The sequence below is a fragment of the Rattus norvegicus genome, chromosome 12 (genome assembly GCF_036323735.1).
Source record: "Rattus norvegicus strain BN/NHsdMcwi chromosome 12, GRCr8, whole genome shotgun sequence".
Classification (NCBI taxonomy): Eukaryota; Metazoa; Chordata; class Mammalia; order Rodentia; family Muridae; genus Rattus; species Rattus norvegicus.
The window spans coordinates 48936638-49052832 of record NC_086030.1 but is presented as its reverse complement, the minus strand read 5'-3'; the positions used below and the strand labels follow the sequence as shown (position 1 = coordinate 49052832).

General features: G+C 51.7%; 1 protein-coding gene and 3 long non-coding RNA genes across 11 annotated transcripts; 3 read left to right on the top strand and 1 right to left on the bottom strand.

The window, feature by feature from the left end:
• Positions 1 to 3722: 3722 nt before the first annotated feature.
• Sgsm1 (small G protein signaling modulator 1) lies at positions 3723 to 83255 on the bottom strand. Of its 7 annotated transcripts, none has more exons than XM_063271225.1 (28): positions 78919 to 83255; positions 71842 to 72226; positions 71059 to 71195; positions 70933 to 70976; positions 52800 to 52875; positions 50816 to 50978; positions 50250 to 50402; positions 49142 to 49209; positions 48679 to 48824; positions 48416 to 48547; positions 45322 to 45446; positions 43307 to 43374; positions 42482 to 42645; positions 42168 to 42300; positions 40156 to 40320; positions 38502 to 38640; positions 36783 to 36847; positions 36138 to 36283; positions 32337 to 32465; positions 30373 to 30555; positions 29612 to 29680; positions 26982 to 27569; positions 23450 to 23574; positions 21142 to 21224; positions 18066 to 18175; positions 15880 to 15976; positions 13538 to 13705; positions 3723 to 7797 (listed from the first exon to the last, which is right to left on the bottom strand). In XM_063271225.1, the coding sequence occupies exons 3-28, from the start codon at positions 71075 to 71077 to the stop codon at positions 7709 to 7711; spliced, it is 3447 nt and encodes a 1148-aa protein (XP_063127295.1). In that variant the 5' UTR covers positions 71078 to 71195; positions 71842 to 72226; positions 78919 to 83255; the 3' UTR covers positions 3723 to 7708. The 7 variants fall into 7 exon arrangements, with proteins under 7 accessions (XP_063127295.1, XP_063127292.1, XP_038945204.1 ...); XM_063271222.1 differs by lacking the exon at positions 40156 to 40320 and having other exon boundaries at positions 48670 to 48824; positions 78919 to 79097; positions 80069 to 80210; XM_039089276.2 differs by lacking the exon at positions 40156 to 40320 and having other exon boundaries at positions 48670 to 48824.
• LOC134481307 (uncharacterized) lies at positions 56798 to 63248 on the top strand. The gene is made up of 2 exons (XR_010056817.1): positions 56798 to 60774; positions 62775 to 63248. It is a non-coding gene; the product is annotated as an uncharacterized LOC134481307 (long non-coding RNA).
• LOC134481308 (uncharacterized) lies at positions 67206 to 72145 on the top strand. The gene is made up of 2 exons (XR_010056818.1): positions 67206 to 67614; positions 67898 to 72145. It is a non-coding gene; the product is annotated as an uncharacterized LOC134481308 (long non-coding RNA).
• LOC108352469 (uncharacterized) lies at positions 81499 to 87693 on the top strand. Of its 2 annotated transcripts, XR_005492070.2 has the most exons (3): positions 81499 to 81637; positions 81799 to 81895; positions 83245 to 87693. It is a non-coding gene; the product is annotated as an uncharacterized LOC108352469 (long non-coding RNA). The 2 variants fall into 2 exon arrangements; XR_010056816.1 differs by lacking the exon at positions 81499 to 81637 and having other exon boundaries at positions 81762 to 81895.
• The last annotated feature ends 28502 nt before the right edge of the window (positions 87694 to 116195 follow it).

Genomic DNA, 116195 nt, shown 5'->3' with positions numbered 1-116195 from the left:
ATTGGGTTGACAAGAACCGGGGAGACTCACTTGAATGGGCAGCAGCGGCCGTGGGCTGGGGTCCTGGTCTTCGTGACTTGAGAAAGAGCGGCACCAGCACCCCTGACCCTCTGCTCCCTTGCTGTGTATGTAATATCATCGGCTGCCTCCTGCTCCTTCTGCCATGCCTTCCCATCAAGATGGACACTGTACCCCCTCAAGCTGTGAACCAGAACCGACCCTGAGACCACTGCTCTAAACTTGGCCGGATCCAGACTCTCCTGGAAGAAGTCTGTTGGGGATCGTCTTGTTTGTACTGAAGGATGAGGGAGGGCTGACCACGTGGGCACCACTCCCTGGCAGGGATCCTGGACTGTGTATAAAGGGGAAAGCGGGGCGGGCACCAGCGTTCTCTGCTCCTTTTTCTTTACTGGGAATGTGGCACAACCAGCTGCTTCAAGTGCCTGCCACCTTGTCTCCCCCACCATGATGCCCTGGAGCTGTGAACTAGAATAGAGCCCCTTCCCCCTTGTCAAGGTATTTTATCACAGCAACAGGAAAAGACGCTGGGAAGTGGGTCTTTCAGCCTCAGCGCCTAGACCCTAGCCAGAGGCGTTCTGGGTGTTGCCAGAGGAGACATTAGTGCAGTCAGGGAACTGGGGGAGATTCTATGAAGACAGATTCTGCTACACAAAGGGGAGTCCACTCTCTCCACCCTTAGGCCACTCTCTCATGGTGGGATATGCTTTGACTTTGCAGGGGGTACACTAAGGTTCTTTTTTTTTTTTTTTTTTTTTTTTGGTTCTTTTTTTCGGAGCTGGGGACGGAACCCAGGGCCTTGCGATTCCTAGGTAAGCGCGCTACCACTGAGCTAAATCCCCAGCCCCTACACTAAGGTTCTTAATTTTCTCTTCAAACTGTGCCAGCGACTCCAGGGGTGGCTTCAGCACAAGAAGCAAAAGCATATCCAGAGACATTCTGTCTTTAACACCAAATCCCCCAATTCCCTATATTGCTTTCTTCATCAAAATGAGGACCTGATGTCAGCCAGGAGCCCCATAGCCACAGAGGCTAGAGACCTGTGCCCAGCAAAACTCCAAGCAGCTCCCTAAAGAGGAAAACCCACTGGAGCTAAGTGGGCTGGTGGCCCTCCACCTTCTGCTAGGGTGACCTAGACATGAACTGACACCTGCCTGTGAAGGCCAAATCCTGCTGCTCCAGAATGGGAACCTGGCTCAAGCTCCCACTGTGCTCTGAGGCTTTAAAATAAGAAAATGGCCACTGGCAGGGGGAGGAGGGCAGCTACAGCTTCTGACTGATCCTCCACCACACAGCAGAGACGCCAGGAGCTCGCCCAGCTGGAATCCACCTCTTAAGTTGCACAGGCTCACCGGAGAAGCTGAAGGAGGAGGGCTGGCAGGAACTCAGGGACTATGGGTTTCCAGCCAGGACAGCTCAGCAATGTCAGGGAATGGGGCTCCACCAGAAGGGAGGCATGGGTCTGAGTCCAGAATCAAGGAAACGTCTACTCTCCCATTGCATGTGTGTGAAAACAGTCTGAGAAGTTTTTAACTAGGGACACACAGTCGTAAATGGCTGTCATGAGAATTTTCACCCTGGGTGGGGGTTAAAAGGACTAAGCAACATCTACTCCCCTCCCCCACCAAAGACAACTAGAATTGATCCCATCCAGGGCAACCAATGAGTTGATTAGGCTCACACAGAAACCAACAGGTGAAGGCTACAGGGAGGTGTGCGGGTGACATTAAGCCAGGCACACCCGGAAAGTCAGTTCTCAGCATGGATGATGGCTTCTCTGGGCTTCGAAGATGGAGACTCCTTCCTCTAGCCTTCCCCAGCACGTGTACCCTACACACTAGCCTCTCTCTGAGACCCCAAGGCCACAATTCAATCAGAGCAGAACCTGGTACAACTGGTTGGGAGGAATGGCTAGATACACAGGTGAGGGACCCATGACCTTGTGAGTCACACACTCAGGGTGAAAATGCTCATGGCCATGGGTATGGCCATACCAGCCTTTGTTTTCATACCAGCTGTCCTCATGTCCTGCTGTCCACATGTCCCGCTGTCCACATGTCCCGCTGTCCACATGTCCCGCTGTCCACATGTCCTGCTGGGAGGATCTTTGCAAGTGGGTATAGCACACCAATGAGAATGGTGGCTGTGACTTGGAGGGTAATACTGTACAACAGCAGCAGAGCTGGAATCCTGTCTCCAGAGTGTAGGTAGGGACAGACGATCCCAGCTCATCTGGCACTGTGAGACTGTCCTGCCTACTTCTACCCTTCCTTTACATCTTGGGATATAAATGTCTCACTGGGCGCTACTGTATCTTCAACGCCTCTCATATCTTTATTCTCCAATTGTTCTCAGGGAGAGTGTGTGTGTGTGTGTGTGTGTGTGTATGTGTGTGCAACGCCTCTCACACCCTTACTCTCCAATTGCATTCTCTCTCTCTCTCTCTCTCTCTCTCTCTCTCTCTCTCTCTCTCTCTGTGTGTGTGTGTGTGTGTGTGTAATACAAGTGTGTGGATGCCAAAAGTCAACCTGGGTCCTTAGGTCTCATGGTGGCTTGGATATGTATTGCCCATGGGAAGTGGCCCTATCAGGATGTGTTGCCTTATTGGAATAGGTGTGGCCATGTTGGAAGAAGTGTGTCACTGTGTGGGTGGACTTTGAGGTCTCCCTAGTATTCGAGTTCAGTCCAGTGTGGAACAGAGGCTCCCCTGGCTGCCTGCAGAAGTTAGTCTCTTTCTGGCTGCCTTCGGATCAAGATGTAGAACTATGCCTGCCCCATGCCATGCTTCCTGCCCTGGTGGTGGACTGAATCTCTAAAACTGTAAGCCAGCCACAACTAAATGATTTCTTTTATAAGAGTTGCCTTGGTCGTGGTGTCTCCTCACAGCAATAAAACCCTAACTAAGACAGGTACTATCTGTCAGGTCCAAAGGAAAACTCCAATTCTCCAAAGGCAGTCTGAATATCCAGAAATGGGCTCGTCCTGCACTACAGGAGGACTTCTGGTGGTTAAAAGCCAGTATCCCTCAGGAACTTGTGAAGCTGGTTCCTGTCTACCGAAAGAAGTCATTTCCCTTACCTCTGGCAAAAAGGGACTTACGGTGCTCCAGTTAAATAAACCTGTGGCACCCATCAGCCTATCAAGGTCCAGGCTAGCTTCCACCTTAGTCCCTAATGTACTTCAAAGTCCCAGGCTGGTCTGCTGGCCCTGCCCTCCTGGCAGCCACTCGCCCTCCTTGTAATCCAACTTTCCTTGATTTGCTGTAGTTACTGTCATTCTCACTATGTCCTCCCTGGTCTCTGTCCCTGGCTGCTCTTCTCCCCTCTAGCAAACAGTCCTGGCCATGTCTCCTTCTTTCTCTCTCTGCTCTGGACTCTTCCTGAAGCTTCCCCTATATCTACAATAAAACTTCCCACACCATGAAGCGGGTCATGTAGTCAGTTTATATACAATCTACCTGTTTTGAGACAATGTTTCTCATTGGCAGGGCTGGTGGGCCAGTGGGCCACCATGTTCTTCCATCTCTACTTCTCTAGCACCAGGATTCCAGATGTGTGGTGCCACATCTGGCCTTATGGACAGGTCCTTGTGCTATGTGGCAAGCACTCTGCCCACCACACCACTCCCAGGTCTGCTCTCTTTTTCTTTCTAGCTCCTTGTCTTAGGGTTTTACTACTATGAACAGACACCATGACCAATGCAAGTCTTATAAAGAACAACATTTAATTGGGGCCGGCTTACAGGTTCAGAGGTTCAGTCCATTATCATCGAGGTAGGAACATGGCAGCATCCAGGCAGGCATGGTGCAGGAGATGCTGAGAGTTCTACATCTTCATCTGGAGGTTGTTAGGTTGAGGTTGTTTAAACCCATACCTACAGTGACACACCTCCTCCAACAAGGCCACACCTCCTCCAACAAGGCCACACTCCCCAACAAGCCCCAACAAGGCCACACCTCCTCCAACAAGGCCACACCCCCAACAAGGCCACACCTCCCCAACAAAGCCACACCCACTCTAACAGGGTCACACCCACTCTAACAGGGTCACACCTACTCCAACAGGGTCACACCTACTCCAACAGGGTCACACCTACTCCAACAGGACCACAACTCTTAATAGTGCCACTCCGTGGGCTGAGCATATACAAATCACCACACCCCCTTGATTGAATCTTCAGTGTCCCAGCTTTGTCAGCAGATGAGCCTTTTACAGGTAGGGCCTAGAGGGAGGTCTTTAGATCACTAGGGGAATGTGGGACCCCGCCCTGTGGTTGTGAGGTGAGTGGTTTTGCTCTACAGTAAGCTTCAGTCATCATGTGTTCTTCCCAATCTAAGGCCTAAGAGCAGCATGTCCACCCACCATGGACTGAGGCTTCCTAGACACAAACCCAGACAGAGTATCCTAGGATCAGATCACTTCAGGTGTCAGTTACAGCAGAGAGAGCTGGCTAACACACAGGGAAGATTAGCTAACACAGGGGAGACTGGCTAACACAGGGGAGGCTGGCTAACACAGGGGAGGCTGGCTAACACACAGGAAAGATTAGCTAACACAGGGTAGACTGGCTAACACACAGGGGAGGCTGGCTAACACAGGGGAGGCTGGTTAACACGCTAACAGAGGAAGGAGCTCATGGATGCTGCAGCTCCAAGTCTCTACTGAGAGAATATTTCATGAACTAGTCATTCATAAAGCTTTCTGCTGCCCATGCTGACGGATCTGGCTTTCTTTTTGGAGTTTTAAAAGTGAGTTGTTTTAAGCACATTTGGTTGGGGTGTGTGTGTGTGTGTGTGTGTGTGTGTGCGTGTGTATGGTGTGCGTGTGTATGGTGTGCGTGTGTATGGTGTGCGTGTGTGTGGGGTGAGTGTGCAGTGTGTGTGTGGTGTCTGTGAATGTATGTGGTGTATAAGTGTGTATGTGGTGTGTACATGTGTGATGTGTTGTGAGTGTGGTGTGTGTAAGGTGTGTACATGTGTGTGAGTGTGTGGCGTGCATGAGTGTGTGTGCTGTGTTTGTATGTGGTGTATGTGTGTGTGTGTGGTATGTATGTTTGTGGGGTGAGTGGGCAGTGTGTATGTGTGGGGTGAGTGTGCAATGTGTGTGTGTGGTGTATGAGTATGTGTGGTGTGCATGTGTGTGAATGTGGTGTGTATAAGGTGTGTAGATGAGTGTGTGGTGTGCTTGAGTGTGTGTAAGATGTGTGCATGAGTGTGTGTGTTGTGTGTATATGTGTGTATGTGGTATGAGTGTGTGTGTGGTGTGCATGTGTATCTGACTGTGTATGTGCACACATGGCCAGCGTCATGGCTGCTGAGGGACTTGAATGTGAGGGATGCTTACTTGGGTCCAGGGGAGGGGAGAACTTCCTTGGTCACCTGACTAGAGAGAGGAGAATTTGCCCACGTCAGAAACATCATCTGCTCCCTCTGCCCTGCTGCAGCCTTCCTGCTTTTCCTGGGACCTCCCTGGGAGAGATGGGAAAGGTGAGGGAAGGTGACTGTTCCCATCACTCTGATGAGGGAAGGTAAGGGCTCCGCTGATTCTTCCCCAAGCCAAAAATCTGAGGTGGGGCATGCCTATAATCACAGCAGTTGGGAGGATCAGGAGTGCAAAGTCAGCTTCAGGCTGCCTATGTTGGATATAAAGGCTAGCCTGGGCTACATGAAACCTTGCCTCCTCTCCCCCACCGCTCCAGCTGCTTCCCAAATGCTGAGCACGGTGGCACCCATCTTTAATCCCAGCACTTGGGAGGCAGAGGCAGGGGAATGTCTTGAGTTCAAGGCCAATCTGGTCTATAGAGCAAGTCCCGGGCTAGCCAGGGCTACACAGTGCGTCAAAACAAAACAAAACAACATAAACAAGCGAATAATTAGACCCATGCTTATGTTTTTCTGCTCAGATATATTTGCTCTGAATAGTCATCTTGGCAAAGAACATTTACAAGACACTTGGGCAACGTTAAAAAGAGAACTCCTTGGGCAGGAGGAAGCCGCTCCCCCCACCCCATGCCCAACTCCAGGACACCAGGGAACACTGCACACAGACGTCATCGGCTGGTAAATTGAATAAATACGAGGCACTCGGAACCACAAGCGCACGCTCGGGAGGCACGAGGGAGGCGGAGGGGAATCTTGTGCTATACTCCACGCTGGTCAGTTATAAAAATAAATAAATAAGGGTCAGGAGGTCCGGACCTGGCTGTGCTAAAATACCCCTTCTGCACCGGCAAAATAAACTTTTATCTGACGGCCTGTCTTCCCCCATCTTGGGAAGCTGGGGGACCTAGCTGGAAGGCGCATGGAACTCTACACCGGTGACTGTGCTCATTGGCCACCTCCCTGGGCACAAGTGGGGCCGAAGCAGCCTCAGTCTTCCATGGAGATTACAAGGCTCTCTCTATCCACCCTGCCCCCTGCATATGAGACAGAGGATCTGATTCGGGAGGTGGGGCGGGGGTGGGAGTGGGAGGTCACAGGAAGCGGACAGAGTGGGGCTCCAGCCTGAAGATACCTCAAGCCATGTATATCTCCTCATAAAATCCTCCCTGCCATTTCTTGATTGTCCCAGAGGCTGCAGATCCTGGGGACAAGTTTAGACTAGGAGTGTTGATTTCCGCTGCACCCAGGATGCAGGTACGAAAGCTCAATGGGGGTCAGTGTGTGGATAAGCAGGTCTTGGTGTGAAGGTGGGGAGGGAATGTCCTCAGATCCAGCCCTGGTTCCAAGCTCTCCATCAAGGAACACAGACAAACCCTGCCATGGGCCAACCCCCTCGCTCATCCCTCCTCTGTCCTGAGTGAACAAAGTGCTTAGAGAAAACCCAACCTTGCTGAGCATGGCTCCTACCAAGTCCGAAGGCTTCTGAGCCCAGACCACCAGTGATGGTGGGGATGTCTCCCCGGGGGGGTGGGACAGGAAGGGTTGGGCTCTCATCAGGAGCTCCTGCAATCTCTTCCTGGATCTCCAGGGCACCTTCTTAAGAGAGATGCCCTTTCTTAAGAGAGTCTCTTGGCAGCGGAGAGAGAAAAGTCGGAAACACAGGGAGTTAGATCGTTAGATCGGGGACTCAGGCAGGGCTGAGTCAGAAGCTTCTGCCAGGGGCACGACAGAACAGGCCTCGAGTGAGGATACACAGAGACATGCTGGTAGCCCCTCCTGCAAGCCAGAGGTTCTTGGGTGGGGCACACAAACTATAAGGGGGCATCGGAGTCACCTCGGGAGATTGGGGGTGGGGGATGAGACCTGGTGGCTTGAAGGCAGGGGTGACGCTTGAAAACACCTGGGACTCTGAATGTGAGCAATGCCTATGGGGACAGCCTGCTTCAAGCCAGTCTGGCAGGAAGGTTCTGGAACACCTCCAAAGGTCCTTCCTTGCTGGGTGCAGAGGAAACCCCAAAGGCCTCTCCTGTACAGATGAGGAAGAAACAGGAAAGGAAGAACAGAGCCAGAGGCCACCTCTACCCACTCACAACCTCAACTCCCAAGAAGTGGGGAAATCCCAGACTTGGGCACTCTTTGGTCAAACAGGAAAAACGTAAGGCCAAGATGGGTTCTTCTCTACCCCACTCACTGCCCAGTGGCCAAGGATAAGAGCATGGCTCTCTGCACAGAGGTCCACGCTGGTCCACAGACGCCAGGGCCTTGTGCTGGGCTGCAGGAGGGAGGGAGGGGGCGGACGACAGCAGATCTTCACTTGTTCTCAATCAGAATCTGCACCTTATGCACGAGGTCCCGGGCAAGCTGCAGAATCTGCTTTGCATTGTGCCGCTCGGCCATTTCTGAAAGAGGAGAAACACTTGTGAGCAGCCTTGAGTGTAGGCCCCTGGGAGACAGGTCTGGCTCCTGATGTGGACTCTAGGGTATTCCTGCCACAAAGTGACTCTGGGAGGAGACATGCACCTGCAGACCTTGGCCTCCCCATCTGTGCAGCTAGGATTGTAACATTGTAAACAGGAAGGTGTTTTCACAACACCACCATGGAAACAAAGAGATGCTGCCTGGTGAGACCTTACCAGGGTCAGACTGTGCTAGGAGACCCTTCCCTGAAGGGAGAATGTCTGAATACTTTACGAAGCCCATGTCAGGCCGGGACACCATAGGAAACACCTGTAATAATCCCAGCATTGGGGAAGCTGAGGGAAGAAGGCTAGCCAGGATACATAACAAGACTTTGTCTCAAAACTAAAAGGTAAGACCAGGCATGTACCAGATTCTTAACGATTCTGCCAAAATGATCAAAGCCATGGATGGGGGAAGAGAGGGGAAGAAATAGGGAGAGCCACATAAATGCTAAGATCTTCAAAGCTTTGCACACAGAATAATCCAAAGCTTGACTTTATCACAGAGAAACCATTTCACAAAGAGAAAAAGAAGATAAAACAAAAAGCTAAGACCACAGTTCCTAAAGCAGCGCTGAGGAACCCCTAAGGGATCCTAGTGAGATCTCGAGGTCTCGGGGCATTGTGGGATTATGCGGTCACTTGGAAGAGATCTCAGCAACACTCTGAAGCTGTCAGCTCGACACACCTGCTGGCTGCAGAGAGTTCACCGTACATCTTCTAAGTTCTTCCAAGTGGTGTTCGGTCTAGACAATGTTAGGTTTTGGGGTGGGAGTGGGGCTGCTGGGATAAAAGCAAGGATGGTGTGAAAGTCTGAGGGAAGTGGGGGGTGGTGGGGTCGTGTGACCTCATCAGAAGGCAAAGCTGTGCACAGCCCGAACGGCGTGTGTATTCTAGAGCCAGGAACCACGTGAGGTGAGGGCTTCCCCTCAGGTTGCGTGTGCCAGAGACTTTCTGAGTAGTGAGGATGGGACAAAGGTGTCACATGGTGTGGACCTCCCTCCTTACCGTTGGGAACTTGGGCTGCTCTGGGTGCGTGTCTCGGAAAAGCTAGGGGTGTCCTGGACTGAGGAAGTTTGGAATGCTGAGGCAGGAGGATTGGGTTAAGATGTGGGTTGCTTTGGGCTTTCTGTCACATCTTCAAACTGAACCAACGACACTTAGTAAGTTATAAGATAGGTGTGTGACTGCACATTGAAGCCTTGAAAGAGAGTGCTTCAAAGAGATACTTTTTGAAAGAGTACATGCAACTGGATTCTGTGGTGGTAACAACAGAAACAGACGAGTGTGCAAAAGAAGGGGTGCACAAGGAGGGGAGGGGGCAGGGCCTGACATGGCCCAGGCTGGCCTTGAACTTATGGCCCAGGCTGTCCTTGCATTTAGCTATCTGCAGGGGATGACCTTGAACTTCTGATCAGTTAAGACTTTTTTTTTTCAAGTTTAATTCAGTTTTCTGAAGATTCATACGTGACTGCCATGTTTATATAATTCTACCCCTTGCTCTCCTCCTACAACTCCTCCTGTATCCTCCACCTTCCTTTCAAATTCATGGCTAAGAATAATTATTATTGCTACATATGTGTCTGTATATGTGTGTGTGTAAATGCATGCAACTGAGTCCATTTATATGAGAGCACATATACCCATATGATATGACCTCTTGGGACTGGGTATAACCTATTAGCGGGGCTCATCCTTGGGGGAGACTGATTCTTGCTTCCTCTCTCAGGGGCTTTTAAATGCCGGTAGCTCCTCACTCAGAAGTGTCGCCTTGGGAGATTTCTCCCACCCTTGTTGACTTGCCAGTGGGTGCTGCCTGGTTCTGATCTTGTGTAAGTGACCAAATCCTCTTAGATTTTATGGATGCAGCTTCCGTATCATGTAGAGCAGATGCTCTCTCACAGCAGACATCCTGGTCCTCAGAAAAAGCCTTTAACAAAATCCAGCATACCTTCATGTTTAAAGTCCTAGAGGGAATAGGGCTGGGGTGTGTGTGTGTGTGTGTGTGTGTCTGTCTGTCTGTCTGTCTGTCTGTCTGTCTGTGTGGGGATTATGTAACTCAACATAATAAAGATTCTGTGTGACAAACCCGCAGTCAACGTTGTCCTAAGAGGAGAAGAACTCAAAGCAACCCCATTAAAGTCAGCAAGAAGACAGCGCTGTCATCGATACAACCCGAAGAAGCCAAACTATTTCTCTCTGCAGACGGCATGATACTGTATGTGAAAGGAGTTAGAAAGTCTACCACAGAACCTTGAGAAATGGTCAGCACTTCCAGCAACGTGGTCGGAGGCAGAAGGAACTCACGGAACTGGTGCTCTTCCTGTAAGAGGATGACTGTACCGAAAGAGATCACAGACACACTCAATTCACGACAGCCTCGAAGAAGGTAAGATGGCCAGGAATAAACCTAACTGAACAGGCGAGGGGCCTCCACCATAAAAGTCTTTACGCCTCTGAACAAAGACCGAGGGGAGACTGGAAAACAGAAAGCCATGGATTAGCAGAATTAATACAGTGGAGATGAGAACTCCCTTAAGAGCATTTACAGATTCGGTGCAACCCCCAATCAAAATCCCCATCACGATCTTCACAGAAATAGAAAAAAACACCTCAAACTCCATGAGGAACCATGGAAGACCCTGGATAGCCAAAGCAACCTAGGTCAGAAAGGACAGTGCTGATGGGGTTAACATTCCGGGTCTCTGGATATATTACGGAACCATGGCCATAAAAACAGCTTGGTCCTGTCACAAAAAAGAAAGAAGTGGCACAAAAACAGAAGACCAGAGCGCTTGCAAATAACTTCTACTGACAGTTGATAAAGACACAAAAGCAGACATTGGAGTAAAGATGTCTTCAAACATCCTGCTGGGAGGCCTCATTGTTCACATGCTAGAAGAATGAAACTAGACCCCGTCTATCATCCCACACAAAACCTAACTCCATCGAACACCTTGTGCTGGATAGTTTTATGTCAACTTAACAGGAGCTGAAGTCATTCTCAATTAAGAAAATGCCTCCGTAAGCCTGGGCTGTAGGCAAACCTGTGGGGCATCTTCCTAATTAGTGATTGATGGGGGATGGTCCTGCCCACCGTGGTTGGAGCCATCCTGGCTGGTGGTCCTGAGTTCTGTAAGTAGGCTGAGCAAGCCATGGGAAGAAGTCAGCAAGCAGCACCCCTCAGTGGCCTCTACATCAGCTCCTGACTCCAGATTGCTGCCCTGCTTGAGTTCCTGTCCTGACTTCCTTTGATAGTGAACAGCTATGGACATGTGAGCTGAATAAACCGGTTCAACCTGAGGTTGCTCGCTCTGCGCTCTGCACGGTCTTTCTTCCAAGCAATAGAGATCCTAACAGAGTCAGACCTCAATGTGAAACATGAGACACTGAAGCTTCTAGAAAAAAAAAACATATGAGGTCCCTATAGGATGTCAGTGTAGGAAAAGACTTTGTGAATAGAGCTCAACTGCTTACAAATTAAGGCCAACAGTTGATAAGTGGGGTCTCACAGAACTGAGGAGCTCCCTTACAGCAAAGGAGGAAGAGGAAAGCTACAGAGTGGGATGGGATGTTTACCGGTAATCTACCTGGCAGAGAAGTAATGTCAAGAATATACAAAGAGCTAAAACAAACAAACAACAAAAGACTCGGGGAAAACAGACAACCCTACTTAGAAAAATGCGACTGAGAACTGAACAGTTCTCAAAAGGAGAGATACAAAGTGGCAACAAAAAAAAGTTCATTCTTAGCAATCAGAAAGATGTAGGTGTAGTTTCGTCTGCTCCCCCCACCCCTCACCCCTACTTCCCCCACCCTTGTCAGAATGGCAAAGAGCAGTGGGGCAACAGATAGAAATGCTGGCCAGGCTCACCCAAGGGTTGCTGGGAGTGCAAACTGGCCCAGATGCTCTAGAAACCATTGTAGAACATTCTCCAAACCTTGAAAAGAAATCTACCCCATGACTCAGATGCACCACTCCTTGGCATATGGTCAAAGGACTCAACAGCCTACTGTACAGAGACTGGCTGGGCCATCAAACACTGGCTGGGCCCTCAGACACTGGCTGGGCCCTCAGACAATGGCTGGGCCCTCAGACACTGGCTGGGCCATCAGAAAATGGCTGGACCATCAGACTCTGGCTGGGCCCTCAGACACTGGCTGGGCCATCAGACACTGCCTCAGTCATGCCCACTGCTGCTCTCTAATCCCAACAGCCAGGAAACAGCAGACCATCTATTACTGATGACAGATAATGCAAATATGATATCCTGATCATCTCAACTGTATTTCCAGGGTGGGAACTGAACTGCAGCTCTGCACTACCATGCCCCGTTTACATGGGTGTGACAGTGCCAGACTTCATGGATGCTAAACAAGTACTCTGGCAACCGGCTCACACCGGCTCAAGGTGTGTTTGTGTTGTGTTTGAGGACTGCACTGAATCCCGTGTGGCTTCCTGGTTCGTTTCTGGCACAGGTGAAACTCACAGTCTGCCAAAGTTGGTTTCTGAGTTTTGGCGCTGAACATTCCAGAAACGCATTAGGCAGTGACCGAAAGGAAGCTGGGAGATGGGCACCACTGTTTGGTGCCACCTTTGTTTGTAACCTTCCTTGGTAAATCAAAGAACAGTCCTAAATATAAAATTGTGGTAGGTGGCCAAAATCCAAAATTATCCCAAAAGAAAAAGATGACTTGAAAGGAATCTAGCAATGTTTCCAAGGTTGGGCACAAGGTGGGGTCTCTTGTTTATCTGGAACTTTCTTTAGTCTTTAAGTTTTGGGGTGAAGCCCAGGGCCTAGTGCTTGCCAGTGCTCTATGACAGAGCAGCCACCCAGCCCTGGCTTTTAGTATTTAATTAATGTTTAAGTGGGGTTGACAACAGCATTTGCTTCATGTTTACTGGGCCTCTTGTGGGCACAGCTACCTGTGAAGGACTTTTTCATAGCTCATCATTAATTCTCTAGACTTCCCTTGAGGGAGGAGGTGTTTGCAACACTGTCTCCCTGAAGAACTGAGACCCAGGGAGGCCATTTAGACAAGGCCTTTCCCAGAGGCCTGTTGGGGCCTCACCACTCCAAGAGCATCTCTGTGCCCAGGTTTTCCCTACTCATGAACTCCAGTGGGGTAGATCCTGGTGTTTCACAGATGATATAATAGACACTCAGAGATAGGGCATCCCCTTGCCAATGGGCAGAGCTGGGCAGAGCTGGCCAGTGGTGGAGCCAGGCATTGCCGCAGAGTCTCAGCCTGGAGAAAAATACACCTGGGGTGTGTGTTGAGATCTACCAGGTTCCTTGATAAAGCGCCAAGGGGGTACCAGGGACTGGGAAGACACTTGGTGAGTGAAGGCCCTTTCTGTGCTAGCAGAGGACATGGGTTCAGGTCCCAACACCCAAGTGTTAAATGTGCATCCCCACACTCCCGAATGACTGGGATCTGCCAAGCTGCTGCCATCAGGAACCTCTAGAGAGCCCCACCTCTGGGGAGCTTCCCTAGGGAGCCCTGCCCCTAGGGAGCCTGTTCCAGGCTGGGGAGTCCAGTTCCTGAGGAGCCTTGTTCCTGGGGAACCCCACCTCTGTTCCGGGGAGCCCTGCTCCCAGGGAGCCTCATCCCTGGGTGCCCCGCCCCTAGGGAGCCCCGCCCCGGGACATCCCACCCTGCTCACGCCCCTTGGTACCATTGAAGAACTTGATGATGTCGGTGAAGTCCATATTGTTCTCCAGGATGATGTCTCGGTAGACCTCCACCAGTGCCAGCGCGATGAACAGCACGTAGTGGGCGGAGGACACGTGCTTAGCCGCCCAGATAGTCTCCCACACGGAGAAGACGTCATCATAGACCAGTTCTGCGGGACACAGACACACATGCACATATGTAGGAGCTGGTCCAGGACAGAGTGCAGGGCCTGTCTTTCCTAGTCCTCCTTGCACGCATCCTAGTTCCCTAGCTGACTGTCCCAGACCAGGCAGAACCGTGGCTGGGGAGGCTGGAGACCTGGACCCTGCTGCCTGACCCCGAGTTTCCCCATCTGTGGCCTGGATCTAAGGTTCCTGTGTGAAGAATCTGAGCATAAGTGGGTTTGACTGGCAGGGGCCTGTCCCTGCCCTGCCCTCTGCTACTGTCCTTTCTCTGTCTCCAGGGGCACGCACCAATGGCTCTCAGCGACCTGTACATAACATAAGCAAGCTCGCTGCTGCCTCAGCCTAGCACAGAGATGTTAGAGTCCTTCCGCCAGTGGTTCTCAACCTTCCTAAACGCTGTGACCCCCCCTTTTTTTTTTAAAGAAGCATTTATTTACTTTATGTGCGTATTGCTGTCTTCAGACACAGCAGAAGAGGGCATCGGATCCCATTACAGATGGTTGTGAGCCACCACGTGATTGCTGGGAATTGAACTCAGGACCTCTGGAAGAGCAGTCAGTGCTCTTAACCACTGAGCCATCTCTCCAGCCCTGCTGTGACCCTTTAGTACTGTTCTCCATGTTGTGGTGATCCCCCAACCATAAAATTATTTTCATTGCTTTGTAACTGGCATTTTGCTACTGTTACAAAACCTAATGTAAATATCTGATATGCAGATGTATTTTCATTGTTGCAAATTGAACATAATTAAAGCATAGTGATTAATCACAAAAGTATGTAATTATATGTTGTGAAATATTTATCGGTAGTTACAAATGTGAAACTTTGTCTTGAAGCATGGTGTAGCACAGGTAACAGTGTTAATATAACAACACCAAGTTACATATTTTGCAACAGTATGCCTATCGGTGCCAGTGCTGACATCTGCTTCTTCAGTTCCCCAGACCATAGGAAATGCATGTTTTCAGATGGTCTTATGCAACCCCTGTGAAAGGATTATTTGACAACCCCCTGGGGGTTGTGATCCACAGATTGAGAACCACTGCCTTAGGAGCAAGGCTACCAAATCCAGTAAGCTGGCTTTAGCTGCAACTTTTCATTCACCAGCCAGGAGCTGTGGGCTGGGGCTGTGTGCCTCCAGCCTCTCTGCACCTCAACTTTTCATAGGGCCAGCTGGTCATGGTAAGGTACCAGAGATGAGATGAGCAATGGCGCTACACAGTGTAGGGCAAGTAGTCAATACCACCACACACGCCAGGTGTTCCTGGACCCATCCCAGGTTAGCACAATAGCACATGTTCGGAGGCGACACCCCAGTCAGGGGTGATGTGTGCTTGAAGTCACCACAACTCATGAGTTTGGGGTCTGTACTAAACAGAGAGGCAGATGGGAGGGACCTGTCCCCAGAGATGGATGCAGTCAAGCTTGGACCCTGGCTTCCCGCTCCCCTACCCATTGGTAGCTTCCTATTGGACTTCTTAGTTTCTTCACCTGTGAAACAGGAGCACACGTGTACGTGTGCGTGTGTGTGTGTGTGTGTGTGTGTGTGTGTGTGTGTGTGCGCGCACGCGTGCTTGAGCGTGCCTGTGGAGGCCTGGTATGGATATCATCCTCTATCAATCTCCACCTCCAGAGCTCAGCAATGCGGCTGGGTGGGCTGGCTGGCCAGGAAGCTCTCGTGGCCAGCTTGCATCACAGTGCCTCCCCACTACTGTACCACAGACACGCATGGCTGCACTTGGCTTTTAAAATTTCTTCAATTCTACCCATTATAGTGTGGGGGTCAGAGGACAACTTGTGGGAGTCAGTTCTCTCTTTTAATCAAGTGGGTCCCAGGATCAAACTCAGGTCATCCAGCCTGGTAGCAAGCAAGCACCCTTACTGTCTCACTGGCTGCCATACCTGGCCTCTTATGTGGGTGCTGGGGATTTGAACTCAGGTCTTCCTGTTTGTGCAACAGCACTTGAATGACTGAGCGGTCCCCCATATCCCGAGGCCAGGATTTCATGGCCCCTACTGCACAGTCACTTTTTGATAAGGCTTGTTCCAAGATAGACAGATGCCCTTCCCTCGGGTGTCCTGTCAGCCTCCCCCTCCCACTCATCGTCACCCAAGAAATTCTACTACAAGGAGTCTGGGGACAAGACGGAGTCTGTACCTCGTTTGAAATCTAGCAGGAACCAGCGATAGCAGAAGTAGAAGTGGGTGTAGTCGCCGTTCTGATGCATCAGCTCGAAGAGCTCAGAGTCCAGGATCTGTCGGAGGGAGGGCAGGTCTGTCAGTCCCCTGGGAAACGGATGGCCCAGAGGGGACAGCAGGATCCACGACCCTGCATGCCGGTCAGCCCTCAGCAGCCAGGTACAGTTAACAGTGAGCAAAGGGCACAGACGTCTCTCCAGAGATTTTTTACAGTGTCCAGCCTACGGCTGGTTCAACGTCAGGGGCAGCAAGTCAGAGAATGAGAGACAACCTTGCACTCACTGAGATGGCTAAAGCCAAAGTGACAGACAGTAACAAGTGTTGGCAAGGATTCAGAGAAAACAGAACTCTCCTGCATGGCTGCTGGGAATACAGAGCCATGCAGTTGCTGCCTCTACTTCCCCAGCAGTGGGCTTAAAAGGCACACCAGGCTCGGCTTTCACAAGGTGCTGGAGATCTGAACTCTGGTCCTTTATCTTGTGCTAGGCTGTCTTTTTTCCTCTCTCTATGTCTCTGTCTTTGGTGTGTATGTTTGTATCTGTGGTGTGTGTGTATATGTGTGGTGTGGTGTGAATGTGTATGTGGTGTGTGGTAAATGTGTTTATGCTGTGTAGTATGTGTGTGTGTATGGTATGTGTTTGTGTGGTGTGTATATACATGCTTGTTGTGTAGTATGAGTGTGTGCATGTGTGCACTGTGTGTGGTATATATGTGTGTGTGGTATGGAGTGTGTGTGTGGTATGTGTGTTGTGTGTGTGTGATGTGTGTATGTGTGTTGTGTGTGTATAGTATGTGTGTTGTGTGTATGTGTGTTGTGTGTGTATAGTATGTGTGTTGTGTGTATGTGTGTTGTGTGTTGTGTGTGTATAGTATGTGTGTTGTGTGGTATATAGTGTGTGTGTGCACTATGTGTGGTATATGTGTGTGTGTGTGGTATGGTGAGTGTGCATGTGCATATAGGTGTGTATGTGGGGGGTGTTTATGATATGCAGTATGTGTGTACACATGCGTGTGTATCAGAGGACTGTGTCAATTCTTTCCTCATACCTGTGGGCTCAAGTGCTCAGGCTGAGGCCTTCGGTTTTGGTAGCGGTCACTTTTACCTCACAGGCCCCAATTCTTCTACCTTTTGTATGCAGAATACCTGGTGGCTTTTTTGATCCCATTGAGGCAGCAGCAAGGGCTGCCTTGGGCTTGAGCAGGATCCCCCTACACCACCCAGAGCTCCGGCCTGCGTGGATTCTCCTGCAGAGCCCAGCCTGGCTGCTGGGCCTGCCTCTTGTGGATTCTGACTGGCAGCTGGGGGAAATGCAGACCGAAAGAACACTGAGATTTCATCTTACCTCGATCAGCATGGCTAAGATAAACAAACCAGCCAGCCAGAGTTGGAGAGGGACTCGGTGTTGGTGGGAATGTAACGCAAACCCACCTCCGATGGAAACTAGTGTGGAGAATCTCAAACAGCTAAAAATACATCGAACTCATGGCCCAGCTGCTCCACACCCTGGCTTTGCCTGAAGGACTCCACACCTGACTCTGCTGGCATTTGTCCGGCCATGTCTGCTGCTGCTCTACTTACAACAGCTAGGATGTGGATACAACCCAACGTCCTTCGACCAACAAACTGACAATGGAAAACGCCCCATATCCACTATGGGATGCTGTTCAGCCCGACAGAAAAAATGAAATCATGAGCTTTGGTGGTCAATGGATGGAACCAGGGGAGATCACATTGAATGACCCAGACTCAGACAGACATATGCTCTCTCTCTCAGTTGACCCTCCTAGCTCCAGAGCTCCAGATGTGAGACCACAGCCTCGGTAACTACAGAGAAGGAAGGTAAAGGGGACCATTGCCAGGGTAGGGAGGACAGGGAGAAACAGAGAGGGGAGTAGTGGGGTACAGCTGATCTGAGAGGGGGTGGAAACGGGGGCCTCCAATTAGGGATGGGAAGGAGGTAAATGCAGAAGGGGGTAAAGCGAGAGCAAGGATATCTGAAAAAGCTGTACTGCGTCATGCTATCCGTTATGAATGAACGATTAACCAGGCGCTTCTGTGTGCAAGCACTCTGAGAGCTAAGCCATACCCTCAGCTGCCCACCTTGTATCCACCCCCCAAAGTCAGAGCAGGACATGAGGTCCTACCTGGATCAGAGACCTCATGTTGGCGAAGTGTGTGTCCATGGCGCCTCCATGGGGGAAGTTTTGGTTCATCCTCTTCATGAGTTCTGTGAAGCAACTGAAGGCTAGGGCCTCTGGGGGCAGCACAAGACATCAGGTTAGTCATGCCATGGCCTCAGGCACTGGAGCTCCTGAAGAGGTAAGTGTCAGGCCCACAACAGGGTCCACAGCCACTCTAGAGGCAGGCAGCCAGGAAGGGCCCAGCAAAGGCCACTTCCTCAGATGCTTGCCAACCCTTAGTGGGTCACGGATCTTGCCTTAGAGCCACTGGGGAGAACAGCTCCTTCAGACGCAGATGCTCCTTTTAAAGATCCCCACTGGCTGTGACACAAAGCCCACACTGCTTTGTTGGTACTCATCTTATTCTTTCAGAAATTCTACCCATTCATGGAATTTTCAAGTCTGCGAGTTCAAAACTCACCATCAATCTAGCAAGGGCTTTGGTTGCCGGTCTGTAAAGAAAGGCCAAACTCCTTTGGCAAATGCTGCCTAGAATACCTGTTTACATCGATCAAGAAAGCATTTGAAAACCTATGTGGAAAAAGGTAATTTTTTCCTGTTTCCCTAAGTAACGTCGGGAGAAGAGAGGCCACTGAGAGGCAGTCTTTCATGGAGCCGTGCCTCAGTTGTTCCAAGACTTCTTTATCCCCTCAAAACCAGTGCCACCTGTGACACTCTTGTGGTTTACCAAACTTGGTTGCCAGCTTGGGCCCACGCCGTGGACCAGGTTTTTTTTGTCTGTGCTGTCTGAGAGGAAACACTTTTCAGAGGACTTCACGCAGACGAGGCTGGTTTGGTTCCTCGACTGACCAGTATCGACTGTCCCAGCAAAGACACGAGTGTTCACTTGAACACTTGCTTCTGAGGGTTCTGCCATCCTGGGGCTTTCTGGGGATGATTTCAAGTGCATTCCTTGTGTGTAGCGTGAGGCAGGGGTCTGCCATGCTTTGCATGTGGGTTTCCGGTCACTGTGGTAGCAATAGGTTAAATGCGACAAAACGAGTTTATGGAGTTGAAATGAGTCTGAACTCTGGTCAGTCAGCAGAACATTAACTGCAAATGTTTCTTTTCAGACTCTTAGCTTCAGTTCAGCACCTATGTGCAGGCCCTCCTGGAGGCAATGTAACACTCTGTCTCTGTCTCTCTGTCTCTGTCTCTCTGTCTCTGTCTCTCTGTCTCTGTCTCTCTGTCTCTGTCTCTCTCTGTCTCTGTCTGTCTCTGTGTCTCTCTGTCTCTGTCTCTCTCTCTGTCTCTCTGTCTCTCTCTGTCTCTGTCTCTCTCTGTGTCTCTGTCTCTCTGTGTGTGTGTGTTTGTGTGTGTGTGTGTGTGTGTGTGTTTGTGTGTGTGTGTGTGTGTGTGTGTGTTTGTATAACTTGTGGTAATTGTTTCTCTCCTTTTGCCATGTGAGTCCCAGGGACCAAACTCGGGTCCTCAGGCTTGGTGACAACGCCTTTACCTACTGAACCACCCTGCCTCTGCACCTGGGCATTTTGCTGGGGCTTTCAGAATCTGCAGACAGTACAGAGGACAATGCTCCTTGCCAATGTCTAGCCGTGGTCGGAGACAGCCCCCTCTTTAGGTTTCCTCCCTTCTGTCCAACAATGTTTTGTGGTGTTTAACGTGTAAACCGGACCCTTTAGAGGTATTAAAAATGTGTTGGTCTTCGGGAGACATCACACGTGGAGTTGCCTGCTTAATTTCACGTTGGGATTGTTCAGCTCAGCTGTGTAGACATACAAGCTTTCTGCTTACTGGTCTTGCTTTCTACAACCCTGGCAAACCCACTTGTGTTTTCTTATTCTTTGGATTTTTCCCCATTAAGTCATATTATCTGCATAATAACTGGGACACCATCGATAATTGTAGTTCCTTTTCAATTGTTCTTCCTTTTTCTGTTTTTGAAAAAAGATTTATTTATTTATTTTATGTGAGTACACTGTCACTATCTTCAGACACACCAGAAGAGGACGCCAGATCCCATAACAGGTCATTGTGAGCTACCATGTGGTTACTGGGAATGGGACTCAGGGCCTCTGGAAGAGCAGTCAGTGCTCTTAACCACTGAGCCATCTCTCCACCCTTCCCCCTGCCCCTTTTTTTCTTTTAACATTTTGGGACACCATCAAATTCACTTTGGTCAAGGATAACTTTGAACCTCTGACCCTCCTGCCTCTGCCTCCTGAGAGCTGGGACCACAGGCAGAGCCACCACACCCACCCTGCCTGCGTCTTTTACAGTCAAGTCCTGGCTTACAATGATTGATGCTTGGATATTGAACTGCCCTTGAATTCCTGGGATAAGCTCCACTTGGTCACTCAGTGTAATCTTTTATATCTTGTTGTGTTGAGTTTGCTGATTTTTTTTTTGGAGACTTTTTGCCTTTATATTCATGAGAGGTACACGTCTGACATTTCCCTATAATAATTCTGTCTGATGTAGACATCAGGGCGAGTGTAAGGTGCCTGGCCTTATGTGAGAGGCTGGCATTGCCAAGTGAGCTGGTAACATCTGGATTATCTTGCTTTTCTTTTTCGTCTCTTTCCTTCCTTCTTCCCTCCACCCACTCTCTCCCTCCCTTCATTTAAGAAAGAGCCCTTGGGGGTTGGGGATTTAGCTCAGTGGTAGAGCGCTTGCCTAGGAAGCACAAGGCCCTGGGTTCGGTCCCCAGCTCCGAAAAAAAGAACCAAAAAAAAAAAAAAAAAAAAAAAGAAAGAAAGGAAGAAAAAAAAAGAAAGAAAAAAAAAAAAAGAAAGAGCCCGTGGAGGAGTCTTCTTCAGTCTGACACCATTCGGTAGACCTCATCCTAGGACACCGTCTGGACCAGTTTTACTTTGTTCTCATTCCTGGTCAAGCAGTGGCTCAGCCAGGTGGGTCACAGTGCCAGGCACGGTGGGACACAAGGACATCTTGCACTGCTGGGGCTGGGAGATGTCCACCAGGCAGGCCTGCTGTGTCTCCATCCTGGCCCAGTCCATGATGACACAAGGTGAGGCTGACCCTTCCCTTCCTACGGGGCGCTGGGGGGAGGGGGCACACTCACCGTCATCCAGGATGACCAACAGCGGAGCCAAGAGGTCACACATGCCCTGGACATAGCCAATCTCGATGTGCTGCCAGATGTAGCTGCAGGAGAACCCGGGCATATTGAGTGTGCCACGCCCTGCATCCCCACACAGCCTCCCCTCTCCTGGTCAGCTTCTCTGCCCACTCCTTGCTGCTTTCTCCCAGCCTGCCCTCCAAACCTCAGCCTGATGGCCACCCTCAGTGTCACCATACATCCTAGGTGCAGCCATCAGAGCCAACCTGTCCAAGCAGGCATCACGGAGCACAGGACTCTGCAGGTGCCCCACCAGCCTGGGGTGCTGTCATGGGTGTATGGGATCAGAGTGTCATCCACCCCTCCACTCAGTCCCATACATCCCTTCCAAGTGCTTCTTATTCTCTGGCTACTGGAGGCAGTCACTTTACACAGATGAGTGAGTGACTCAGAGATTTTTCCCTACTGATCCTGTCAGAAATCTGGATCAGTCCTCCTGAGAAATAGCTCTGGACCTCTGGGCCTCGACAATATACCCAGCCCTGTATGCACCTCGAATCTTTGAGTCTTTCAAAATGATCGTGTGAAGTTAAGTCTCATTAAGAACACATTTCTCAGGGGAGGAGGTGGAGGCACAGAGAGGCAACGGGTGTGTGCAAAGTCAGTGTGATAGTTCTGTCACGCTGGCTGGTGGAGCTGCCTAGGGGAGGGTGGGGAACTGTCTTGATTACATATTAATCGATATAGGGAGACCCAGTCCACTGTGGGTGGCTCCATTCCTTAGGCAGGGAATGCTGGACTGTGTAAGTATAGAAAGAGCTAAGCATTAATTAGTATGTATGGGTCGGGGGGAGGGGTTGTCTTTAACTGTCTATTGTAGCATCAAGTGTGAGCCCCCAAGACCTGGAGTCTGCAGGTAGCTCCTGGGACCCTGAACCCCCCCCCCCCCCAGTTAATCCTGACTGGTGAATAACGATGCTGACAGCTAATAGCTGGGCAGAAGAGACATAGGTGGGGTTGAGGTTTCCTGGGCTTGGAGGAAGCAGGAGAAGAAGGTGCAAGAGGATAGGAGAGGGGGTTGGGGATTTAGCTCAGTGGTAGAGCGCTTGCCTAGGAAGCGCAAGGCCCTGGGTTCGGTCCCCAGCTCCGAAAAAAAAAAAAAAAAAAAAGAACCAAAAAAAAAAAAAAGAGGATAGGAGAGCCATAAAAATGTGGCTCTGTGGGTTGGCCAATTGGAGCTAAGAGCAGCCTGGATGAAACACAGTAAGTAATAACGATGTTATCAATAGGAAAGCAGACTCTAACAGCATGGAGTGTAGGCAGCTACTCAGCTGCACTGGCTGGTTTTGCGTGTCAACTTGACACAAGCTGAAGTTATCACAGAGAAAGGAGCCTCAGTTGAGGAAATGCCTCCATGAGACCCAGCTGTAAGGCATTTTCTCAACTAGTGATCAAGGTGGGAGGATCCAGCCCATTGTGGGTGGAGCCATCCCTGGGCTGGTGGTCCTGGGTTCTATAAGAAAACAAGCTGAGCAAGCCAGGGGAAGCAAGCCAGTAAGTAACACCCCTCCATGGCCTCTGCATCAGCTCCTGCTTCCTGACCTACTTGAGTTCCTGTCCTGACTTCCTTTGGTGATGAACAGCAATGTGGAAGTGTGAGCTGAATAAACCCTTTCCTCCCCAACTTGCTTCTTGGTCGTGATGTTTGTGCAGGAATAGAAACCCTAAGACATCAGCCATTGTGCTGCTTAAGGCTTATTAAAAATATAAAGTCTGTGTGTGTGTGTGTGTGTGTGTGTGTGTGTGTGTGTGTGTTTATGTTTTAATCTGGAACTCAGTAACCAAAGATTGGCAGGGTTTAAATAATTTCTATAACATGCATAGCTTTGTTTTCTCTCCGCCTTTGATTTTAAATTTGTCATATTTCACTCCTGGTATTGTGAATGAAAGAAACCTCCAGGTTGGTGTGGTATCATCAACAGGGACACAAAGGGGGTTACAGCTGGGGATTTCCTGTAGATCAATCTTCCCCACAGCACCCCATCCTTAACCTCCATCCTGGATATCTTCTGTCCCCTCCACTTCCCATTTCCCACCCCTCCATCATCCCACCCCCTCCTCTCTTCCCTATTTCTCCATCTCTTCCATTAGTCCACCTTCCCTTTCCCTGTATTCTGTGTACTCTATTACCTCATCCCTCTTCCTGCACTCTCCTCATCCCCTCCCCTCCCCCATGCTACTCCTCCCCATGCCACCCCTCCCCTCCCCCTCCCACCACACAACCCCCTCCCTCCCCCTGGTCGGAGTGCACCTGCACATGATGTTCCTCAGCTTCTCCAGGTTGGCGGCTGTGAAGTACCAGTAGCTGCGGTCGCACCTCTGCACGTCTTTCTCGATGCGGTGCAGGTTCACCGTGTACAGGTCCAGTAGCTCTGGCTGTGGGCGGCAGGAGGAGGAAGAAGGGGACACTGACCCCCGAGCACCACTCCCAACCCTCACCTCCCAAATGCTCACTCTGGAGTTGGATTCGTTCTCTTTGTTTCCTGAGAAAGCTACGTTGACTTTGTGGGATGGAAGAGTATTCTTTTGAGACTGGGTCTCATGATGTAGCCCAGGCTCATAATCCTGCCTCAACACCCAGAGTGTTGGGGTTACAGGCAGACATGTGTGCTTTTACATCCTATGCACACATATACACAGAGAAAGAAAGAGAGAGAGAGAGAGGGACAAAGAGACAAAGAGACAGAGACAAACAGAAACAGAGAGACAGAGAAAGAGAGACACACAGAGAGAGACAACGACAGAGAGACAAAGAGAGACAGAGAGAGACAGAGAAAGAGACAAAGACAGAGAGACAGAAAGACAAACACAGAGAGACAGAGACAGAGAAAGATAAACAAAGACAGAGAAACAGAGAGAGACAGAGAGACAGACAGACACTGACAGAGCTGTATCAGAGACAGAATATTAAACAAATACATTTAATGCATTTAAAGATGATACCAATCTGCCACCTCAGTGCTCAAGAGACTACAGCAGGAGGATGGCTGTCAGTTTGAAGCTGGGGTTACAGAGTGAACTTAAGGCCAGCCTGGGGTGCATAATGACCCTCTGTCTAAGACATGAAATTAAAAAAAAAAAAAGACACCAAAACTAGAGGCGGGAGCCTTGGTACGGAATCTGCGTTCCTTTGCTTTCAAGACTTTACTGGCTGAGCTACGTCCCCAGTCCCTAAAATGGGATCTTAAAAGTTGGTGAAAGGGAGAAAACTCAAGCTTTAGTGGATAACTGTTAAGCTTCCCCAACACTGAAGACAGACTTAGAGTCTTTGAAGGGCGGGTGCTCCTTGCCTTGGGTTACTGTGAAGAAACTCAAATGTTACAGTAAAGTAAGTTTAAAAAAAAAATGTGCGGCCTGTACCTAACCTATGAGCATCAAGCTGAGGGCAGAGTGCCCCGCAGAGAGTCTGAAGCCCCCTTGACATGGCGTGGCCCAGGGAGGCTTCAGTCGTTGCCCTCTCTCTACATGGAGAAATCATATCTCATATGCTAGTGCAGGGAGAGTTCTGAATGTCATATTTAAACTTTGCTTCCTATAGAATACATTTCTACCATGGTAGAGTTGAAAACAGGAGTATAACTATCAAATTTGAGGGGACATCTGTACTGAGCAAACATGGCGGCCAGGCGGCCCTGTACCCAAGGAAAGGACATGTCAGGAATGGGGGGGGGGGATGTTACTCAGGGTGAATATGGATGAGGGATCTTCTGAAAAGATTCTTCAGCAGCTGAGAGATGGCTCAGTCAGGGAAGTGTCTGGCAAGTGTGAGAACCCAATTTCAGTCAAACACACACCCCCCACCCCCGCTGCCAGCAGCCATGTAGAAAGCCAGGCCTGGAGGCACATGCTTGTGCTCCGGAACTGAAGAGGGGGAGATAGGAAAATCACTGGGGCCTGCTGCCCGGCTGGACAGCCTGATGGATTGGAGAACTGCAGGCCAATGAGAGGTGCTGTCTCAACAACAAAAGATGGTTTCTGAGTACCCAAGAGCGTCTCATGGTGCTCACAAGTACCCCCATAAGCACACAAAGGTCCCCACACCCGATAACACCGGATACCAAAGACACAGAGAAAGAAGAACCATGGAGTAGACCTGTGTGACTGTCACATGGGATGGGAAATGTAGCATGTGTTCCCACAAAACAAGGCTGTCAACTAAGGAAGAAGGAAAGATGCATCTGAGAGAAGGCACTGGGGCCCCCTGGGGCCCGCCCACCTCCCAGCTTCTGCACTAGAGATTCGTAGCCATTCTGAGTAACAGGGAGGGCTCGTGTCTCAGTATTTCGACCTCTCCTCGTACTCCTTCTGCCCTGCGACCTCTCTGTCTCTGCCCACTCTGATGCCAGCCAGCGATGCTGCACGGGTGGCTGCAGTGATGTCACCGAGCCAGGCAGAGCAGAGGCCCCAAACACACAGGGGCACCTCAGCTCTCTCTGCTTAGCGTCTACCTTTGCCATGGATACACACCCAGGTTAGCCTGCCAGAGGATGAAACGCAGACAGCCCCCCCCCCCGGTATCCCACCCCGTCAGCAGACGTCAGAATGAGCCGTGCCCTGTCCAGTTTGGGACAGAGCTTCCTGGCTTCCCCACAGGCTGGGAGGTGCGTGTGCAGGGCACCGTGCTGAGGGGTGAAGGTCGCTGACTTTGGCTAACCGCTTGCCACAGAGCATGGAAGTGGAAGCCGATGACTGGCAGATACATCATGGTGAAAGTGAGTCTCCCTTACACTGTTCTGCTGAAGCCCGTGAAGGCAGAGCCCAGCCTTAGCCACCAGAGGCCAAGGTCATCTCCAAGGAGGCTCCAGAGAACAGCCAGGGAGCTGAGGCTCTTGACAGTGGGGAGGGGGACTTGTTCCAGCCAGGAGAAGTGATGGAACCAGACTGTAGGATGATGTCATTTATGCAGGTGAAGGCAGGTACAAGATAGAACAAGGCCTGTCATTGGACGAGAAGGAAGGATGGGCGGGAGAAAAGTTTTAGAGAGGAGGAGAAGACTGGAGATAGAGGAGAGGAAGAAGCAGCCAAAAGAACATGGAGGCGGATGTTAAGATTCTACTCTGGGGCTGGAGAGATGGCTCAGCGGTTAAGAGCACCCGATTGCTCTTCCAGAGGTCCTGAGTTCGGTTCCCAGCAACTACATGGTGGCTCACAACCATCTGTAAAGAGATCTGATGCCCTCTTCTGGTGTATCTGAAGACAGCTACAGTGTACTTATATATAATAAATGAATAAATAAATCTTTTAAAAAAAAAGATTCTACTCTGTACCTTTGTAGTTTGTTATGAATGTTCTTAAGGGATGGATGTGTACAGGGCTTTGTATGTCTAGGTGGGCAATTATATCTTATCAGTTGGATCAGAGGTTACTGTGTTGTGTGTTCTTTCATGTGGCGATTTAATTGAATTCCAGAGAGTGTGTGGTGGCTGGAGACACTGGGCCGCCATGGAATTGGGATATATTTCTGGCATGGCGGCAACCTGCCTTGGGAACTGGATGGGTAGAGAGATTGTTGCCAGGCTCAGAGAGTGCGATATGGGATGGAGCAGAGCGGGTGAGACGCTTGGCTGACTGAGATGAAGACATCTAACAGATGTCCTGGGGCGCTGTGGTGCCGGATCTAGTGCGGGATAAAAGAACCCTTATTTTAATTTTACGGCAATACCAGGGGACCCAGCCCAGCAAGCCCTTCCTGTGAGCCCCCAAGATGGAGAGAGCGAGACATGAGGGAGTTGAAGCCTGCGGCCAGCCTTACCCTCGTCCAATAAAGACTCCTGGTGACTTACAGAGTAGGTGACGCCACTGGAGGACACAGGGGACGTCTCGTTGTTGGCAGAGGAGGTCACAGCCAGAGAAGCCAGGGCAGGGAACAGACTCTCCATCTCTGGCTCCTCTGAGAGGTTGTCCTCGCTGTCAGCCCGACCGTGCTTGTCTGCCTCGCCAGGCCAGCCGTCCATCATGGCGCCATCCTTCTCGGGCAGGGCCACGTCCAGGCTGCCAGGGATGGACATGAACTCCTCCAAGCTCTCGTTGGCAAGGAGGTCACTCTCAAGACTGTCTTGTACTGCCAGCTCCTCCCGGGGGGCCTCGTCCCGGGAAGTGGTGGCCTCGCTGCTCTGTCCGTCTTCCACACTGCTGTCCCCAGGCCGAAACACAGCGGGGAGGCTGCGCTGGACATCCAAGACACTGTCTTCGGTGCTAAGACTGGGCTCTGAGTGCTCTGAGAGGCCGGAGGAGAAGTTGTGGGAGGAAGGGTGTCCGGAGTCTGGGGAGCAAGTGCCGTTTGCTGGGTTCCCATTGGGGATCTTGGGGTGTTTTTCTTCTGACCTGCCTTCTGCCTCTGTCTGTTCCACCTCATCCACTGACTCAAATACCTGAGGAAAGGGACACACGGACGTGCGAGTCAGGACGGGCATGGCAGCACAGCTTACAGCAGCAACTTAATATCCAACAACAGGGACTACTTGAGGATGGATGGGGTGGAATAGCACGCAGTCAGCACAAAGGCGGTGTGTTCCAAGTGCTGAGGTCTCATTGGCAATTCAACTGGCTGAAGCTGGCTCTGAGGAGGGCGACTAGGGAAACAAGTTTGGGAGAGGGGTGTGGCTTCGCAGGATACAAACCTCTAACACCTAGACTTACTTGTGTTTCTATGCCCTTCAGCCATTAGCCCTCAAGTTCACAGTAAAGACCAGGGCAAAGCCTCACACTGTTTCTCAGTTCACTGGGTCTACTTCTGCTCCTTCATGAGCAGGGATGGGACCTTGTCATGTGCATAAGCTTGGTGTACACACACACACACACACACACACACACACACACACACACACACACAAATTATTCTACCCAGAAGGTAATATTTTATACACATTTTTATACTTTTCATTTTAAAAGTTATTTTATTATTTGTTTATTTATGTGTGTAGATGTCTGGGTGTGTGCACACATGAGTACAGATGCCTTTGGAGTCGAGAAGAGGGCGCCAGATGTCCTGGGGTTACACCTGGTTGTGAGGCACCCCACGTAGGTGCTGGGAACGTATGTATGTATGTATGTATGTATGTATGTATGTATGTATTTGTGTGTGTCTCTGTGTGTGCACATGAGTGCCGGTGGCCTTGCAATCCAGGAGAGGGCACCAGATCTCCTGGAGTCACACCTGGTTGTGAGGCACCTCATGGAGGTGCTGAGAACTAAATCTGGGTCCTCTGCCATAGCAGTTTGTGCCCTTCACCACTGAGCCATCACTCCAGTTGTGCTTTTCCTTTTGTTTACTGAGGCTCCAGGTGGAGTGACATCCAAAAGCTATTGCACAATACAACACGTCTGCTAGCATTTATGTGGGATCTTAAGAACTACCAAGTGTAGTGGCTTGAATAGTTTTGCCCCTCTTTTCCCAGACTCATGTGCTCGAATGCTCGGTCCTCAAGGACTTACACTATTAGGAGATGTGTCCTTGTTAAATAGGTGTGGGCTTGTCTGAGGAAGTGTGTCACTGTGGGGTGGGCTTCTGAGGCTCCTATGTTCAAGCTCCAACCAGTGCAGAAGACCCTCCTCCTAGCTACCTGCAGAAGAGAGACCTTCCTTTCTGCCTTCAAGATGCAGAACTCTAGGCTCCTCTAGCACCATGTCTGCTGGCATGCTTCTTGCTATGATAATAATGGACTTAGCATCTGAAATTCTAAGCCATCCCAAATCAAACGTTTGCCTCTATAAGACTTGCCTTGGTGAAACCCTAAGTGAGACACCAAGTCTTTCTATACATTATATATTTCCGTGTATGTAAAGGCATCCAGAAGGTTCTGGAAGGCCACACCGTGGACTTGTGATCATAGTACAGTTGTTTCAAGGGAGGACAGAGAGGAAGGAGGCAGAAGCAAAGTGTGGTTTACTATTTTATAGAGGAGCAGACTCCTGGTCAGCCTCTGAGTTCATAGGCCCTAGGTCCAACTAAGATTCAACCAATGCTGAGTGAAAATACCCACAAACCACTGCACCTGTGTAGACCCGACTGGGGCGTGCGCCCTTCATTCCTAGTGACACAGCCCGATGGTTATTTCCATGTTGTTTGCACTGCACTGCTCTTGTGAGTGGCCTAGAGGTGACCTGACGAATGCAGCACATTCTATGCATACCCTTGTCATTTTACCCCGGACTTGGATCCCGGGATGCTCAGGTCCACAGGGTCTGCATCCCACTGCTGTGGGTTTCAAGGAGGCAGCAACTGCTTGTAATACTCCCAATATTAGCCAGAGAAAGTGGAACGCATCCAGCATAGCAGCTGTTGAATGATGGACATCCAAACCCTACCACCGAAGATGGGAGGGTGGGGCTTGCATGGATGCAGCAGCGGGTGTGGGAGGCGGGCTTGTGGGCGGGGCTGGGCATGGGTGGGGGCGGAGCCTCTGAAAGTCACCTGTGTGCTGCTGCTGGAATCGCTCTGCAGTCGGAGGTTCTGGCGGCCTGAGCTGCAGCTCTGGGAGGACTGATTCAGACAGGAACGAGAAAAGAGAGAAAGTCACACAAGGGGCTTCTGGGTTGGGATACAGGAAGCCTTATTCCATCCCTTCCACTGGCTCGGACAAGTCCCTTTCCAGAGTCTCGGCTTCCTAGCTGCTTCCTGGAGCCTCCTCGGGGATGACCTTGGCCTCTGGTCCCACCTTCCAGACGTCCCATCTGAGCGACCCACCTTTAACTGCTCTGCTGCGCTTGAGAGCTCTGGCTAGGATTTAGGTCCTTCCTAACAAAGTCTCAGTTTTTCTACATTGTAACCTCCTGCTCCTCTCCGCTCTGACACTATGTTCTGCCAGGCAGTTGGCTTTGGCCAGTCTACTTCATGCTGTTCAGCTAAAGTCTGTGTGAGGGCAGGGGTCTGCCTCAGCTACAGACGTTCTGAATACTCCTGAAAGTACTTGCATATGGTAGCTATTCAGTAAATGTTATTTGATTACGTGGAGGCAGACACTGCAGTGGAACCTGATTCATGCTGTCTTCTCAGGGCTATCCCCAGACCTCCACCACCCCCACTGTACAGATGCAGGAACTGAGCCCAGAGGAAAGGCACTGGCAAGAGACTCTGGGTGCAACTTGAACCTAGATCTGATTCTGCTGAAGATGGGGCTGTCCCAAGGCTCTGGCCCCTCGCACCAGCATTCCCTAAGGCCAGCTGTTGGTTACCTCATTGCTGATGGTAGAGTCCCGGTGCAGCATCCGGTGAAGGTGGCTGTCCAGGCTGGCTCCGGAAGAGCACTTGGCCAGGGCAGCCGCGTGGGACTCCCGCTCCCTCTGTCTCACGATGGCTTCACAGCCCAGCCACTCCGACATGGTTTGTGCGTAGCAGGCGTGGATCTGCTCGTCCACCTGTGGGCACAAGTGAGGGTCACGGGCTCTGGCCTGTCTGCACTCAATGTAGATGGCGCTTAACAGATCTGGATGATGTCCCCTGCCCACAGTACTGGAGAGGAAGGCTACTCTGTCCTCACCCTCTCTCCCCCTTGTCTCCCCCTCTTCCTAATTTGTTCACCCGCACAACCACTGTTTGCATAATTTCTCTATTTCCTCATTCCTTGTCGACTGATTATTCAATCTGTTTCCACATTCATTTCTTTGGATAAGTACCTATATTGTCCCAGGCACCAAGCTAGGCATATATATTACGAGATGAGCAAAATCCTGCTACCTACCTACACACACACACACACACACACACACACACACACACACACACCAGTTCGCCCACTCATCCACCCATCAGGTGAGGGCAATATCAGATTACTAGATTTTCTCGTTTTCTTCAAGACTGAACACGCCTGTATCACATGACCCGGCAATCTCACAGTTAGGCATTTCCCAGAGAAAACCTGCCCTGGATGTCAGCAGCAGTCAGTTATTCTTAGCCGAAAAACAAAAAGTAAATAAATAGAGGTTTGTGACAGCATCACAACAATTCAGAGGGAATTCAGAGGGAAACCCCGGCATATGCCCATGGGTGGTGTTACTACACCACTAAAAGGAAACCGGTATCAATAGAACAATTTGGATGGATCTAGAGCCTTATACTGAATGAAAAAGTCAACACCCAAACTTTCCACACTACATAGCTGTTTATACAACGGTCTAGATCAGAGAAAATCTGGGAAATGGAAGTCAGGTCTGGAGCAGGAGCCAGGGGATGACGGTGGGACGGAGGTAGACGTGGCTAGAGAGGGACAGGTGAGGATTCTTTTTGTTTGTTTTATGGTTTCTTTGTGTAACAGCCTGGCTGTCCTGGACTCACTTTGTAGACTAGGCTGGCCTTGAACTCACAAAGATCTGCCTGCCTCTGCCTCCCGAGTGCTGGGATTAAAGGTGTGCATCACCATGCCTGACTAAGACGAGGAGTCTTAAGGCACCAGCAATGCACAAGTCTTGAGACATAAGTAAATAAATACACACATATCATTGTGCACAAATGGACACACATACACACACACCAGTGTGTATACATGCATACCAACACCAGCATGCATATGTGGATACACACACACACACACAGAGTTACAGGAGGACAGAGGGGCTTTAGTGGATGGTATGCTGTACCAACATTGGCGCTCTGTGACATAACAGGGCATCACGGTTCTGCTGGAGGCCACCATGGGGGAAACTGAGTAAAGGTCATACAGGTCTCTGCAATGCTTCCTACAGTGCACAGGAGTCTACGTGACCTCAAAACAGGAGGTCGGCTTGTTTGAAAATTCTCTCGTGTTGTATTTCCACCACACAGCTCTTTTCTTGATGTTCCTGTTTCTTCCCTGTGTCTCTCACCAAGACTGTAATAGACAATTGGGGCTCTACAGTACCCAGGTGCACAGGGCCCAGGTGCCCAGCTGCACAGTACCCAGGTGCATAGTACACAGCTACACAGTGCCCAGGTGCATAGTGCCCGGGTGCACAGGGCCAGCTGCACACTGCACAGCACCCAGGTACATAGTGCACAGCAGCACAGCACCCAGCTGCTCAGTACCTGCTACATGGTGTCTGGATGCACAGGACCGAGTTCCATAGTACCCGAGTGCACCCGTACCCTGCCCCACAGCACCCAGCTGCCTAGTTCCCAGCTCCTCGGCACTCTAGAACTTCCATTGTCCTTACAGGTAACTAACCTCTTTCCTCTCCATCTCTGTCATCCCAAACTGGTAGTGGCCCAGGAGGAAGGGCCACACTGCCCTGCGGATCTCAGGCTGGACACCTCCATAGTAGATGAGCCGCAGCAGCTCCTGCTCCGGGTAAGTCTATTGGGGAGGGGTCAGAGGGCACAAGGTCAGGTCAACAGAGAAGCCAGAACAGCCTACAGCCATGCCCTGCCATCTTGTTTCTGTGAATGAGCAAAGCCATATCTTTTGTGTCTGGAACGTTCCCCAAAATGCCTATGTTATTGACTTGGTCCCTAGCTTGGAAGCTGGTGGGGCCCTGAAGAGAAGCCCAAGCAGGTTTGGGTCACAGTGGAGGACGGTGGCTGAGCCCCATGGTAAGCCTTTCTCATTTGCTCCTTAGCCGTGTGTTCCTGCCATGCTGCTCTGTGCTGCGGAAGGCCCACAGCTACAGGGCCCACAGACCCAGGTCTCCACAAGGAGAGCTAAGATAAACAGTTTTTCTTTAGGAGCTTCCGGGTCTGGGAATTTGTTACAATAAGGGAGAGAGAACATACCACAGGGACCTGTAATTAACTCTGATATCCCAGGAGAGCAACCCAGGCAGGTGTGAGCCCAGGCAGGTGTGAGGACTAATGGGGGATGTGGGGAGGGGGCAAGTGTGGAGTGCAGAAAAAGATAACAATGTGACCAGAGAAACCCATTTCATAGAATGGCAGAGGCGAAGGGGCACGCTACAACTCAAGTACTCCGAGCAGGTCAAGGTCATCTTTAACTACACAGAGAGCTTGAGGCCAGCCTGGGCTACATGAGACCTCATTTAGAATAAAATAGTTAAAAAAAAAAAGCCCCAAAACCAAAAAGGAAGAGGAGAGGCAAGAGGGAGAGGAGGAAGAGGGGAGAGGAAGAAGAGAGGGAGGGAGGGGGAGGACAGAAACGGGGAGAATGGGGGGGGGGGGACATGTACCCAAGGCAGTGCCTAAGGAACTAGCATTCCCATTTAATTAACAAATGCAATCTCTTCTCCAGTCAGCATGAAGAAAATTACTTTAAAGCAAAATAATCCGATGTGAACACTTTGAGCAGCTCCCCATACTAACAGCATTCTGCACAGGTTGGCTTAGGGCTTCCTGTAGGGTGGGGTTGGCTTTGCTACTTCAAAAAAAAAACATGGGCCTAAGAGATAGCTACAGTGTATCCTTCCTTAGGTTGCCATGGGAACTTTGACCACCTAGGTAGATGTTAGCTCTTTAGAAATTAGAAAACCAAACCCGTTGTGGCACAAATGCAAAGTCTTCACCAGAAAAGACTTCTTTTCTTCAAGGGGTGGGGGGGCTCTCCGGAGCCATTTGGATCTCCACTGTTTCCCTTGGTTTTTATTTTATGTGCATGAGTGTTTTGTCTGAATGACTGCACCATGGGCCTGCAGTGCCTGCAGAGGACAGAGTGCCTGCAGGAGTCAAGTCCCCTGAAACCGGAGTTCTGAATGGTTGTAAGCCAGCATGTGTGTGCTGGGAACTGAACCCAGATCCTCTGATAGAGCAGCCAGTGCTTTTAACCACAGAGCCTCCTTGGCTTTTCTTTATGAGTTATAAAGTGATTCTGCAGAGGCTTCTCGATCCTTTTTGAGGACATTTAGGAAGTTTTGAGTCTCTAGGAGTTTGTGAGCTCGGTTCTCAGTTGGTGCATACATTTCCATGGTGTTCCCATGTTCAATCCATTCCTTTGCCTATAGAGTCTGTAGTGATGTCCCCTCACTGACTTCTGACTGGTCACCTGAGTACCCCCCCCCACAGGTTTGTGGTTCTAATAAGGTGTTTCCCAGCTTTGCTGGTCTTCCCGGAGATCCAGCTTTATTTGTGTTTCTCATCTCTGTTCTCTGTGTGTTTAATTCTGTTCTGATCACTATCTTTCATCCTGTCTGTTTCAGGTTCAGTTTGCTGCCCCCATCCCGCCTCCCTCCCCCCAGTCCCTAAGACAGAAGGTTAAGTTGTTGATTTGAATCTTTCTCTGTTTTACTTTACAGGTACAAAACCTGGACCTATGTATGTATGTATGTATGTATGTATGTATGTATGTATGTATGTAATGTGTGTTTATTTTACAATTGTGAGTACCTGCATGAGTTGATGTGTCCTGTGTGTATGCCTGATTCCCCTCAGAGGCCAAATGAGGTAAGCAGATCCCCTGGAACTGGAGTCATAGGCCATGGTGAACTGCCTTATGTGTGTGTTGGGAGCAGCAAATGTTCTTAACCACTGAGCTCTCTCTCCAGCCCCTAGTTCTTTGTAATATGGTGCTATGTTAAGTTTTAATATTTCCTGTTTTATTTACGGCCTTCGGTCCTGTTTCTTGTAAACACCACGGCTGCAATTATTTTGCTAGAATAATAAGAGAGGGGATGATAGTAAAAAATAGGAAAGTCACTTTCTAGGACTCCTGGCACAACTAGACTACATTTCCCAGACGCCTTTGCAGCCAGGTGTTGGTCATATGACCGTTTCTGACCAATGGAGTGTGAGAAGTAATGGACGCTATTTGCTCCCCTGGGACAGGGAGGAAGTTGGTGGGTTCCCTCCCGCTTCTCAGGGGACTATGAATGGCAGGGGATGGTGGGTTCAGGAGCGCTTCAGATGAAGAAGGAGGTACATCCATTGATAAGGATCGCCAGTGAGAAATAAACCCAGTGTTTCCAGGCAACACGACATGGGGGACTGTTCCTGGGATTCAGTGTACCCAGCACAGGAAAGGCGGTAAGCCTTGAGAAAAGACTAAAGAGTAGAGGAAGGGGGTGTTCAATGAAGTAATTTTGGCTCATCCACTGTTTCACCCAATTTGACCTTAAACTGGTATCTCCCAAACTGGATCAAGGAAGCACTCCGGGGATTTCAGAAACAGACGTGGGCTCTTCTCCGAGAGACGCAGATCTGGAGCTGAGCCTAGAAGCCAGCAGCTTCCCAGGAACCAGCAGGCTCACGCTGTGCCCGTGGGAGGCTGAGAGAGTACTCTGGCTTATCTATTTAAGGTTTTAACACACAGCAATCAGTTTCTAGGAACTCATTCTCAAAATCAAAATGCCAGGGGTACAGGAGGGGACGCGTTAATGCTGCTGCCACTACTGCACTACAGGAAAAGGATTCTTTTTAAAAGAGCTAAAAGGAAGCCAGACCTGGTGCAGGTTGGCAAATCCAATTCCAACCCCTGGGAAGCGGATGTAAGAGGATTGTGAGTTCAAGGCCGACCTGGGCTATTTAGTGAGAGCTCCTCCTCAACTCAAGCAACAATAAACTGGAAGGAAAAAAAACTGTGAGAATTCTGTTATCAGGAATTTAAATAAACTGTGGGTCTCGCTATTTCTTTGGGATCTGAAAGACTAGCCTTGTCCCTAATGCTCAGGCCCTAAAGGGTTTCAGACTTACATTTTCTTCCAAGTTTGAATATTTGCATATATATATATGCATTTATAAATATGGGTCTATTCCAATTCCACGTGTTTAGCATACAGATATTCACACAGCCTGCAGGTCACTTTATTTTTAGCGCATGGCACGTTTGGACCTGCTGGGTGAGGTCAGGTATGGGATTTTCCATTGGTGTTTCACATCTGAGTGTTTCAAATCCAGACCATTTTGGATTTCAGGTTTTGCACTGGGATACTGTACCTATGCATGTTTCCTGACTCCCTTACCCTTCATCTGGATGGGGCTCAAGTCAGCTGTAGGTCTCTGGACTTGCCTACCTGGGTCCCTATAAGTCTGACCTGACAAGATGGCCTCCCTCCACTCTGCCCTCTGGTGAACAGGCCCAGCTCACCGTGCTGTCCTGGATGTACTGCTCCCAGATGCTGGCCGTCAACCCTTGCCCAGCGTCACAGGGCAGGTCTGGAGACACGATCATGTGATTGACCAGGGCTGACAGGTGGGTCCTCACGGTGGACAGGTGTCTGCAGTAGGCGAGCCCTGGCCCGGGAGGGAAGAAAGGCTTCATCTTCTGCCCACCACACTTCACCAAGTCTCTCCTGGAAGCTCCAGTGGGGCTGTCCTGTTACCCATCTCTCAACCCAGAAAATTCTCACTGTCCCCTTTCCAGACAAGGAAAGCAAGCTGATGACTGGGTATCCTGACAACTAAACCTAAGGGATGTTTTTTGACTTTGGACAGAGCTACTCTCCTCTGCTGGAGGCTATCACATTGACTAGATGTGCTGTGGGCAGGGAAGGGACAGGAAGGTAGGAGGACTTCTGGGCTCACTCTGGGCTTGCCTCCCATCCGTGTAGAAAGAACAAAGGTCAGATTTGGACAGAATCCCCGCTGGATGGAGAAAGGAATGCCTGAGGGATGCTTTTCAAGCTAGCCCTGTCCCCTCAAAGGACTGCCTGCTACAGGCACCTACATTCACTTTACCCCGGGGACTGGGAACATGCCTGGCACACAAGACATTCGATCGATAAATGCTCACATCCATAGAAGGCTCTGGAGAGGATCTGGTACTTCATGTTATCACAGAGCAGTTTCAGTGGAGCCCTGCAGGAGGAGGGAACAGAGGGTCACACACAGCTTAGATTCTCTACAGGGGAGTCACCCACGCTCCACACAGCAGGCTAAAGTCAGCTGTCAGGGCGGCAGGAGGCTGCTGTGGCTCCCACACACACACCCCTTCTCTGTCACAGCCCAGGGTTCTGTTGGGGGAATCACCCCTTCATAACGTCGTGTCTCCATGGCTTGGATGCCCTGGATGATCACCTAGTGCATGAACCAGGTGGAGAAGTAGTCATGTGACCCATCCTGGGCCAATGAGAATCAGTCTTGGTGGGTTTTTTTTTTTTTCCAGTATCTACCTGGAAGCACGATCTTTTTTCCTGCCTGAGTTTCTAAGCCAGTGGGATATATTGTAGTGGCTGCTGGAAGTCTTGGCCATCACCAGGGAGGGCCAGCCCAAGAACACAGCACCACAGAGGCGCTGGCTCAGTCCGCACCTAGAGACCAGAAAAGTTGCTCCCGTTCTGAGCATCTGGATCCAACCAGGCTCAAAGCCACTGTGCACACAAACCTCTCAATCATGCGAGCACATCGACCTTTTATTATTTTCTTTTGTTTTTTTTTTTTTAAGATACGGTCTCATTATATAGCCCAGGCTAGCCCAGGACCCACAGCCCTCCTGCCTTAGTCTCTTGGGTGCTGGGATCACTAACCTTCTCCAACACACACACACATTCACTCCCACACCCCGCCCCTCCCCTTGATGTTTGAGGAGTAGCCCTTACGCTTGGCCTCGTGAGCTGCAGGCGCAGTAGGCAGCGCTCAGGGCTGCTGATGCTCCCTGCTCAGTGCTTGTCAGGAGTGGAAGCAGAGCAGTGCCAAGCACTGCCGTCTGGGGAGATGGGGTGTGAGCTCTTACGGAGCTCAGAATGGAAGACTCTTTTTGTATCTATTCTGAGGCTACCCGGGGAATACCAGACAAACCCAGGAAGCCTGAAAAGGGAGCACAGCTGAAGTCCTGGGAGTGACTGTCCCTCTTGCTGCCCTTAGGATGTGAGGCTCAGGCTTGCTCAAGGTGTACACGGCAAGCCGCTCCTTGGGCTTGCAACTCTGCAAGGAGGCGAGCTCCTCGTCGATGCAGGTATGAAAGTAGACGCTCTGAGGGCAGACACTAGGCAGAGTTCGACAGTCCATGATGACTACGTTCTGTTCCCTTGTAATAGCCCTTCTAAGTGAATGTTCCATGAAGCACACAGAGAATGCATGGCTGACACTAAGCAAGAGCTCTGGCTCCTGGTGCATGCTGGACCCGGGTTTCTCGGCCTCCTTGTGAGTGGGGCCATTGTGTTGAAAAGTAGAGATACCATTGCCTCTGATACTGTGGCCTAGTGACACAGACGTCCGTTAGAAAGTGGGCCCGTGGCAGCCTCACAGCATTCAGGACACTCGAGCATTTGCTGTAAAAAAAAACCATTGTTCTTTCACGACTGTGTGTTACTGCTTCAGAACGTTACCCTGACTGACACGTGCAAGGGCGCTCCAGTGGCCAGGACCACGTGAACCCCTAATTTAAACCTATCTCCGTGTGCCATTCACACTTCCCAAAACTCAGGACGATGAGGCAAGAGATAAGACAGCCACGGGCCTTTGGTTTGTGCTTCAAGTTCCTCCCTGAGGGAGGAGCCTAAGCCCCGCCTACCTCTCGTGGTTACAGCCATTGGTTGAGCTGCCGTCAGCTGAGCCGCTTTGTGAACAGGAAGAGCAGGAGGACTTCCGAGGACTGGGTTGCCATAGGGATGGAAGGTTGTTCATAGAGACGTCCATTAGGTCCTGGGGCACTGTGGTGGATGGTGGGTAGAAAAGGGGCCAGCAATAACCTTGGTTAAACCCATGTGTTTTACAGAAACCTCACCCCAAAGCAAGCAGCACCCCCAAAGCTGGCTCAGGGAGAGGGAGGATCTGAGTGTGACAGTCCCAAAGTGCCCAACCACAATCTGACGTCATCTCTGAGTCCACCTGATCCAGTGAAAGCCACCACCAAGATCCAGAGGTTCTGGCTGCAGAGCAGAGTGGAGGAGAGGGGAAGGGAGAGGAGGGAGCACAGGGCCAGAAGACAGACCTATCCCAGTGCAGAGAACCTCACCTCGCCATATCCCCATTCAGTCCTGTTCACAGGAAGGTGACATTAGGGAAGGGGGACCTACTGGACGCTTCCGGGGGGGAAAGGCTGGGGAGCCTGAGTTCCTAGACATAGTCCTTCACAGGAGCTTGTGTGGTCAGAAGGGAGGGCGCTCTTCCCAATACATGGGCAGTTCCAGGGCCAGGGAGCCTGGCTAGGGAAGGTAGCAACATTGTTCACACTTCTAAAGTAGAAATCACCTTCAACAGCTGACTCCGTAAAAAGCCACATGCCTGTCTAGCACCACTGACGTCCTGCAGACGAAACCCTCAAATGCACCCAACTTGTTATAGATTCTCTCTGTGTATGGTGTAGATTCCAGGGATTGGACTCAGGTTGACAGGTACGGTGGCAACGCCTTTACTCTCTGTGGCTTCTTGCTGGCTCAACACCTGGCTTCCTTTTGCTGTTTCCCAGTCAAGGACTTGAAGCCCAGCTCATTGGCTGTACAGAGTGGGCACTGGATTTGGCCCCTGGGCTGGGGTGTGCTGGTCCCTACTCCAGGACATGAGACAGGTGGTCATTTTCTCCCCTGTTATGACCTCTTAGGACAACTGTTCTCTCATAGGCTCTTCTGATCCCTGAGTGGGAGAGACACTTGTCCCCTCTCCTTGTCATCAGAGCTCAGAGGCTGATTGGGTCATCATAACCCACTGGACAGAGAAGAATGCTAGCTGCAGAATGAGGCTCTTGTACCTGCTAATGGTGACTGGCTCCACGCCCCCTCCCCTCACAGACTCATCACTGTGCTGGCCAGAAAATGCCCTGGTTCTCAGCCTGTCTCAGGGAGGTAGAGGGTGAGCAACCATAAGCCAGTGAGCCACAGAACCTAACAGTTGCCTTCTGTGGGGTGGGTACTGAGGGGGCATATGGCTGCCTTCTGCAGGACAGAGTGGGTACTGGGGGGGCATATGGCCGCCTTCTGCAGGACAGAGTGGGTACTGGGGGGGCATATGGCCACCTTCTGCAGGACAGAGTGGGTACTGGGGGCATATGGCCGTCTTCTGCAGGACAGAGTGGGTACTGGGGGCATATGGCCGCCTTCTGCAGGACAGAGTGGGTACTGGGGGCCACAGGGCTGCTCATCCCTCTCCATCTTCCTTGGGAACAAGACGCAAATGGGGACATGGCTGAAGTGTCACCCAGCCCCCAGGGAAGGGGAACCAGACGTTACTGGGGGGCTGCTCCTTCACACTCCTTGTGGGGACGGTCTGGCACCCTCTGGTTTGTGCCCACTGGAGCCCCCTGGCCACCACCAGGACAGAGTGGCCAGCTGCTAGCATCATCCAGGCAGGGCCAACGGACATGGGCCGGGGGCTGCCCAAGAGGTCAAGGGTAACTTGAGACAGAAAACAAAAAGAATCAGTGAGGGGGAGGGAGGCTAGGGTGGGAGAGACAGAGGCCACTAGAGAAACCAATTCCCCGGGGTTCCCCACCCTGCTCCACACAGCTCCCACATACATCGTGCCAATCAGAGGAGGAAAAACTGGCGCTTGTACAGTGCTCACCCTGTGCCAGGCACTAGACCAGGCTCGCCCTTCACCCTTGGTGACATGTAAAGAAGGCAACTGTCCTCATTTTGCAGCACAGAGGCTCAGAACAGTGACGTTAGTAGCAGCAGCAGGGACTGTTTCTCTTTAAGAGACAGGTTTACTGGGCTGGAGAGATGGCTCAGAGGTTAAGAGCACCCGACTGCTCTTCCAGAGGTCATGAGTTCAATTCCCAGCAACCACATGGTGGCTCACAACCATCTGTAAAGAGATCCGATGCCCTCTTCTGGTGTATCTGAAGACAGCTACAGTGTACTTATATATAATAAATAAATAAATCTTTTAAAAAAAAAAAGAGACAGGTTTACTGAGCAGCCCTAGATAACCCCAAATGTGCAATCCTCCTGCCTCAGCCTCATGGATGTTAGATGAATGGTATCCATCACACCTGGCTCAATCCAGTCATGTGTGTGTGTGTGTGTGTGTGTGTGTGTGTGTGTGTATCCAGGTGCACTTGGAGTGTGTGTGTGTTTGTGTGTGTATATATATATATATATGTGTGTGTGTGTGTGTGTGTATCCAGGTGCACTTGGAATGTGTGTGTATGTGTGTACGTGTATATATATATGTGTGTGTGTGTGTGTGTGTGTGTGTGTGTGTATCCAGGTGCACTTGGAATGTGTGTGTATGTGTGTATGTGTATATATATGTGTGTGTGTATGTGTGTATGTATATGTGTGTATGTGCAGGTGCACAAGGCTATGTGGATGTCTGTACATGTTTGTGCACATGTGTGTGGAGGGCAGAGGTCAGCCCCAAGTGTTGTTCTCCAAAACCATGTATTTTGGCTTTTGAGACAGTCTCACTAGCCCAGAACTTGGCAAGCAGCGTAAATTGGCAGGCCGGCCAGTGAGACCCAGGCTGGCTAGTGCCCGACTATGACTCCCTAGCGCTAGGGTAACAAGTGCCTGCCACTATGCCGTGCCCGGCTTCGTGTGTGTGTGTGTGTGTGTGTGTGTGTGTGTGTGTGTGTGCGCGCGTGTATGCGCGCGTGTGTGTGGATGCACGCGTGCATGCTGAATACAGTATGGTTGTGTGCAGAGGCCAGAGCAATATCTGGGGTACTTTCTTCTGTTGAAGGTCTCTCTCTAAATCAAAGGCTCATCTTGGCTGACTAGCCAGGGAATGCAAGGGATTTGCAGGTTCCTGACCCCCAGGACTGCAGTTATGGACATGGGTAGTCAGGCTCCGATCTTATTAGATACTTGAATGCAGATCCTTATGCTTGCACTGACTCCTTGTAACCAGAAGTGAGGTCCTGACAAGAGAGATCGCATGGAATGTGCCTGCTATGTATGCTGAACGCCTGTAGCAGACCCTATAAACAACCCATTTCACCCATGAGGAAAAAGAAAGTCAGGGAGGGATGGAAAGAAACCTGCCCATGTCAAGCAAGTCGGGTCCCAGAGCCCAGGCCACTGTCATCGTTACTGTCCCCTCCCACGTTGTGGTGGCTTTACTAGATGAATAAGGAGTGACTATTGGTTTCACTTTGGCGGAGGTGGAAAACACCGGGACACTTAAGTTTTTGGGTGCCCTTTGCTGGTTCCAGAACCCAGCCCTGCTGCCTCCCGTGGGTAACTTTTGGAGTGGTTCTCAGGAGGAGCCGGTCACCTCAGAGCCCAGGGCTGCTTACCGAACTCAGACTGGGTGCCGGGGTAGATGATGCGGAAAACGTAATCTGTGGCTTCATCATCCTCTTTGTCTGAAGACGTGGACTCAGAGGACCCCTGTGGACTCCGCTTGCGCAACTTAGGAAACACCTTCCCCTGCAGGAGTGCATCCCGCGGCAGACCTCAGAAAGCCACCTCACCCCAAGCCTGGCATCACTGAGGGTCTGGGGGGGGGGGCGCGGGAGCCCACCAAGTCACAGCAGGACCCAGTGATACCCCACGGCTGGCATCCCCCAGCCTCCTCCAGCCCCCCCCCCCCCCACAGCCAACCCCTCACCTTTCCTCGCTGTGACCAAAGCGGCGGGTCCAGCTGCCCATGCGGAAGCAGCCCATTCTCCAGACAGGAGAGGAATTGTAGCAGGTGCCCGCCCTTGGGGAAGCGGAAGGGCGGCCTCTGGATTCCATCTTGGCTCACCAGCACGACGGTCCCGCCGCTGTCCACTGCCACCACCGGAGAAGAGAGGATGGCAGGATGTCACCACAAAGCATGGTACGGCCCCCACTCTGCAAACACATGCCTTCATCCCCAGAGCCATACTGTGTGTTAAAAGTGCTGTCTTACTGTAACACCCGGAACATCCCTGTGAGGCTTGGCTGTCCCTTCCCTATTTTACAAGGGACAAAACCGAGGTTTCGAGAGGTTTTAGGTCACCCCTAAGGTAACATAGTTGCTAAGCTGCAAAGCCTGGATCTGAACAGAGGTCTGCTCGTTCTACTAAAGGGGATTAAAGTGTTGAGTTCCGTGCCTAGACAAGCTCGGCCCACTCTGCTTATTCTAGATGTACGTCTGGCTTTGAGGGACTATAATGGTTACTGATCTCTGGTCTGCAGACCACTGATTTCGGAGTCACAAAGATCTAGTTTCAGGTCTTCTCTCTATAGCCAACATTCAGCGTTATTTTATATATATGTAGGTGCGATGCCCCACCCTATCCGTCCCCCATCCCCCATCACTGAGTGGCTGCAATGATTCAGAGCAGGCACACTCAGGAGGCACACCCGAGTGTCTCATAACGGTAAATGAGTGAACGGAGTGTGGCAGGGAGCAGGGACAGAGAACCACAATGGATGCCCAGCCACCTGCTGTCCCCAGGGTCCCTACCTTGTTGGTGGCAGTGCAGGTAAACTATCTCCTCTAAGCGGATGGTCACAGCGTAGTCCCAGTAGACACTGGAAGGGGAAGTGGGGGAGACTGTACGAAGCCAGACTGCCCTCTCACCCACTTGTGCTAGCCATCTGTGTCCCCAGCCTGTCCAGCCGCCCTCTCCTTCTTTTGATCCTATTACCACAACTTTCTGAATAAAACTCTCTTCTCGCTGTCTACATGGTTACCGGAGCCAGACTCTGCCAAGTCTCTAGCCCAGGATTCTGGGATGATCACCTGACCCAGACTGGCCAATAGGCACTCAGGGGTGATCACCTGACCCACGCTGACCAATCAGCACTGACCGGCCACAGTGACTAATGCAGTGACTAATGACTCAAGCACCATGTGCGAAATGCTAGGTTTATGCTTCGATAGCCCAGGAAGAGCTTCTTGCTGTCCGGGGACGTTCTGAACCATTAGAGACCTGTCTGAGTACAGGGTGGGCAGGAAGGCAGAGGCAAGAGACCTGGTGGGTTCAGGGACGGCTACTCAATTGCCTGGGGTCTCCCACCCCTCGGTTTTTTGAATCATTGGACAGATGGTTCAGTCGCTTGAGCTTGACTTTTTGTACCTAGAAGTTAAACATAGGTACTAGCTCAGAGCCATGCAGCCACTGTGCAGCTATGGGCAGAAGTCAGAATGACCTCTCCCAGTTCTGACCTTACAGAGGCCAAAAGTCTGATTTGAGGAGCCTCAGTTTCCCCCGATATAAAAATGAGGACTCTATAGCCCCAGCTCTAAAATGGGTACGCTAATAAGATCTCTACTGTAGTGTTTCTATGAGGATTTAAGGGAATATTTCATTTGAAGGACTCGACCCAGAGCCCCTCACACGGTCAGCTCAGAACACAGTGCTTGCGACACGGTCTCTCCGAGTACTGACTTAGTATATGCTTCTAGCTCAGGACCTGCGACGATCCTGAAATAAGTTATTCCCCTATCACAACACAACAGCATGTGAGGGGGTACCTGGGAATATAGGTTTTGTGGTAGTCCAGGAATGCAACCATGCAGAGATCCTGTACCAGGAAGTGGAGTTCAGCAGCACCTCACAGCCTCCACACCCTGTGCAGATCTACCATATTTCCATCAAGGTGACGTGATGCCAGCCAGGACTGAGCACATGGGTGTGGTCCAGGCCCATTCAGCCCAGCATCCCCAGCTGTTCTGACCGATATTCTTCCTATGTGACCTTCCTTCCTTTCTCTTCTGTGTCTGCCCTAAGCTCCCCCCAGGTCCTTCCCTGAAGAAATCTCTCGTCCATCAATCCTTTTGTGGGACCCGCTCTTGGGAGAACCTGGATGAACACAGGCATCACGCGAGCAGCTGCAACCCACTTCTGGCACCTTCTGTGAAGGACTCCACTCCTACACCCTAAGTACAGCTGGGGAAACTGAGACTGGGGGATACGGAAGTGACATCACTGGGAGGGGCGGGGCTAGTTCTTATTCAGTCCCCTGTGTCTTCACAGCTTGCTTGCTGAGGTGCCATTTACAGGTATTTGCTATCCTTACACTTAACGATAGGCCTGGGAGTGCATTTACAAATTCTTTAAATTATATTTTTATTTATTTATTTAGGGGTGTGTGTGAGTGATGGGTGCATACCACTTTGAACGAGTGGGAGTGGAGGTAGGAGGGTAATATGAAGGAGTCAGGTTCTCTCCTTCCATCAGATGGGTTCCAGGAATAGAACCCAGGCTTTGAGGAACTGAGCCATCTCACTGGGCCCGGAGAATAAAACTTATGGATGTGAGCAGCTGACCACGCCTCCTCCCGAGGCCCTGCGTCCTGTTTCCAGGTGCTCTCAAGACTGGTGTTCCTTCTGGGGCCACAGCAGCAGGGAGGCCGGGCCAGGTAACCATAACAACCAGGTCACGCACCAGGCTGGGCTGTCTTTCCCTGAAGAGAGCATCTCTGTGTGTAGGAGAGTAGAAGGGCTTGTGGCCCACTAGACTGATGGTCTCTTACCTCTTCTCGTAGTCCAGGTCCCCCACAGACCCGTTCATCAGCTGATTGGGTGTCCACTTCAAGGTCATGACATCAGCTGTCTGGTGCAGAGACAGGTATCCTGGCACGGCTTCCATGTCATCCCTCTGCAGAGAGAGGAGAACTCAGGCCTGGTCATGTTGCCGGACTCTGGTGGACACAGGCCTGAGCCTTGCCTCAAGGTTGCAGAAGCAGAATCAAAGGGTTGGGTTGTTTTCGGCAACCTCTCAGAAGCCCATCAACACTGAGCCAAATGAGCGGAGAAAACCACCTGTAATTCATCTCCATAGATATTACCCAGAATCCCTCACTCCAAGCACCTCCCACCATACTTCCATCCAGCGGCCTGACCCTCTACCTGCCCAGAATCTGCCCATGGAACATCTCGCCCACTTCCCATTATCCCAAGTCAGTGGGGTGGGCAAGAAAATGTTCCCATCTCTCTTCCAGGAAGGATGCCCTGCCACTCCTGAGCTGCAGTCTTATCCATCTCCTACTTGGGGATGTCTGCTCGCCTGTGGCATTTCACAGCTGTGAAGCGGCTGCTGAGGGCCTGATCCCACACAGGCTCAATCACTCCCTCAATTGAGCTCAGGCAGGGCTGCTATTTTGCAGGTAGAACACACACGAGTGCATTTTAAACGTCTCCCAACAGAGGAGCCTGTGATTCAGCTTTGAAAGGCAAAACTATTGTGACTTGGACTTGAGAACTGGGTGACAGCCTCGTCTCTCCAGGTCACCCCGTCCCAGATCCCCTTGGAAAGCAGAGAAGTCATGTTCCACGGGCCTTCGGACCCTCGATGGAGATGACAGTGAACAGTGTGTACTTCACAGAACTGCTGGGTCAGAGGCCACCAAACTTCTTGTGTCAAGGGACTGACAGGAAGTCCTTTGGGTTTTGTGAGCCATATATGGTTCAGGGAAACCACGCAGTTCTGCGGTCAGAACCTGGCATAGTCCTGTTTCAATATCTTGATGATTCATATTCATTCTCTCTTCTCCCCTCCCCCTCCCCCTCCCCCTCCCCCTCCTTCTCCTTCTTCTTCTCTCCCAGCTCCGGATGGAACCTTGACCATACTGGACCCCAGCTCTTAGCATTTGAAGTTTCTAGTTGGTTTATTTGAAAATTGGCTACATCTTAAGTTCATTGCTTGCTAAATCAAAGATATCAGAGCCTTGTGCCCACTGGGATACAGGTATGACAGCCCACAGGGCAAAACGACATGCTCAGGGTCACCCAGCCATTAAGGCTGTGACCACAGAGCTAGGACCGCTTCCTGCTTCCTTCCAGCAGTACCAGAACACCACACTGACTGTGACCCAATGACCCTGAGGAGAAGACAGCAAAGGACAGCCCCCTCAGGGCAGGGCTGCTCATGCCTCACACTCCCCCCCCCCTTTTGCTCAGATAGATGGAGCACAGAAGGCAACAGATTCATAGAAGTAGCTGTTGTGGGAGCAAATGGTAATTCTGCCCCTTGTTTGGGCTTCTCTCTCATCTCTACGGTTAGCGCAGCCCAAGGCACGTCACAGCAAGCACTGGCAGGTGTCATCCAGGAAGAGGGCCACCTTCATAATACCACACCTCTGCCACACACAGCATCTGGCTAAATGTTTGCTGAGTGACAGCAAGAGTTCCTAGCCAGGCAGATGGCCTGGGAACAGAGATGTAGGAATAGACTAGAAAAGAAGTGGATAGCCAGGTGGGTGGACAGAAAGTGCATAGCTATACACACAGAAAGATCAACAAGGATGAGGGGATATGAAGAATGGAAGAGGTGACGGGCAGGGCAGCCAGCTAGAGATATTGCCATGTGCACTGAGATAGAGATGTATGTGTGGATTGACGTATGCATGTGTGTATACATGTCTGTGTCAGTGGTGAGATGATGGATCACAGCCAGGTGGATGTAGGGATAGAGATACAGGGGACTGGGCGGATGGATGAGCGTTTACTGGCAAACAGACACATGGGAGGCTGAATAGAGAGACGATGAGTGGGCAGATGGGTGGGCAAGCAAATATGTGTGCACGTTATATAGATATGTAGGTGTTGGAAAATGGGGGGATGGAGAGATTGAGCGAGTGAATGAGTGAGGAGATAGACAGTTAGGTACATGGGTGGATGGATGGGTGGATGGTTGGATAGGTGGATGGGTAGGTGGATGGGTGGATGGGTGGGTGGGTGGATGGGTGGATGGGTGGGTGGATGGGTGGGTGGATGGGTGGATGGGTGGGTGGATGGGTGGGTGGATGGGTGGGTGGATGGGTGGATGGGTGGGTGGATGGGTGGATGGATGGATGATGGATGGACGGGTGGGTGGGTGGATGGGTAGGTGGATGGATGGATGGATGGATGGGTGGATGGATGGGTGGGTGGGTGGATGGATGGATGGGTGGGTGAGTGGGTGGATGGATGGATGGATGGGTGGGTGGGCGGGTGGATGGATGGATGGATGGTTGGATGGATGGGTGGATGGGTGGATGGATGGATGGATGGGTAGATGGATGGGTGGATGGGTGGGTGGGTGGGTGGATGGGTGGGTGGATGGGTGGATGGGTGGGTGGATGGGTGGATGGGTGGATGGGTGGGTGGATGTATGGATGGAGGGTGATGGATGTGTGGATGGATGGGTGGGTGGATGGATGGATGCAGATGCTGCTGGGTAAATGAAACGACACCATTCATAGGTAGATGGCTATACTGATAGATGAATTGATGGATAGATGGAGTTGTTGGTGAATACCTGAGTGAACGGATGGGTATGTAGGTACATACATTAAGAGTAAGGTGGGACTGGAGAGATGGCTCAGTGGTTAAGAGCACCGACTGCTCTTCCCGAGGTCCTGAGTTCAAATCCCAGCACCCTCATGGTGGCTCACAACCATCTGTAATGAAATCTGATGCCCTCTTCTGGTGTGTCTGAAGACAGCTACAGTGTACTCATAGATAATAAATAAATAAAATATTTAAAAAAAAAGAAGAGTAAGGTGAATGGATGAATAAATGGACCTCCCTGCCCTCATAACCTGTACCCAAACCCTCAGAGCATGACATAGCCACAGCAGAACTCACTGGCTGAACCAGAACATTGTTCTTTCCGTAGAGCAGGGTGGCCCTGGAGTTCTGGTGCAGAGATTCTACATAGTCCCGGGCAGATATGGATGGTCGGTCGTCCATGCTGCCGCTGGAATGCCTCTTCTGGATCTGGTATCAGCACAGGAGAGAGAGAGGGATGAGGCAGTGAGTGGCCGTTAGGACTCCCACCCTGTTCCCTGCCTGCCCCAAGGCCAAGTCTAGACCCTACCAGAGGCCCTCACACTGCCCACCCATCTCACACAGAGCGCCGGCCGCTTGGTGGGTGAATCCTGTCTCAGATGCGAACTGTGGATCCGGTGTCTCTGGACCAGCTCGTCGGCTGAGGGGTCAGTCCAGAAGTGGTCTGCAGTCTTCATCTTGGTATACTCTAGGGCACACGGCCCCACTGTGGAGCACACAGGGCTGGGAACCTGGAGGCCCCAAAAGTGCTCCCACCCAACTGCCTCAAAAACGGGCTCCCTCAGAGCTCTCATTTCCCTACAGGCAGTGATGATGCCCCAGAGTTCAGCAAGAAGACACCGCAGCAGAGACAAGTCCTGAGCTCCAAGAACAAAGGACCAAATGCAGCCCACACCGGAACTCTTTTTTTTTTTTTTTTTTTTTGGTTCTTTTTTTCGGAGCTGGGGACCGAACCCAGGGCCTTGCGCTTCCTAGGTAAGTGCTCTACCACTGAGCTAAATCCCCAGCCCCCGGAACTCTTACCCAACAAAGATGCAAGGATGGGTCCGTCCACCGGGTCCATCAGGAGCGCCTCCTTCTCGTAATATTTACTGTTGGGAGGAAAGGGCATGCAGGTCTGCAAGGCGAACACCGGAGGGCGCACGTGGGCGGACTAGCTCGCCCGGCTGAGGGACTCAGCTGTGAAATAACTGTATTTCACAGGCTGAGCAAAGCAATTGATGAAAGGTGCCTGGCCTGGAACTCACAGGCACCGGCTCGCCACACAGCCGCGAGGACTTTAGGAGAGCGAAAGAGTCAGAGGTCAGGCTCTCAGGTGAAGCTGTCCTGTTACCAAGGCAAGAAAACGCTGCCTAGCCTTAGTACAGACCCAAAGACGGTGCTAACAGACTGCCCCACCCTAAGTCAAACGCCAGCCCCAAGCCTCTGGAATCTGGTTCTGTTAGATGTGTGACACTATCAACGGATGCTCATGCTAAAAGTTTGGGGATTCGCTTGTTTGCGAGCAACACGGTGCAATGATTTCCCAGTTCTTTGAAAATTCATCTAACACGTAAATATCAATAGAGAGACGTAAAAGTTGGTTCAGGCTGGAGGGACGGCTCCACGGTTAAGTGCCCACTGCTCTCATAGAAACCCCGGGTTTGATTCCCAGCCCCCACGTGGTGGCTTACAATGATCTGTAACTGTGATTATCAGGATGGGAACTGGTCAAAAAGTCTCACACTGTAAAACATTGACATCAGATTAATCTGGAAGGGTCTAGCCTCGTTGTGTATTTTCAACAATCCGTAGCCCGCTAGAATCATTTCTACATCTTCTCCGTAAATCACCCCGTGCTTTTTAGCACTAAGGCACACAGAGGGAGACGACTGTTCTGCGGTCATCGCAGAAGGACGGCATCCAAGATCCCTTTATCTTGCCCTAAATGTGAAGTCCCCGTTTGCACAATGCTCTTCAGCACCTGAATCCTCTCCAGCTTTCAAGCTAGTTAGCTCAGGGTCACACATGCAGAAAGCTTTTGTTCAAGCCTTTCAAACCTCAGTGGGGGGGAAAAAAACATTTATTCTCGAGGGCGCGGTTCCCAGAATGGCCAGCGGGTGGCGGCAGAGCGCAAGCATCGGTCTCTCACCTGCTGTTTTCTACCAGGTAGTGGACGATTTTGTCCAGGACCCTCTCGAACAGGGCGGTGCGGATCCACAGGTGCTTGATGGCCAGCGGGGACAGGTTGGGTAGCTTCGGCAGCTTCCGCACGTTCTCTTGCAGGCCCTGGATCTGGTTTCGCCTTTAAGACGGCGGTAGGAAAGAATACACTCAGGGGGGTACTTCAGGACCACAACTCTGCTGAGTGTGAAGTAACCGGGGCAGGGTTGTGAAGGACGGAGGTGAGAGTGCCTTGGCACTTACAGAGCTAGGGGGAGAGCTGAGTGGTAAGAGGGAAGGTCAGAGGACAGAGGGCAGAGCGTGTGCCAAGGTTTTGGTGTGGGGAAGGCTGGTATGTCTGAGGAGCAAAAAGGAAGGCAGAGGGGGAGGGGGAGGGAGAAAGGGAGGTGGAGGAAGAGAGGCAGGTGGTGTGACTTTCTTCCGGCTGAGGGAACCAAGCATTGCCCTCCAGGCTCGCCCCAGCCACGCCCCTGCACACTCACGCCCTCCAGGTTCGCCCCGACGTGCCCCCATTCCCCCCCCACACACACTCACGCGCTCTCAATGAGTTGCTCCAGCTCCTGGACCTTGCGGCTCAGCTCCTCGGCCGGAGGGAAGCCCTTGCCCACCTTCATGAAGAGCGCCGCGATCTTGTTGCTTCGCAGGAAGCCGGCCGCCCTCCGCCGCAGTCCATGCAGCACGCAGGCCTCCACGGCCGCTGCGGGGACATGGTGGTCGCTAGCTGCCCTGTCTCTTGTGTACAGTCCCCAGCACCAAGAGCGACAACAGTGCAGAGAAACCGCACCCGTGCCGGCTTGTCAGGTGCGCCAAAGGAGTCAAGAGAGGTTGGCAGCTAACGCGCACGTGCACGGGGCCAAGGTCCACCATCTCTCTACATCCCATCAGCCCTGCCGTGTGGCTGTGGGAGATCACACCCTCTCTTTCTGCCTTAACCTCCCCTCGAAAGAGCGTGTGCACAGTGAGTAGTAACCGTGGGTCACCATCAACAGCTGCTGTCATTGTGACAATTGTCAGCTCCCTTACCATCACCTCCACTGTCACCATCGTCTATCACCACCATCACCATCCTCACCACTACCACCACCCTCACTCTGCTCCTCGCCACCGTTGTCCATCTATCACTGTTGTCCAAGCTACATTTTGTGTCAACTTGACACAAGCTAGAATCATCTGATAGGAGAAAAGTTCAATTGAAGAAACACCTCCACAAGACCCGGCTTCAGGAAGCCCTGTGCAGCCTTTTACTCATTAGTGATCGATTGGGGAAAGCCCCGCCCATTGTGTGTGGAGCCAGCCCATTGTGGGTGGAGCCATCCCTGGGCTGGTGGTCCTGGGTTCTATAAGAAAGCAGGCTGAGCAAGCCAGTAAGCAGCACCCCTCCAATGGCCTCTGCATCAGCTCCTGCCTCCAGGTTCCTGCTCTGCTTGAGTTCCCGCCCTGCGCAGGTTCCTGCCCAGACTCCAAGCTGAAATAACTCTTCGCACAGTTGCTTTTGGTGTTTGTCACCAGCAGTATAAAGCAGACTGGGACGTGAGGGAGGATGCGAACCCTGCTGTGCCTGCTACAAAGGATGAGGTTCCACCCCACCCCCACCCCAAACGCTCCATGTGAAGCCAGAGTCACGGGTGCCCAGCCGCATGGATGGGGGTTGGCAGGATGGCTAGGTGTCTGTGCTCAGGCATCTTCCCCGGGCCACGATCACAGGAGGGGACCCCGCTGTGCACTACTGGTGAGACATTCCATGTGCTAAAGTTCCAAGAAGAGAACCTTCTTGGACGGAGCTCCCGATTCAAAACACCCGCCATGAGCTTCAGGTCCCTTCCCCACCCCCTACCATGAGCATGAGGTGACTGCAGGCACCGGGAGCCCAGTCTCTGGCCGACATCCAGGCACAGTAGGAACCTGTCTGCTCCTGAGCAGGGTCAGCTTGCAGCAGATCCCAAGCCTTCAAAGGTCCATCTACTAAATGTGAGTCTCAAGACACCTTGGAGGCTGCTTATCCCCCATACCCAATTATCCGTTACTGGGTCCTCTGTAGCCCAGGCTGGCCAGGAACCAATACATAGCTGAGGATGACCTTAAACCTGTGATCCTCCTGCCTCCACCACTGGAGTGCTAGGGTGGCAGGCATGCGCCACAGTGCCTGGCTTTACCCGATGCTGTGGGTGGAATCTGGGGTGCTGAGCATTTGAGGGGAGCGCTCTACCAACCAAGCCCAGCCCCAGCCCTCGGCACCCTTTTAGCTCCATCCTTTACCCATCCTGTGCCTCAACGGGATGCGTCAGGGTAAAGGGAGCCCTCCACAGGACACAGGGGGCGACCCCCCCCCACGCCCAACTCACAGCTCTGCATTTCCAAATCCACTTCCTCCTGCGGAGTGCCCTCCGCATCCCAAAATAACCTGGGAGTCACAAAGCCCAACATGACGCAAGAGCTGCCTCACAGGTACGCCTCCTCTGCTGCAGCCCAGCCAGGAAGCTGCTCCTCATTGCCTCCGCTGAGGCGGTCACCAACTCACCGCAGAAGGAGATGATGTGGCTGCTGTCCTCATGGACGAACTTTCGGGTAACAGCCTCCTCCATGATCTGCTTCACCTGCAGGGCACATAGGGGGGTGGAGGAGAGGCTGACTGGATGGGGTGCTGCACCCCCGGGCTCGCAATTCTCCCACCAGAGTGTTTGCAGGCTGTCTGGGGTGTTTGGGTAAACCCCTCTTCCTTCCACAGCCTCTTGGCATGGGGCAGATCTGTGCCCATTTCACTTAGTTTGCGTGGAGGTCTGTCACCTCTTCCAGAGGTCACGCAAAATGTACCATCCTGCACACAACTACCAGAATTGTTCCCTTCCCTTGCCCACCAGAGAGCCTGTGAAGAACTCAGCATGGGTCCAGGTCTGAGCTCTGATTCCTGTGGCATCCTGCCTGCGTCTCTCCTCCAGAATACAAGTCCCCCTTCTTTGCCTTTGCCTTATCCGCAATGAATATTATGTGCTCGGTAAAGGACTTGTGGGCGCATGGTAACTCCGTGAGTCTGAAGATACAGGAGTGAAATGGGCAGCATGGGGATGGTCAATTGTGGGATCTAGGAAAGATGGGTTCAAGTCCCTACGTGGGACCCAGCAGGTTTTGGAAAATAGAGGCTCAGGAGTGCCCACCTGCCAGGGAGGGAGGGATGGAACAGAATGAAATCCCATCTTGGGATACACCATGCTGAGTGACTCCTGGGAAGGCAGTTGAGGTTACTCAGGAAAAAGATAGCTGGCTTTGTGAACCGTTCTTACCTGAGGGGCTGGAATGCCCTCTGGCTTCCCTGGGTTTACCTCCCACTGTCTCCAGAGGCATGGTCTAATCTAAGCAAAGACTGTCCCTCTGGTCCTCAGTTTCCCCACCTTGAGACTGAGGTCAAAAGGTGATCCAAAGGCCTGTCCCAGAAATCCATCCCAAGACCTCTAACAAGAGGCGGGAGTAGCTACGTCCTGGACCCCCACTCAGAGATTCGCCATTCTGTGTTCTTGTGGCACACCACACGCTTGCCTGACAGGGGTGTTGCCCTCGGACCCTGCTGCCCCCTCCTCTTCCTGGCGCTTGCTTTCTGGAGGTACAGACAGGATAGAGCACCATTGGCACTCTGTTACACAGCACTAAGTGCTCCGATGGCAGCCGCAGCCAGTCCGCCCCTATCAGCACCAGCACTGTGGACAGCACCCAGCTCTTCCAGTCCAGCTTCGCTAGGAAGTGTTCTCAACAGGAACCCGGCGTGAAATTACCCTGTTTCAAAGGTGCGATTATGATTCGAACCCAGGGCCTCACACGTGCCAGGCAAGCACTCCACCAGTGAGCCACGCCTCCACCTGAATCTTTTATGCACATCACACTGGGATGAAACAGGATGTCAGGAGCAGGGGGCAAGACCTACACATTTGTGGAAAGGAAATTACTCATGGGTCAGAGGAGCTACAGGAGACATTAGAAGGCATCCTGAGGTAAGTGTGAGCAAACACTGCACGCCAAGACGTGTGGGAGGACAGAGCTGAGGGGAGACTATAGCGGGAAAGCACGGTGGCAGAAGAAGGAAGACCTCGCACGACAGCTTACCTTTATGCCCTGGGAATTAGCAAACGGGAAGAAATAAGCCCAGGACCCAGAAGGAAGGAAAGATTGCTGCAGAGATAAAATGACGTAATTGGGCTGTCGAGATGGCTGTGTGGGTAAAGGTGCTTGCTGCCAAACGTGACCGTCTGAGTTCGATCCCTGGCACCCACGTGGTGGGAGGAGAGAATGGGCTTTCACAAGCTGTCCCTTGACCTCGGCATGCACACCCGCACACAATAAATAATGTAAGAAGAAAAGTACATGAGTAACAAATTAAAGCAAGCAAGCTAAACTTGGCGGCTGGGCCGTAGTTTGCTGACTGTGTGAGCACAGCTCTAGCAGGCTAATGTCCTCTGAGTCCTGGCCCAGCCTTCCTGCCCAGGTGGTCTAGCTGAGGGGCTCTGCTAACTGGATGACACGCCCACAGTGTGTTACTCCAGGCCCCTGCAGTGTCTACTCCGTCTTCTGTAGGTAAGGCTCTGCTGCCAATGTCCCTCTTCTTCAGAGGCGGCCATCTGCCTGTCCCCGCTGGGGCTGTTCTGACGCAGCCCTGCTGCCCATGTGTGGAGATACTGGGTCCCATCTGCTCTGTGTTCCCAAAGGAAGCCATGAACATCCTCTGGACATGTGGCAAGTCCCCAGCTTTCTCTGAGGGCTCAGAGCTCGGTCAGAGCAAAGAACAGCCCTGGTGAGTTCTGTTACCTATCATTGGGTACCTTCAGCCACCCCCAACTCTATTTCCCAGAATGTCTCATCTCCTTCCATTCTCTCCCTTGATATTTCTCTTGCACCCCAGACTCTCTGGCTGTGACAAGTCACTGGCCGTGTGCTGGGTTGTATCTCCCCTTCCCACCCCCAGACTGGTTATCGTAAAACGCTGCCTCCTACTGACTGAGAATATGATCGTATTTGTAAAGAAAACCTTTAAAGTTAGCTTATGGAGTGGTCCCTGGTCTAGTACGAGCAGTGTCTCCATAGAAGGAGGGAAACAGGGTCACAGGATGGTCCAGAGAGAAGATGCAAGAGAGAAAATTGCATCTAGAAGCCAAGAGGAGAGGCTTGGACTTCAGCCTTCCTTCACAGCCTCCAGAGCTTCAAGACAGCACATCTCTGCCTTGCATGGCGACCTGCCTGTGGGATTCTGTTACAGCAGCCCAAGCGAATGAAAGCACCCACTATCTGCAGCGCCAGGACTCTCCTCTCTGTACCTTTGATTGAACCACCCGGCTAACCTAGTGGCTTCCTCTTCCAGACTCTACTCCTTCCCAGGTGGCCCAGCTCTGACATCTGTGGGGTGTGAGATTTGGCACCTTCGTCCCCCTTGAGCATCTTTGAAGGGCATTCCCAGCTCCCCTGAAGCATTCAAAGAGGACCACTTCCTCTGTCTGCCTCTGCTCGCGCCCCTGTCCTTGGTGCTGAATCAATCCCCACCCGGAACTGCTGAGATAGGGAACCACAGGCGAGAGACACAGGAAACCACGGGACCAAAAGACCCTGAAACCACAGCGGGACATGAAGAGGCGCCTCGGTCTCTTGGTCAGCTCCTGCATGTACACACTGAGAGAGTGAGGTGTGAGGATGGAGACAGACAGGCCAGCCTGGGGGCTTCAGGTCCAAAGATCTGGGCCAGAGGAGAGGCCTAGGGAAACACAGAGGCTCAGCTCAAGTCTTGGCCCCTCCCTTAGCACTCGTTTTCTGTGACCCAGGTTAGCAGTGTTCACCAATCTGGTCAATGCTCACTTGTGCCTAAACTGCACTGGAATATTAGAAAGGAAGAGAAGACCAGGGGTGGTGGGTAAGGTGTTCCACATTTTTCAGTGGGAAGAGGTGGCAGGGACTATGAGAGAAGGCATTGTCCAAGCTTCCTCAGGAAGAAAGGACCCTTGACTGAGGCTTGTCCCTGCAAGGTTGCCTCCTCTGCCCTCTTTTCCCTCCTCCCCATACACCATCATGAAGGGTGGTGCTGGTTCCTTGTTCCTGCTCTTTCCTCACCTGCCTGATGTCTCCTGGTCCCCTTCCCTCTTTAGCCAACAACCTCTTTTTAAACTCATTTTTCCTACGAGCAGTTTGGGGGAACCATCTGTTTCCTATTGGCACCTTGACCTGACTGGACACACACGCTGTCTGTTGACAAAAACTCAGAGAAGTTGAGCATCTTCCCTGAGCCCAGGGCTCTCACATGGGTCAGAGTGAGAGGTGGCTGCAACTGAGACCCTTCCGCCTACGCTGGCCCCAGGTCTAGCTGGATGATTTCACAGGAGTTAATGACCAGCTCTGCCCAAGGCCAGAAAAAGAAATTAAAAAGTCTGGTGAGTGGCACCATGGTGGAAGCTTCCCTCCCACAAAAGGTCACCAAAGCCTGTGGAGGAGGGCACTTCAGCAGGAGGCACGAGGCTGTGCCATTGTAAGGGAGAGGAGCTCTCCGGACAGACCAGGGGCAGAGCAGTCTGGGAGGAGGGTTGGAGGCCAGCAAAGACTCCTGGCAGGGTAAGAGATGGAAGTGAAGTCATGGACAAAGGCTGGGACACAGGAGGGCAAGGTGTGTCAGTGACACCCTGCAGGGACTTTTGGGAGGCCACAGGAGTTCAAGGCGATCAGTAAGCTTTTATTCTCCTGCAACCACTGGGTGTCTGGTATCTGGCTGCATTCCCCCATGATGCAGCTCGTTCTTTGGGAAACCCTTAAGAACTGGTGGGTGGTGGAGGGGCTGGAGAGATGGCTCAGTGATTAAGGCTACCGACCTCTCTCCTACAGGGACCTGGGTTTACTTCCCAGCACCCGGTGGCTCACGATTGTCTATAATTACAGTTCCAGAGGACCTTCTGGCCTCTGTAGGCATCTGCATGGTGCACGTATATAAGCGCTGACAAACAGAAACAGAAAATAAATAAATAAACGTTAAGAATTGACTTGTGTAGCTGTGCACATTTTTTTTCTTTTTTTCAGAGCTGGGGACCGAACCCAGGGCCTTGCGCTTGCTAGGCAAGCACTCTACCACTGAGCTAAATCCCCAACCCCAGCTGTGCACATCTTTAATCCCAGCACTGGAGAGGCAGATCTCTGATCTCAAGGCCAGCCTGGTCTACAGGGTGAGTTCCAAGATAGCCAGGGCTATAGAAAGACTCTGTCTCGAACAACAACAGCAACAACAACAACAACAACAAAACAAAACAAAACAAAACAGTCTAGGAGCCCACCCAGAGCTGGGCATGGTGACACAGTCCTGAAAATCAGGCATTCAGAAGTGGCAGGAAGATCAGGCAGTCTAGACGAGCCTGGCATAAAAAGGCAGAGACCTTTTCTAAAACCAGAAAGAAAAGAAAAAGCCAACAGCAATAACACCAAACAAACAAAACAAAAACCCGCAAAGTAGATTTGCCCAGCTGGGTCTCACCCTGTGGGAGAGCTGGCAAACACATCTACAAGGCACAGTGGAGGTGAGATGGCACGGACTCTCCACAGGGGGCGCTCACACGCCTTTGTGAACGTCTCCACTCGAGGCAGCCCAGCCAGGGACACAGCCCGCAGCCCTGCCCTTCCACGTAGGCCGCCACACCTGCCTCCGTTCAGACACCAGCCCTGCCCTTCCTCCCCCAACCCTCTCGCCTGTAAATATTTAAACAGCGTAGGAGAACTGATCTCCAGAGAGAGCCGGGGCAAGCTGGGAAGCTCTCCCAAGCCAGAGGGCTGCTGTTCCTGGGCCCACTGCTGCCCGGCTTGATGACCACAGCGTGTCCACGCCCTCCCACAACCCACCTGGAGCTCTGCCAGGTTCCAAATGGATGCCCAGGTTATGTTGAAGTCTTTGACTTGGGTGGGACCTGTTGCCCCAGCCCACAGAACTTGGCTAAACATTCCAGAATCTGCAGTCAAAATGCCTTCCCCCAGGAGGCTGCACAGAGCTGCACCAAATCGACACAGGCCTTCTAGGGGCAGAGATAGAACAGGGGTTTGCTGAATGAGGATCCTGAGCCCCTGTCTACACGGCAGGTGCTCATATGTGATGGTGACCACCCTGAGGCTGTCGCCACCATAATGTCAGGCACCTAGGCTTAGGTAGTTCCCAGAATTGTCCCCAGCCCCTGTCCTTCCCGATGGGGCTTGTATGTCAAAGACCAAAGTCAGCAAGGGCTAGGGGGAAAAAAAGGCTTTCTGGATGTGGGGAGAATGGCCAGACTTAGCACAGGATAGCCCCGCCCACGCAGATTTCAGATGCAGGGGGATGGTGTTAGTGAAAGCGCATCTCGGACATTATAGGGAGCGTTGCGGGGTGTTCTGAGTTTTTATTTGGGAAACCTGGGGCGCTGACTTTAAGGCCACAGTCAAGGTCATGTGGCTTCTTTTACTTTGGTGTTTACAAACCTTTAAAAGTTTTAAAACTGGGCTGGAGAGATGGCTCAGCAGTTAAGAGCACTGACTGCTCTTCCAGAGGTCCTGAGTTCAAGTTCCAGCAACCACACGGTGGCTCACAACTATAATGGAATCCGATGCCCTCTTCTAGTGTGTCTGAAGACAGTGACGGTGTACTCACATATATAAAATAAACAAATCTTTAAAAACAAGTGTTAAAACAAATGGCTTGCCTTAACAGTGGACACACATAATGGACTTGGTCCATAGGGTCCCCTGGTTGGAGGTACACACTACACAGGCCTGCATAGAGGTCCCCGGGGGTATTGCTTATCCCCTGGGCCCAGCTAAGCCCCCTCTAGCTCCAGCTGGCACCGACCTCCGGCAGCCGAAACCTAGGCTGGTGAGTGATGGAGCCAAGAGGCTGTGTCTGGGCTGGAGTCTCTGGGCACCAGGCCTGCTACCTTCCAGAGGAGGATGCTATGGTGAACACCTAAGGGCTTTGCAGGGCGGCTTTAAAAATAGCCCTTGTCAGAGGAGTATGAGGAAGGAGGGGTGACCCAGCATCCACTGAACTATCAGGGTGACAGACGGGAGGTACTACAATTCTGCTTGACTCAAAGGCACGTCCCGGAGCTGAGGAGACGGCTCAGCAGGTAAAATGGCCTGGGTTTGGATCCCAGGAACCCAACAGCGCGAGTGAGCACTGTTCTCTGAAGTGATAAAACTGGGTCTAAGAGACCTGAGAGGGAGGTCAGAGAGGGCTTCCTGGAGGTAGCAAAGCCCCACAATCTGAAAGACAAGCCAAAACTACTACTGTAGGCCTCGGTTTCCCCAGCTGTAAAGCAGGGAGAAGAATCTGCCTGTATCTGTCTCCACAGAGCTCCAGGAAGGGAGGGGCAGGTGCAAAGATCCCGTGGCGGTTTCTAATTTGCTATGGGAAAGGAGAGTTCCTGAGCGGGGGATGGGGGTGGGGTCGGGGAACATGGGGATATTTTGAGAGGCTCTGCTCCCCCAATCCCCAGCCCCCAGTCACAAGCAGACCTGGAGGAAGGAGGGGGAGGCTTGCTCCAAGCTGCTGTTTCCATGCTGGCTCCAGCTTCGTCTGCCTCCCCCACACCCCGCCCCTTCATGGGTGTCACCCCCTCCTGCAAGAGCCAGAGGACAGGGGACTCCCACCGCCTGACCTCTGCCTATGCATCCTTCTCCATGCCAATCACCTCCGGCTTCTCTCCCACTCTGAACCCCTGCTCACAGGGCAAATGCCTGTTAGAAGCCAGCTAGAGGGTGAGCTCAAGTTCTATGCAAATTATATTCAAATGAAGGGATTTGAGTATTTACGCATTTGAGCATCTCAAGGGCGTCCCCACCACTTCTCTCGGAAATCCCAAGAGCACTGCGCTGAAAGCTTTTCCCAGGCTGCCTTCAGGGTGTTTTAAGTAGCAACCCGAAATGGCCACCTGTGGGGCACTCAGCTTGGCAGCCATGGCGGTCCAAAGCCTGCATTATCTGTCCATGCTGGGCCAGGCACACAGTAAACTGTCTTGTTCACCCCTTCTCTTCCTCATTCATTCATTCGTTCGTTCGTTCGTTCATTCATTCACTCAACAGCTGCCTATAGGCACTTGCTACATACAAGTTGGTGTGACACACATGAGCCCAAAGATCCATGGTAACCTTGCATCATGGGTGTCACTGTTCCGTCTTCCCTGCCAGACTGGAGCCTGTGAGAAGATCGGGACTTGAATCAAGGCTGGGGAGCCCCAGGCTGTCTCAGGTGGAGCCCCCCCCCCCCCCCCGGCAGCAGGGTCCAGGCAGCTTGCTCACTTGGCCCCTGAAACTGAACATCAGCATCAGGGTCACCGACGGTTCCTGGCTCTCCAGCCTTTATTCAGCTTCCGTGGGTCACCTCTCCCTGCTCGCCTGGCACACACTGGCTCCCTGGGAGAATCGTGCTCGCAAAGGAACGTGCGTTTCTCATATGCCAATTACCAGTACGAGGAAGGCGGTGCTCAAAGGCAATGCGGACTGCGGACTACGGCATTCTGGAGCAGGTGCGCACGCAGGGGTGGGGTGGAGATGGGGGTGGGGGTGAAGGGACTAGAGACTGCAGGCCTGGGAAGATGACCCACAGCGTGGAGGGGTGCGAGCTCGAAGGCAGGTCAGGGAACTGTGACACTAGAGAGCGGGAAGCCCCTGGGGCCAGGGTTGTTGGGAAATCTTTCCCCTGCCCTCTCCCAACCCACCTGCTCTAAATAGGTGTTGGGGCTGGCTGGCGGATGGAGGTCTGTGGTTCAGGCGACTGGGCCACAGTTAATGGTTTACTTGATGGCTATAAAAAGGTACTGGGCGGAGTTCCCTGACCATCTGAGGACTGCCCAAACCCCCACAACCACGGGAAAAGGTGTTCTCGACAGCAGATGAGGTTTCTATTAACCAGCCCCCTGTACTCCTGCGCCAGGGCCCCAGACCCACCCAGAACCCTTCCCTTTTCCTGGGATAAGAGGGTTGGGAGGAGCCTCAGTCTCCTCCACACGCAGGGGAAAAAAAAAAAAAAGAGCCCCGAGCGTGCTTCACATTCCGCCCACACCGGAGAGCCGCCAGCCTCCTCACAGGTGCGCTGCCCACCGCACGGCCAACAGACCTCCCTGGCAACGCCCCATCTCCAGACGCACAGCCCTGGAGATGAGCAAGCCAGCACAGATGCCTCCTCTCCCCAAGAACGTCTAAACTTGGGAGGATGTGAAAAACTAAAGCCTTGGGGAGCTGCTTAAAACACTCAAATAAGTGCCGGGCGTGGTGACACACACCTTTAATCCCAGCGCTCGGCACGTGGGGTACAGGGGTGGGGTGAGGCAGAGGCAGGAGGATCACCGCGAGTCCGAGGCTAGTCTGGCCTACAAAGCAAGTTCTAGGACAGCCAGGGCCACACAGAGAAACCCTGTCTCAAAAAGCAAACGAACAAACAAAAACAACGCTCAGATAAATCAGAAACTGACTTTACCCTCCCAGATCTTAAAATGGAAAGCGGTGAGAATGTTGTTTTTAAGGGATGGTTTTAGATCCCGACGCCCGCCTGCTACCTGCTGTGTGTCCTCGGACAATTCACTTCACTTCTCTGTGCCTCCATTTAAACGTCTCCAAAATGAGGTAACACAGAGGCCCGCCCCTCAGATGGCTGAGATTTGTTTGTACTGCACATGCAAATGTATATCAAGTACTTGATAGATTATCTAAAATGTGATAGAACTTTCTAGAAATGCACTGTAGACCCGTCCTCCCATTCGGTAGCAATAGCTCTGTGGTTCCACCGAGTCCTTGCAAAGGAGCTGGGATTAGTGAGGAATAGTCTTATTTTCACGTGCGCGCACGCGTTCACGTGTGTCCGCCACTGCGCATGTGTGGAGGTGAGAGGACATCCTCAGGTGCCAGCCCTCTCCTCCGCCCTTTGTTTTTCTGTTTCTCATGCCATGTCAGCTGTGCTGCGAGTTCGAGGATCTTCCTGATTCTGCCTCCCACCTCCTGCAGGTGCGCTAGGATTGCAGCCCCTGGTGCTGCGTTTTAAATTTAACCGGGGACCAGAAAGTAGGGGCTTGTGGCTAAGTCACGCAGGCGCACTGGCACAGGTTGGAATTAGGCCCTTCAAGGGCCCTTACAGAACTGGAAACCACACCGTCTTCGAGCTTATGTCACGCTGTCCGGCCGGAGTGACTGACAGCCCCTGAGAATCTCTAGGCTGAAAACGTGAGGCCCCAAATGATGGCGCAGGAGGCGGGGCTTCTGGGAGGTGATGAGGTCAGGGGCGTGGCCTCGTGATAGGTTTGCGTCCTCGGAACCGGGCACAGAGCCCTTTCCCTCCCGTTTACTTAGTGAGCACAGTAATGGAAGTCTGTCCGCCTCCCTGGAGCTCGGCTGCCCTGACCTCCAACCTCCTGATGCAGGCGCAGGCAGGCAGGTCAAACTCCCTTCTGGCTATGGGCAGCTGTGGTTCCAGCCCAGTGTCCTGCTTCCTGATGCCATCTCCTACCCATGTTACTCTGCTCTGTCCCTCCAGGCTTGACCAATCACAGCGACCTGCCCCACTGTGGTGGGCACAAAAGGATCGCGTCATTTAGGCCGGACCAGACCCAAAGCCAATTTCCTGTGACGTCAGTGCTGTGACTGAGGACGTTACAGAGCCAAAGAACGCGGCGAAATGCAACCCACAGCGATGGAAGGGGCCTGAGGACATCACCGGAACCGCGGGATGTAGCTGTCCCTAAACCCGCCCACCCCAAACCTCCCAGACACTTGAACTGAGACATCTATTAGCCCCTTCGCTTTGTAGACTTAGTTTTCTGGCTGTTTTTAATTAGGACTGATTGAAGCTGAAACGAACAGTAGACAGACCGTGCTCTGCTGCTTTTTGACTGTGTGAGCTTCTCTGTGTTTATTAACCTCTCTGGCCTTCAGTCTCCTTGTCGGGAGGGGACCAGCTGCCTGGTCCACTGGAGGACTGCTTTGTTATTAAATGAGAAACGGAAAAGCAGTTAGCATTCGTGTTCAGTAAAGGGAGGCTGCTACAGTTTTACTAATCAAGCATAATTTACTAAACAAGAATAACCAGAAGGGAATGCATTCAATGCCGGAGTAGCATCAGGTCTCTAAATTACCAGAGACCTGAATTAAATAATTAACTAATTACAAATCATGGAGTCCGGGCTGGCTTCAAACTCCCTATGCGACTGCAGATGATTTTGAACTCCTGATCCTCCTGCCTCCACCTCCCTAGTGCTGGGATCGCAGGCAGCCATCCATGCCTGGTTCTCCATATGGTTCATTTTTACTATGTCTCGTCTGGCTATTTTGTGTTTGAGATGGGATCTCTCTACACGGCTCTGAATGTCCTGGATCTCACTACACCCATCATCGCCTGCCCTGAGCTCACAAGAGATCCATCTGCCCCTGCTCACAGTCTGTCCCTGTGAAGAAGGAACCAGAGTCCATTCTCCAAGCTCCCCAACTATTGAAAGAAATAACAGTCAGCATTCAGAACTCTTAGGATCCAGGGCCTGGGGACACAGCAGCCAGAGGGTGATGCCCAGTGAGTCTGGCTTCCTTGGGCTTCCTCTCCGGTGGGCTGACTGAGAAAATGGAGCTGGAGGAAAGACCCTGCTCTCTACCCCAGGACAGGGACATAGCCTGCTGAAGGCTCAGCTATTCCGACTCGACTCCTAAGAGAGGAGGGTGGCAGGCTTCAGGACAGCAGGGACAGAGAGGTGTCACTACAAAGGAGAGAAGGCTGTCGAGGGTCTATCATCGGGGAGGGTCACACACTCCCCAAGGTCGTGCTTCATAAGGACTCATGCATTGTTGGTTTGGGCTCCCATAAAAAGCAGAACAGAGTTGGAAGTGGGGCTTGGCTGTAGCATGGGCATCTCTATGAGCTAAGGTGAGTGACCTGCCATCCCGTGCCTCCTTAATGGCTGTCATAAGACATGGTGTTTCATCAGCCTCAGGGGGCCTGGGGAGGGCCAAGAGAGGTCAGCCAGGTCCATGCCACATGTCATCCAACGGCTCAGCCCAGCCCTGCCTGAGTGGCTGTGGCTTGTTCCCGGGAAGACTAGTCGGCAGTCTTTATTACATCGTAAACACAGACTTGACCCATCCAGAGCCGCGTGAACAGGCACGAGTGGGCTTTCTGAGCAGGGTGCCGGCCAACTGGGATGCTCGGAGGTCTTGGGCTGGCCAACTCACTCACCTGGGAGGTGGGAAGAGGAGGAGATGGGGCAAACCGGCTCCTCACAGAGCAGCAGCAGAGGCTTCCTCGAATGTCACCAGGCAGACTCAAGGTCTGATGGTAGCATGGACGTTTAAATATGACCATACCTGAATCCGATTGCTCCAAACTCCCCAAACGCCTGAACTAAGAAATTCATTTTCGCCTTCCAGCCTCCCACCCCCTTTTCCTGGGTTCTGTAGCCAGCAAATGCTGGCACTGGGAACAAAGCAGTCCTGATCTTTCTGTTAAACTGCATCAAATACTCTTAGCAGCTCCTGGAGCCCCTCCTGAGCTGCTGCAGGGGAAGGCCTGCAGGGGGACAGGTGTAGGAGGTGCGGGAGCAGCCTTGCATGCCTAGTGCTACCCACAGCTCCCAGAAAGTCACCTTGTCAGAACTTTGAAAACACATCAGGTGTGGCAGTGGGCTAATGAGACTGTATTAACCATGAGGAGTTCTGCTCTCCAAAGACCACAGACAGGGCATACATGCATGCTCACATGGGCATGCACACACACACACACATCACATTCACACATACTCAATGGCAGTTTCAGAGCCTCTACTCCACACAACAGGAGCAACAGCAGCTCCCAGCTCATGAACAGGAGCTCGCAAAGAATGAGACAGAAAGCTGAACACAGTGGTGCATGCTGTGAGCCCCAGCACTTGGGAGGCAAAGGCAGGTGGATCTCTTTGAGTTTGAGGCCAGCCTGGTCCACAGCGTGAGTCCCAGGACAGCTAGGGCTACACAGTGAGACCATCTCTCAAGAAAGAAGGAAAGAAAGGTGGGGGAGGGGAGTGGAGGTGAGTCTGAGCTTCCTCTCCCATATAGAGTCCTTGCCCTTTGCCCCACACTACTCTCTCATACCATCATCTTCCTCTCTGGCCCAAAACTCCGCCATGGCTCTCAGCTCAGACTAAAACGAAAGTCTCACTTGGTCACAGGCATGATGAGCCTCCCAGGTCTTCCTCTGGAGTTCATCTTCCCTCTTGTTCTCTCTGCTCCAGCCCCACTGACCTCCAAACGCAAGGACTCGTACATGCTGGAGGCTTGATGGAAGACATCAATAGCGACCCCTGTCTCTGCCCAAAGATCGCCCCATCACAGAGGCTGGCCCCGACCTCTCTGGCCAGCCCTCTCTTCTGTCTCTCCCCTGCCTTGTCTTATAACACTGAGCACCATCCATATTTGTTTATGGTTATATATGTATACATGTATGTATATGCACACATTTACACATGTGTATATAACATACGTATATATACACACAAAATTATCTTGAGTATATGTATGTGTATGTATATGCAGACACAGGTACACATTTATACACACATATATATACATACGTGTGTATATTACACACTAATGTCTATAATGTGAACATGTATGTGTATGTATATTTGCACATGTATACACACATATATAGGTATATACACACGTTTACATTGTACCTATATATGTATTTGTACACATACACACGTGTATATATATGCATACATATATACATATGTGTATATACACATACACGTGTGTATACATATGTTTATATTGTGTATGTGTATGTATGTACACATACATGTATATACACATGCATATATGCACATGTATCTATTGTGTATATGTATATATATATATATTGTATGTGTATGTATGTATGTGTCCATGTACACATGGAGGTCAGAAGTTGATGTCTGGAATCTTCCTCAGTCATTTTCCATCTTCTTCTTTGACACAGGATCTGAAGTCCACTGATGGATTACAATGTCTGTCCAAGAGCTCTGGGGATCATCCTGTCTCTGCCCTCCCCGGGCTGTATTTACACATTTGTCGGGTCTCACCCGAGCGCTGGGGATTTAAACCCAGACCAACAGGAAGCGATTTACCCCACGATTCACCTTCTCATCCGTGCCCCTGCTAGACTGTACAGCAAGAGCGTCATTTCCCAAGCTGCCGCTTCCTGAACAAGGTTACACCCCAGGGATGCTCAGTAAACATTCGTGGATGGAAGAAAGGGAAGGCGGGGGAAGAGAGGAACAGAAGTCCTTTTCTAGGAGCTGGGAGGATCCATGTTGATGGTGAGCAGGTGCAACAGTCTTGGAGCCCGCGCTCCCCGCTCTTGTGTTCTCTGTAGCATGGTCTTGTTACCTGTCTGGGGCGGGTAGGCAGCCGGCACAGGGCACACTGGCAACCACGCACTCCCCTCATCTCCCTCCTTTACACACATCTGCCCCAGACTGTGCTTCCACGGAGTTCTGAAGATCCTAGCTAAGCCTGCTGCTGTGTGTTCCAGGCAGGAGTCTCTGTTGATGGACGGGTTACGGTGGAGTGATGGGAGAGAGGTGATGGTAGTAGTGGTGGTTGAGCGGGGTGACCGTGGAGGTAATGAGGGCCGTGGTGATGATGGTGATACTGATGTCGATCACAGTGGTCAGAGCTGTGTTGATGGTGATGGTGGTGGTGGTGGTGGTGGTGGTGGTGAGGGGTGGTGGGTGGGGCAATCATGTTGGCATGTGGGGGTGTCTCCTATACCGCAGGGTGTTAAGTGGTGGCACCCCTGGCCTCTTCCTGCAGACCCTGGGAGCACCCACAGCTGTCACAAACCAAAATGTTCCCAGACACACCGAAGGTTCCCTGGGGCAGAGCTGCACAAGTACCCTAAGAACCTATTAACCCACACCCCCGCCCCCGCGCGTCTGATTCAAGCCTTGCGCGGTGACCTGCGTGCTATCTGGCAACTCTTTGGAGGTGGCCAAGCTGTCCTCAGTCCTACATTAAGAACTGCTGCGGACTTAGAGTAAAGCCCGAGCGTCTCCATGGCAACGCGGCTCAGTTCCCTGATGTTCCTTCAACCTCCTTAGCACATCCCCCTTCATCCAGTCTTCCACTTCAGCTGAGGCCGAAGGGATGGGGCGGGCTCCGCTAGACAGAGAGGGTGGCTCTGCTGGACAGTCCCCCCTTCAGCCCCCACACACACCCCCTCTCCACCCGGAGCTAGCCAAGGCTTCCTCTGCAGGATCTGTCTCCTGGCACTGACACGCTCCAGGGGTCTCAGCTGCTGCCCACCAGCCCCTGCTTTCTCCTCTCCAATTAAGAGGCCTCCTGGCAGCAGCCACAGGCAGGAAAACAAGGCGGTTAGTCACTTAGCTTCCGTTATCAACCTGGATCACGTGGCTGGCTCTTTTTAATGGCTGTTGTCATGACAACGGGAAGCCAGTCCCTGCTTGCTCTGGGAACCAAAACAAAATTAAGGGGTGGTGGCAGGGAGGGAAGGCGGGCCAGGGAGGAAACCGCTTAGAGCTGGGGGAGGAGGGGCTTTAGCTGGGGGAAACAGGGATGTGACACTGACCCAACCCCAGAGAAGCACAGGAGGGAGGCACGGTGGATGTCAGGTGACAGGGTGTATGTCTGTCACAGCTTATTCTGCTCACTGAGTCATCTTCATCCCTATTGTGACAAAAATGGACACCCAGACACTGGCAAAGATAAAGGCAGGTGCCCCCAGGAGACTGTGCAGTTCACAAGCCATTGGTTTGGGTGACACACACCCCTTTTCACTTGCCACATTCCTCAAGCTTCCCACCATCCCCCACTTGTTTCTTGTGTGTGTGTGTGGTGGGGGAGAACACCTCTCTTTCCAGCAGGTCCCCCCCTCCCCCCGCTCCAGCTGCCCCTGCACTCTCAAGTTCAGCATGTCCCTGCAGCCCAGTCCTCTATTGTCCCCTCTCTCTGCCAGGACTTTCCTGGTTCTCCACTGTCATACCCTGCAGGCTTGCAGGTATGTGTTTTTGCTCAGTGCTGGGGTGTGTGCAAGACCTCATGTCCCTTCCACAATCATCCTCTTTCTCATGTCACTACCTGGTCTGCCAGCACCTGCTTCCTCCAGCAGAGTGTCTCCATTCTGGACTTCCAACTCCTGCTCTAGTTGAACTTGGGGCTCCTTCCTGACCTACCTGACTGCAGTCCTGGGTCCCGGCAGCTCCCTAGGCTGCCTCTGGACACAGCTTCCAACCCCACAGGCTCTGTGGCACAGCTCTGTGGCAGGTTTGCACAGCTGTCTGGCTATCTAGGGATGTCCCCTGTCACCTCTTCCAGGACGAAGAGGGAGGCTGTGGCGTGCAGGGGTGTGGCTCATCTGAACTCAGAGACAGAGGGGATGATGCTTGCTAATCAGACTGGTAGGCAGATTCCCCCCATCCATATCTGACACTGGAGGGGTGGCTCATTACCCAAAGAGGTGGCCAAAGGAAGCAGTGTACAGAGCGGTAAGCTGAGGGGGATGACTTGGGAGCTTCCAGGTGACAGACTTCCTCCTGTTCCTCTGCGCTGGGTCTGTACACTTCAAACATGGTTTCCTGCCTCTGGCCACGCCATTCCTGGTAAGGTAATGGGAATCACACCACCCCTGGACCTCAAGAGCTTGGATGGCCTGGTGGTGGTGGTGGTGGTGGTGGGGTTATCCTACCTCTGGCCCTTCTTGGCTGGGTGCTGTTTGAAGCCACTCCCCCTCCTGTGAGCCCCGTCTTCACAGGGTGGCTACATCTGCAGTACACAGAACATGGAAACCCCCAAAGAAGCTTAGACCCTCAGAGCAACCGACCTCCATAAACGCAAAATTTAGAAACTGAGAAGTCTACGGTTGGGAACCCCAACTTCTGCTTCTGACTTTGAAGCTTTGATAATCTGCTCTCGGCAGGGCAGGAAAAGCCCACTCCACCCAGGCTCAAGCCAAGAAGGTGGCTCACTCCAAACCTAGTGGTCCCCCAGAGGCAAGGAATCCAGTAGACTTGTGGTCCCAAGGCAGGGGCAACACCCCCAAGGCATTTCCAGGAGCCCGAGCTACTGGAAATGAGGACCAGATGTAGGGGGCATGTGGGCCATGGGGCTGCACATGTCACTCTGCAGATGGGAAAGGGATGATCTTACAAAGAGAGGACTTATTGTGGTGAATGCTGAGGGGGCCTGTGGCACAGCCTGACATGAGTGTCTCCTAGGTGCCCCAGGGCCTTGCTGACCCTGTCTTCTTCTACATACAGTACATCCTATTTGGTCAACCGTTTCCCTAATGGAGGGGGGGTGTTAGCCCGAGGCTCTGACAGCCAAGGAACAGGCATCCCAGCCAGGGCTGGGTAAAAACCATGACTTCCAGCTTTAAACCTGTGGGCTAAGACCCTTCCTGGAAGGGCAGTGGTGTGAGGTTGCGGGGTTGGGGTCTGCATAGTCTCTCCAAACAGAGACAGAGGTAAGGACTGCTAGGCCTTTCCACGGGACCCCCCCCCTTCTATCTATCTTACGTATCACCTCAAGGGAAAATTCTAGAATCTGCAATCATCCGAGGAGCTGGCTCTTTAAAAGGAATGTGCTACACACAGAGACACAAACACAGAGACACACCCACGATCCCCAAGAGGAGGAAGGAGCGGGCAACAGGTCCCGGCCTCCAGCTGCCCAGGTGGCTGACACCAGGAAGGGAGGGCCTCCTGGGTGGCACCCCTAACACACACACACACACACACACACACACACGTATGTGCGTGCACATCACACAGTTATATACATAGGCATAGACACACACACCCACGCTCAGGAAGCAAGGGACAGACTCCTGCCTGGCTCACAGCCAGGCAAGATCTCAGGGTAAGAACCCCAAGATGAAGACGTGGGGGTGGGGGCTGAAGGATAGGGAGGGCAACGCCACACCATACGTACTCAGTCTTACTCATTCACACAAATGTACATATGTAGATTCACATGCGCACAAACAAGATATACATCAGCCTTAGGTATTTCCAGGCAGGTACACGTGTGTTTCCCATACACAGCCACATGTCCTTGGGAAACACCACAGGCCCACAGACATTTAAATGCCACCTCAGCCTTCTAAACTCTCCTGGCTCCCAAGGCCCTGGGAGGTCACTGACTGTGAACTCCTTGGTAAGGCTAGGCTCCCATCTCAGGGGTGGGAGGTGGGGTGGGGGTGGGGGGTGGGGGGTGGGGGGTGGGGGGTGCAGGCAGCCACTCCTGTCTGATTCCGTGGATCCGTGGAGGGACCTGCCCTGGGACCCTGGCCCAGGTCACAGGCTCTCCTGGATAGAGTCCCTGGCACCTAGAGGTGGCTCCAAGGACTGAGTATCTGGGGTGGGTTAAGGAGACAGTTCCATGTTCCAAAATTGAACTGCTGCTCTGTTCCAAAACCTGATCTACCTGGAGACATTCCGCATCCCTAATGAGGAGCCCCCACATCACCCTACCATACCCCAGGAGTGAGTACCTGTCCCTCCACAAGGAAAAGATCCCACCTAGACACCTTCCGTTCCTACACCAGGAGGGCCTCACGCACTGAAACACCCGTTTTACAGCGTACCTCCCAACCCCTCCCTGGTTAGCCATGCACAGTCACCGCCAGCCAGGTGTCCGCGGTGGCCCTGTCACCCTAGGGTGGCCGCCCCTACCTCCTTCTTCACGGTGCGCAGCAGCCTCTGGCGGGTCTCGGCCTCTGCGGGACAAGCAGGGAAGCGCGGTGAGCGGCACCGAGGCCGCGGGGCCTGGCCGCCCTCCCGCCGCCCGCCCGTGCTTACCCGCAGGGACCGAAGCCATGGCTCAAGCTGGTCGGTACCGGGTGCCCGGACGCGTCTCCGCTCCGCGCCCTGCTGCAGCCGCGAGGAGGCGGGACCGGCAGGGGATGAATGACAGCCCAGGATGCGGACGTCAGAACCTGACAAACCGCCCAAGTCACCCGTGAGAGCTCAGCGCCGCCTCCTGGACAGCTCACAGCACAGAGCATCCTCCTCCAGCCTCCTCCAGGCATCAGCGTCAGCCGTGCCAAGTTGCCAAGGGTGACCTAAGATGCCTAACCGTGACCTACATCCCGTGTCTCCGTCCATGTATATTTAAAACTGAGGCAAAACCAGGCTCGGGGCAAACTCCTAACGACCCATTGATGGGGAGACTGAGGCAGGGGACTCATGACCTGGTCAGGTTTACTATTGCTGTGATAAAATCCCAGGACCAAAAGCAAGTTAAGGAGGAAAGAAAGGGCTTATTTGGGTTCCATCACTGAAGGAAGTCAGGGCAAGGACTCTGGAGGCTGGAGCTGATGCGGAGGCTATGCAGGGGTAATGCTAATGGCTTTGCCCGAAAATGGCACTACCCACAGTGAACTCGGTCTACCCCACAATAATAACCACTTAAGAAAATGCCCCCCATTGATGGCATTTTCTCAATTGAGGCTTGACTGTGGCTTATGTAGTTGACATAACACTAGCCAGTACACACCCTACGGGGCGGCCTGAGAAACGTTGGGAAAGCTTCCTTGTAGCCTGGAGGCTTTCCCAGGCTGCTATCAGTCGGGGCTGGCTCACCCTGTGGCCAGAGCCTGGCGCTGCTTCTGGCAGGGTGCCTGTGGCGCCCTCTAGCGACGACCATGGGCATCGCGCGCAGCAGTGAGGCGCCGAATATACAGCTCATCGCTGTCCTGCACAGCGAACGTCTTCACAATTCACAGCCCAGTAAGAGTGACTGCTGGGAGCCAGTGCCAGTGGGGGTCTTCTTTCTTGTTGATTCTTCTTGAAGTAGCAGAGGGGGAAGAGCGTCCGCGAAGGGTGAGATTTTGTCTTACAAGATATTTAGGGTTGCTGTATAATAATAATAAAAAGTTTACTTATCTAAGTCACCATGCTCTGCTACTGTAGCTGACCCGCCTTCTGTGTTCCTCTGAGGCTAGAAACTGGCACTTAGCACTTCATTCTAAAACAGCAGGAGATAAAGTAGAGGATTAATTGCTAGAGCCTTTCCCCTTTTTGTCCCTATCCCTCTTGCTTGTCAGGCTAGGGGGAAGTTAGGAGCAATAAACTTCTATTGAACCAAGAGATGTGAATAGCGCTTACAGAAGGAAAAACATTTACATAGGGAAATATGCATAAACTCATATAGGTTCATATACAGATCCGTGAATGTGCATTTATTCATTTCCACTCAAACCAGTTGGGAGCAGCTTGCATGCATTCTTTTTTTTTTTTTTTCCCCCGGAGCTGGGGACCGAACCCAGGGCCTTTCGCTTCCTAGGCTTGCATGCATTCTTACAATTACATTCTTACACACACATCCATACTTACATATGCATATGGAGCAAAAAAAACCAAGCACCGGTGCAGAAAGAACTCACTCATTCTGGATGAAAGATGAGCTCCAATCTTTATTGAACAAAGAAAAAGCTTCTACCTTTTGAATGCTAAATGGATTAAACCCAAGTTTGTAAGAAAAAGCTTGTTCCTTTTAATAAGACTAAGCCTGCCCTGTTACTAAGAAATGGCCTGTCCTGTCCCGTGGTAAGGAGACGCTTGCCTGCTCCTTCTGCTCTCTCCAGCCTCTTACTTTTTCCTCTTTCCCTCTGCATTCTGCACATTGCCCTCTTATGTTACCTATAGTCTCTAAGTTATTCCACTCTGCATTCTCCTTCTAACCTTGCTCTCTCCTCCTGTCCTGATGTCCCAATAATGCTCTTACTCTCAATGCCTCTTCTCCCAATGCTATGCCTATACGTCTAAGTTCTTTCTTTCTTTTTTTTTTCTTTTCTTTTTTTCCGGAGCTGGGGACAGAACCCAGGGCCTTGCGCTCTCTAGGCAAGCGCTCTACCGCTGAGCTAAATCCCCAACCCCGTCTAAGTTCTTCTTGAGTTCAATTCTGTCTAAAAACTGTTCTGTCTAAAAACCTCCTCAGCTCAGTTCTGCTCAGCTTGGTTCTTCTCAGTTCAGTTCCCACTCTTCCTTTTTTTCCTAAGCCCTTAAACACCTTTCAGAATACACCATCACACGTTACAATGTTCATCACTAGTTCACACACACAAAAATCAAATCGTACGTAAATTGAAATAGAAACTTGCAACAGAGAATGTTTGCATGCATATCCATCAGGAGTAATTATCTGGCTAAACATCCATCACCTGTCACAGCTCCACAGGTACACTGAAGGTTTAAAACCATAACTAAGTTATTAGTGAAGTTTTGTATAGATAAACCCAGTCAATAGTTTATTCTCTGTCTTAGCACCTATAATAAATCATTAGTTTCCTTTTTATGACCACTGGTTAATTGTTTTACAACCTCTTGGAATGTGCTCTGAGTAGAAGAAAGTCTGGTTACTTTCTAAGAGCAATTAACTGGTGGCACTTGGGAGACTGGCAGAGTTCTCACTGCAGTTTTGACATCAATCAGAAAAGGACTTAATAGCAGCCCCACTATAAAAGGGCTTAATAATCACTGATATAATTTTAGGAGTTTTTTTAATAAGCTCATTATTAAGACTTAAGAAGTCGGGGTTGGGGATTTGGCTCAGTGGCAGAGCGCTTGCCTAGGAAGCACAAGGCCCTGGGTTCGGTCCCCAGCTCCGAAAAAAAGAACCAAGAAAAAAAAAAAAGACTTAAGAAGTCATTTGTCTATATAGCATAGAGTACATCTTCACAATTCTGCAGAGATCTGCTCCAAAGGGGTGTGCTACTACTTAATGATTGTTCTATGTGTTTAATAATAACAGGAAAGGCATTTTAATAGCAGGAGTCTTTCCTAAAATGAATCCCATACAGCCTTGCTTAATAAGGGCGAACTGGTCACAGATTACATAATAATTCGAGGCTGGCCATCAGGTGAACACCTGCTAGTTATTAGCTTGTCCCATTATGGCTCCCGACAGGTGATAACCACAGCTGCGACTTGTTGATGAGGCCACCTCTGTGCCGTGAATGCTACGTATGTCTTCTCATTTCAGCTGCCAATCAACTCCATGAAGGATCCTCCAGAGAAAACACATTCAAAGACACTGGACAGAGAGCAAGGGGGAGGGGGTGGAGCGAGGCCTTCTCCATGCAAAGGAACCCCAGTTAGCTTGCCTCGATGCTGGGGTGGGTGATCTAAGCCACACTCAGACAGGAATAGGTTTGGGCATTCCTCGGGGTGTGCTGTAATGGTGGTTCTGGATGAAAATCCACAGGGGAGGGCACCTGACTGCCTTCCCTAGGGTGGGTTAGCCTTGTGCAATCAGTCAGACCTGAAGGGGAGGAAAGGGCAGAGGAGGCAGGCCGCCTTTCTAATCGCTTTGCCAGCGCTTTGCATTGGGTTTGAATCAGAATTTTGGCATTTCATAGCCTCTAGCTTGCCAGTCACCGACTGGAGCTGAGCCACCTGCCCCCACCAGGGTCTCCAGTTCACTGGCTGCGAAGCTTGAACATCTCAGCCTCCACAGCTACCTACGTACATGAATGTACCACATACATGTGTGTGTCCACACAAACAGTCAGCCTCTGCATCTGCCAGTCGCCCAGAGTGAAGTTAACCAATCGTGGGTAGAAAAGAAATGACTGCGACTGCTTCTGTGCTGAAACACACAAGCTGTTGTCTCATTCTTTTTTCTTAGCCAGTGATGTCCAGTGTCTATCACATGCTACTTACACTGCTTTAAATATATAGGTCACATAGAGATGACAGGAAGTATAAAGGAGGGTGTAAAGAGATTCTACACATGTATGACGCCGACCATAGAAGGGATGGGAACACCTGAGGACTTGGTACTTTAAAACACACCTGGAACCCATGCCCTGTGGATCCCAAAGGGTGGTTTGGTGTGTGTGTGTGTGTGTGTGTGTACATGTATATATGTATATGTATACACACATAAGTATCTATGTTGTGTGTATATGTATGTGTATATGTACACATATATGTATACATGTTTTTTGCATATACATACATGCATATTGCATATACATATACTGCATGCATATACATGCATACACTTATATACAGGCACACATGTTCACCTCATCTATTCTGTTTCTCTAGAAAACACAGATCAATATAGTCATCACTCAATATTAATTTCTTTTCCCTTCTCTCTAAACAATGTCGAGTTTGTCCTGGTACTACCTCCAGTCTTGGGCACACGCTTCAAAAGAGGTGTGCCACTTTCTACCCTAGGCAGGTCCTAATTGGCCTCTGCCAATCATCAGGTCCCTCTGCCAGTAATTAACCTGTTCATTAATTTATCCATGTATTCATTTATTGCTTATTGATTTGTGTATGTTCGTGTGCATGTCTATGGAAGCCGGTGATTCACGCCTGGTGTCCTCATCCATTCGCTACCTTTTAAACAAGTTATTTCATATTTTAATTAAAAATATTTTACGTGTATGGGTGTGATCCTGCATGTGCGGCTGTGCACCACGTGCATGCAGTACCCTCAGAGGGCATCGACCCCCTGGAACTAGAGTTACAGACAGCTGCGAGCTAGCTGCCCGACATGTGGTTGCTGGGAATATAACCCAGGTCCTCTGGAAAAACAACCAGCACTCTTAACCACTGAGCCATCTCTCCAGGTCCCTTTTGTTACCTTTGAGACAGGTTCTCTCATGGAAAGTGAAGCTCACTGACTGGCTAGTCGACTGGGCTGGCAAGCTCCAGCAATTTCCCGTCTCAACTTGACCAGCAGGGAGATAACAGGTTTATGGGGGTCTCATCGGACTTTTATGGGAGTGCCAATGTTCTTTGCCCAGTGAGCTGGCTTCCCAGACTCCAGTGATTGGTTTAAACAGGAACATGTGACACAGTTCTGCCCAATGAGATGCCGGGGAAGTCCCCTGCATGCCTCCTTGTTCATGTAGAGAGGCCTGTGGATCACACAACCCTGCTTCTGGTGCTGGTCCATTCTGTGCTCCGGCTCCCAGGCAGTCAGAGGGCACAGCTCTCATGGCGCACGAGGAGTTCCAGGACAACCAGATGCTGTAGCGTCCACCTCTGGATTTGCCGATATTTTGGAAAACACGCCAACTTCTGGTGAAGTGACAAGAGTCAGAGTTTTCTCTTACCGGCAGTTGAAATAATCCCACGTATAAGACTGAGCCACGTGAGACGCCCTTCTGTTTCTACAAATATGAACCAGGCTGTTTGACTGCTTTTCCCTGCCAAAGCAGAAGATCTAGGCCAACAATGAGCCTCTATTCTCATTCTTGCAAAAAGGTGTTCTGGATGCTTCCTAATATATCTGTCGTGTTCTAGAATGAAGTTCTTAATTAGAATGATTACAGAACTTGCTACTGTGTATCAGGTTCCAGGGTCGTTTCCATGGTGACTGGAAAAGGTCAGTTCCAGGTTTTGACTATAGGAGGCGCTGCTGAGCAAATGACATTGCTTTGGTTCATCTAGCACAGGTTATCTGGCACAGTCTAGGTTCTGTGTCATGCCGCGCTCTGACCAGCTACACACAGGGATTCAACTTCTCCGTGTGTGTATGTGTGTGTGTGCTCTCTTGATCTCATGAGGGAAAATCCTTCCCTTTCTGGGACATAGGGGAGTATTGTACTTCAAGGGACTGCCTCACAGCGTTAGCACGTTCATCTTCATAGGTGGCAAACTGCCATTCAGTTTCCCCCGCTGACCCCAGGGCTCTCTGGCATCTTGGGCTCCTGGGACAGGCGCCCAGGGTGTCAAAGGACTGTCAAGAACGTGTTTGTACTATGACAAGATCTGACGACTTACGGAACGGGAGTTTTCTGACTCTAGAGATTTTTTTTTTTTTTTTTTTTTTTTTTTTGGCTTACCAGACCTGTGGGTTCTAGATCTGCGGCTCACCCTATCTCAGAAATTAAAAAAAAAAAAAAAAAAAAAAAGTCAAGATATATGTGTCGGGGCCCAGTGGTAGGGCATTGTGTGTGAAGGCTCTTGCTGCCAGGACTGAGAACCTGAGTTCAGCCCCCAGGACCCTCTTGGTGGGAGGAGGGAGCCAACTCCACAATCTGTCCTCCAACCTCCACACGTGCACCCTGGCCCATACACATGCATGTACACACAAACGGTTTCAATGGGTTGTGTGTGTGCACAGAACACATACTTGCCATTCCTCCAGCAGACAGGATAGCACCTGTTTATGTCTCGCTGGGTATCATGCTAAGCCACGCGGAGAGGGTCGTGCCTAGGTGATGTGGAGGTATGGCCCCCTGCATATGAAACCTTTTATACAAAGGGATTGTTATCACCTCTCTCAGTGAGTATAGCTTAAAATGTTCACATAAGAGATAACATGGTAACGCTGATGAGCCTCAGAGGCACGAGGGAGAGATGACTGGACCCACATTGAGGGAAGAGAGCCGAGAACATCACCCTGGTGCTTGAGTTGTGTTTTAGGCTGCACATGCACCAGGAGGCAACTGAATAACAAAGAAAGTCCATGCACCTGCGGGGGAACCCTGGAGCCCAGTAGATGCACAGGGTGCGGGGGTAACCTATTACTAGGGTGGAGACCTTGAAGAACATCCTTTTGGGGAGCTTGGGGTAGACAGGAGTTGCCAGATAGTTAATGCCCAGGTGTCTCTGTGGGATAACGCCATTCCTGTGTCAGAAAACACCATGTGGTACTTAATCCAAAGCAACCAGATATGAGGACAGCAGACAGGGCAGAGGGAAACGGGCTAAGGTTTACGTGAGTTGTCATCGAGGGGTGTTCCGAGAGGCAGAGTTCAAAGGACCCACAAGAAACTGTTGAAAAGGACTGACTTGGGTTGGGGATTTAGCTCAGTGGTAGAGCGCTTGCCTAGCAAGAGCAAGGCCCTGGGTTTGGTCCCCAGCTCCGAAAAAAAAAAAAATAAAGAAAAGGACTGACTTTGGAATTCTTTTATTAACCTTGTTTTTGGTGTGTGTGCATGCCCACCCACACACATGGAGGCCAGGCGGCAGCACCGGGTCTCTCCCTCAGTCACCCTGTCTAGTCCTCTTTTGAGGCAATGTCTCTTGCTGACTGTGGGACTCCTGCTTTTCACCTAGGCTTGTAGCCACTAAGCCTGAGTGACATTCCTGTCCCCGCCTAGCTCAGTCCAGGCGTCACAGGCACGCGCAGGCCACTCCTGGCTTGTCATGTGGGTGCCGGCCAGCAGCCAGCGAGCTTCACATTTCCTGTCACACAGCAAGCAGTTTCCTGTGCCCACCCTTCCAGCCCCTCACATGGGGATACGATGGGGATACAACCTCAAACGCTCTGTCTCAGAGGAGCTGAGTGCAGATGCCCTGACACGGCCAAAGAGAGAATCGGGGAAAGGGACAAACAGATGGAGAACATAGACCGCAGACAAGGAGGTGGGACTCTATTTTCTGAGTTGCAGGAGACAGTTGCTCCCACGGAAATAGTGAGTGTACAGAACTGGCTGACACTGACACTTCAGGAAGGGATTATAAAGCCGGGCATGCAGGCGCACACCTTTAATCCCAGCGCTGGGGAAGCAGAGGCCAGTGGATCTCTGTGGGTTCGAGGCCAGCCTGGGTCTCCACAGTTCCAGGTTTGAGTTCCAGGATGGCCAGGGCTACACAGTGAGACCCTGTCTGGGAGAGGAAAACCAAGGGAAGAAATTATAAAGCCTTATTATATGTTATAATTATCTACTATAAATTATAGAGTCTTACAGTTAAACTCTCACTGTGTTCTGCCCTCCTTTTCCCGGGAATGTCGCTCTTTGATCTGTGTGTATTTTGTTCATGATCTTCGTCCTCATGTATAAGTCCTTGTTTGTTTCCCAAGGATAGCCAGCCTGCTCCACTCTGCTAGACTTCAGGTGCCTGGCTCCAGGAATCTAGGTTTAACTCTACAATTGGAAAAATATTAACCATCTTTTGCAGGCTATAACTCCTGCACCATAGAACATCTGGGTCCCTTTGGTGGGGCGTCTGGTTCTCTTCCCTCGCCCCCTTCCCCTAATCCTATCAGTTGCCCTGGGCGCAGGTCTACCCTGCCTATGTCTGTAGTTTCGTCTCATAGTTACTCTGTTTCCAAATTAAGAGACGAAACGATTAAAGAAAGAAAGCCTTCCTCCACTGAGCCTGAACTCACAAAGGAGATAAAAAGTTTTCTCTGTGGGTCTCCGCTGCACACTGGGCAGGTCACCATGGCTCAAGCCCTTACCTTTCCCAGCCCCCAGACTTCCAAGCTGGCCATCTGAGGGCTCATTTAACCCGTCTAATAATATATCTGCAGCCTGAAACGACATCTTCAGGTTCCCTGGGAATGCCAGCCTCAGTTTGGTCTGATTGTCGCTCTTGAAGCCCTTCACTTGCAGTAATGAACTGAGGAGGCAACAGGCAGGCAGCCCCCGCTCCCTACCCCACCCGGAAGGCATCCTTCCTTTCAGTTTTCCTGAGTTCTGGCAAGGCTCCAGCAGCCCAGCACCAGTTCTCTCAGACCCAGCTTTTTAAAAATCCTTTCCCTGTCCGGACAGTGGTTTCAGTCTAAAACTGAACCATACGGAAAACTCTAATGTTCCATTATTTAAGTTTCCTTATCAAATAGGTTTTTGGGTTAAAAAGTTTTAAATTAATACTAAAAAAGCTTCAATTCAAAACTGACTTCTCAGGCTCCGATTCAACGGGAACGATAGGCTAAGCACTGATGCAGTTCATCGTAAATTGACGTTTTATTTGGTCTCCTATGTTTGCAAGGGGCAGTTTGGAACAGACAAAGATTGTTCAACTCAGACGCATATGAGGTAGGTCAATACTGGCCGTTAGTCATAACTGTTAGAGATCTGCCGAAAGCGGCACTGAGGAAGTGTGAACTTACCGGACTCCCAAGGTCTCCAAGAAGAGGTGGGCGCAGCGGTAGAGGACACCATCTGGATTGTGGTGTGATAACCATGGGGCTTAACTGCCCCAATGCCTCGCCTGCCACCAGGGCCGGGCCTGCTCTGCGGACAGAGGAGAACTGATCACCGCGCACGCGCACGCGGTGCTGTAGCCGAGGCGAGGTCAGCCCCTCCCATGTTCCTCCTCCACAGGAAAAGCCTTTTTGCCTTCCCGACCTGACGGACCTGACGGCCCAAGACTGCCTGCCTCTGCCCTGGGTGCCATAGAGACGCAGGAGCCTGGGGTAACTGGCTGGGCGACAGCGTAAGGACCAGACTCTGTCGTCTTAATTTATCCTTCTTCAAATCCTCTGATCGCGTGGGCAGCTACTTGTAACTTAACGGCTCCTCATGTCAAAATAACCCACTACCATTGTTTCTTCGCCGGCAAATTTATCAGTTAAAACTGCTGGGCCTTTTGTTTTAAGAAAGGCAAGCAGGTTTGCTTCACGAACCACAGGCTTCAAATGACTTGGCGTTTCACTGTTCCCTTATGTAAACTCGCTGGGCAGTAACTTGCTCTCGATAACGACCCATGTCTCATGACAAATGACCAGACAGAAAAAGGGCAAGATTCAGAATGTCCAAGGAGTATAGAAATGATCAAAGATGTCTTAAAAAATTGAAAATCATTCCAGGTTTCTTTCCCTGGCCTGTGCTATTGTGGCACTGGTATCTTGAAAATTCCAAGTTTCAACACCGATCAATGGAGTTCTGATAAGCTAACGGAACACTGGCAGTTTACAGTTCAGTCCTAAGCTCAAGATTTTAAACTCCCTTTGGTTGTCTAACGAGTACAGATCTGAAGATGCTTCTTGTCACGCTTAGATAACATCTCTGTTCAATCCGTATATCCACCCTCTAGACTGGGGGGGGGTCCCCACTCCCTTTGACCCAAACCTGTAATTTTACTGAGTCTCAAAGGCACGGATCTACTTCTGTTGTCTTACAGACACATGCTAACTGCTTTTTCTAAAATATGGACTCTAATACATCCTTTTGTAAAACTAAAGTCCACTTGAGCTTCTGGAAATCCAAGACTTAGACCTGCCTGCCACAGATTAAATGAACTCCAGATAAATTCTCGAACTTGTCCTTAAAAATAGAATCCTCCCTCCCCTTTTGGTCTTAGACTGTTTTAACTTCTGTCCCCAGTCTATGTTTGTCTCAGCAGATTTTCACCTGACTGATACTGACAGACTCTGTCCACAGAGCACCTGAGGACGTAAGCTGCTACAGTCTGGCTTGCTGAAAGCTGATATTAACCAGTCCAGTCACTGCGACGGTCTCCTGTCTTTCAACTGGATCATCTAAGCAGACACTTCTGATAAGCGCCCCACCGCCCAGCCTTTGACTAGCATCTCAGCCTCTGTGGGCCACCAAAAGACAACATCCATTACTCCACTTTACAGGCCAAGATGCTAAGTCAGAAAGGCCCACGTTTTGGCAATAACCTACCATTCTTAGGTCCTAATTGACCCCTTGGCCAACGACTAGGACCAAGGCAGGTAAAACCCTGACAAATCAATGATTTGATCTGGTAACAGATCGGAGGGAGGCCCGGGGGGGGGGGGGGATTCAAGAACCAAGTCATCCAGAGCCAGGCTGACTCCACGACAGGTTGCAAACTGGCAGTTTGGGAGACTAGGCCTAAGTTTCTGTTTTCCAGAAACAAGAACCTGGATCCAGGAACCTGTGGTCAGCCAACCACCGCCTCAGGCAGCCAATCCGAGGACACCTTGTCATCTGGCTTGAAGCAAGAATAGGTAGCTAGAATTCTACCGATTGTAGAATCACTCAGACCCCCAGGGATAGTGCTGACCAATCAAGGTAAAAGTGAATGCAGCCCTCCCTGGAATTCCCCTAACAGACAATAAAAGCTGAGCCTGTGATTCCACCAGAGGTCTCCATTCCCAAATGGGGAGACGGACCTCAACATGCAGGAAATGAAGAACTGCTCTTGGCTTTTGCACAGTATTGGAGTCTGGGGTATCGTTCTTCAGAGATTCTTGGACTCTGACAGGTAGAGCTGCTGTTGTCATGGACACCTGGACAGAGGAGAGGTTGGGACACTTTGCTTCCGGGGTGAGGTTTATTTCGTCGCCACCTAGGCAACCAGAAGATTCCCCGCCCAACGGCTAGAGCCTCAGACACTACGGGGTTAAGGACTTTATACATTTCAGCTTCTTTGTCTCCCGAATATGTTGACATAGGAAGCTGATCATAGGAAAGACAGAAAAGAGAGGCAACAGACAGGCAAGGGAGGGTCTCAGGTCATTACCTCACCAACAGCACAGCAACACCAACAGCACTTATATTTTAGTACCCTGGGAAGTAAAGCCACGAGCTAGCAGCTTGTGCAAAAATATACACAGGATTTTTGTTATCTCTCTCTCTCTCTCTCTCTCTCTCTCTCTCTCTCTCTCACACACACACACACACACACACACACACACACACACAAAACCCTCTGTTCCTTTCACCCAGATCATCAGAATCTTCAGTCCCTAGCCCCGAGCCTCAGGTGCACCTCCTTATCAGTCCGTGTCCATGGCTTAGCAGGCCCCAGGCTGTCTTGACTCTGCCTGGCTGGCAGACTTTCTCTCTCTCTTTTTCTCTGCTTCAGAAAAGTGACAAAGGGTTCCCAACAGTCCTGACTAGGTGCTTTGGACTGCTAGGCATTGGATTTTAAATGGCTGGGACAGGATGGTTGGGGGTGGTCCGAAGGAGAGAGATGACAGAGTGGCTCAGACACTCGAGGACGCTGTTTCCTGTTTCTCTTTCCCTTGGTTCTATACCGTGGGCTCACCTTGTCACTGCCACATGGCACTTACAAAACATTTCACAGCTCCCACCACCGTCCCCCATCTTCTGGTCCGTACATTCTTCCCAACCCAGAAAGGGAGCTCCCATGACTCACCCAGTGCCTTTCTCGGTCCCTTCAGACCTGCATACAACCAGATCTTGTGGGGAGGGGGACACATTTTCTCAGTTGAGCTTCCTTTCTCCCAGATGAGTCCAGCTGTGTCAAGCTGGAATAAAACCAGCCAGAACACCACTTACTATCTGGTAACCCAATTCCAAGAACACAACTCTTTTTTTTTTTTTTTTAAAGGCAGATTAACCCTTCAAGGCTAGACAACGCCAGTCCTAGAGACAACGGATCACTAACAGAAGCCGGAGGCCAGGCGAGGGAGGCTCCTGTAGGAGTTGTTGTTCTAGACACCGTGTGGCTTGGATGCAAGACAAAGAAATCAGGCCCGGGCACTTCCTCCCTGCCAGCTGGTCTTCTAAGGGCCCTGTGATGCCCAGAGGGCCACTGAGTACGTACGGGCTGCTCCTGCCCAGCCGTGAATTCCGGTGATTCTAAGACCAGGCAAGATTCACCCATACGTGAAACGGTAGCACCACTGTTATGAGATCACCAGCTGCTCTCTGATTGGATTCGAGGCCTCTAGGCCCTTTTATAAGGACCTTCATGGGACTGCTCAGTGGTTAAGAGCACTGACTGCTCTTCCAGAGGTCCTGAGTTCAATTCCACATGGTGGCTCAACCATCTGCAGTGGGATCCAATGCCCTCATCTGGTGTGTCTGAGGACAGCTACAATTACTCACCGACATTAAACAAATAAAATAAAATAAATAAGGACCTTGCTAGGCAACTACTCTACCCCTGAGCTACAGCCCAAAGCTTTTGAAAATCTGAGTCAGAGTCTCACCAAGTTACTCCAGTGGACCTCAGTTGAACTCACTGTGCAACCCAGGAAGGCCTTGAATTTGCCATCCTGTCCTAGCTTCCTAAGTGGCTGGGACAGCTTCCAGTCAACAGGCTGCTACTGATGGAGAGTTTTTCTCCTCAGGGGGCACTGAGTTTCAGCCAATGCTCTCTCTGCATCTCTTGAGAGGACTGTGATGTTACTTCCATAGTCCATTGTTGGGGATGGCTGTAACATTAGCTGTTGTTGACATAACAAAGTATCTCCCTGTTGCTGAAGCTCTGGTTCCTTACGGACTCTGCAGGGTGGAGATCAGGTATGGGCCCCAAGAAAGCAAATAAGGTTTGGGGAAGGCATGTTTTGTCTTGGAGCCTCTGGTAGAATGCCTCCATCCCCACACCTCTGGCTTCTTGTGGCCACTGTACCCTTTGCTCCGGGCCCCTTTCGTCTCCGGAACAAGGGACAAGCTACGAACAATTCACAGAGTCTCACGTCCTTCCACATCCCCATTACGTCTCCCCTCGCTGCTTCCCACCTCCAGTCTCCTTTAAGATTTATCTGACATGCGCAGGCGCTTTGGTCTGCACGTATGTCTGTGCAGCATGCGCTGCTCGGTGCCCGCGGAGGAGGCCGGAAGAGGGCGTCAGATTCCCCAGAGCCAGAGGCTGTGAAACCACCAAACCCAGGTCCTCCTCTGCGAGGGCAACGCCTACTCCAACAGCCATGTCATCTCTCGGGCCCCTCCACCCCTCACTTTCTACGGATCCAGGTGACATTATCTCAACTTAAGTCATCCACTGTAAAGTCTCCCTGGGGCTCTAACCCTCCTCGCCCGTATCATGTGACCTTCTGGCAAGTTCCGAGGACTGGGCCGCGGGCGGCGGCCGCTGGTGTCTTTAGGGGAGTGTTAGCCTGCGGTCACAGTTATGCTGCACTTCTGTTTTGGGAAGCTTTGCTTCAGTCACGTCCCCCAGGGGGTCAGGGGAACTGAGAGTGGGAAGAGGGCTGAGTCCAGCTCTCTCGCACTGCGGGCGGCGACAGGTGGCTGAGGAAAGTTGTGGCGCAGCATCCGGTGCTGCTTAGACCCAGAAGACTCTCGAGACCCACCCCCCATCTGCTGGGCCAGAACATTGGAGCACCACGCCTAGAGACCTCATCACACAGGCTGGCTGCAGGGCCACAGGCTCCTGGACCCCTTTGTGCGAAAAGCATGCAGATGTCACTGGTCTGTGTAGCCACCAAGTTATCCAGGGATGTCTATTGTTGAGGCTTTGGAGAGGCTTTGGAGGTGGAGCAGGAAGCCAGGCAGGCTGGGAGGGGGTGACTCCACTGCAGGCTCCAGAGCGCTCAGAACTTCCCTGAGTCACCCCCTTCCCCACAGCCACCCCGGGTGCGGGAAGATAATTCTGCTGAAGCTACAAGCCCCTAAGCACCCTTTAGGTTTCTGTTCTGGCCTCACTGGTCATCACTGTCATCACACGGACCAGCGCCACCTCCCGCCCACCTTAGCGCTTCTCTCTAGAGAACGAGTTTCTGTCAAAGTCCTGTCTCCTTGTTAAACTTCAGAAAACACCTTGTCCAAGCACCCTTGTGCTGTTGCCTGTGTGACCCCCTCTTCTGGGTTCATCAGTATTGTGTCCTGTGATGACCAACCATTCTTAGCTTGCTGGGGAGCTGGAAGGGCATTTCTAGACCAGTTTACCTGTGGGCCTCATGGGGCTGGGGCCCCAGAATGAACTAAAAAGCAGCATCTGGGACTGGGGCGACAGCACTGGCTGCTCTTCCAAAGGACCTGAGCTTGATCCCCCACACTGCAGCTCACCACCATCTGTGACTCCAGTGCCAGAGGAGTGCACACAGGCACACATGCAGGCAAAACATCCACACACATAAATAATAAACTTAAAGAGGGGGTGGGGAAGCAAGCCGAATGTCTACGTTTGTAACTCTCTGCTTCCCAACCGTGGACAAAATGAAACAATTCATCTCACACTTTTGTCTCCAGCTGGACCCACTGTGCCCCCTCAGACTGTGAACCAAAAGAAACCCTTCCTCTCTCAAGCTGATTTTGTATTTTGTCATAACAATGAGTAGTAGTAGTAGTAGTAGTAGTAGTAGTAGTAGTAGTAGTAGAGTAGTAGTACTAGTAGTGGTGGTGGTGGTTGTGGTGGTGGTGGTGGTGGTGGTAAGAAGGGGAGGGGGAGAAGGAGAAAAAGAAGACCTAACACAGGGCTTATGCACAAACAGGCAGCTAGAAGTGTTGTCACAGCACGCTGTGCCAGGAGGTCACCCGAGTTGGTTACAGTTGCTGCGGATAAATCCCAGGATCTCCTGTCCCCATCCCAGAAGCATCACCATGTGGGCTGAGTTATATTCAGGTGGAATCACAACATGGGCGTGGGTTGTGTCTACCAGGTGCTTTCGTCTTGTTGGCGCCTGCCAACCACTTCTTGGGCCTTGTGCTCTCATATGAGGACATTTTTCTTTTTTTTTTTTCTTTTCTTTTTCTTTTTTTTTTTTTCAGAGCTGGGGACTGAACCCAGGACCTTGCTCTTGCTAGTCAAGCGCTCTACCACTGAGCTAAATCCCCAACCCCGTATGAGGACATTCTTGATAAAGTTTCTTCATCCCTGTCAGTGGGACAAATGACACACGACTGGGCCACACCACCTGGGTGGCTTCCAGGGAGCTCGCACAGTCAGCTGCACTTATTCCCCCGAGTGGCCTGGGGGTGACAGCTCTGTGTGCATGCCTGTAACCTGCATGTACAGGTGCGTGCATGGGAGCAGTGGGCGGGTGTGCGCTAATGCTTGCATCTCTGCAGGCAATGCTGGGTGTCTTCCTTGTTGGAGATGACGTCTCACCTAAGCCCCTACTGGCTAGAGGGTTATACACGTCTGCATTGCTACATGTGTAAGTGGATGTCAGGCATCAAGCCTGCTGAAGCCTGTTCCTGTTAACATAACTGTAGCCATTTTGTATCCATTCTTGGCTTAGCTCAAAAGGCTCCATAGCTGACACTGAGAAACTCTCTTAAAAGGCTGTAAAGGTGGGGATTTGGGTAAAAGGGGTGGTTTGTATTACTCATGCCTGGGCACCTCTATGCTCTGAAAGTCCCCTGTACACCACACCGTCCACCATCCCTATTACCCCACTCAGGGCTGATCAGCTCAAAAGTCTGCCAGTGATACTTTGTCTAGTTAGTCAAACCTGTAGTACTGACCCCCCCCTTTCTCTCCCCCTTTAACTCTGAACTTCTGAACCTGGTTTTTCCTATGCAGAGCCTGTCCCTAAGAACAGACTGGCGCCACAGTCAGGCTCCCGAGTCCTTTTCTGCAGACCTGACAGATCAGTCTTGGAGTGTGCATTCAATAGTGAGCTGTCTTGGCTTAGTCAAGATCAATGTCCGGATGGTCTTGTGTGTCGAGCACTTTCCCACTGAACCATCTCCGGGCCCCTGCCTCCATAAACCTTCTGTGTCCCCTAATGAAAACTGCTATTCCTCCCTCCTCTCTCCCCTCTTTCTTACGTGAAAGTCTTAGAAACTTGTTTTAGATTCTCATTCTCCTATCGCTTCTGTGGCCTCTTGAGTAGCTCGGAGCCTGGAGCCCCGGTGGGGTGCTCAGCCCATCCAAGCCCAGAGCCGCTCACTCAGCATCAGAGCTCGACAGTGCATCTCACACATGACTGGAAGGAGGATTTGTTTGCCCCCCCAGGGGGGGTCCATCCTGGGTTGGGAGGCTTTCTTGGCTAAGCGGCCTGGTCTCTGGCAGCAGGAGTTTACAGGCAATGCGTCTCAAGAGGCTGATCTGGAACCAGGGCAGGAATAAAAACTTCTAAGGCCCCCACTCCTGGTGTCTTCGGCTCTCTAGCAGGAACCACATCTCAAAGCTCTCATAATCTCCAAAAACGTTGTCACCAGCCGGGGACTGAGTATTTAACACATGAGCCTCCATGGGATACCCTGTAATCAAGCCATAAAACAATGCTTTCTTTTTCTCAGTGCTGGGCGATAACCTGAGGGCTCCGCGCTGTCCAGGAAAGTGCCTTACAGTGCAGCCCCCCCCCCCCATCCCGGTGGAATCTGCACAGTGCTCAGTTGTGCGCACACGATGATGCATGCCACAGCCTTGCCTGGTAGACTTGTGACGCTGGTACTTCCAATAGCTTCAACTCTTTTATTTGTGCAAAATTAGTGGGCTCAGATTCCCCCTCTCCCAAGACATCAGCAGAACCACTGTGTACCTGCCTGCTTGCTTGTAATTAGCTTGTGGCATCTTCACACGTGACTCGGCAAACTGCAGCCTATGATCAGGCTTCAATTCTTTTGGAGTGACTCCAGGGGAAAAGGCACCTGCAGACCAGGGGTGCCATGGAATGATTTCTGAGAGGACCCTCCCCCGGCCCACCCCATAGGGCAGGCCAGCCAGGGAACCAATGGACAGACAGACTAGGGTTTCACATCAAACACTCTCCAAGTGTCCCACAGCTCAGCGACAGCCTGGGCAGGGGATCCCTCCCCAACAGTAGCCCATTCCACTCTTCTCTCACTCCCCCTCCTCCGAAGAAATTCTTGTCAAGGCCTGGCTGCAAGGGTTGACCTAGGGACTAGGTGTTGCCCTGGAACCTGGGCAGGGGCCTGAAGCAATGCACTGTACTGAGTGCCAGCCAGCCCCACCAGTGGTCCCTAAAGCAGCTCATGGCTGGAAAAGGCCTGAAGAGATGCCAGCCCGCCCATGTACTGGTGTGTGAGGAGGGTGTCGTCCGGGACTAGTCTCTAGACATTGAACTCCCACTGTAAGGTCTTAAGAGAGTGGAAACCCATCTGGGAATGGTGGGTAAGAGCCCCCAGGGTGGGCAGTAGCCTCAGTCCTGGTGGCTTTTAAGAAAAGGGAGGGGCATCTGAAGGCACAGGGATTCGATCCCTGCCCAGCCCTTTGCACTGTGACATCCCATGTGGGTTCAGGATTCTGCCAGCAAGAAAGAGCCCACAGACCTGGCATCCTTTAAGCACCCAGCTCTGTGAGCTGTTTTCCCTATAAAGTTGCCCATCCTTGGACGTTTCATTACATTAATGGGAAATAGACTCCGAGGCCTTCATGACCACCCTCTCTCCTCTGCTCCCCTGGTAATGGGGTGAGTTGGCCAGTCACACTGGTAAGTACCTCTCGGTGGCGGCTTCCATGGGGAGTGTGTGTGTGTGTGTGTGTGTGTGTGTGTTGCCTGGAAATTGCTTCCTTCAGCAAGAAGACACAGAGCCATTACGGTGGGTGGCGGGCATCCGCTCTTGGAGTCTAACAGTACTCGAGCCTTCTAACGGGAAGGGTCTGTGTGAGCATCCAGAGCCACTGCCTGACCGTGACCGCTGTTCACAGGACATCACATGGCTCCTCCGTGCGGACACCAATGTCCTGTCTGCCACCCCCAACCCGGCCCACTCGCTCCTGTCACTGACTTCCACCATTGGCACTGGGGGTGGGGTGGGATGGGGTTTTGGGAGGTCTCCAGTCCTTATACTTATGCCGGAAGGTCTCTAGGCTCAGCCATTGCAAACGACAAGACCTCTCTCCTGGCCATTTCCACAAAGACCAATAATGCATGTTGGAGGAGAGAGAGGTCTCCCCAGGGTAAGTGTCAGTGAGAATGGAGGGGATGTGGCCAAGCACAGGGAGCAGAGGTAATCATGCCTGGGCCTTCCCCAGAGTGACCAGCTCTAGGCAGCAGAGTCCAGGGTCAGTGCCTCTGGTGTGGCACTTACTGGCCTAGGGGGTCTTCCCTACCCAGGTGAGTTGTGCCACCTCTGGCTTCAGCTGGAGAGTGAATGTGTACTTTCTAGAGTCCTTGCTGCAGACCTCCCTCTATTCTCAGACACCCAGGCTTAGGGACAACAAGCATGGCAGCCTGGTCAGGTGATACTCCAGCGATAACTCCTCAAGATCATGTTACCCCGGAGGTGCCCAAATCCTCAGCAGCATCCACCTACCGATGCACTCAACCAGTAACACACGTCTCAAGACGTGTCCCCATCCGTAAGTGACACGTGGCTGTGGGTGGACCTCTGGCTACATCGGCAATAGGCGTTCCTGAAAAAACAATTCCATTCCCATAATCATCCCAAAGAGCAAAGTACTTGGGAGCAACCCCCAGCCAAGGAAGTCTGACACCACCAAGGGCTCCAAGTAGATGGGAAGGTGCTGTGTAGTCATTAGCTGGGAACTCCCCACCCGTCTACAAATTGAATACAATGTTGCAGCGGCTATTCTCGGTAGTCAACTTGACTATACCTGAAATGAACTACAGTCCAGAACTTATAAAGGCCTTGTGAAAAGGAATCAAAGAAAGGTCCAGGTGTGGTGGTATGTGCCTTTAATCCCAGAAGACAGAGAGGCAAAGAGGCAAGCAGATCTCTGAGTTCAAGACCAGCCTGGGACAGAGCAAGTTCCAGGTAAAGAAAGGCCCAAGTCTGGGCATGGGAGCACATGCCTTTAATCCCAGCATTCAGGAGGCAGAAGCATGCAGATCTCTGAGTTCAAGGTCAGTCTACAAAGCAAATCCCAGGACAGCCAAGCTTAGGCAGCAAAGGAGTTAGAAAAGAACAAGTGGGCCATGCCCCAGCCTCAGCAAGCAGCAGAACTCCGAAGCTTTAGCCTCGAAGCTCTGGCTTTAGAGTCAAGAATATAAAGGACTGTTGGGAAAATCAATGCTGGTCAGCTGGAGCTAAGAAATTAGCTGTGGGGGTTGGGCATTTAGCTTAGTGGTAGAGCACTTGCCTAGCAAGCACAAGGCCCTGGGTTCGGTCCCCAGCTCTGAAAAAAAGGAAAAAAAAAAAAGAAATTAGCTGTGATTAAGAAGAGACCAGCATCGCCGAGGTGAAATCTGGGAAGTGTTTTCCGACAGCTGTGGCCCAGAGGTAGACCACCACCCCCGCCCCCTTCCTGGCTGCCTGCAGAAGATGGTCTCCTTCTGGCTCTCTGTGGATCAAAGTGTAGAACTCTCAGGTCCTTCTCCAGCACCGCGTGCCTGTCTGCACGCTGCCATGCTTCCTGCCAGGACGACGGACGGCGGACGTTGGACTGAACCTCTGAAACTGCAAGCCAGCCCCAGTTAAATGCCTTGCCCGAGGTGTCTCCACAGCAATAAAACTCTAGCTAAGAAACGTTTTCATCTAAATTCTCCTGCTGAGTTGGGGACCCTGCAGTCAGTTGAACATCTGCATAGCGGGCACAATGCTATGGATTCAAAACAGCTGACTCTTGTCTGTCAATAGACCAACCAAAGAGAAATCGTGCCACATACACACAATGGAACTCTCTTCAGTCTTGATTTTTAAAAAAAAAAAAATGCTGTCATGTCAACAACAAACACACAACGTGCTTCTCACATCAAAAAAAAAAAAAAAGAAAAAAAAAAGAAAAAAGAAAAAAAGAAAAAGAAAAAAAGCCAACCCTGAAAACCACACAGATTTGCACATAATGCAAAACAGTCAACAGAATAAAACATAAAATTAAGTTAGGGGTGGGGAGTGGGGGGTCTGCAGAGGCAGCCCAGTTGGTAGAGAGCTCTCTGTGCCAGTGTAAAGACCCGGCTTCAAATCGGGTTGAGGCAACACGTCTGCTCACACGTGTGCACATGAACGTGTGTGAAGCATGCACACAGAGAAATCAGCTGAAGATGTCAGGTGATACCTTTTGGGTCTGATTACCACCCCCATCCCCACCCCCGCCGCCGCAGTTTGGCTGCGAAGCGGAAGGTGGTGATGAGGCTGAGAGAGAAGGGGGGGGCGTTAGATCATGCCCTCAAGGACGATTTTGAGACACCAGTGTCCCCACCCCGGCCCCATACCCCCCAACATCCCCCACCCCGTTTCACCCAGACCATTACAGGACCATGCTTTTAGGCAATCCCCAAAGCAGTGGGGCCAGCTGGCCACCCCTCGGGCTGATTCCTCCAAAACTCAGAGCCAAAACGAGCCTTCTCTTTTCCAGGTGATTTTTTTTTCCCCCTTCAGCTATTTCGTTAGTGACAGAAGCCTGGCTATCACAGAGGACTTATACCACCCAATCTAAATGCTTATGCAAAGCTTTGTCAGCAAATGCCAGTATGGTGTCCTGCGCCACGTGTGGGCACACAGACCGGTGGGGTTATCACGGAGCCCGTCAGTGAGCTTACCTACCCATAGCCAGTTTGCTTTTTAAAAAGAGAGAGATACTTTGGCCATTCATTAGAGGAATCGATAGTCTCCAATGGTGGAGATGCTCACGCAGCAGAACTGAGCGGGACCCGTACTACTTCACACCATGCACAAAAACGGACTCCGAAAGAATGAAGATTTAAATGTAACACTGAAAGTTGGGAAGGAATCAGAGGTAGAGGTTTTGTTGTTCCTTTTTTGTTTTGTTGGGTTTTTTTGTTTGTTTGTTTGCTTGCTTGCTTTTGGTTTTGTTCTTTTGTTTTTTTTGGTTTTTTTTTTTTTTTTTTTTTTTTTTTTTTTTTTTTTTTTTTTTTTTTTTTGCTGGCCCTAGCTTGGCAATTTATTGCATATGACATCAAGGAAACAGATGAAAAAAATCTATACTTTTGTATATGGTATGCTAGTAGTGTGAAGAGAGGGGGGAGGGTGGGGGTGATGAGTATGTGGATTATTTTAGTGATTACTTTTCTGTGTGTGTAAGAAGAAAAGAAAATCTATACCTCAAACATGTCCTCTCATTTCTAAGTGGTGAAAAACCAATTGGTAAGTTTCTCTGGAATTGAGTTTATATTTGAGTTATATATTTATTGAAAATGTCACTTCCTCAATACTGAGCAAAAATAAAATCAGAATATCTGAAAACAAGAGATGAGGTGGAAGGGATGTGGGTAAAAATAAGTGTTCTAGTATCAAATATAAAAGTTCTTTCCGACTGCTCTGCCTGCCTGTGCCCTTGCACCATGTGCATGCAGTACCCACACAGGCCAGAAGAGGGCGTCAGGTCCTCTGGGTCTTGAGTCAACATGTGGCTGTGAGCTTCCAACCGGTGCCAGGAATCAAATCCTTTACTAGAAGCCCGGTGCTCTCTGAACCAGTGAGGCATCTCTCCAGATCCAGCTACAGACTTCTTTGTAAAACAGACAAAACAGACTTTGTAAAAGTACAGACAGCACCATCTCTACAGCCCTGCCTTGGGGTCTTTCTATCCGTGTACTATCTGAGTACACCGTCTGGGAAGACAGCCAGAAACGAGGATATGGGGTCTATGAGATTTGGGAAACAGGGATGTGGGGGCTATGAGATTTGCGCATTTTCGGTGAGACACCGGAATTTCTAGGATTACTCTCCTTGTTTAATGACTGAGGATGGATGACTGGGATTCGAAAACCAAACAGTGGCACTGAAATCAGATTTTCAGATGCACTTTTCTTGTCTGGTAGGTAGGTAGGTAGGGTAGGGCTAAAATTAAAATTAAAAAAATGCTTTCTGTGTGCTGTGTGAGATGGCTCTGCAGATACGATGTCTGTGGCTAAGCCTGAAAACCTGAGTTCAATCCTGCAATTCCACTGGGTGGAAGGTGAGAACAGACTTCTGCAAGTTACCTTCTGACCTCCACCTTTGTGGTGTGGAAGGCCACCCTCCCTCTCTCCATCACCCCACCCACACCCCTGTGCCTGCCTCAAAATAACAAGGGTGGGCGTGGAGCTCAGTGGGAGAAGCTTGCTTAGAGTGCACAAGTCCCTGGGTTTACACGCACAGGAGAAAGCGTAGGTTGCCTGTTAACTTTAAATAATAGGGATATCTGGGTTGTGGATGGTTGCGGTGGTTTGCATGATAACGGCACCCACGGGCTCCTCCTAGATTTGAGTGGCTGGACCCAAGTTAGTGCTTGGGAAGGATTGGGGGGTGTGACTTCGTCAGAGTCAGTGTTATCACTCGGGGAGTGGGGGAAGCTTTGGGGTCCCGTGCCAGGCCCAGTCGCTCAACCTGCTGCCTGTGGATCAGGATGCAAAACTCTCGGCTACCACTCTAGTGCCTGCGGAGCCTGCCTGCTCCCCACCCCCCACCCCCTGTAGAGATAGTCATGGACTCTAAGTCCTCAATTAAAGGCTTTCTTTTATAAGAGTTGCCTTGGTCATGGTGGCTTCTCACAGCAATTGAACAGTGACCGAGACAGCGGGCACAGTAAGGTATCACCATTGTGTTGGCAGAATGACAGGGCATCCACATGACCAAGTTCAGCAGGATGTAGACATCAAATGCACACAGGTTAAAAAAAAAATGCCGGAGTTTCCGGATACAAATGTTTAGACGCCACACTGGCTTCGATTGATACACAGTTTCAACACATTTCTTTAAAACTCCCCATCTGCTCCTTGAGACTCCCTAGAGAGCAGCCTCTCCCTGGAGTGCTGGGCAGACACTGGGCACAGTACCTGAAGCACAGTTCGGGCCATGAGTACTCCTGGCGTCCCTTTGCCCACAGTAAGCAGAGGGGAAAGAGAGAGGCGGGAGCATTTTGACTCCCATCTTCTAGACTTTCCTTTGGTACCCCAGCCACCTGGAGCAAAGGACTGTGGGGCAAGCAGGTGGCCAGACTCCCCTCCTACCCACACCACACTGTTGGGACTGAGTGACTGAGTCTGTGTGACTGAGGTGAGACTCCATTCTGGCAGCTGTTGCGAAGCCCAGACACCTCACTCTTGCTGGGTTTGTGGCACCCATCAAGTCTCAGTGAACTTTGCCTCCTCTCCATTCCCACCCGCCCCCCCTCCCTGCACTTATCGCCCAGAAGAACACATTTGGCTCCCTGTGAATCGGTGGGGGTGGGGAGCACCGCACTGTGCTGTGCCCATCCCCACTGAGCCCAATAAAAGGCGTCTCTCTCCTCAGGGGTCTTTTTTCCCTTTATTAGTGTCTGTGCTTTGGGCACAGCACTGGGTCCCCTACCAAAATATCTCAAGTGTACCCTGTACTTTTTGACTACATTCACTCTCTTCCTTCCCCTCCCACCTTCTGCTCTCATGGTCTACCTGTGTAGGTAGGACTTAAAAACCCAACATTCCCCAGGCGCTCACGTTCCCCGTTCTGGCTCGTTTCACACAACACGGTGACACCCGTCCGACTCCATCACCTCCTCAATTTAATATTTCTCGGATGCAGACTAATAATATGCACCACTCTTTCCCACACCTTCCTTTTGAGGCAAGGCCTCCAGCCCAGGCTGGTCGTGAACTCCCTCAATGCTTGAGGATGACCTTGAATTTCTGATCCTCCTGCCTCTACTTCCTGAGAGCTGAGATGGGGCAGGCAGCATGGCATGGCGCTCCTGGTCAGTGGTCTGCTCGTTCCGAGGGTAGACCCCCAGGACTTTGTGCGTGCCTTGCAGCTTCCGTAGTACCACAATCTCCTATCTTCCTACACTTATGGGCTCCATACACCAAGCCTGTCAGCCTGCTTTGGCTGAGATCTTCGGGGATCCCACTGGGGGTGTTGATGTCCCCCACCCCCGAAGGCCATGTCACACGGTACTCTTGTTCTCAGTTCTAATGCTGGGAAGAGGGTGAAGAAGGGGGTGGGGTATGTTGGTCCTGACACACTGCTGGTGGGGAATGCTATTAGTCCAGCCAGGATGGAGATCCAGTGATCTCTCTTTGTGTTTCTGTGACAATGCATGCACCGATGTGGAGGCTGGAGGACCACCTGGAGTGTAGTATTCTGCAGGGAGGGAGGGGGGTAGGGAGGGGGTGTTGTTTGCCTTTGTTCTTTTCGAGACAGTGTTTCTTGTTGGCCTGAGTGAGACTCACTCAGTAGGCTTGGAATGGCAAGCCCTAGTGCAGATTGCACAACCGCATGCTGGCCCTGCTCCCCTAGTGCTGGGATTACAAGCCCCCAAGGAGGACATGCCCAACTTTGTCACATGGACTCTGGAGACCCACTCCGGTCCTCATGCATATATCGATGAGTAGCCCACCTCCTGGCCCCTTGCTCATGTGTGAAAGCCAAGGGTGCAGCAGAGGCGGGGTGGGGGATGGGGGGGAGGGATTGCAGATGAGTCGGAACAGAAGGAGTCTCTAGCGGCTGTTAGGAGAGCCGCCACCTTGGAGAGAGGGAACTCCGGTGGGTGCAGGGGTTGACAGGGCTGCTGCAGTGGCGCGCTCGCGCACGTGTGTGTGTGTGTGTGTGTGTGTGTGTGTGTGTGTGTGTGTGTGTGTGTTGGGGGGGGGACTTAGCCAGATTTCAGAAAGCAGGGATGGGCCCCTCTGATGAGGCCCTCCCTACCATTCCCAGTAGCTTTCTATCCCAAGTTTGCAAACATTGTGAAGTCCCCAACAGTCGTTCTGGAAGAGGAAACCGTCCAAAGCAAGAAAAGAGCCTGCCCAAGGGAGGAAGACCGAGGAGTCCGTCAGAAAGAATAGGGGGTCCAGAAAGGGAAGGGACCCGAGGGCTGGGAAAATCTCTGACCCAGAGTCTCTAGGCAGACTCCCAGCTCAGGGTTGCCTCCCTGTCTTCGGGTTTATTCTCCCTCTCTCTGTGGCTCTGAATTTCCTGCAGCTTTCATGTTCTCTGTCCCCCACCCCCACTCCGCCCCACCCGTCCCCTCTGCTTTCCCAACCCTTGCTTTCAAGGCTATCCAGTGTGTTGTGTTCTCGTGGCTGTCTGTCTGTTACATCCTCTGGGTTGGTCTTTCCTCCCAGGATGCGTGGTTCTCCAACCAGTGGAATGAGTGCACCCGTGGAAAACAGACAACTGCTGTGGTTGGAGCCCTGGCAATGAGGGGGGTAGCTGAATGCCCAGGCAGTCTCAGCCAGGAGAAAGCTGAACAGGAGACAAAGGGCAGGGGGTGGGGGGAGATTGACAACCGAGACTGAGAAGTTGCAGAAGGAGAGCCATGTAAGAGAAACCACCGATCCGGAGAGCTGTCAAACTACAAAGACCAAGAGTCCCGGCCCTGGTGCTGGGAGCCCTAAGGCTGGCCGCTCTGGAGAGCTGGGCCGTCCTGTCTTAGGAGCTTTCCTAGTTTCCTTTCTGTTGCTGTGATAAAACATCCTGACCAAGAGCAACATTGGAGAGAAACTGGATTTTATGCTTCTGGGGCATAGTCCGTCACTGAGCGGGAAGTAAAGAAATCAAAAGCCTCCCGCCTGCCCCAGTTAAGAGCTGAGAGCAGAATGCATGGTGGTGCCTGCCTGCCTGCCTGCCTGCCTGCCTTGCTTGCTTAGCTAGCATTCTTAGTTCAGGGCCCCCTGCCTAGGGGATAGTGCCGCCCACAGTGGACTCGCTCTTCTTACACCAAGAGTTATTTATTAACAAGACAGTGCCGCACAGACGTGCTTGCAGGCCAACCTCATGTACATTATTGCTTCCCAGGTGATTCTAGGTTGCACCCAGTTATGGTTAAAACCAACCGGCATGGGGATGCTGGCCTCCCAATACCCAAGGCTTGAAGCAGCACAGGCACACCTACAGAGCGCCCCTCTGCTACTGCTCCCAGTCGCCTGCTGCTCCTTGCCATCTCCTGCTTACCCATGGTTTCCATCCAAATCAAACAAAGGATCCAGGCCCAGCGAGCTACTTGGCAACATCTCTGTTGCAGCAGAAACTCATGCACAGGACGGAATGTACAAACAAAAAAAAAGCAACGTGCTTGGAGACTCACACTTTCCAATTTTAAGTGACGTTGGCCTGGGCCTGGGGAATTGTGCGTTCAATCCAGGTTCAGCAAGGTTGGCAAAGCCATTCATCGAGTAGCCTCTTAAACCAACACTGTGGCATGGCGTTACGGCCTCATTACTCTGGCGCCAAAGCCATTTGAGAAAGAAAGGGGGCTGGTTCTGCCTCGAAGTTCTAGGGGAAACAGCTTGTCGTGGTGGGAAGGTGCCGGGTTGGATCACGTCCATAATCAAGACACATAGTTGGACGCTGGTCCTCAGTCTGCTTTCTCCTTTTGGTTCAGACTTGGCCCCCAGCCCCTGCAATGGGTACCAACAGCAGGCCTGACTTAGACCATCCCTCGAAGGCATGGCCTGTGGTGTGTTTGCACAACGACTCTAAACTCAGCAAGTGGGCAGTCAAGAGTAACCATCTTGGGGAGCCCTGGAGTGGAATCCTGCTTGCAAAGAATGCTGCAGGACCGCCCCCCGCCCACCTCATGTTAAACACTGAAGTTAATGATACCCTCTCCCCCAGAATCAGGAGTTGGAGATTTCACTTCAGGAATTAAGACACTTAGTAAGCACAAAACCGTGCAAATCCGTACAAAACTTGCTATCCATCTGTGAACGACGCCTTCTGAACACGGGTCTCTCTGGTTTAAATGAAGCCAGGGGCTGGGAGTGTGGCTCCGCTCATGAAAGCACTTTCTGGCAACACCGACAATCTCAGCTCACACCTGCTACCCCCACCAGAGGCCACTCAGAGGAACAGCAGTCTTCCTGATGAGACCCAGCATCCACAGAATCCGCTGTCCAGCCGGCTGAGACTGGAGCACACTGTGATGCAGAGACAAGAGAGGCTGACCCTACCTCACGCACAAGAGCAAGGCAGAAAGAGAAGCAAGTCCCTCGGAACTCATGCCCCTGGAGCTTGCCGCGGGCATGCACACACCCACAGCCACAGCCACCCTCTCCTAAAGCCTTAGAATCCCATTTACATAAAACGTCAAAATTCAAAGGAAGGGGGACATAGGTTTCCAAGCCTATGAGGTAGGGAAGGGGAAGACTGGTGAAGCTCTCTCAAAGAGAGCTAACTGTAAAGGCTGTGCTTATTTGAAAACCACACACCTTTGAAATGTGAATTTTATGGGACGTGGGTTCAGTACAAGAGAACGAGGTCCGGTGTGCACCCCTCCCCCCGGACTCGTTTTTAAGACTGACCCATAGGGGAATCTCCACATTTTTTTTAAATAATATATACATATATCTCTGTGTAAGAGTAGGTCACATATGCACGGATGACCTCAGGGGCAGTTGTGAGCTGCCTTACATGTGTGGCTGCTGGGAAGGCAGTAGCTCAGGGTAGGACAGCTCTGCTTTTTCCAACCCTGAAGGAAACAGGAGTCCTCCTAACTGCCTAGCCATTTCTCCAGCTGTTATCGCTCTTGTGTCAATGGGGGTGGGGTGGGGACTGGCTTCTGCAGAGACCATGGTGGAGTCATCTGTGGGGATTCCACCCAAGTGTAGCTTTGTGAACCAATGAGTTTGTTGTGGTCATGCACAGGGTGTCCCACAGGACATGACATCTCTCTGAACAGCACACCCCAGCGCAGGTCGAAAGTCAGGAAAGCTCTGACACATGGCTTGTGGCTGCCATCTGGTCCCAGGGGAGCCTTGCCTCTCGGCTGGGGGGTGGGAGACTTGAGAAGCTCCGACTTTTCTGGATTACCCAACCTCTAAGATTCACTAGCTTCCTGAATCGTATAAATAGTCCCCTTCCCTCCAGAAGAGAAGGTTTGAACTCAGAGGAAATAGCTACACAGCTATTACTTCCCGGTTGGATACCCGGCTACAGGCATCACACCACCGGCCTATGGGAAGGAAGCCCCCTGAATCGAAACCACAAGTTGGCCTTATTAGCTTGGCCTTGAAAATGTTATTAAAAAAAAGGGGGGGGCTGGGGATTTAGCTCAGTGGTAGAGCGCTTACCTAGGAAGCGCAAGGCCCTGGGTTCGGTCCCCAGCTCCGAAAAAAAGAACCAAAAAAAAAAAAAAAAAAAAAAAAAAAAAGGCTGCGCAGAAAGTCATCTCGCTTCTACGGGGTAAGTGTGGAGGGCTAGCATGGCGCAGTGAGGGGTAGCGCTTTAGCCAGCCAGTCTCTCTTGTCTGCCCCCTACTCTGTGGTGGAGATGCGTTCCCAGGGTCTGCTCCTTTCTCACAGACACAGCCTGAGGCGCTTCATAAGCTCTGTCTAGGAGCTTCGTTGTTTGCATCCAAAAGGGTTAGGAGGCGCTCTTATGGTGGTCACTGCCAGCTCAGAGAAGGCAGTCAGCTCAGAGAAGGGCAGCTTTGGGTTTCCAACCCAGTATGGGGATTGTTTGAAAGAAAGGGGAAAAAAAAAACAAAACGGTTTTCTCCTAAGGAAGAAAACATAGGCTTGGTGCACGGGGGGCTAGGATGAGTGAACCCCGAGATTAGCTTCAAGAAGGGGATTAGAGCATCTTGCTACAGCCAGTGTGCTTTGGGGGGGGGGGTCTGGGTCCCTGAAGTAGGAGAGAGAGAGAGAGAGAGAGAGAGAGAGAGAGAGAGAGAGAGAGCTTAGTTCTAGAAACATAGACAATTTCTTGGCCTCGTGTATCCCTGGGGCTGGAGGGGGTGGTTTCCTGCCACAGGCATCAGCTCATGTGCCAGTCAAGAGAGAGGACTGTGTTAAATAAAGGGGGTGAGAATGACAGCTGCAAGGCCACCAACACAGGCGAGTTGAGGCTGTAGGCAGGCACGGCCTGGATTCTCTAAGCCTCTCACTCCCTTACCCACTCCAGAGAAACAGCCAGTCGCTAGCTCCTAGACACCCGAGCCCTCTTGGAACTTGGGGTGAGGCCGGGCGTGAAATGTACATTAAAAGCAATTTGGTCAGCATCAGTTTCCCAAGCAGTCTTGACTCTTAAGGCCGAGAACACAGTGGGTTCTCTCAGGATAGAGATTCTCCCAACCCTTGGCACCCACATGTCATTGCCTGGACAGAAAGCCTGAGAAGCATTCACTGCTCTTCCCAAATCCTCCTCCTCCGCCGCGGTGGTTGGGAGGGGGAGAGGTGGCTGCCTTCCTGGTGGAGAGGCTGTGTTCATTCACTAGAGAGCGAACAGAACATTGCTCACTCCTGGCCCTGCATTTCCACCTCAAACTTAACAAGGCAATGCTTTCGTTTCAAATGAAGCCCTGCAGGTGGCCCAAGTCCCCTCCTCCTTTCCCCAACACTGGTCACCCTGATAGACCAGTAGTCTGCTAGATGCCCAACTGGCCCGGAACCCAGGACATTCCGACCAACTGCCCATGTGACAGTTGCATAAATTAGATCCGCCTGAACCGGCCAAACCTAGGGGATCATTGTGAAGAAGCAGCAGCTGTGGGGAGCTGCTGTGCTGGGGCGGGATGGTTCAGGGAAGGTCTCCGGCCTCCCAGGGTCAGGCTGACTAGATCTGACCAACCCACTGAAGCAGCCTGGACCCAGGAGAGGCTGAGAACTGGCTGCAGCTAGGCCACTCAGCGTGTGTAGCCTCCTGCTTGCATATGGCTCACTGGGGCTCCGCTGCTACTGGGCCAAAGGCTGAGGGGCCCAGCAAACTCTGAACTGGGGTAGACAGTAGGAAGGCCTTGGTATCTGCCGCCTGACCTGTCTTGGATTCCTGTGACAAGGATGCAGAACCTCTTGTGGGCTCTGCAGTAGCTTTCTGGACCGCCCTGTTTGAACGTCTTAGCATCTTTGCATCTTGTGCCCTTGAGCCACATGCAGGGACAATATATTCAAAATAGCGTGGATGTCGGGGGAAGCTTCCTAGATACTCTTTTCTCCTGTTGTCCCCGCTGTCTCAGGGGACAGCTGAACCAGAGCTGCACTGGGAAGAGGGTCTTACAGTGTACGGCAGACTTGAACCACTCAAGGGGCAGATTCTGGAATAATTCTTAGAGAGAAAGGCAATGTCCTGACACAAAGCCCGGGCAGGTGCCTGCTGTCCTGTGCTCGGGCCTCACTGAGAAGCCGTGGGGCATGGGAGAGGGACTTCCTGTTCTCTTCTCCATGGTTCGTGGCTTGTTTACTAGAACGCTCCTCTGGTTATCTACTATTCTCAGGGTATAAAGCTTAGTGTATTGATTGCACATGAAGTCTGAGGAAAACAGACTGCTGCTTCCTGGTTGTGCCTGAGCAGCCAGTGCTACAGGTCTGGGGAGAGCCGGATGTGTGAGGGTGTTTCCTCTAGCTAGGAAAGACATGGGGCAGGCAGGGGTGGTGGGGGAGCTTGGTAGGTTCAGAGTTCACATGAGCATGGTATCGTGGAGTTCCCAGGAGGAACTGTCGTCAGCCCTGTGGTCCCCCCACATCAGCCCTGTGTAGCGAGTGGAACTCTGTATTTGACCTTCCATGAAGAGCCTTGCCCAGAGTCACACAGGTCTCGTGGACCAGATAGAAGCAATGTAGTTAGCTCCCTGGGGACGCAAAGCATCAACCAGAGTCCACGATGATGATTCGGACTCCCTCCTACTCCTTTTCCCAGATTTTCTCACCCCACAGAGGCTGTGAAAAGAGTAGGGTACCCTGAAGAAGTGCTTGGCTAAGAGAATGGCGCGTAGCTGACCCAGACTCCTGCCTTTGCATGGCAGTCCCGCACAACAGTTAGGGCAGTTTCTCAATAGAATGTAACTCGGAGAGTGGCGTCGACTCTAGGTCCCCACTTCTTGAGACTTTTCCTCATCAGCTTCCGGGACCCTCTTGAAGAACCCACGTTCTTCTTGGCTCCTATGTGGCTCAAAACTCAAACTCAACGTTGTCCCCACCACAGTGAGCGTGCCCAGATTCCACTGGGCAGCCTCGGATGAACTGTTAGCATTGATTACTGGGGACAAAGTAGCTCCTGGGCTGTGGTTCCCTGAGAGTGGAGGAAGCTGTCCTGTCTGTGTGCTCTCTCCTGACCTGACACTTCGTATGAGAAGAAGCTTGGCCGGGACCATGTGTCCCTGCTCTGAGGACATTCCTTTCTGCTGCCTCCTGTCTGCCTGAACTCACTCCGGAACTCTCATTCTGCCTCTGCAGTTCCCTGCACAGCCAGGGGCAGGGCAGAGCATCTGTGTGAGGTCCCCTGCACAGCCAGGGGCAGGGCACCTCTATGAAGTTCCCTCCATAGCTACAGGCAACCACATTGGAGGTTTCTTCTGAACCATCCTGGCCCTGCTATTGCCACATCCCTCTGCCACCAAGTGTTCCCACTGACTGGATGTCGATGACTTTCTAGTGCAGTCACGTCAGCACCCCAAAGCGAGGATTCTGTCGCCACCCAACCTGGGACGTCGCACCCTGGCATCCCAGTCGCTCCTTTCTGAACGTCTCCGAGTCTAAGTTGCTCTTAGTGATGTCAGGCTCTGACAAGTATTTTCAGCTGCGTTCGGGCTGCAATTCAGCTTTCCTGCGGTGTTGGTTGCTGAGGTGGCCCCGAGAGCATCCTGTCCTGGGGGAAACGTGTGCAGGCTTCCCTTCAGATCTCCACTTGGCGGGGAATGGTGAGAGGTTGGCATAGTTTCTACCTGAAACTGAAACTGTTTGGTGGACCTCAGAGGAGGCTCCCTGGGGCCTGAGGTTTGCCTCCCAGGAACACTCACTATAGAACAGACATATGAGCAACATTAAATACGAAAGAATCAAACACAACATTATACCCTAAATGTCCACTAAATATGGCCAACCTAACCAGTGCAAACCAGTGCAAACCTTATTTTACAGAGAGCAGAGGCCATACAGCCGAGTGGCTGTGAGCCCCAGGGATACAGGTCATTGACCTCCTAAGGTGGTGATACACATTATAGGAGTTTGCAGCAGCACAGAGAATTGCACGGTGTCAGGGGAGAAGCAGTGACCGGGTAGGAGAGGCAGGGGGAGGGGGAGGGGGAGGGAGAGGGGGAGGAGGCTGGCTGGGAGACTGTGTGTTCCAGAAGGCTCCTCAGATATCCTGCCACTCACATCCAGCAGCCACCAAGTTGTCTTGTGGCCTTAGCTAAGGTGTTGTGTGTGGAAGAGTGTGACTGTCCTCCCAACAGTGAGGTTGCCTGGGCTCTCACTGGGCAGGCCTCAGGGGCAGCTCTGTCAGTGAGCCTGAAGCAGCAGATAGGGCATCTGTAGGACCCTGGGCTGGGAAAGCCGAGTCCCATGACCCTGGGTCTCTGGGGTGGGAGGCCGAATGACACTGGGTAAAGCCATGCAGTGCCCCCCATGTCTACCCTGGAGCCTGCACTTAAATATGGGTTCTTTGTGTTTCTCCAAGGACATATTTTATTGCTGATACCCATCCTCCTGGCCTGCCTGTCTCTCTAGCCAGAAACAAGTCCTACGTTGGAGGAGGATTTCTCAGGTCAGGCATTTACTTCATGGATCTTCCTATGACCTTTCCTTGACCTTTCTGGCCTTGACAAAAAAGCGGCCACAGCGAGCGGCTCTTTCCGTGATCTCGGTTTCCTCAAATTGAAAGCCGAGGGAGAGGTGGGGGAGTGGGAGTCCTTTGCCTCTGCTCACCACACCCTCATCACACTCTCTCCCTGCCCTTCACCCCTCCTCACCCGGTCCACCCTTTGCCGTCTCCAGGAAGAGGCGGTGGAGAAGCACGTCACAGAATCACCTTCCTATCCAGAAGGCAGAACGCACTCCCTCATACGCAGAGCACCCGGTGCCCCAGGCCCTCTCATGAACCTTGACATAAATGCTGACCCCCCGCAGCTGTCCTGCCCTTGTCCCCATGAAGAGCCCACCCAGCTGGGAAGGGCTGCTCCTACTCTGTGTCGTAGCCTGGCGTCCAAAACAGGGCACCGATAAGCAAGATTGTCTCTGCAGAGGCAGTGATCTCGCTGTCTTTCCAGGAGGTCAAGTGTCCGGATGGACCAGATCCCTCAGATCCCACACGATGAGTCATAAATGTGAGAAAGAGGCACCACAGGCCAGAACTCCTGAGAGAGGAAAGGGTAGGGCAGAGGAGGCTGACACACAGACGGGCTCTTTCTGAGTCTTCAACGTTGCCAAGTGATCTGAGTTTTAGGAGCAGTGGTGTTGATGAGGTGGTCCCGGGGACCAAGAGCAGGGGGAGAACTCCGGGCCCTGCTGCTCCGTGGATGGTGCTATTCTACAGTATTCACCTCAAGGCACTGCCAGTGTCCCCCCATGTCTGCAGTCCTCATCGGGGGCCTGGACCCCTTCACCCCGCAGTAGGGATGGATGGAGGTGTCTGGTCTCGATAGTTTTCCATCAGTCCGATTCCGTAGCTGTGACCGGGACGGGATGTCAGCCATCAGTCTCTAGAACCTTCTGCCCACGACATTGACCTCATTCACTGTCCTTTCTCCTTAATAACGCCCATGGCCTTTCTCCTTGTCTTCTATGTTCAGTCGCAGACATCTCTAAGAACGCAAAGGAATATAGACGACCCCCTCCCTGCCCCCAACCATTACTGGATCCGTTCCTGTAAGTGTGGAGCCCTTGCTGTGCATGGGCTTCAGGGTACAGCGAATCCCACGTCGAGTAACTGAGCTGTTGTTTAGCATCTAGCATGATGTTGGGTACTCGGAAAAATGTGGATTTTCATCCCAACCCCACATGTGTCCCTACCATTAAGACACTAAATGGAAGTGTTGCAGTGACAGCATCTCCAAAATCTTTCAAGTCTGTGGTTAGGACTTGGAGGTGGACTTGAGTAGGAAGTGGGGACCTTGCCAGTGTTTACACCGGACACTGAGTCAAATGAACAGGAAAGGCCACCGGGAGGTCGCAGGTCAGAGAACAGAATGATGCCATAGCTGTGAAAAGCAGTGGCCCTCAGAGGGCGTGGCCTTTCGGATCTGCTGCCTACAGGCTCCATCCTGGGTCTCAAGACGGATGCAGAGTCCAGAATCATCCTTGTGTGAGTGAGGGGTGGAGCTCAGCCAGGGTCACACATCTCTTTGCTGTCAATCCTCAGCCGGGCCTGGACTCCTCACATCCTGAGTACTGGAGCTGGGCAGACCTGACAGTGCAGCGTGGAGAGTCTCGCCCACCACTGGGCCTCTGAGAGAACACTGTCCCCGTGTTTGGAGGCTGTGCCCGTGTGATCCTTTCCAACCAGAGTTCCTCTACTGAGTCACACCCTCAACCAAAACCCGAATCCCGTGTGCCGTACGAAAGATGTGCTGCCAAACATGACCCAGGGCTTTGAAAATCCCCGAGACTGAGAAACGATCTGGCCTCCTTGGAAAGACGGGGTCTCAATAGTGGAGCAAGGAAGGGCGCTGATACTCAGAGCACAAGCCAGAGGCACACAAGCCCTACAACAGGGTTTCCGAAGCCGTGTAAGAGCCAGACTTCTGCACACCCTTCCTTTACAGAAACCCCTCCCTCAGTCAGTCTCTGGAGGCCGCACACTGACTACCCTGGGCACAGTCTCCCGTGACTTCCCATCTCTGGTATTGCACCTGAGCGACGCCACCCACTGTGGCCGGAATCACACTCGCCCTGCCAGCAGGCTGACCTCTGGAATCACAGGCAGGAGTAGGAAGTGCTAGACTTTAGGCTTCCAGCCGTCTTGGGCCGTGACACGCGGTCACCTGCTCTTTCCCCTGGGTTCTCAGACCTTCCCTGGGCCCAACAGAGTCAGAACCTTCAGCAAGACCTTGCTTACCCTTGATCTCACTGGGAGTAGGAAACTCGCAAACAAGAACAAACAAAAGTGTAGCAGCACCCAGTTAGCACCACTCAATATGATCCCGGTGGCGGCGCCGCGTTCTTGCAACCCACCCCGGCGCGGTCCTGCTACCCACCCCAATGCTCGGGAGAGACGCACACTCGGCCTTTATATTTTGACATGCTTAAGTCAGCTCAATGGCCGCGCCACTTCCTAACCTCTACGTGGCTAATCCACCTTCCGATAGTCCCAATTTTTTACTAAACTAAAACCTGTATTCCATCTTGGCTGCCCCAGACCCAGATGTGCAGCCTTCTTGGGCTGCTTCTCAGCTCCGACTTGACCGCTAGGCTCTCTGACCCCGCCCCCGCCCCCGCCCCGCCCCCACTCCACCATCCACGCCCCCACTTGCTTAAAAGCCTCGCCTCAGGTTCTCTGTCCCCGCACCCCGTGCCCCCCACCCTTGCCCAGGAATCCTAAAAGCCCCGCCTCTATCTCTCTGCCCAGCTATTGGCCGCCAGCAACTTTATTTACCAATCGAAACCAACTGGGGGCAGGGTTTCCTCCCTGCGGTTTCTCGTGCAATTTGGGGGACTCAGATTGACACAATGCAAGCAGCATTAGACCAAACCCACAAGAGTTGCGGTAATCGCCCTTCCAGCCTACCCTCCTCCAATTCCCAGGGCCCCGGAATCCTCCACATCGATTCTAGCAGCGTTGAATCCCAACTGTGATGGACACATGTTGGCCTCAGAGTGGTGCAGACTCCGAGGCAAGTTGAGGTTGGAAGCCTGAGAGCCCTCTATGAATGTCCTCTGTGTTTTTGAATTGTGGACTTAGGCACCAACGTCATCACCCTCTGTGGGAAACAAAGGGTGTTGGGTGTGGTCACAGGGTTGGTTGTCTGCTTGAGTCTGGATGAACTAAAAACTGGGTAATGACTGGATTAGGTCCAAGCGACAGGGAGCGTAGAGATTGCCCAGCTGAACACTGGAGACAGGCGTTCAAGGGTGAACTAGGTGTGGCTGCTCTCCCCGTGCTCCCTCCAGAGGACTAGCCACCTGGATGGGATCACTCCTGTGTTCGCTAGTGCTCCCGAGATAAACGCCCGTGTGTGCTTCTTCGGGACAGTGAGGTCAGCGTCCAGCCCCACAGGGATTCCCAGCAGGGCAACAGTTCAACAGAGGTGTGACACCAGGGCCTTGAAAACGCTGTCTAGATGTGACCCAAGCTTGGCGGCTGGCAGGATGGGGCAGGGGCACAGCGCTGCCTGCAGGAGCCTGCCTCTTATGCTGACCCTGCTGCTGAGCCCCAGGAATTACCTCTAACTTCTGCAGTGTGGGTCCCAGTGGGCTCGAGTATTTGAGTCAGAACTCTTCCCACATCTGAGAGAGATCCTCACACGTGAGCATTTGGCAGATACTCATGGGGCCTAAGCAGGCTGCGCAGGGTTGAGCCTAGGCAAGGCCGGGGTGGTGAGGAAGAGGTAGGACCTGCTTGGCAGCGAGCATGTGTAGGGCTCCGATCCCTCCACCCGTGAGGAGTACAAGGGATTAGGAGGAATGATCAGAAGTATTCCAGAGGCAATGCCAATGCGATGTTGTCTGGACCGCACAAGACACCACGGGAACAACCGCTATCAATGATAATCTCACCACGCTCTGCAGCCCATGCCCTCTGCCCTCCCTGCAAACAGAATGACACAGCTACCCTGGGGGAACCGCGTCACTGTCTAGTTTCAGCCGGTTTCTAGGCCAAACAACAGGTGGGTGTGCAGCCTACCCAAAGGCTGGTTGACAGTTGACTTTTAGAAGCAGGTGAAAAATAGGAAGTGATCCCTGTCCCAGTCCTGCGGGTTCTGCGCTCCGTAGTCTCCTGAGTCTGTCCTGAAGCTGGGTCTGTCCCTGCTGACCTGTGTCTGTCTTCCAGTCTGGCTCTGAAGACAAGAGGCCTGAATTCTAGTCTTTCCATCCCTCCCACACACACCTCCCCCCTACCTCCGGGCAAAGTGTGTAGCATGCCACGGTGGCTGGAGAAGGAATAGAACAGGAAGTAACTAAGATTCCTTGGGCGTCAGATGTCTGTACAGACATCTATGTAGGACTCGGTTAAGCCAGGACACCTGTGTCCCACTTGCTCGCTCCGGGGGGGGGGGGATGGGGTGGGGAAGCACGAAAACAAGCCGCTGTGTGCACAGCCATGGCTGAACTCGGGTGAGGATGCTGAGTCCATCTAGCTGCTAATGTGACCCCCTTCCGGGCTGTTCCATACGCCCCCCCACCCCGCCTTCCCTGGGAGCCCCAGCCCTCTCTCTAGGCCCTGCCCTCTCCGTGGAATGCTCCCTTAAGCCCCGCCCCCTCCACGGAATGCTCTGGGTGGCCATCTTTGCATTCCTAGGGCCCATGGTCTTGTAGTTGGTTCTCACTAGCATTTTGTCACAGCAGAGGTCGTCCATCAAGTGCGTCTGGGCAAATGTCCTGGAGATCAGGGATGTCTTGGGGGCAGCCTCACTATGACAAGCTTGCTCCTGGGAGATGAAGCAACAATTTGATGTTGTTCAGTTGTGCAGTCTTTCCAAATTTCCGAATCCAAAATGGTCCTCAAGTCCAGAATCGCCTCATTTTTTATGCAAATTTGCATAAGCAAATTGCTTGTCTGGATTCCTCGAGAAGGGCTTCAGGGAAAGTCTGAACCCATTTTTCTGTTAAGTGGGACAGGGCGGTAGGTCAGGACCCTCCTGTCTCGTGGTTGAATTTATCTTGGCACTTGGCAATGCCTGGCCTACCTTCCTTCTCCTAGGATACTCACACCCTGATTATAACATCTTGCCTCTCTTTCCACTCCCTGTTTGCTTGTTATGCTGTGTGTGGAAAAGATGGGAGGTCTTTGTGCTCCCTGCCCCTTGTTTATGGAGCTGTATAGGGGCACAGAAAGTGCTCATGCTTAGTTTATAGTTTGTCACACTTCCAAGGAAGCGTGATAAGAAATAGATCTGGTTTCTGAACCTTGTTCCTGTCTATACCAAACTTCCCGGCTTGAAAGGACTTCCTTTGTTCATGAGGTGGCCTTCCACCCCTCTGAGACAGTTTGTGGACAGAGTCAAAGGCCAACCCCCCAGGGTGAGAGGGCCGACAGCTTTGGGGAGAAGTGACCTCTGGGGAGGGCAGGAGGTGGGAGGCTGTCCGGTGTGTGGCAGGTGCCACAACCAATCAACGCCTAGTTGGTGAGACACCAGCAGAAAAGACTGGATGGAGGTCTGTGTTAGCTGTTCTCTAAAGGAGTACCTAACAGAAGCAGCTTAAGGCAGGGAGAGGTTTATTTGGGCTCATGGTATCGGTCACTGTTGGTCTATCATGACTTGGTGGCTGTACTGCATCCTATCTGTGGCTATGGGGGGGGTGTCTATCATGACATCTGTGGCTACGGGGCATGAGGCTGTTGGACAGCAAAGAGCTGTATGGGGGATACAGAAACTGCACATGCTTAAGTTTACAGTTAATCCTGACAGTGCCAACGAAGTGTAGGATAGTAAAGAGTGTCTAGAGGGCCGGCCTATAACTTTCAGAAGCTGACTCCCTGCCTCGCACGGGTGACCCAGCTCCACCCAGCAGCCACGATTCCTGCCCTCAAGTTTCCAAAGTCTTGTGGAACACCAGCCAGGGATCAAGTGCTTCAACACATGAGCTTGTGGGGTTATTTAATGCTCAAATTATAGCATCTGAGCTTGGGTGGGGGTGGGGGGAGATGAGGCATCTTGTGATCCTCATGTACGGACCCTGCAGGGCATTGCCCGTGTGTGTCTTTGTGCCAAACTGTAAATGCAAATCTAGTACTCTCGTTGCTCCTCTGTGTGTGTCGTCTCTACTGTATTTGCCTTAGTAAGAACTGCTAACTATATGGGGGGGGGGGGGCAGGGGATGGATGACTAGAGAGCCCTGAATTGTAACTAGCGTCTGACGTGAGGGCAGCCTTGTGGCACCGCCCTGCTTACTCTGCCTGGGTGGTATGCCAGAGCCAAAGTGCCTAGAGAAAGGATCGTTTTGTGCTGGAGAACAGGATTCTCTGGGAACGATCCCGACACCAGGAACTTGCGTGGTTTGGGAAAGGAAGGATCAGAAGCAGGAGGGAAGAACAGCTCTTGATTACGGAGCGGCCACTAGAGGCCGCCACCGTTGAGAGCAGCTGCTGGGCGACTCCCTTGAGGTGGAAGTCGGCAGAGGTTCCTGGTGGGCGGTCCGAGCGCCTGGGATGTGATTCAGCGCGTGGCTTAGGGAAATGTGTAAGATTGCAGCATGCAATTCCCCTGGTTGTTATTTGTCTGTGAGAGCTTAAAGTAAAATCGCCGAAATGAGAGTGAGATCGGCCCCAGGTGCTGGACGGAGCCCAGACTGAGGTCCAGAGGAATGACAGGCCCGGAGCTGCCCACATGTGAGAACAGTGATCCGGTGGCTGAGAGAGTTTGTTCCGGATGTAGGTTCTCCACAGCGGGAACACAAATGCTTGGAGACCAGAAGGAAGAGCTGACAGCAGAGGGTGGTCTTGAGAGATGGCCTTGTTCAAAAGCTTCCTGAATGAGTAGCAGTGAGAGGCAGCATTATGCTTTAGTGACCCAGGGACTGTGGCACTGATTGAATGCTGCAGGGGTGGGGGATAGGGGGGGGTCTCTGCGGGGATGGGGGGGCACACGTTTGGGTTGACATAGGACCCATAGGGTAGCAGCATGGATCTCTCTTCTCTCTCTCTCTCTCTCTCTCTCTCTCTCTCTCTCTCTCACACACACACACACACACACACACACACACACACACACACACACACACAGACTGTAAGCAATGCTACAGTTTGTACTCCCTGAGAAAGGCCTGTCAGCGTCCAGCTGCCAGCCAGTGTCAGGAATCCAGTATCAGTTAAAGCAAGGATGGTGAGCCAAACTTACCAGGTGATTGAGTTAAGAGTCTAATTGGAAAACATATCCAGTCTTTGTTGCCAGGCCTGGCATGCCACAGAAGACACCTCCTGGAATATCCCCCATGGTGTGAAGTCTGCTTCTACACTGTTGAAATGACTTTACTTAGTGTACAGTCTCATGGTGAGCCAGGGTGTGCTATGTGATTGTTCCAAAGTGACCTGCCATGAACAGACACATAGTTACCAGAGAGATGAGAGAGGAGAGAGAGAGAGGAGAGAGAGAGAGGAGAGAGAGAGAGGAGAGAGAGAGAGAGGGAGAGGAGAGAGAGAGAGAGAGAGAGAGAGAGAGAGAGAGAGAGAGAGAGAGAGAGAGAGAGAGCGAGCGCCAATGGCAGGGTTTTCTCTCAAAATTCCTTTCCAGGGGAAGGCTGCAGGGTGCGGGGTGCTCCTCCCCAAGCCAGCTGCACCCAGAAGGTGGCCTTACCTAGCTGAGGTGAGGGCTTTATTGCAGCCACATAGATGGAGCCCCCCAACCCATTCTGATGTTCTCAGGCCTGTGTACATAGACTGTAGCTTCTCCTTGAGGCCATGCGTGGGCAGAGTTGCTGGTTACTAAGGGACACTCAGGTGTGCAGAGGGTGTGACGTGCTCAGCTGGGAAGATGCTCTGCAAAGGGCCAGCTGAAGGTGCCAAGCGGAGCAGGCCGGTTGCTTGACACAGAGGCCAGTCACCCTGGGCGCACATCGAGGGAAGTGATGCACCCCCCTCCCCTCCCCACCCCGTGCAGCTTGGTGAACCATGAATTTATTGAGAGGTTTTCTCAGGAGTGGGGGGAGGGGCTGGGGGTGGAGGAGGCGGGGCTGAAGATAGGTGACTCAAGGACATCTGTGCCACCAGAAAGCCCTCGGCCCCGCCCCCGCCCTCCTGGTATGGTCCACAGTTATATCAGTCAGTGCTCTCCCCCAGCCTGGGATAGTAGAGCATCCTTTTTACACAGATGGGATTCTGGAGCCCAGAGAAAGGCAGCGGCACTTCCGAGGTCTTAGAGATTTTATATTGTTCATTCTTTGGGCTCCCAACCCCAAACATGCAACAGGGCTGGGACCAGGGTGGACCAGGCAGGGATCTCCCGGGGCTGAGAGTGGGCTGCGCACAGGCAGGACGGGGTATGGAGGAGCAGGAGTGTTTCCCCCAGTGGCCACAAGTACTTTGCTGGTTAGCACCTGAAAAGCCGCCTCCAGAGCAGTAGCCCTGTGTTCTGAGGCTCCCAAGGGTGTGAAATCAAGCTCTAGGGAGAGAGGCAGTTTGGTCCCAGCTCCAGATTTGTTTGTCTAGAAGAGAGGGCACAGCTGCCAGGCGGGAGACACACAGTGAACCCTGGGAGGTAGGGAGCCCAGCCAGGCTCCCTGACCCAGCAGCTGACAGGGCCACAAGGGTGCTGTTTTCCCCACAGCTAGCACTTCTACTCTCAGAAAACTGCGTGGTCCCCAGAGTCAGACTGTGGCAGTCAGAGGGGCGTCCAGATGCTCAGGGCATAGACCAATCCTGGTGCGGGCATAAATTTTGTTTGCAGGCTACTCTTAATCAGGGTTGCACCTCTCCTCTAGCCCACCACCCAGCAGACGTAGTGGAAGAGAAGAGTTATTAGGAAGTGGACCTGTTCAGCAACAGTTCTTTGGGGGCGGGGGCGGCTCGATCTTCTTTGGCAGCAGTTCAGTCCCATAGCAAACACCAAATTCGTCTCAGCAGCTGCAGACTGGGCCTTTTGGCAGGTCGACCCCAGGCATGAACCAGCGGCTGTCGTTCAATCCCTGAAGGAACTGTTAGGCTTGACAACCGTCCAGAGGCGAGGCCTTAAAAGTGGCGAACTGCCACAGGAACCTCAGGAGCAGTTCTTGGGTGAGCTTCTCTCAGAGGCAGCGTAGCAAAGAATTGTTTTTACAGCAAACACGGGAACTCCAGGGGCTGATAGACTCTTCTCTATGTTGAGCCTCCAGCTGTTCTTGTACCAGTTGTTCAAGTGCCTGCAATTTTTCTTTGGCTGTGGGCTGCTGCTCCTGCCGCAAAGGTTGGGTTGATGACCGTTTTTGGGGCAAGGCCGTTGGAATGTCAGCAGTGGCCCCTTTTGTAAATTTGGAGGTGCAATCCCTGTGACGTCCTGTTTTTTGACCGTGGGCTCAGCTTGCGATTGCTCTCTGTCACCTGCATCGATGCCTTCCCCGGGAGCATCTACCGTATTGCCTCTGGTTTCCTCATTTGCTGTCCCCCAAATTACAGGAATATTTGAGTACCCCCATTGTTGTGAAAGACCCCCTTCCCCATAAGTTTATGGACATATCAGTCACATAAGGTCTCAACTTCTCTGTTTGCCCCTCAGGTCCCACATAGGTAACCCATTGCCTTATTCACGTCGAGTGTGATAATTTACCAATTCCTACAAGTCATGTGTAAACCTTCTGAAGTAGCCAATCTGGATTCCAAGACTTTTGGGAACGTGTACTAACATCAGCTCCTGTATCCACCAAACCTTCTATGTCCACAGCATTCATTTGTACCATTAATTTGGGTCTCTGACCATTGGCCATTGTCTGCCATGTTTCTAGTTTCCCAGTACTCCCAAGAGCTCCTGTCCTTTCTACTGGAGCGGTCTCACCCTTGATGTAAGGGAACAGTAACGGTTGAGCATTTCTAGCCCCAAGCATCAATTTGCATCTCCTTTGTCCCATATATAAATCATTTTTATTTCTTCCTTGCTATCCCCATCTACTACACTTGGATGCACAATAAATCCTTGAGAAGTGAATCCACTTCTTCCCAAGACTATTCCCACTGTCCCTGAAGCTGAGGGACTGTATATACACACCAGTGGTTAACTTGTAACTAATTCAACTTTTGGGGAAAATGTAAGAGGGGTATCTGTGGCCAGACCCAAAGCTGCACTTCCTTCTGTAGCATGCACAAGATGAGAAATACCCAATTTTGATTTTCTTCTCTGCTTGATACCTCCTGACTGGCCTCAGGCGGGCAGGCCTCGCTTGTTTTCTCCGATGGCAAGACGTTACCTTGTATGTCTCTCTTGGACTGGCAATCGGTTGACTAATGTTTGCCCATTCCACAGCGGCTGCAATACCCTGGACTCTGTGGTTCCTGGCGATAAGAACCTGCGTGTTCTCTTACCTGATACCATATTCTCTAGAGTCATTGTACCTGTTATTTTGAGCTCTGATTCTTTTAGCCTTACAATTTCTTTGGAAATGACCCAATTCGCCACAATGAAAACATTGAACATTTTGGTTCCTGGTATTTCTAGCTACAATTTGCCTTATGATGTTTGCATTATGCTCCTGAGAATCGAGACTAGTTGTTTCTCTTTTCCATTCATCTACAGGGGCTCCACGTGCTTCCCGTGGTCTGATGGCTCTCTTAACATTCGGTGTTTGCATCCTCAAACACCAATATTTCTATCAACGACTGTCTGGTTTCAGGGTCTGTTATGGCTCTATTCACAGCTGAACTCAACCTCTGTATGGATTCTATAAAGTATCCTCCAGAATCCTGTAGTATGCACCCCACCACCCCCAGGCTCCCCAATCAAATCCCAAACTCTTAAAGTGGCGACATGACGTTTGTTCAGTGGCACCATCATCAAATCTAATTTGTTTCTATAAGTCAGCACAATACCCTTCACCAAGCAGCCGGCCTTTAGTAACATTGATTCCCCTTGCTAGGTTACATTGTACTAGCTTTGTGGCTTCCTGCCTCCACCACAACCCAACCGTTGTGATTGTTGACCAGCTTCTAGAACAGCTGACACCAATCCCTTCCAGTCTTGGGGGACCACCCTATGCTGTGTAGCCCAGTTATTTTAGCATTTCTCTGACAAAGGAGGAATGTAAGCCACACAATACCACAGCCTCTTTAAAAGAAAAAATGCTTTAAATCTAACGTTGCCTATCAGTATCAATTCATTATTAGCAGGCATATGTTGCACAAAGACCGGGAAGCCTGAAGGTGCCTGTGTAGGCCCACGGCAATTCTCTGGTGGTATGCTCGGCCGGTTACACATTAACTAGTGCTATTTACTGCTCTTCCAGGCCCCTCGAAGCAGGGCAGGGCGGTAGCTTACCTTCCAGCCTAGTTTGATTCCCAGTCTCATTCGCCAAGCCTAAACTTTTCCCTCCTCCCAGCAGCCATTTTTGTTTTCCAAGCACTTCTGCCTCTGTCCGTAAACTCTCTAAATGCATAGCCAACCCTGCAATCTTCTCTTAATGGAAGAGAACGGTCCGGTTTCCCATTAAACATTTTCAAAGTGGTATTCATGAAAACTACTACGCAAAACCAAAGTGACCCCTTCCTGGAGGGGGGGGGGTGGTTACCGCCCAGTGACAGTAGCTGCCATTTGCCAGACTCCTTAAGTGTACACCAGGACCTGCAGCTGGGAGGGACCCATGCTGAGCCCTCCCGCCTTCCTCCTGGACACTTCTGGTGGGGGTTTGACCCAGAATCTGCACACCCATTTCCCTCTACTTCTTGGTCCCACCAGTCTCCTAGTGTATGTCCTGTGCACCAGTCAAGCCCGCACAGAGGGGCACAGGCTGTGCCTGCAGACCCTACCATAGCCTTCGGCCTCCTGCAGGGCTCCCAGTGTGTGCCTGGTACGTCTGCCTGCCTCGGCCCCATCTGGAGTGCACCTCTCAGGTGTTGTGCAGGGCAAACAGCCCAATCTCTGATTCACCAAGGGAGGGTTGGCCAGTCTCGGAGTCCGACAGGAGGAGCAAATAATGTCCCTGGTGGAGGTAACCACCTTTGCCAGTCCCTGTGCCAAACCACATCACCACCCACCATTGAATGAACAGACCCCAGATGTTTTGATTCCAGAGGATTTGCAACAGCGCACAGCTCAGAGCTCAGATGATGCTTTGGCGTTCTCTGCCCTGCCCCCTGCCCCCTTCCTAGTTCTGCTGTGAGTGAACTTGGTTCTACCCTCTCCACAACTCCACAACGCACTCAACTCCGTACCCATGGGATTATTACAAGGGCCATACCTGGTCTGCACGAACCTCCACCCCGCCGACTCGGTGGGCCTCACTCGCGCTTTTTGTGTGTGTAACTCACAGGGTAAGCCTC

Coding starts and splice junctions, on each gene's coding strand:
- Sgsm1 (XM_063271225.1), bottom strand. Junction 48,548..48,678: donor CCAAGCGGCCGGCGCTCTGT/GTGAGATGGGTG, acceptor TGCTGATACCAG/ATCCAGAAGAGGCATTCCAG. Junction 7,798..13,537: donor CATCATCAAGTTCTTCAATG/GTACCAAGGGGC, acceptor CTCCTCTTTCAG/AAATGGCCGAGCGGCACAAT.